This window comes from Artemia sp. Qi Xiang Cuo, chromosome 9, assembly GCF_049724085.1.
Source record: "Artemia sp. Qi Xiang Cuo chromosome 9, ASM4972408v1, whole genome shotgun sequence".
Classification (NCBI taxonomy): domain Eukaryota; kingdom Metazoa; phylum Arthropoda; class Branchiopoda; order Anostraca; family Artemiidae; genus Artemia; species Artemia sp. Qi Xiang Cuo.
Window position 1 is genome coordinate 30381979 of NC_142802.1, and position 128835 is coordinate 30510813.

The 128835-nt window shown below is 36.5% G+C and overlaps 3 protein-coding genes and 1 long non-coding RNA gene across 6 annotated transcripts; 2 read left to right on the top strand and 2 right to left on the bottom strand.

Annotated features, from left to right (window-relative positions):
- The first annotated feature begins 5089 nt into the window (after positions 1 to 5089).
- LOC148948553 (uncharacterized) lies at positions 5090 to 18600 on the top strand. Its single transcript, XM_089094459.1, has 4 exons — positions 5090 to 5262; positions 8264 to 8344; positions 9900 to 10097; positions 18056 to 18600. The coding sequence occupies exons 1-4, from the start codon at positions 5110 to 5112 to the stop codon at positions 18521 to 18523; spliced, it is 900 nt and encodes a 299-aa protein (XP_088950585.1). The 5' UTR covers positions 5090 to 5109; the 3' UTR covers positions 18524 to 18600.
- A 3298-nt stretch (positions 18601 to 21898) lies between these two features.
- Mnat9 (microtubule-associated Nat9) lies at positions 21899 to 28504 on the bottom strand. Its single transcript, XM_089094460.1, has 3 exons — positions 27590 to 28504; positions 24962 to 25263; positions 21899 to 22388 (listed from the first exon to the last, which is right to left on the bottom strand). The coding sequence occupies exons 2-3, from the start codon at positions 25250 to 25252 to the stop codon at positions 22077 to 22079; spliced, it is 603 nt and encodes a 200-aa protein (XP_088950586.1). The 5' UTR covers positions 25253 to 25263; positions 27590 to 28504; the 3' UTR covers positions 21899 to 22076.
- Positions 27476 to 32583, top strand: LOC148948555 (uncharacterized). Of its 3 annotated transcripts, none has more exons than XR_016142222.1 (3): positions 27476 to 27553; positions 28536 to 28623; positions 32249 to 32583. It is a non-coding gene; the product is annotated as an uncharacterized LOC148948555 (long non-coding RNA). The 3 variants fall into 3 exon arrangements; XR_016142223.1 differs by having other exon boundaries at positions 27482 to 27575; XR_016142224.1 differs by having other exon boundaries at positions 27496 to 27523.
- A 1915-nt stretch (positions 32584 to 34498) lies between these two features.
- mRpS29 (mitochondrial ribosomal protein S29) lies at positions 34499 to 99102 on the bottom strand. The gene is made up of 9 exons (XM_089093987.1): positions 98985 to 99102; positions 76292 to 76396; positions 73307 to 73415; positions 71750 to 71842; positions 69806 to 69942; positions 64586 to 64746; positions 60863 to 61004; positions 41495 to 41593; positions 34499 to 34731 (listed from the first exon to the last, which is right to left on the bottom strand). Exons 1-9 carry the CDS (start codon positions 99072 to 99074, stop codon positions 34531 to 34533), a joined length of 1137 nt encoding a protein of 378 aa, XP_088950113.1. The 5' UTR covers positions 99075 to 99102; the 3' UTR covers positions 34499 to 34530.
- Between the last annotated feature and the right edge of the window lie 29733 nt (positions 99103 to 128835).

Here is a 128835-nt window from a genome sequence, read left to right on the forward strand (position 1 = left end):
CTAAACTCTTAACTATTACTAAACTAAAACTTCAAATCTAACAAAAACTCTAAGCTAAGTCACTATTGTAAGATTCCGAAGTCTTAGCTATATCTAAACTAAGCTAGAACTCTAACAAAACCTATAGTATAATATTATAATCTCACAAAACTAAGATCTTAAGTATATCTAAACTAAACTTGAACTCTAACAAAAATTCTAAGATAATACTCTAAACTGAAAAACCAAACTATAAAGTAAAACTGAACTAATCTAGAACTTTGACAAAAACTCTAAGCTATGAGTCTAATCTAAAAACTCTAAACTCTTGAATAAAACTATACTAAACTAGAAATATAGCAAAAACTCTAAGCTAAGACACTAATCTAAAACTCTAAACTCTTAACTAAACTAAACTATAACTCTAACAAAAAATCTTAGATAGGACTCTAAGCTAAAACTCTTAACTAAAAAAAAACTAAACTAGAACCCTAACAAAAACTCTATGCTAAAACTATAAGATAAAATTCTAAATCTTGACTAAAACTAAACTAAACTAAAATTCTAAGCTAGGTCTCTAAGGTAAAACTCTAAACTCTTAACTAAAACTAAACTAAACTAGAACTCTAACAAAAACTCTCTGCTAAGACTCTATGCTAAAATTCTAAAATCTTAACTAAAACTAAAATAAACTAAAATTCTAAGCTAGGTCTCTAAGGTAAAACTCCAAACTCTTAACTAAAACTAAAATAAACTAGAACTCTAACAAAACTCTAAACTAAGACTCTAAGCTAAAACTCTAAACTCTTAACTAAAACTAAACTAAACTAAAATTCTAAGCTAGGTCTCTAAGGTAAAACTCCAAACTCTTAACTAAAACTAAAATAAACTAGAACTCTAACATAAAACTCTAAGCTAAGACATTAATCTAAAATTCTAAACTCTTAACTAAAACTAAACTAGAACTCTAACTGAAACTCAGAGGTAAAAAATCAAACTCTTAGCTAAAACTCTAAGCTCTTAACAAAAACTAAAATAAACTATAACTCTAACAAAAAAACTCTAATGTAAAATTCTAAAATCTTAAATAAAACTAAACTAAAACTCTAAGCTAGGTCTCTAAGATAAAACTCTAAACTCTTAACTACATGTAAACTAAACTAGAACTCTAACAAAACTCTAAGCTAAGACTCTATGCTAAAACTCTAAACAATTAACTATTACTAAAATAAACTTCAACTATAAAAGAAACTCTAAGCTATGACTCTAATATAAAACTCTAAAATATTAACTAAAACTAAAATAAACTAAAACTTCAACAAAAACTATAAGCTCTTAACTAAAACTAAACTAAACTATCACTCTAGAAAAAAAATCTAATCTAAGACTCTAAGCTAAAATTTTATACTCTTAACCAAAACTAAACTAAACTGGAGCTCTAAATAAAAAGAAAAAGCTATGAAATTAAGGTAAAACACTAAACGTTTGACTATAACTAAACTATAACTCTAGCTGAAATTTATATGTCCAAAATCAAAATCTTAGCAAAAATTAAACTAAAATATAACTCTAAAGAAAAAACTAAAATCTAACATTCTAAAATATTAACTAAAACTAAACTAGAAATCTAACAAAAAAAACTCTCAGATAAGACGCTTAGATAAAACTCAAAACTATTAAATAAAAATAAGCAAAACTATAACTTTAATTAAAACTCTGGTATATGACTCTAAGCTAAAACTCTAAATTCTTAACTGTAAAAAAACTAAACTTCTAATGTAAAGAAAACTCTAATCTAAGACTATAAGGTAAAACTCGTAACTCTTAAATAAAACTAAACTACACAATAACTATAACATAAACTCTAAGCTAAGACTCTAAGGTAAAACTACAAACTCTTAACTAAAACTAAGCCAAACTAAAACTCTAACTGAAACTCAAAGGTAAAACATCAAACTCTTAACTAAAATTAAACTAAACTAGAGCTTCTACATAAACTCTAAGCTATGACTCTAGGCTAAAACACTCTATACTTTAACTAAAACTAAACCAAGGCCTGGGTGGTCCTTTGGGAACCCGGGGAGAGCCTTTGTGGGTCTGGAGGCCCTTGAGGACCGATTGGGCCTTTGGGAGCCCGGTGGACCTTGAGGGACCGGGGGGAGGGTCTTGCGGGGTCCGGGGGCCTTTGGGAAGTGTGGGGGACCTTGGGAGACCGGGGGAGGGTCTGGTAGCGTCCGGAGGGCCACTTAGGGGCTGGGGGGACCGTTGGGGGCCAAGTGATGGTCTGTGGGATCCCGGTGGTCTGTCGGGAGCTCGATAGACCTTTGGGGGTCTGGAGAGGGCCTTTGGGGGTCTGGCGGGCCTTTGGGGGTCTGGGTGCCCTTGGGAAGCTGGGGGGACCTTTGAGTACCGGGGCTCCCATCGAGGTTGGGGTTGGGGGATTGGAACCCTTTGGGGTTGGGGTAGAGGACCTCACAACACTGTTCAATGGAACTTGTGTATTATAACGACCACGGAGTTTGACTCTCAAATCCTCTTCTAAAATCTCTTCAAAAATCATATTTTAAAATGTCTCTAACTGTTTCGCCGAAATAATTCCCTAAAATAATAATTTGTTCTGAAAAGATATAATAAAGCCTTAAAAAAGTATTATAATGTGGGGCTCTGGAGTCTTTGGGGGTGCGGGGGGCCCTGTGGGAGCCCGGTGGACCTTTGGGGCCCGGGGGAGGGTCTTTGGGGGTTCGGGGGCCCTTTGGGAGCCTGGGGGGCCTTTGAGGATCGGGGAGGGCCTTTGGGGGTCCGGGGGACCTTTGGGGGCCGGGGGAGGGCCTTTGGGGGTCAGGGGGCCCTTGAGGGTCGAATGGTCCTTTGGGAGCCCGGTGGACCTTTGGGGACCGGGGAGGGCCTTTGGGGGCCCGGGGAGAGCCTTTGGGGGTCTGGGGGCCCTTTGGGAGCTTGGGGGGACGCTTGAGGACCAGGGGCTTCCTTCGGGGTTGAGGTAGGGGGATTGGAACCCTTTGTGGTTGGGGTAGGGGGATCGGGACCCTTTGGGGTTGGGGTAGGGGGGTCGGAGCCCTTTGGGGTTGGGGTAGAGGACCTCACAACACTGTTCAAATGGAACTTGTGTATTATAACGACCACAGAGTTTCACCATTAAATTCTTTTCTAAAATCTCTTCAAAAATCATATTTTATAATGTCTCTAACTGTTTTGTCGAAATAATTCCATAAAATAGCTAAAACAGTTTCGCCAAAATTATCCCTAAACGGAATTTCAGCATGTTCCTTTTGTTTGGCATCCCTGCGCTGGCGCATTTCAATTATTTGGAAACCTGATTCCCGCGCTAAAACAATTCATCGCTAAGATCTAAACTTTGCCTCGGAAACGATTCTTCTGGAAGAACTCCAGACATTAATAAACTTCGCGCCGGAGACAATTCAATCAATCATGACCTCATCTGTCATGTGTGATCTAAACTTTGCCTCGGAAACATTTCTGTTCGAAATCCAAAGACATTAATTAACTTTACGTCATCTGTCAGACATTAATTAACTGTTTCCCGGAAACAATTTGATTAATGACTGACAGCACAGGTGTTCCCGGAAACTCATAACATTTGGCTTGAACAAGAACAGGAAGGAAGTGTCATTAACTTTGCCCGAAAACGATTTGGTTAATGACTCAATAATCCATGAAAGTGACAAAATTCCTGTTTTTCAAATTCTCACTGACAAAATCCATAAAACATCCAAGAAAACAGACATAAATGTGACAAAGTTCCTGTTTTTCAAATTCTCACTGACAAAATCCATAAAAACATCCATGAAAAACATCAAATAAATCGACCAACACACATAACCATCCATGAATTATGTAAAAAAAAGTTATAGGTGGCAGCAGGGGTGACTCGTCGGAGATATTATGGCATCTCTACTCATCCATCCGCGACGATAAATTTTTTAGTTTTATTGTCAAAAAACAAATCTGTTGTTGTCTTTTCAAGAGAAAATTTTAAGTCCCACTTTTATATCTGAAAAAAAAAATCGAACTCCATTTTTCCGTTTTAGAAAGCATTTTGACAAGGGTTGAATAAAAGGGATGTTATTTGCGTTCATGTATTAACTAAGACGATGTAGAATTTTGTTAACCATGTACAGTACTTAAGTAAGTTAACCATAGTGATCAAACAGTGGCTTTTGTGTTCTCTTTGAAAACGTTCGAATTGCTGATTGGCACTAAATAGGTTTTTCTAATTATATTTTCCCTTTTCGGATTTTTAGACATATTCCTTGTATTTCAGAAAATATCAACTTTTCTGTCGAAGGAAAGCTGACTGTAGCGCCCTTTCTGTTGGTCATGAATATAATTAACACTTTTAAAAGCAGGAATAGTTTCCTCAATACATCAAGAAAAACGTTAACGTAAAAGAGTAGATGACTATTAATAGATGTGGAAGAGCACGTTACATATTCATCTGATTTAAACAAAAAATACAGAATATACCTTTTAGCAATTGCCCACCTCCCCCCAAAATAATGTTCTTGTTACATTATTGCTGTGTATACTTATAAGGCATTTCAGTGGCGTCAACTCGGGGGGGGGCTCCCCTCCCCACCAGTATCTTTATACACCCTAGATTTTGAGAAATATATATTTTTTTTTTTTTATCTTCATCGAGAAAATTAAGAAAACAACAACAATTTTGAAACTACTGAAATTCAAAGAACTAAATTTTGAAAAACAAATCTTTTCCCTTCATCCTACAATTCAGCAAATTGACGCCACTGAGGCAATTCCCTAAAAGTGAGGATTGGCTTCATAATCATAGTCACCCCCTTCCCCCAATTGATTGGTGAGTTATATCAAAACCCGCAGTGAATCTTCTCTATCCCTTTTCTCAGTTGTTTTTCATTTAATGCATTAATTAACTGGGGGTGTGGCTACTATATTAGAATATTTTTATTTAATGATGCTCGACTCTGAGCTGTGTGGGCACCTTTTGTTTAAGTATTTGCTCATTGTTAATATTATTCAATAAGTGTATTGACTATTACCTCATAAGCTCTATTTGCCATAAATTTGAATAAAAGCCATGATTCGTTTTAGCTTGTAATCAATAGTTGTGGCTATATGAAAAATATCCATGCTTGGAGAATGTTCTTTCGCGAAGTCTTATCATCTATGACGCTGAAAGCATTTACGGCTGGAGACGAAGTACTTGGTAGACGTATAATGCATTTAATTCGGGTCTTTTTCGAGGACTTTAAGGTGTTTGAGTGCGACGTAAGTAAACCTAAGTTTTGTTTGCTTGTTCAGCAGATACTCAGAACAATAAGTTAAAACTAAAATAAGAAATTTTGTCCACTATAAAAACACAAAGGAAGAAGTGGTGTATATAAAAAAAAGAAAAAAAATTAGACATTAAAAATCACTTAAAAAAACTATTCACAAAAAAGAGGCACGAGTCGCGACTTTGCTGATGTTGATGTACGCTTAGGACGGGGCTCAATTCAAAAAATTATTTTTGAATTACTGCGCCTAGAAGGAAGATAAATAAAGAAGGAACTTAAAATAATTTTTTCTAAGAAGCGACATATCTCTTCCTGTTAGGAGGAGGAGTACTCCCGACAAACACGTAACGAGTAGTAGATGAAAGATCTTCCTCCCCAGTTGATAAAATAAAAACACATAAATGACATCATTTAATATTATCCGAAAAGAAATATGGCGTTTTATTGACAGAATAACCTGTTTATAACCCTTTCCCCTGAAAATTATTTGCCATCCCGAAACAATTTCTACGGACACTCTTATTTGGATATTTTTACTATTTTATAGATCGTATAGTTGCGTAGACGTTATAAGCTTGAATTCGTCAGTAACATGGTTAATATACTTGATTTCAATTCGTGGTGGTAAAACAATGAGATGATATTTTTAATGTTTGAATAAAAAAATACTAAACAAAGAGGCTGCTGGAGGACTGGCTTAAAAAAGAAAAGCCTTTAATATAGTGTGTATTACACTCTTTTTTAACGGCTGGAGAAAAAATATTTTGCCCTCTTCCCCCAAACATAAATTTCTAAGTCTGCTCAACACCTACCCCCACCCCCACCCCAAAAAAATCCCGAAAGCTTCGACTCGGTCCCTGGGCCGCGAGGCAAAACAGAATATACGAGAAACTTACTGACTTTATGTGATCTCTATAATGAGAAATACTTTCTCGTTTAATACTCACTTGCCTTTACGCCTCAGAAAAAAAATACGTATAGTCTTTTGTGGGGATTGTAAACCAATTGCGTAGTGTAAGAATGCTCCGAAGTAATTCGTTTCAGGTGCCCGTTTTAAAACATTGGGTGATTGTTTTCAGATTAGTGATTACCTGGGAGTTACCGACACTTAAAAATTGTATAAAGTTAGGTCTTTTATTAAGATCAGGTTTTCATTTTTAATGAAATGAAAAAGCGCACTCACAACTTCTATAAATAGTATTGAAATCATACATGATGTTGACTTTATTCTTTATTCTCCTGCCGACTTGGCACCAGGTTGAGAGAGCATACACCATCTTCTCCAGGATACCCCGTCTTGAGCAGTTTCTGGTGCATCTTCAGGTCTTATTCCTGTGTTGCTTAGGAACTGGTGTAGACTATCGAACCATCTTGTTCTTGGACGGGCCAAGTGATCGTTTCCACCCGGTGGCCATATGGTTGAAATAGTAGGCGATGCGAAAGGGGGTTTCTTCTGGCATTCGGACGAGATTGCCGCACCATCTCGGCGTACGTTATGCAACTTGCAGATTGAATGGAATCTGCATCGTATGGGACAGGATGTTGGCGGTGCTGATAAAACCGTACCAGCCTAGTCCCTCTATTTTTCGGAGTCCTTTGGATTGAGTCGCATCCAGATTCCTCAAGGTCATGGTGGTTGTTGGCTTACAGATGCCTTAAATATCCGCATCTTTTTGAGACGACTGGTAACAGGGTTTCGCCAAATTTTGTTGAGTCTCCCTAGGACGGAAGTTGTCTTGCCGATTCGTGCGTTGACTTTGCTCTCGACTGCTCCATTGCTTGACAGAATGGAGCCGGGGTATGTGAAATCCTTCACGACAGCTACTTAGTTTTGGCATACCTCGACTGCAGGAGGGGATGGTTGGTTGAGATGATTGTTGATCAATAAATATTTTTTTCGTTTTTCTCCAGCTAATATTGGCCCCGACTTTGCTAGCTTCTTCTCTCATGGCTTTCAGCACTGCACCAAGTTCTTCGAGGGTGTTCTGAGTATGAGGCACAGTGACTTCCTGAATATCTGCAGAGTCAAACGCGGCTTTGAAGTCGATGAAGCCTATGTACACCTTCTGTAGAAGCTCCCGCGACTTTTCTGTCACTTTCCACAGAGTGAACATCTGTTTACTTGTGGAATGGCCGGGCATTAATCCTGTTTGTTTGTTTCTTTGAATCATACTGGAGCACGAGTCGAGGAGGGTCATTACAATCAGTTTAGCGAGTACGGAGAGCAACGTTATGCCTATATAGTTAGAAAATCGGCTCCTGGATCCTTTCTGTTTCCATAATGGCAGAACTATTCCAGATTACCAATCCTTCAGAATGATCTTCGTGTGCCACACTATGCAGAGCAGTGTTCGGAGCCACAGCAGCAAAACAGGGCCCTCATACTTCAGGAGCTCGGCAGCTATTCTACAGGAACCGGGCACGGTTATTTTTGCAGTTTCTTCATGGCTTTACTGATTTCGTCAGGGAAAAATGGCTCTTCATCATGACTACCAAGTGGAATCGCATGCGCAAACGATTCAGTCACTACCAGATCCTGGTCAGAAGCTGGGACAGCGTAAACGTCAGGAGGATGGAGAAGTGATCTTTCCCTCTCTCAAGCTGGGTTGTTTCATCTGGTGAGGGGGACCCATCGGGAGCAACTATGGGACTGACTGAGGTGGGTTTCTTGGAAGCAAGTTCTAAGGGATGTTTATACAGTGCCGCAATGTCATCTTTACCGGCGGCATTTTCTAGCTCCTTGGCCTTGTCTTGGACGACACATTATTAGCTACAACGGGTATTAGCTACAACGAGTCCAAAATAGCAACATCATAAAATCAATTGATTTGAAAGTAACACGGTTATTCTTGTTTCCAGAAACAAATTTAATACTGAATGTATTGTTTTTCCTCAATTACTGCACTAAGATACTGTGCTTGTAACTATCTGAATAAAAAATCGCCTTAATATTTTTCTAAAAGTATTGAATTTGTCCTCTTTTCTCTTTTTAGTATGCTTTCTTGAATAGCATATTAACGCCACTGCTGGACATGGAATCAGTAAGAATTCAAGCTGCTGCATTTATTGCCCGGGTAAGCTATCTATCTGCTCTTCTTTTTGTCCTATTTTTGTAATGCTGTAATATACTATGGTAGCACATCCTCTACTTGAACCCAGGGATCGATCCCTGCTGTGAAAAGGTTGGGAGACAGGCTTGCTATTTGTCCCTGTAAAAAAGGCCCAATACCTGGGCCTTTCCATCCTTGCATATTTTACTCATAACTACCCACAAGGGGAGGGAATAAACATCCCCTCCTATAGAAAATATTAAGACCTCATCCCAATAAGATCAAGTCTGTGTGTTCCTTTGAAGCTAATAATAATATTAATGTGCGGATGTATATTGGTCTTATTGAAAAAAAAAGGATTAGATAAACATCTTTCTGTATTGGCGTACCTAAGCACAAGAGGGACGGTAGGCAGAAAAGCTCTTCCTCTGCGATTTGTTCGGACATCCCCTCCACGGAGTCTAGCAATGTATCTTTTTTGTGTCTGTATCCTTCCCCCCCCCCGTATAAAATCATCAGATCCCCTTCCTGAAGGGCGGGACATGCCTATTGAAACTAATACATTAGAGTCTGAAATTTTAATAGTAACGGAATATTTTTCCATGTCTTATATAAAGTCGAAGCTAATCGAAGTCCCTCTGTAGAAAGCAGGATTGGGCAGTTATTTTTGCGTTTCATTGTTCTTTCACATTATTCACACTTTATTGCCCACTTTATTCACACTAACTTCAAGGCTAGTTGAAGTGCTTTCACTATTTCGCAGTGCCAATGCAAGCTACAAAAAAACTATATTGAAACTGGAAAAAAAAATGCCAAGGAAGAAGAAAAGATAGGGGGTGGCTGGTGGAAAGTTGAGCTAAGAGAGCAGGAAGAAAATTTTCTTGAGAAAAGAAATATGGTCATGATAAGAGCAAAACTGTAGAAATGTTCTTACTCCCACCGCTTTTTTGTGATATTGTTCGAAATTGTTCTCTTTTTGTAATTTGCAAGAAAGAAAACAAGAAAATAAAATTGCGAAGGACCCCTAAGGTGGTAAAGGTAAAAGGATACGGCACTAGATTCTAAGGTCCAAACCGGTGGTGCTGGTCTCCGTTTCATGGTCCTTCAGTCAGGAAGTGCAATGAGAGGTTGGGGGTCAGCCATCCTTACGGTCAGACCACTGGCCCTCACACCACTGACCCACCCCTCCAAACCAAATAACCAGCAACACCAGGACTCGAACTCCTGCCCTCACAGACACAGAATCTTAAGTCAGCGTGCGAACCACTCGGCTAGGACGGCCACTAAGGTGGTGATAAAAGTGGAAGCATACTTTTTAGTGGGTTTTGGCTAAGCATCCCTTTCTAAGGCTAAGGTGGATTAGTGTGTAGTTAGCATGTAGTTGCTCGGAGGCATGGACTTACTTATTGGCAGAAAATGTTAATTTGGGAAAGAATTTCAGATAATGCTTAATACACTGACACAGGTGATTTGTGTTTTCGCCGGAGGTTTCTCTGAATAGTGTCTTGTTACTTATCGTTTTATCTGCTTTGACGCTGTCTTTAATTTTGTCTTTCTTTTTAAATTTATCGAAGTTTAGCTTGGTGAAGAAACATTCATAAGGAAGCGTCTCACACATGCTGTCAATGTACCTGAGAGGGAGCACATAAACAAAATAATCCCACTGCTTGTGGTTATGGATCCATTATTTGCTTCAGTTCTTTTGCTGTATCACTTCAATGAAAAAGAAATCAGGCTGAAGTTTTTCACTCAGCTATCAGAATGTCCTCTAATTAGAGTAAGTTGTTCTTAGTTATCTTAATTAACATGTTTAGATTCGAATAATCTTCAAAATGAAATGATTTTATATGTAATTATTTACCATTAGTTCTTCTATAATGACGAGTACAATATATATTTGTCAAAATATCCAAAACCACTTCAGGTCAACAAATAAAAAGGAATAGTAAGAAAGAGGATTATAAAACTAAAGACATCAGAATAAAAAAATGGTTTTGGTGTTTAGCTTTTAGTCGCAGTTCTGACCGGAATTGAATTTTGCTTCGGCCGGCAGCTGGATTTTGTCTTACCTTATGAAGTATATGTCTTCATGTGGTCGTTGAAAAATTTGTTCCTTCGGCCGGCAAAATTAAACAAATAATAGCTATTATTGTTAGTCTTTCTTTTGGTGGGGGTTCTAAAGAGATTTTTTTTTCTCGAAAAATTTTCTTAGAAGACTTCGACGAATTTCGCTTTCAATAAGAAATAAAAATTCAGATAGCAACTTTTCATTGTACGCAAAAATTTTCCGTCTTCTTTCAAAACTTAGCTTTAATCTTGGCTCAAGGAAGCTACTGGACATTTCGGTCAAATATTAAATAGCCAATATTGGGATAAATTCTTTCCTCAAGTAGATTTAGCCTAAAGATGAATAAAAAAACAAAAAATTCAGAGATGGAGTCAACAAATTCTTCAAATTGAATAAATTAAGTGTTTATCGCGCCGTCTGTAAAATGCTGTTTTTATTACTGGTGTAATGTCTTTTCTGGTCAAAAAACGCGTAAAACTCTAATTTATTTCTTTAATTGTTTGGGCGGAAAACTGTCGTTGCAAATATGTCAAAATATCTAGTTTTGAGTGTGTTATTTATTGTCTCCGTTAACGCAGTTCAGAAGCCTATTTTCTTGTCTATCAAACAGAAAATAGTTAAAGGTAACAAGCATGATAGATCTCCGAATTACACAAATTTATAGACACCTTTAAGATGCTATGCCTAGCACGGTATATGTCTGCTTAAATGATATCATGGCTGTATTTAGTTTCAGGCGTATCTTTGACATCTACTGAATTAGATAAAAATCAGCGAAATTCTTTTGTTGGCTATTTTAAAATGAAACGATCCTGCTTAATGAATATTTTGTGTTTTGTATCTGGTCTTATCTGCTTTTTGATCGCACATTGGCGTGACTGTTCTGAAATATTATAATTTATAGAGAGATGCATCTGTATGGAAGGTTACTTAAAAAAATCTTGATACATTAGAAATAATAATATCTATTGAAATCATCAAATAAATTTGACTATGAAAAAAAAAATTTAAGTCCCATTTTACCTAACCATACTAAAATGTGTTTAGAACATAGTCAATATTAAAACATCGAAGCAAACACAAAAAAAGACCCTGAAGATTTTTCCATTGAGGTACAATTTAATCAAAACTCGCAGTGTGTTTTATTTGTCACTTATCTCGGCTGTTTCTTATGGGACTTACCTATCTAGAATTTTGGAAAGTCGTATGTATATGCAGCAAACTTTCTAACATACCAAAAGAATCAATTTGATTATTACTGATTCTTAGTAATAAACTTAAATAAAAAAACAAGTTTTTTTTTAACTGAAAGTAAGGAGCGATTTTAAAACTTAAAAAGAACAGAAATTATTCCGTATATGAAAGGGGCTGTCCCCTCCTCAACACCTCGCTCTTTACGCTAAAGTTTTTTATTGTTTAAAAAAATAGAGTTGTGGGAAAGTCAAACTTTAGCGTAAAGAGCGAGGCGCTGAGGAGGGGACAGCCCCTTTCATATACTGAATAATTTCTGTTCGTTTTAAGTTTTAACGTCGCTCCTTACTTTCACTTAAAAAAACTTGTTTTTTTATTTAACTTTTGAACGTTTTTGAATAAATGCAGGTTCTGATTTTGGCTCACCGTACATGAATGATCAACACCAAATTTGCATATTAATTTTACTTTTATTTGGTTAAATGGCTTTCTCGAACGTTTTTTAATTTTATTTACGAACGTTTTTATTAGTAATAAATATACATAACTTACGAATTAACTTACGTAGCGAATTTCTATATTTATATATTTTTCATAAGTATATTAGGGGGTTCGCCCCCTAGTCAATACCTCGCTCTTTGCGCTAAAGTTCGAATTTTGTTCAAATTCTTTAAAAATGATCCCTTAATCACAAAGGCCGTTAATTAGAAAAAATAGCTCTTATGAAAGTACTAACAAATCTTTGGTTTAAAGAGCGAGGTATTGACAAGGGGGCGAACCCAATCATATACGTAATATTTTCTGTTCGTTTTAAGTTTTGATGTTTCTCCTTACTTTCAGTTGCAAAACTTTGGGGAATTAAGTCATCCTAAAAGCAGTGGCGTAAATTCAGAAAAATTCTGGGGGGGGGGGGCAAGATTTTGCCCCCTCACGGAATAAAATTTGCAAATTTTCACTTTTACTTTGGGAGGAAAGTACAAAACTATGCTGATTATATTATGTTAAAAAAGAAAAAGAAAAAAAGTTTGAATTGGTGAAAGTTTCTAATTCAGAGTTAGTGAATGGCTTGGAAAGAGCATTTCCTGCGGAAAAGTAGCGGATATTTTTGAGATACTATTAAAAACTGTATTATCCCTTATATTGGACCTCTTAGGCTCCTTTTTGGGGAAAAAAATTACTTAAAAACACATATTGTTATGTGAAAGATCCAAGCCAAAAAAGAAAATTTATGATCAGGAAATGTCATTTTGTTAAGAAATGAATTCAGTGAAGGCCTAGAACAGGGTTTTTTGGCGTGAAGCGTACTGGCGGAAATGAAAAAAAAAACCTGGGGAGGGGCAAACTCCATGTCTCAATAGGCAGCCTCAAGTGGGTTGAATTAGCAAAATTCCAAGGGAGGGGGAAATCGAGCCAAATTAAGTGGTAGCCAACTTAAAATTCTTTGGATAAAGTTTAGAACACAATTAGATATACAAAAATTTAAGTACCTAAACACAATTAAGTAAATAAATCTCAAATTTGTTTGCTTCGCCACTAAAGTGTTCAGAGAGAGCTACTATTCTAATGGGAAACGTACTCGCTTCAGGAAAGCAAACTTGTCGACGGCACTGTTATAATCTATATTTTTTGCTTTTTCCAGCTGTGTTGTTATAACTAACAAATTACTATCTCGCTCATTAGTTATGGTTGTTCTGAAATATTCCTTAGCCCTCTTAAGCATTGAAAAAAAATATCTCGTTAGAGACAGTTGAAAGGGGGAGCCTCACAGCAGTTTTGAAAGATTCCGAGATGTCAGTAAAGGCGTCTTTATTCATGTAGAGGAAGGCAAGAGTTTTTGATGGGCATTCTGGTTTCATCCTTTGTAAATAAGATTTTGCCAAGGCTATCTCCAACTCAAACTTCAATTCGTTTACTAATACTGTAGGAAAGTCATGTACAAAGTCTTGTATTAGACATGCGTACAGGGAAATTAGGGAAATTAGTTGTAACAATTCTAAGCCTTGGATTACAAGGAAATTCTCATCGACTCTTTTTCTCTACTCCGAAGCTACACGGTTAACTAGGAAGCTTAAAATGTCTCATCTATAAGTATAAAAAATGTCAAGATCCTCTTCTGATTGATTTCTTGCTCTGGCACCGAAAGTGGTTTCGACGAAAAAATCGAGAAGGCGTCTACTTATAGCAACCGAGCGTCTAGGCTTCTCTATTTGGATTGAGAACTGCTTGCATAAGCTTTTCGTTGCTTCTACCATCTGAAACCAACGCTCTTCAGATCGGAGCTCAAGACCCTGTTGTTGAACTGCTTGAAGCAGAGAATTTACGCCTGAAAGAATGAGGCTCTTGGACTGGAGTTGTCTGGATGCAATATCTATCAGACCGAGGATACTGCTCATTATTTCAAGAATGAGCAAGAACTTGACATCAATTGTTGCCAACAATCCAGAAGCTTCAGAACGGTTCTCTGTTGAACTGGCTTCATCCGAAATAACCCTGAATGTTTCGAGAATAGCACCTAACCGTATCCAGATCTTCTGAATTGAGGAAAACCAATAGCACCATCGAGTATTGGCTAGACGTTTGCGCTCAATCTTTCTTTCTCCGTATTCTTGTTGGGTTCAAAGGATAATTCGTGACGTGACACACTTCGACTGAGAAAGGTACATAATGCCTGAATGCAAGAAAAGAAGTTTCTAACCTCCGGACAAGAAGCTATTGACTGCACAAGCACAAGATTTAGGCGATGGGCGTGACAATGAATATACCTAGCTTGTTGTGCAAATCCTTAAGAATAGCCTGAACACCATTACATGCGCCGCTCATGACGCTCGCACCATCATAGCATTGAGCCACACAGGTGCTCCAATCCAGTTCGTGCTTTTCAACAAGATCCTTGATTGCATTAGCAAGGGATGCAGCATCTAATTGTTCAAAATGTGTACTTCCGAATGTCTCCTCGCGGATGATAGCATTACTATCAATAAACCGAATAATTAAAACGAGCTTCTCTTTTTTCGACAGATCTTTTGTTTCATCTGCACAGATTGCCCAATGTCTCTTAGTAGAGCATCTTGTTTGTTCTCGCAAGAGGTCAGCCAGTATGCTTATGAGAGTATTTTGGTAGTTAGGACTCAAATAGCTTCCATACTAACCTTTTAGTTTTTTCTGAAATTCCGGGTCTTCCTCTGTCATTATTTCTAGTATTTCTATAAAATTACATTGATTGTGTGAGTTGTCGTGTTCATCTTGACCTCGAAATGGGAGCCCTTGGCGTGCTAGGGCACGTGCCACTTTCGCAAGTGTGACTAAATGCAGGCGATTTTCCGCTATGGCTTCCTTCCGATTTGAATAGAGAGTTTTAGCTATTGACTCAGATGCGCCACACTCAATTGCTTTATTTTTGGTCCAGCTGCGAATTTGCTTCGTTATTAGCTTCTGAAGCCTCGCGCTTTTCAATCCTTTCGAATAGCTTTAACCCGTTATTCATTCCATCTGTCGACAAACACTACATTATCAGAAGTATTTCCATGATTTCTTGTTAAGGAAAAGTGCCAACAGCAAAAGCAGTAAATGGCGTCTTCTTTAATAGAGCATTCTACCCATGGTTTTTTTCTCATAGGCTTTAGCAGAAAAACGGCGACCGCTTGTTTTGGGGTATTCGGCTAGCTTTGGCTGGTTGGGTGCCTCCCTCTTATGGTGGGAGATGTCAAGATTGCCCCTCAATATCGTATCCGATGCATCGGCTACACTTCCACCCTAGAAAAAAATCCAGTGCTTTCGCTTTTAAACGTTTTAACTTTATTCAGAGGCCGATAGCTCTGAAAGAATTGTTCCCTTAAATAGGTGTCTAGGAGACATAAGGAATAATAGACTTTCTTAGTAAATACTTCTAGAATTTTCAACGCTCCCCAGCAAAAAATGCTGTTTTCAAGTCATTTGTGCCCTTTTATAAAGAAACTATCGCCACTAAACTTTTTTTCCGTTGGAAAATTTTTGGTTACGTGGGTAAACTCTCGTCATGCCGCCCCCCCCTCCTAAAAAAAGGGTGAGTGACGCCCCTGCTCCTAGCTTCTAATTAGCTTTTCTGCTACCGTTTAGTGTTACGTATTGGAATTTTGCCCTTACTAGTTTTCGTATTTATTATTTCATGATTAATAACGGGGTGGTCTATTAAATAGGGTGCCTTTTCTCTCATTTATAATAATAGCTTTATTTCCGCCAAAATTGACGATAGCCTACAAATATCTTTCGACTGATCATTTAATACGCTCTAGCATCTTCTGCATGTTTAAGCGCCTCCAAATGCTCAAATTCTCAGATTTTAGAATTCGGTAAAATAGTATAAGCTAGTCAACTGAAATTTAAAAGGGTTAAACATATATATCGTTTTTTGTCAGTTTAACTACGAGTAGAATTTCGTAAATTAAACGATAACATAATCCGAAAAAGAAACTTAGCAACTCAATACAACAAAATTCTCGTACTTACCTAGCTTATCAGCAAAATCTAGGAGGGCAAGTCGTAAATTTTGTTTTGGATGAAGCACCCTGACGTGAAGTGAATGCCTCGCAATAACAGCCGATTAAACTTTAAAAAGTAGAATTTTGTCACGAAACAGCAATTTTTATTTATACTAAAACTGTCAATTCAAATGTATTTTAGGTCTTTTTCAGTCCCTTTTTGCGCCATACCCAGTTTCTAGCGTGAGAATATAACAAGAGGTATAAATAATGGTGAGCGGCCGCCTAGTTAAAATGGCTGGGCCTTAGGATAGCATTTAATGCTCTTTCATTCTCTTAAGCTCTTCCAAAACTCTTTGCCATAAATTATGTCTGATAAATCAGGCTGTTGTCCCAGTAGTCATCTCTGAAGTCCTAGCCTGCCCCCCCCCCTCCTTGAATGACACCTCTATATCTATAATTGTTTGTTATATGCTCGGTTATATGATTTTCCCCACAAAATTTGCGATTTATACATTAATCCAAAGTTGTAGCGCGAAATTAAGATCTTACTTCTGTAGGCTAAACTTTAGTTCGCATGGAATTTATTGCATGAAGCAAAGGCTATAAGTTTATATTAGTCAAACCATAAATGGCAAAATTACACACCTCACGTGGGCCAGCTTCTGTTGCTGCTACACTATCCATCAACTTTGCTTTTTTAGCCGGTTGACTAGGTTTAAAAATATCGATTATTTTTCTCTGACTCATCGCACACTCTTATTCAACAAATGAATTCACAATGCCACAATGCAATGCTTTTGACAATGCTAGAGAAAACACGAGGCTCCGGGTTACGCGTCATTTCGTACAAGATTTTGTATTCGATAAAATTTGTGTTTTTTATTCGAATGAAGGATAAATAAGGGTATAATCTAAAAAGACTGGGGGGGGGGGGGGCAAAATCAGGTCTGGGGGGGGGGGGCAAAACGAGGTCTGGGGGGGGCAACTGCCCCCCTGCCCCATAGAAATTTACGCCCCTACCTAAAAGGCATATTTATCATATTTTCGACCATGCTGAACAAAATGGTTATCTCAAAATTTTGATCGGGTGACGTTGGGAAAAAATGAGCGTGGGAGGGGGCCTTGGTGCCCTCTATTTTTTTTGGTCACTTAAAAAGGAAACTAGAACTTTCAATTTCCGTTCCAATGAGCCCTCCCACGATATTCTAGGACAACTTGGTCGATACAATCACCTCTGGAAAAAAAATTAAAATTAAAAAATAAACAGGCATCCATGATCTTTCTTCTGGCAAAAAATACAAAATTCCACATTTTTGCAGATAGGAGCTTGAAACCTCCACAGCAGGGTTCTCTGATACGCCGAATCTGATGGTGTGATTTTCATTAAGGTTCTATAACTTTTAGGGGGATTTTCCTCCTTTTTTCGAAAATTAGCCATTTTTTCTCAGGTGCGTAACTTTTAATGGGTAGGACTAGACTTGATGAAACTTATATATTTGAAATCAGCATTAAAATCTGATTCTTTTGATGTATCTATTGGTATCAAAATCCCGTTTTTTAGAGTTTCGGTTGCTATTGAGCCGGGTCGCTCCTTACTTACAGTCCGTTACCACGAACTGTTTGAAAGTAACTCAAATGAAAATTTTTTATTTAATTGATATTCTATTTTATTATGGTATTTAATGCACTTCCAGGCATGTATGCAAGGGAAAGAGAACCTCCAAATTCTAAAAATTTTTCATTTGTTTTCCATAAGTTTCCTACCATTTGCTGTTTTGAAAACTTTGGTCCTCCCCCTCGCGAAATGCCCGGGGAGTAGACTCCTACTTTGGCGTTTGGTCATTTGGGTTTGGTTTTACAATTTATTAAGACACAATTCTCATAAGATAGCATGAGACAACCCCTCTTTAGTATTGTAAGTTACTTTAATGTTTTTCTTCCTTTAATGAGCCCTGGGTATGAATATTGAATAGGTTTTAATTTGCTTGCTGGTCCTTTTCAAATTTTCTTTTCCAGGCCTTCATTTATCGACTCCAAAAGCTAGATGTCAACGCTCAGCCATTTATTAGAATGCAGGCTTTTCTTTTTGCACTTCAACGGGATAGTCATGAAGGATCTCATACCTTTCTACGCTTTTCAAATCAGCCTCTTCCTGCTAGAGGAGATGCCCTTCTGCCAACCCGGTTGCCAGTTACTCCCCGCCCAGAAGGCAAAGCAGCTAATAAAAAAACACCATACGCTTATAAGGATGTATTTGAATCTCATAATCAGTATTTAAGACCTTATAGACATTTTTACATGGTTGGTGAACATGTACGTGCTCTGCCAATTGAAAACCTTAGAAGAAGACGACGGAATGTCCTGTCTTATCAACAAAGTGCATATCAGTTTATTGTAAAAAGATATTGTAAAAGAAAGAATGGAGTTATACATACTATTGGCCCAAGTAAGGCTTGTGGTTTTGATCTGCAAAGAGTTTTATAACATTCATACCTATTAATTGATTTGCATTTCAGCTTTATTACTTTACTATGTATATTAAAGAAAATGTTACTCCTTGATTTTGCTATAGAAATGAGAAGCATGACTTTATGAATGTAGCTGCATATGTCTTTGCCTTCAGGAGGGGGGGGGTCTAAATGCAAAAAAAAAGTCGATTTTGAGGAAACAGTGTTTGTATTTTCTCCATAGATCCTTTGGTTCAATTTCAGAGGGATGAACCCCTCCCCCCGCCTACTTTCTCCGTATGTGTTTTTAAGTGATTAATCAGTATCCATTTGTTTGCGTTTTTGTACTGCATTACAACATCTTATGGATGCTAGAATAAAGAAAGAAAAATACGCCTTTTTGTGATTTTGATTACTAAAGTCCTTTCCTACATTTTCTACTATAAATTCTGTCTGAGTAGTTGCGACTGCACTTGTCTATGTTTTGAAATGTGTATATCTGTTACTAACTAAGATTAATCAGTGGTCCATTGCCTTTCTGGTAACTTTTTGTCACCTTTCAACAAGCTTCGTAATTCTTTGTTAATAGGAGAACGCATCTTTAAAGGGGAAAAAAACTAAACGTAAAATGTTGGAAGCTAGTTGAGTCGTCTGAACTTAACGTCACATCCCACGTAGAATTTGGGAGAGAGCTAAGGAAGTGGACCTCAGACGGCGCAAGGCTTGGTAGGTGTGGTAACACATCGCTTCCAATCCCAAATATTTTTTTGGGGAGTCAATCCAAGAGTGTTTGAAAGAAAAGCTCGACTCAGATGCGGTTTTAAATCTGATTAATCATTTTTTTGTGTGTAAATGATATCTATCTTTATAAGATAATGGGACAAAAAATAGGTTACGACTTTTCGGACAACACAACAGAATTACATTCACTTGAACTTGAACTTACATTCACTTGAACTTCACTTGGTAGCACATTGAATTGGTGTTCCGCTTGCCAATACGAAGCCCAAGGAGCATTCTCCGCAGCGGTAAGGTTGGGCGACGGGTTTATAAATTGTCCTGTAAAAAGACCCAGCAATTGAAACGTTGACACCCAGTGCACCAGCAATGGCTCTGGAGGATCTTTATCATTTTTATCCACTCCTTCTCCGTACCTCTTTCTTTGTCTACTTCACACTATCTCATATCTATTTTGGACCCCCCATAAAGATGAATATGCTGAAGAGAAAATTAACTAAGCAGAATTATTCTTTTACCAATGCCCTTGCGATTCAGTTTGTACTGTAGGATACAGTTAGCAACCGTTGTGAATGGATGAAGGTAATTTGAGGGCTCAGGGAATCGTAAAGACCCTGCTATCTGAATTGCATTTAGTCGGATATCTTTATTTACCACAGGAATTTGCCTATTTTACAACAAAAAGAAGGGATCCTATTACAGAGAGAAAATCGGATGGAGGTATCATAACTTACATAATATTCCTGCCAGGAAAGCACAAAAAGTATGCTTGGCTAGGGCAGTCCCAACATTGGAGTCGGAATCTGTGCTGATAAATGCCAAGAATATTTTTACTTTTTTTTATTGAGAGCAGATATATACTCTATAGGACAAACGTATAGTGCTAAGAGAAGACTGATGAAAATATATAGTTATTCATTTGATCTTAAGTTCGAAAAACAACTGTATTTTATAATAGATGCATTTTGAATTTCAATAAATGCTAATGGTATACATACCAGTACTAGGAACTCGAGCTTTGTTTGGACCCTTATACTCAGCACATGGTAGGCTTGTATAAATGTGATTCTTAAATTACGCATTAGCATGATTGTCGTGTTATGCTTCAGTTTCAAGTCATGAGGTGACAAATCAGTAATTTCAATAGAATTAAGAAATTTTGGCATGAATTCATTTCTTCCTTCCCGTTTGTCCTTCAGAGAATTACACATTTTACAGGATTTGTATTCTCCAGGTGTTCATTCAGAGGTTTTTGGAACCATTGGATCTGTTTAAAAGACAAATCTGTTAACGGGGTTTTTGTCATATGTGCACTTTTAAATGATCTTTTTCCAATTTATTTGAATATTTATACCCAATCAGAAACAAACCAAAAGTAATAAAAATTTCTTACCAAGTGACCAGCACTATTTAATCCCAACAAACCTTCTTTATCATTTTTACCATTTTACAGAATTAATCGATTTGTCAAGTCACATCTACAGTTTGATAGAGGAAAGACAAGGGGAGTGTGGTGATGACCAAAGGTGTGCAGTCAGGTATAGTAAGTGAAACAGTATTTCCTTTGGATATTAGAAAGAATTTTTTCCCCTAAATCTTAGACTTTGGTTAGATCTTTTTCATGAGCTATATAGAAGTGATTGGATTTATAAACAAAATAGCATCCATTCTGCAACTTGATTTGAATGTTTTTCCTTTCTTTGTGGTTGGAAGAACACGCTGAATGGACTTGCCAACTCCTGGCTAAGGAATGCCTTCCGACACCTTGCGGTGGATGTTAAGGAATACCTACAGTTGGGTGTTAAGCTTTCTCATAAAAAGTGTGCCGTGTTGTGTTTTAATTAACCGGAAAGCATGTTTGCATTTTTATAGTCTGACACTTAAGATTAGGGGCTTACAATGCTGACAATGAATGTGAATTCGTCATTTAAAAACCACAAAATATTTTTGTCTTAAAAGACAATGTTTTTGTCTCGAAACAAGCACAATGCTTTTGTTGAAACAAACAAAATCGATGTTTTTGTTTTGTTTGGAAGTTTATCCATAGACTTCATTGCTTCCCAAATCTGAAAATTCACCACACGCCAAAGGTATAGCAGGCCATTTAATAGCGTTTTTTTTTTTACTTCAATAGGATCAACATAACAAACATACATACAGTCATATTTTAAGAGCTCCAATAAGGGGTTCGGAAACTTTAAAAAAGCCTATAAATGCCAAACATCCAAATTTTGAACATTCCCTACTGTTTTATCGAAAAATTCATGGGAAGGACTCCTCGGAGGTTTCTTGGGTGATTCAACCTCCTTCTTATCCTACTGTTTGCAATGCAATAGCTCCTTCTCATTCTGTACAAAAGTGTTCAGTCTGCTTTTTGGACGAAACAAGAAAAATTTATTGAGTGGGTCTTTACCGGCTGGTCGCCTTTACAAACGCGTGAGTATGACATGGGACACTGATTGTATCTTCACAAAAGTATGACGGCATTTCTAGTCAAAGACTACGGCAAAAGGAAGTCACTTTATTCCTATATACCGTGTAATTCCTACAAATGTTGAAAATCTTTAATCTCCAAACTGACTATGTCAAAATACTTAAAAACTTTTCTTTGGCTCCAGTAAAGTTTTCAAAAGCAGATGCATAACGGTATAAAACCGGCGAATTATTTATTGTAGGCAACTATATAACACGGTTACATGTACATCATTGTGCTACTTTGGCGTATACTAAGTTGAAACTAAACTAGTAACTGTTCGCCCTAAGTCGGAACTAATATTGCAAAAAAAAATACAAGTTTAATTTAAGACATAATGCAATATACGATTATAGTGCACCTTAATATTATTAATGGCCTAGAACAGAGACTTGTAGGAATTTCTAGAATATTCACTGGTTTGTAGTCTGACCCAGTTTGCAAAGTTATCATCTACAACACGGGTATAGTGTATTTCCTGGAAAATGTCTACACGATTAGTTTCTGTGAATTTCAAGCGCTTGAATAGTCGCTGGCTGGCCTCATTATCGTAGCCAATTTTTGATGTAAAGAATTGAATCTCAAGTTGTTCAATACCGTATCGAATCATTGATAAGATTGCGTTCCAGCCAATTTTCTTTCCTCTTGACTTAGGCTCAGCAACCATTATCTCTATTTCAGCAGATTTTCCCTAAAATAGAACCCATAAGATACACGCTAATATTTGCATGTGAGTTATAACAAAAAAACTTTTTTTTTATTGGACTACAAACAATACTTATAACTTCAAATATGAAAATTAAGATTAGTGTTTGGTGAACATTTAAAAAGCTCAATGTGTCCACAGTAGGATGTTTTCAAACTGTTTCACCTTGTCTTTAAAGAAAGGTAAACCACCTGACATCTTCGAATCGTTCGGTTACTGTTGCAACTTGTTCTCAGATGCATTACTCTGGGCAACGACATATAGTTTATGCTCAAAGAGCACTCTAAGCGGCAACACTCATGAGCACTGATGGCAGCATTACAAATCTACTTGTCGATCCAGATACGAGCTGGGACATCCTTGCTTTAGGAGCTGCTTGAAGCCAAACCCTCTATTGTATTGCCGTCTTACCTAAAGCTAAAACACTTTTGTTCTCGTCTTCAAATGTTGTACGGACTACTTATTATAAACAGATTCGCATCTACAGTCTCTTGCTTGCATACTACTAATAGTAATACTACTGAAACGCCTCATCTTCTAGCTCTGGCTCCTATCTGAAAATTTTCCCTGACAAAAAAAAAAATGTCAATTCGAATATGTCGAAGAAGTATAGCATTGCAGATCTTTTCCCAGCAGTTGAAACAGCTGGACTAACTCAGAATTGCGAAATTCTGAGTTAAAGTCAGTGAACCTAATCACTCTGGGACTGATGTAATTTTGTAGCACCTTGATAAATTTTTGTTTGTTTGTTTGTTTTTTTTTTGCTTTTCTTTTCCACTCTGTCTTTTATTTATAATTACGAGCAATAGATTCACAATATTAATTATAATTGTAGTAGCGGTAAAGTTAGAATTTGTTTGCGTTTCTAACTAGCAAGAGTCTGGGTGCCAGGGTTAACAATCGCTTACCACTAGTCATGGTTATTATCATTTCAACTGTATAAACTAGACCGAACCTTTTTGACTAGTTTAAAGATGGTCTAATGAGGGTTACTTATGCAGGAATCGATTGTCAGGCGGCAACCGATCGCTGGATCAAGATTTGGAAAATTTTGCTATTTAAAATTTTCTTGGCGAAGACGATTACGATGAGTGAGGTTACCACGAGTACTATATCAGTATAGTCACACTTTAGTTGCTTTTCTCTTTGAACTTTCCCGTTTTGACTAGAAAAAAGGTATTTCTGCAACACATGATGAATCAGAATCAGACAAGTCTTGTCTAATAAACTGCCTCAAATGCCATGCCCTGCAATGCGCATTTCTCCTGTCCTCTGAAAATTGATTAAATTATACGGAGTTTTCTTTTCTATTTTGAAATTGAAAATGGACAGGTTATATTCAAATCTTGACAGTAAAAGCCGTTGCTTGGGTCATATATCTATTGTCATAAGAAATCAAACGATTTTTGCTTGGAGATGGCGATCAAAGCCAAGAATCTCAGGATGCAGGGGGGCTACGAATTATGAAAATTCTATTCACGTTCACGCTAAGGGAAATTACGCTTTTATTAATTATCAAATACAGGTTCAGACGTAAAGAGGGGGGACTCCCTGACTCTCCTTCAAGTTACGTCCCCAATAGTGATCGGTTGCTTGAGCCTTTGTGAATAACATCGAGCATGGTTGCATTGATGCATGGGATATAATTATATAAAAAGGTAGCCAGACTCCAAGTTTGGTAAAAACAGAAATGGACTAAAAAGTTCCAAACCTTGGATGAAGTTCCAAGAACAATGACAAAAGAAAGCCACTTTATTAGAAAAAACTTAAGAGTTGTTTTCAATTTTTTAGTTTGCTTTTCGAACTATTAAAATGTGCATCATGTTTGTTTTTGTCTTCATGAAAATTGAAGACAAAAGAGTAAAAGATTTTATGAATTTAATATTGAAGGAACCACAAAAATATGATGAGTGTATACAAAACGAAATGAACACTTTTTGGATGCTTTACTTTTTTGCAATAAAGTCTCAATTACAGTCATAAGATTTGAAATAATGAAAAATATCATGATCCCTGTGCGGAACGATTAGCAGCAAATCTTTTGATATTTTATTTTTATATTGTCCTCCCAAATTATTCACAAAGTGAAATATCGATTTTTTTGCGCAGAAACCCTTGTAATTCTGCTCTGTGCCAGTAAGATCAAAGAAACACTTTCAGAACTATTAAATAAATTTAGCTTTGTTCAATTTCATATTTCACGACATTTGGTTTAATGATCAAGCCCGTTGTGTAGATGCACTTCCTCGGGAGAATGTTAAGTTCCAGAATAATGCATGTTCAGATTAAGACCCAAATTTGGCAAAAAAAAGCAATTATAACGCAAAACTTTAGTTTAGCAAAAATAATTGGATATTTGAATTCAGGATAAAAATTTCTGCAGGGAGAGTAAGAAACAAACATGATGTACATTTTTTTTCTAATAAAGTGACTTTTTATTATCATTGTTCTCGAAACTTCATCCAAGGTTTGTAACTTTTTAGTCCATTTTTAAAAAGTGCTAAGAGAGTGGGTTAAAAAATAACTTCATTATTTAGTACAGTATTACTTCTAGTTACCTCTTCTTCCTCCATAATAAAAAGATTCACATCTCCAACCATTGCTTCTATTTCATTGCTCTTCTCTTGCAATATATCACCATCAAGAATTATGAACGTACATTTGTCCTCGTCGTTTCGCCAAGCCTGTTGCATCTCGAATTCTTCTTCCAACGTCAATGGTTCTGAAGCCGTGAGCTTCTGTAATTCATCACTATGCATCCAATTGTGGTATTTTGGGACATGATAAGCCTCGTATGGCACTAGGACGACGTTTCTGTTTGCCAGTTTGGTATTTTGGTTTACTTTCATCCTTCCTTGAACTAAAATGTGTTAAATTAATAGAGATAATTGCTAATTACATTGGATAAGAATTGTCTTTTCAACACACCGTCAATTAGATTTGGATAGTCTTTTCAACACACCGTCAATTAGATGCTCAAGACAGCCTTTGGGCTCGTACTTCTCAGAAATCTTGAGATTTGATTGAAGGTAGAACTTTTGGTAAAGATGGTGGATGCAGTGAAGATTTTAAAAGTAGAATAATCAACGCTCAGTGTGTTTTTTCACAGCTGAAAAAAAAAAGTTTGGAAGAATAGGAAGATTATTCTGCGAACCAAGATAAGAGAATTGGAAGCACCAATGATGACAATAGTCAGGTAGGATTTTGAAACGTGGGCGCTCCGAAAGATAGAGGAGGATTTATTGGATATTTCCAAGAGGAATCGTCTTCGGGATTATTTTAGGTACCCGTCTGACAAACCGTATTTCAAACAGTAACCGGTACGAAAAATATGGTTCTATCCCGCTTTCTACGCCTGTAATGAGAAAAAGGTTGAGATGGCTAGGACACGTTTAGCAGATGAAAGAGGACAGATTGCCAAAGATCAGCCTTTTTGGTCAACCATCTAGGGCCAAACGGCAATCAGGTTCTCCCCAAATTGGTTGGGAGGACGTTGTATGGAAGGATTTAAGTGAAATCGTAACTTCTAGGGAAGGTGTGAAGAGGGAAGCTTTAAACAGATTAGGATGGAAGACGAGTGTTCGTAGCTGTGTTGGCCTCCGGTGTCTTGGTGCTGCAGTGAGTTGATAATAGCAGCAGTAGTAGTAGTACAATATGTATATATATATATATATATATATATATATATATATATATATATATATATATATATATATATATATATATATATATATATATATATATATATATATATATATATATATATATATATATATATATATATATATATATATATATATATATATATATATATTATTATTTTCTTTTTCTATTAATTTCATAACTGAAGGCATGAACAGTTTCTTCGATTTTGAACGCAAGAGCAAAGTATTTCTGAATCAGTTTTATTTCTTCTTTAAGAGATTAATTGTTTGTTTTTTTTTATCTCAGAAGTTAAAATAGGACACGTATGTAGAAAGAGAGGGGCAAAAGAGAAGATTTGAGCCACTATTTTTCCGTTGAGGGCAAATATTAACATGCTCACGATTGGTTTTACATTTTCTAGTAAATCCACCATGAAACGTAGAGTCCCCGAAATAAGTTTCAGTACGGCATATGCACATCTGATCCAAATCTTTGTGTTGAATTTGTTGTAGTAAATATTACTTACATTTGAATTTTTCGTCTGTTACACTGATAAACACTTTGTTTTTGGTCGAGAAAATTGTCACAGCACTTTTAATTCAAATTTTCAGACTTATTCTACTGACTTTGAAAATAGGTGATAATTTTTGTAAGCTATCTTGCTAGCACAACTAGGGTGTGCTAGAAGTAAAAAAATATGTGCAAAAGTATTCTAAATATAACTTCTTATGTTAAGCTCTTTAAGATAAATATACATTTTTAGCACGCAGCAAATGTGCGATATAAATATCTGAAATAAAAAAATTCTACAAAAAAAACTTCTAAATTATTGAACAAACTTACAAGCGCTAGAAAAGCCAGATTTAGATTTTTGGATAGATAGTGAAGTTTTCAGTAAGAATTTCTTTTTGAAAAAATATTATTTTTGTTGCTTTACAAGCAGCTAAAATTCTAAAAAGATTGTGCAAAATCTCTTGGCGAAGGAAAGGTTATAAATGTACTTTGGATTAAGTATAATAATTTCTGTTTGGGCCATATACTTAGATTCTTGGACAAAAGAAGTGGTTTGATTTTATTTTGCGGTGATGGATACAGCGCTCCCTTGCACATTTTTGCTCAGTAAAAATGTTGATTTTACGAATTGTTTCTTGATTACAATTTTTTAGCCTTAAAACACCACTATGTAAGACCTTTGTCGTTTGGCTCTTTACAGACAAATTTGAAATCAGGCTAAATCAACCAACGGAACTGTCAAAAAACTTACCCGTAGTTACATTGGTTAATTTGCTTGATATTTTTTTCGTAAAACGCTAAATGAAAACGCGCCTTGCTTGTCCATGAGAATGACCTTTTCACAGAAAAAAAACAAAAACATCTGAATAAAATGTTGCGCTACACAATGTTTTTGCAACTTGAGAGCCATCTATTTTTATTAAAAGTCGTGTTAACTGAATACTCACCAGGAATAAAGACTAGTCTGTGCTATAAAATACACCCATCCATAAGTATTAAAATATAAACATAACGGTAGTTTTCCTTACCTAATTTTAAATGCTAGCTATAGTGCGCAGCAGCTTTATGTATACGTTACTGATTTTAGTTTGCACGTACAAAAATTAAAGACGTTTTATTTTGAATTTAGATAGCGCTGGCGCATGATAAATTCACATGAATTTTTTTTCCAAGATCAATGGATAGAATTAATTTGTACCGTTTTAGGTTTTGCGACTTGGGCAGTTTCTGTTTGTATTTTTGACAAGAGAAAAGAGGGGCTATCAAAACATCGTATGGTTCAAGCTAACGTTGTTCATGTCAGCTTGAAATAGCACTTTACAAATGGCATTCCGAGTTTCTTTAAAGGATTCCAACTCACCGCTATGTGGGTTAATTTTTTCTCAAATTCGTATGTTTACGCAGTTCTAACATTTTTAGAACCGGTTCATAAATAAAAATGAATTTTATTCTCATTATTTATCGTAAAGATTACCTCTCTCCCGGAAAGAGTAGTAAAGAAACGGCCCAAAATGGATTCTTTGGGGAAATTTCTGAAGCCATATTCTAAGAAAATCCTCTGGTAACACATGGTGTGTCTACACATGTGGTAATAACGTGAACCAGTTAAAAACTCCTTAACCACAGTCAAAAATAAATTTTAATTTCTTATACCATTCAAGCTTACAACATATTTATACAGATTTTTGGGACAATGGTTGACTAGTTTCAATTCAACTTATAGGATTCATTTGCATGTAGATCAGTTCCTATGGGGGTGAGACCGGGGTAGTTGCCCCGGGCACTGTGGCTTGGGGGCGCCACGGCTGAGAGATTGTCCCTTTGATACAATTTTTTGCTTTGATTCGGATTTGTTTTCTTATATTTGTACCGTGAGGGGGGCGCTGTAATTTATTTTGCCTAGGGTACCCCCAACCCTACGAATGACTCTGCTCCATGGTTAATGTTATTTATTTATTTTATATTTTCTTCTAGACGATCTTGTACCTGGAAAAATCCGAAGATGAATATTTTTTCTTTATCTAGTAAAGAACACGATGTTCAGCCACCAACTGAAGAAGAGGTAAACTATCTACCTAACTCATCGGAGATGCACGTAGCCAGAACTTTGTTTTGGGAGGGTTCAAACTCACTTCAAGGGCGTATTTTTCATAACTATGGAGTTGGGGCCATAGATTTGGTACTAATCTACGGCTAAAGGGGTCAGGATTATTCAAATCTATGGTTTAGGGAGGCGAATTTGGAAAAATAGCTTAGAAAATTTGGAGTCAGCGAAAATAAACTCCGAGTCCAGTATCTTTTTAGAACTTAATATCTAATAATGCGCCAGGGTTTTAACCTTGAAAATTCCCTATCAAATGTATCGAGTATTCATTTGGTATTAGCAAAATTTTTTTTTGCTAATACCAAATGAATATTATTTTCGCTATTATTAATATTATACTATTTTTGCTTCACTCTTCTGAATTTTTCATACCTGTACTAGGGGTTTGTTTGGTTTAGCTCAATGCCTTTTCCCTTGAACCAAGGATGACGGAAAATAGATAAGAGGAATCTTTGGCGCTTTTACTAATTGGTCATTACAAAAAGTTGATGGCTACTAGTGCCACTGACAGTGCAGCATTATTCCTTAGGACTTGAAATAGAATACAGCTTAGTTTCAACCATTTAATTTAACATTTAAAAAAATGCCAAAATATTCAAGGTAAAGACGTGCAGTTTTTGCAAACTAATATTGGAAATGCTGGCATGGTTGCAAGCTCTGAAATACAATGTCGCTGGTAAATCAAAAATGACATTTTACAAAGGCCAAAAGCCTGAACTGCCAACTGGAGCATGCGAAGCGTGCGGAGGGGTATGGCAAAAGCCCAGATGAAGTTCCGACGAAGGACTGATACACCCGACTAGAAATTTTAAAATAGAATAATATTCTAATTATAGCTATATAATAGCATAAAATTAATCAAAATAAAATTTTAAATTAATTTAAAATAAAATTAACTCGTGAAATCTTTTTATCTTTATGAAATGATCATTTCTGAGTTGATTTAATAATTCAAAAGTTTTTTGCAAAACAAAAAAAAAAACAAAAAAAACGAGTATTTAGTATCACAAAATGTTCCTGGATGCTAAACAATATAATAAAAACAGCTGAAGGAAAAATCCGCCGGTATATTTCCAGAATTATGTTTTTCTATTTGATTACAAGTTTGTTTGAATCTAATGTGCCTTGGTTTCTCACCAAGGCACTTCGTATAGGAGAGTTGTAGAAAATTCGGAAGGAGCTCATTCGATTGGAAATTGAAAGTTCTAGTGCCCTTTTCAAGAGTCAAAAGTGACTGGAAGGCAACCAGTCCCCCTCCAACGCCCATTAATTCCCCAAACACATCCAATCAAAATTTTGAGATGGCCATTTTATTCAACAAAGTTGAAAAGTTTAGTAACTGTGTCTTTGGGGATGTCCACCCCCACAGCCCTCGGGCTGTAAGTTATGCAATTCGCCCATTGTTCACGTATAGTATTTGTTATTGGAGAAGAGTGTTCTGAAAGACCAAGAGCATTCAGGTGGAGCTTTCAGGGAATGTTGAACTAAATCAAAACACATTTTGAACGTACAGGTTGTCGAAAGAGCGTAATTCAGGAATGCCTGAGTATATCAAGCTGGAACTTTCAGGGAATGATGAGGAGGATGATCAAATGATTGAAAAGGCAATATTTGCACGCTACTACTACTACTAACACCGCTACTATTACTGCTACTACAACTACTAGTTCTGTAGCAACTACTATTAAGGCAGAGGATATTGAGGTGATAATTTAAGGAAATATTGACGGGAAAGTTGAACTAAATTAAAACATACTATGTGCATACAGATTGTCAAAAGGATGTATCAGCAATGTCTCAACAACGGCTTACTGTATCAAGCTGAAACTTCCTGAACATCATGACGGGATGTTAAACTGACCAAAAGGCAATATGTGTATGCTGCTACTGCTACTGCTCTTACTAATACTACCACTGAGGCTAAGGGTGTGAGGGTGAAAATTTAAGGGGATATTAAGGGGAAAGTTGAACTAAATCAAAACTCACTGCGTGCATGCAGGTTCTCAAAAGGGCGTATCTCAGGAATGGCTCAGGGTGCTAAGTTGGAGCTTTCAGGGAATGCTTGGGGAGAAGATCAATTGACCAAAAGACAATATGTGCACGCTACTACTAATACTGCTACCACTACAACTACTCCACCTACTGCTTCTATTGCAACTAATGCTAAAGCTAAGAGTATTAAGGTGAAAATTTCAGGAAATTTTGAGGGGGAATTTGAACTAAATTAAAACACACTATGAGTATGCAGGATATCGAAAGGGCATATCGGCAACATCATAGCAACGGCTTACTCTATGAAGTTGAAACTTCCAGGGCTTTATGAGGGGGGTGTTCAACTAACCAAAAGGCGAAATGTGGATACTACTGCTACTACTACTAATCCTACTACTACTACTAGTAGTACATCAACTACTACTGTGACTACTACTACAGCTAAGGGTATGAAGGTGAAAATTTCAGGGAATATTGAAAGAGATGTTTAAAAGAATCAAAACACGCTGTACGCATGGAAGCTCTCAAAAGTACGTATGAGCAAAACCTTAGGAACGGCTTGAAATATGAAGATGAAACTTACAGGGCTTGTTGTGGAGGATGTTGAACTAACCAAAAGGTAACCAAGGTAAAGAGCAAAATGGGCACAAGCATTATTTTTTTTTACCAAGGTACTTCACATAGAAAGAGTTGTCGTGGAAACTTTGGAAAGAGCTCATTCAATTGAAGATTGAAAGTTCTAATGCTCTTTTTAAAAATCAAAAGTGATTGGAAGGCAACCAGCCCTTTCCCACACTTTTTTATTTCCCAAAGGCATCCAATCAAATTTTGAGACAGCTATTTTGTTCAGCATAGTTGAAAGGTCCAAAAAATATGTCTCTGGGAATCTCAACCCCCCATAGCCCCCAGGGCAAGGGCTATAAGTTTTGAAATTCACTCATTGTTTACACATTATTACCCCTTTTTGCCACTTTACTAAAAACAAAATACTTTTTAAATGTTAGCACTTTAAAAAAGTGCAAATAATGTTCTGATCTTTAGAAGGCATGAGGGCGTCAGCCCTACTCATCTTCGTTTCTGCTCGTTATGAGTTTGACTCGATTATTTATTACGATTTCTGTTCGTTTTGGGTTTCATTTATTTATTGATGGTGATTTGTGATAGTTTTATAATTTGACTTTATTTCTGCTCATTTTTGGTTTAATGTAGGTCTTTACTTTTCTTTGAAAAAACTTTTTTTTGTGCAATTTTTTAAAATTAATTCCAATAAAGAACAGTTATTTTTATCAGGTTTTTTTTCATCCGCCATCCGTATCTCCTTTTTTTTCTTTAACTTCTTCTTTCTACTTCTTTGAGCTGCACAGAAACATTCGCCTGAATTTCCGCATGTTTCTTTGTGTGTTGAATTACGATTACCGATGTTCGGTAAAGCATTCAAAACATAGCATGCATAACTCTAATTCCGAGGAGCACAAAACAAGGTTAAATTGCTACCAATTTTTATTTTTAATTCATAAATCACCAGGAAAGATGTATCAATATTTTTGTCTTGTTATGACAATCACACTCTACATGCCGTATCTCCTTTCAGATCATTGAAGATCTAGAACGTGCTTCAAGTGAAGATCCGGTTTTTAAGGTCACTGGAGAGTCAGACAGCAAATTTTTCGCGAGCAGCCAAAAAATAGAGAAAGTAGCAGAGTTAAAGAGTAATGTCAACAAGCTTCATGAATTTTTGAAAACTTCTGGAGACATCAAATACAAGCTTCACAAAGCATTAAAAAGCTGCGAAAAAACAATCGTTCAATGAAGGCACCATACTAACCAGAATTAATATGTAATTTTACAGCATGCTTATTAAAGCAGTTATATCATCATTATATTTTTGTGATTTTGATTTTTTTTTTCATCTTAAAAATTTCAAGGACTGAATTAATCTTGAGCTTACTCCTGAATAGAAAGTATTTCCTAACTTAGAAATTATCCAAAAGCACTAGTGTAGTTAAACGTATCTTAAGTGGGTACTGGAGGTGGCTTTTATTAAAAATCGATGTGCCAAACGTACGAACTTATACAAATAGATTTTTAGGCTTAGAAAGGCAGACAAAGAATCACTCTATTTACTCCTCAATAAAACAAGGATTCCTTTCTCAGGATGAAATAACACGTCAAGTATGCCATGATGATGACCTACGATAGGTGGATCTCAACCAACGGCACAAGAACTCTGAACACCTTGGAGGTAGAGGGGGTTAGTAGGCTGTAGGCAAAATAACTATTGGTAATGGTCGACCCTTGCTTCATCACCTCTAACCCAAATAATGTGAAGAACAGATTAAACATGAAACTATGACTTTAACATTGGCATTAATCAAACAGTTCGTGGTGTCGAACTGCTAGTAAGGAACGACTCGGCCAAATAGTAATCGGAACTCTGAAAAATAGAATTTTGATAACAATGGATACATCAAAAGAATTGTATTTTTATGCTGATTCCAAATATATATTAATAACATTTATTAATATAATGTTATTTACATAACATTTATTAAGTTTAATGCTATGCATCAAAATCTAAAAGATTGGGGAAATTTGCTTTTCGAAAAGGGGGAAAATCCCCAAAAAGCCAAGCGATCTTAATGAAAATCACACCAATAAATTTAGCATATCATATCAGAGATGTTTCAAGCTCGTATGTAAAAAAAAATGTGCAATTTCACATTTGTTTTTGCCAGAAGAAAAATCACGGATGTTTATTTTACTTTTTTTCCAGGGGTAATCGTATCAAATCAATGATCGTAGAAGACCGAGAGGGCTCATTCGAACAAAAAAGTTCTAGCCCCCCACCCTAAAGTCCCTGGGAAAAGGGCTCTAAGTTACGCAATTTTCCATTATTCCCATGTAGTATTTGTTATTGGTAAATATGCGATTTCTTTTTTTTGGGGGGGGGATTTCCACGGGGATAATTTTCTGTGGGGATGGGGAAAGGAAGAGGAATCTCGGTGTGATTTCGAGAACGGTTAGGAATTAAATTTATGGAATAAATTTTTTTAACTGAAAGTAAGGAGCAACATTCAAAGTTAAAACAACCAGAAATTATTCTGTATATGAGGGGACTGCCCATTCCTCAACCCTTGCTCTTTACGCTCAAGTTTGACTTTTGTCCTAATTATTTAAGAGAGACTACTCAAACACAAGGGCCGTTAAATTGGAATGAGAAGTACTTTCAAAGAACTTTAAGACTTTAGCGTAAAAACCGAGGGCCGAGAAAGGGGTTGCCCGCTCATATACGGAAAAATCTTTATTCGGAATAATAGTTGCTCTTTCGTTTCATTTAAAAAAAAAACTTTTTTTTAAATTTGATCGGAATTAAAAACTTCAGCCGCCACTCAAAATACAGAGTCAGAACTAGAAAAATTTGAAACAGAATTCATCTTAATTGCTAAAATTAGGATTTCAAGTAAAGTCCAGGTTTATTTAGACTCCTCCAGAAGTTTTCTGATTGTAAGCATATACTCTATTTGTTTTTTTTTCTATTATTGGTTGATTATAAACTTGTTAGGGAAATGTACACACATATACCCATTGTGCCCTTTTGGTAAAGGCGGTTATTTTATATCTTTGATCTAATATTAATCAAAATTAAAAAAGAGATATAAAATTAATGCAACTAATGTTTCTAACAAGGTTTTACTTTTTATAATTAACTTTATGATTTTGGTAGATAACACTGCGTATCGTTGGTTGTTCATATTCTCAGAAACAAACGAGAGTCTCCTCTCTTTGTCAGTTCCCCATACTTCCCCTGCTGTAGAAATCGTTAATGTATGCGATATGAAACTTTCTTGGAACAAAAATTTTTATTATTAGAAACTATAACGCGTCTACTATATACTGGAGCTGCAATGGATTGAATCCTGATAGAAAAGCTAATTGATCTCTTCCTTCTTCCGTCAAAGCCTGTGGATGTTGTATCCAGTTTCTCTCTTTCAGGTAGTCCAGAGTACTTAAAAACTCTTTTTCTGTATAGTTACTTACTTCTACAGGATAAAACGGGTCCAAGCACTCCCAGCCCTGTAAAATAAGTAGGATTTTAAACCTTATTTAAATTAAATCCTAATTTTAAGTCCTAATTAAATCCTAAATTCTATTAAGTTAAACCCTAATTAATTCCTAAATTTTAAATCCTATTATATTAAAGTCCATTAAATAGGCGTACAACCAATGAGAGCCTCTGAATAGGAGAAAATCGGTGGCTATTTGATGGCTATAAGTGGATGGCTGATGCCTATCGATACAACTTGATGGCTAATCGGTGGCTATGATGAATGGAAAAGGAGAATATTTAAGTGATCAAACAGAAAGACTAGTAACTTATTTTCGATAAAATTTAACTTTTTGTTTATTGAATAATGATTATTGAGAGATCCTTACCAGATAGTGCGCCATCATTTCAAATCGGTTGTCGAAATTGCTCTATCCCACACAGCTTTTGCGCAACCATTTTAGTAAGTTTTTGGGAAGGGTGGGAATGCAAAAATAAATAAATAATAATAATAATAATAAAAAAAAGCAGACAGTCTTCGGCTTAACAACGTCTATCAGTTAGAAAGACCAGAAAAGTTATGAAAATTATTTCAAATCTTTTCTAACATTGACTTTTTCAGTAAGAATTTTTTGAGATCTTTATGGAGAATTTCCAATGTTTTCGACAAAAAACTTACAGAAAATATTACATGAAAGCTGCGGTCGTTAGAATTTTTGTATTATTTTTGGGATAAGAAAACTGGATCAGATTTCAAAATCTATTTTAAATTTTAAAAAGCTGATGAAATATCTTTAAAATATTAGAAAAACCGGAAAACAAAAGCCACCCCTGACTATTTTTGTGTTTCGCACCTCTTAAACCAAATTTTTAATATTAAGAATTTTTGACTTTACGTGGGACGTTTATAAACCTTTCTTTTTTGAAGAACGGAGTAAAAGACGAGAAAAAGCAACTTGTATAAACAACTAATAGAGACGATGGTTTGCTCGTAAAATGTTCTTCAAGTATCTTCAAGAGTATTTTTGAATCAACCTCTTCAATGGTAGCTTTTGGATAAAATGACAATTCTTGGGAAAAAACTTGAAAGATGTTATCCGAGCATCTACAAGAACTTCTAGTTACTACATAAAAACTGCGACTGATGTTTATGACTACTCTTGTGTTAAAATACGGAATATAAATCGGGAAAGAATTAGCACTAACTTTCTTTTGAAACTTCAAGTTCTACACTTGTTGCAATGAAAAGAAAGCTTCTAGAGGAAACCCAAGATGTATATAAAGTAAAAACAAAATCTTTAGAAAGGCAGAAGAACTGGTTATAACGACTGTAAGACTTCGTGATTATAACAGGTACTGCTTGATTTTAATTAGTGGTACTATAGTCGAGTAAAACTATGAAAGAAAAGGGCCAAACCTTGGTATTTGAGCAAAGTGTTTTTTGGCATCAAAATGTTAAGAAAAATTTCCTTAATAACATACGGGTCAACGGCTCTTGTTTTTGAGCCGTATTTCTTAAAGAATTATGACAAAAGATCAAATTTTAGCGTAACGAGAGAGTGCCGACGAAGGGGCAGCACCTCTCTCCCACATATATGAATTAATGTCTAATACTTCTAAGCTGTATTGCTGTTCCTTCCTTTCAGTCGAACGAAAAGAAAACTTGTTTTTCAATGTATGTTTCATTTAAGTGTTTGTTGATGATGGCTGATGCAAGTTCATTATATTTGTGCTCTTTTATGTATTCATGGCCATATTTTTGGCTTAATACACTTATTTATCCATCTATCCTACCCAAAATTGGCCAAAATCGGCCGTGCAGAAGTCCCTCTTTTTTTCAGGGAAAATAGGGGAAAAGGAGGGAAATCTCGAATTTGAACTTCTGAAATATTTTCTGAATTGAAAGGTCATTTCCTATTAAAACAAGATTGGGGAGACCGGAAATGACATCAGAATTGGGAAATTTAAACACTTAGTACCCCATGTCCACCTAAGCAAGGTCGGAGGGGGATGGAAAATCATAATATTAATTTGTGCGGTATTAGGTAAATTAAGGTCGTTTCCTAATTATAAAAGTATGAGGAGACCGAAAATAACATCAGAATTGGAAAAGTCTATCGCTCAGTACCGTGTAACGGGGTAACTTTAACTAAAAATCGTGGAAAACTGAGGTTTTTTTGCGATATTTTTCTTTACACTAGTATTTACTCAGAACTATTTTTTGGCGTTTGGGGAATACGTCATTCTGCACCGAATGGCAACTGTCCCAAACTACTAGTGCTCCTATTATTAGAGCTACACCTTTCTGAAACTGCTGTTTGAAGTTACCACAAGAGGTATTTAACTTTAAACACTCAAAACACTTCAATAGGTAACTATAAACAGTTGATGAGTTCTTCTGGCGTAAGACTTCCAGTAAAAAAAAAACTCGTTTACGGGGAGAAAAGGATTACTTCTAAAATAAAAAGGCAAAAAAGAGTCAAATTAGTGCAGTATCAGCTGACCAAAGTCATGATAAAATACAAATTTTGCGCCGTGAGTGAGTCGGGGGGCTGGAAGATCTCCCTGTACCTGGTTAGGATGGATTGATGCTGAGTCTTTCACCCTGGGAAAATAGAAGGATCCATTCTTTTTTTTCGCTGGCAGATCACGTTTAGCGAGCCGTAAGAGGAAGAAGCATCTACCTCCAAAACTACAAAATACTTGTAAATACGGCCCATGAAGAACTTCGCGATGAACCAACGTCCATCCACAGAGGTTGGTGGGTAGTTTGAACCCGTTGTGGCGACTGCCCCGCTCGACAGCATAGAGATCCCAGCGCTCGACGACTCATCAACTTCCATTTCAGACTCGCTCTCGCATCCTGTTCGGACGTCAGTCATGTCGGACTCGCAACTTGAATGACTTGAATCCTCTGCTTCTCCAATACTTTTCCCTGGTGCGACGCTAAGACGTTTACGCGTGACGTTCCTCACAGATTTTTTAAATCTGCGGGCTTGCAGGACATCCAATAAAACTTTTCTGACGTTGTTCGCAACCTTGTGCGGAGTATGCTGGGCCGAAAGTGGGTGGTCCTGGAAGTCTCTGGAGCGTGAAAATCACTTGGCAAAGCTATTTCTAAGATTTGCTTTTCCATTTGTGGCTTCCAGGAGTAGCTTTAAAAGCTGGGAGAATTTGTCTTTTCTTACCGCGGTTTCGTTTGGGTTGTCCATTTTGTAATCATCAAGCATTTTCCTCTATGCTTTTTTCATTGGAGCGAAAAAAGCAACGTCCACTGGTTGCAGTATATCTGTAGTGTTTGGGGGGAGGCATACAAAGCAAATGTTGTTTTCTCTGCAGACTTTCAACACTTTGGCAGAAAAGTGGGAAAGAAAGGTTGTCACCCAACAAAACTTTCACTTCTGCTCTCTTCTTCAGGTGAGGGAGTGCCAGCGACATAAACCACTCTTCAAAAACTTCGCTCTCAAACCATCCGGATTTATATACAGCATACCGAGCTATTTTAGGGCCTCCTGTACGCCATGAGCTAAACATGCCCTCAGCATTATAACACACGAATGGTGAAAGCAGTTCGCCTTCTGCATTTCCACATATCATTAGGGATATCGCTCCCTTTGTTTCATTCATTATTCTGGAGGGGTATTTGGCAACGATGAAACCAGAAGGAAATAAAACCAAAATTTTCAAAGGAATAATATGAACAACTCAAATAATTTTATAATTCTAGGTTTTTCCAAAAGAGACGGGGAAAATCCCACCAATTTTTATCTACAATTGTCAGCCGTCTTTCACAGCAAGCTGAGAAAGACGACTCTTTCAAATTGTTCATGAAAGCTCTATTAGAGCAAGATAATACAGAAACTTCAATTTTGGTAGATGAGATTTACCCCACCACTCCCACTGATTGCTAACGGACTTCCATCAAAGAAGAAACAAAAGTAGGCCTGAAAGAATTAGAAAATGGTCCAAAATGTAATCAGTAGTTAAAACCCAGTTTAACAGCTGAACTCGATTTGCTTTTTCCTGGGATCAACAGATTCGCAATGGTTTCCTAAAGGTCTTATTACACCAATTCAACGCAAATTTTAACAATTGGCCAGCACAGAACATTGAAATCCATATTGTAGAAAGACAAGGCTAACTTTGAACAAATGTTCAAAGTTACCCTGAAAAAACAAAATACTTGCGGGAAACATTGAACACTGCCGCCATATTGAACCTATGGAATTAGGAAGAGATTTTACCAGAAAACCTAACCATTCGGCTTCTCGACTATAGAAAAATTTCGAAATGAAAGTCCTAGTTTAGCTTATCTAAGTAAAAAAAGGTAACTTACTTTTAGCACTTTTTCACATTTTTGAACTTCTCAAATTCTCTTGCAATTAACAAGATAAGATTTTGTCAGATGCTGATTTCAAGAACTATTAACTGATTCAGACGCCATCAAGCAATAATCTAGCAATAAGTTCGAACGAGCAATTCCACTGTCGTGCGATAGAGAGCGCATAATGTTTGTTACTGATTTTGTTCAAAGTTACCCCTTTCTACGGTACCCATTTTCACCGTAGGCGAGGTCAGAAGGGATAAAACTACCATCTGTGGAGTGATAATAATTCAATATATAATTAAAAGGTCGTTCCCTATCAATTCAAGTCCGTGGAGACCGAAAATGACATTAGAATCGGAAAACCCCAACACTTAGTACCTCATGTCCACCCAAGCAAGGTCAGAGGGGATAGAAAATCATAATATTAATTTGTGCAGTATTTGGTGGATTAAAGCGTCGTTTCCGATTTATAAGAATTCGAGGAGACCGAAAATAACATCAGAATTGGAAAATTCTATTACTCAGTACCGATTTTCACCGTAGGCGAGATCAGAAGGGATAAAACTACCATTTGTGGTCTTATGATAATATAATAAATAATTGAAAGGTCGTTCCCTATAAATTCAAAACCGTGGAGACCGAAAATGACATCAGAATCAGAGAACCCCAACATTTAGAACCCCAAGGCCACCCAAGCAAGGTCAGAGGGGATGGAAAATCATAATATTAATTTATGCAGTATTTGGATTAAAATGCCATTTCCTATTTATAAAAATCCGAGGAGATCGAAAATAACATCAGAATTGAAAAATTCTATTACTTAGTACCCATTTTCACGTTAGGCGAGGTCAGAAGGGATAAAACTACCATTTGTGGCATTATAATAACATAATATATAATTGAAAGGTCTTTTCCTACTAATTCAAGTCCGGGGAGACTGAAAATGATATCAGAATTGGAAAATCTCAACACTTAGTACCCCATGTCAACCCAAGCAATTTCAAAAGGGGATAAAAAATCAGAATGTTAATTTGCGCAATACTCGGTGGATTAAAAGTTCGTTTCCTATTTGTAAAAGTCTGAGGAGACCGAAAACAAATTCAGAATTAGAAAATTCTATCACTTAGTACCCATTTTCACCCTAGGCGAGGTCAGAAGGGATAAAACTACCATTTGTGGTATTATAATAATAAAATATATGATTGAAAAATATACAATTGAAAGGTCGTTTGCTACAAATTCAAGTCCAGAGAGACTGAAAATGACATCAGAATTGGAAATCCCAACACTTAGTACCCCATGTCCACTCAAGCAAAATCAGAAGGAGATGAAAAATCAGAATATTAATTTGCGCAGTACTTGGTAGATTAAAATAGGTGGATTTCCTATTTATAAAAGTCTGAGGAGACCGAAAACAAAATCTGAATTGGAAAGTTCTATCACTTAGTACCCATTTTCATCATAGGCGAGGTCAGAAGGGATAAAACTACCATTTGTGGTATTATAATAATAAAACATATAATTGAAAAATATACAATTGAAAGGTCGTTTGCTACAAATTCAAGTCCAGAGAGACTGAAAATGACATCAGAATTGGAAAATCCCAACACTTAGTACCCCATGTCCACTCAAGCAAAATCAGAAGGAGATGAAAAATCAGAATATTAATTTGCGCAGTACTTGGTAGATTAAAATAGGTGGATTTCCTATTTATAAAAGTCTGAGGAGACCGTAAACAAAATCCGAATTGGAAAATTCTATCACTTAGTACCCATTTTCACCCTTGGCGAGGTCAGAAGGGATAAAACTACCATTTGTGGTACTATAATATAAAACTGAAAAAATATATAATTGAAAGGTCGTTTCCTTCTAATTCAAGTCCGGGGAGACCGAAAATGACATTAGAATTGGAAAATTCCACCACTTAATACCCCATGTCCCCCCAAGCAAGGTCAGAAGGGGATAAATAAATAAATAAATATATATATATATATATATATATATATATATATATATATATATATATATATATATATATATATATATATATATATATATATATATATATATATATATATATATATATATAGAAGCTTGACAGACAGGGCAAATGCCTATTGGCATACGTCATAGACTAGAATTTAACAATATTCTAAGATTAACCTGCGACTCTTAAGCTTGAAAAAGATTTCCAGATATTAAATATAATAATTACATATTTACTTAATATATTTGTTCGGAGTAATATCTAATATTTATACTTTTCCCAAGTTCACTAGCTCAAGGGTGATATAGCAAACTCTTGGGAAAAGTACCAAGAAGTGGGAGCCCTGATTACAACAAATAAAACGATCCCGAAGAGTCCGACTCCACTTCCTATCATCCCTTAGAAAGAATAATTGACTTCAAGTGAATTTACTCCTAAGTGGCATTTTACGCTAGAATAAAAAAAAAAAAATACCAACCTCTTTACCAAGTAAGTGCCTAGGTAAGTGTGAGGCAGTTGGGCGTTGATCAGCTCGCATTCCCCACTTATCAACTGTTGTTACAACAGCTCCTCCTCTCTGAAACAAAAATAATTTTTTATGCATTATGTTATATATAGGCTGCCTAACAACTGTAAGATTAAGCACTCGACGAAATTATGACAGTTAAAAAAACACCTAAATTCTTAAGTGTATTAAAAACCAGCTGATCATCTCAAAAGAAATCCGACTGCAAAATAAGGCTTATTGCCACGTCTGTATTCCATTCAATTTCGAAATATATCTGAAATTAAGAGATTAAATCCAAATTTGTGCCAAATAGGTAAAAGCAGAACAAGTCATTTCACTTCAATTTATTGGACTCCAAACTCCCTTTTAAAGACTATTTCGAAATACTACCAATTAGTTTGTTCACAAAATTAAAAGGATTAAAAGAAATACATAAAATATTGAACAATTACGGGACTGGCCAGTCAGGTGATTTTTGACCACCAAAATCTAGAAATTTAACTATTTCCCCTACACGAAAAAAGAAACTACAGTTAATAACACCCTCAAACCCCCTCCCCCAGGCCCTGAAAAAAGTTCTTGATCACAGGTTTGAGCCAAAATGAACCTTTAGTTCATTTAAAAGATATTTTTTGTTTGGCAAATTTTGCACGTAGATGGAGAAAACAGGCATTTTGTTTGCATGGACATAATTAAAAACCGGTCTTTTTCTCAAAAAAGCTTCATTTCGCTTCGGGCGAATTTTATTTCCATCACGTGTAAGAATAAAGTTCGTAAGAGAAAAGTAATAATTCCAGCTGCAATTGCATTGGCACAGATGGGTAAAGGGAAAAAAAAAACCTTGAACATAGTTTATGTGGATAACAGGCATTTTCCATTCCAGGTATTTCTTCATTTCCGATTGTAATTTTCTGGTTTTTCAGGAATCTTGGAAACGACTAGCGATCGAATGCTTGAAAGTATAGTCTAGTTATTGTAGGCTGTGAGAAAGGAGGCTGTATCTCTCTTCATAAAGCTTTCGAGAGTAGTATAGCGTTTCAGCATTGTTTGAAACTTGTTCTTCATTTGTATTGTCGATTGCTATAGTGGTTTTGGCTGAGTATGGCCTTTTGACTTAATAGAGGTTGCGACAGAAGGAAGGTAGTATCTCTCTTTATATAATCTTCCAGTCTATTATAGCATTTCTATTATTATTAGTAGTATTATTACTATTATTATTATAATAATATTATTTAGCCTTTTGACTTAATAGAGGTTGTGACAGAAGGGAGGTAGTATCTCTCCTTATAAATTCTTTCAGTCTATTATAGCATTTCTGTATTATTTAGCGCTTGTTCTTTGTTTGCATTGTCGATTGCTATGGCCTTTTAATTTAATTGACGTTATGACAGAACAGAGGCAGCATCTCTCCGAATAAAGTCTTTTGGTTTATCAAAGCGTTTTACTATAGTTCGGCGCTTGCTCCTTATTTGTTTATTCGACTGCTATGGCCTTTTTGGCCGAGTAAACAAGTTTTATATCCCGTTATATATTCAGATTAATTAACAAAAACTTTTTCCACAAAATAAGTTTTTCAAAGAAAAGTAAATAACTCCATTAAACCAAAATGAGCAAAAATAAAATCAAATAATCTACCAAGCATGAAACTACCACAAATCAGCATCAATAAATAAATGAAACCCAAAACGGACAGAAATTACAATAAATAACCGAGTCAAACTCAAAACGAAATTAACATGAGTAGGGCTCAAAACCCCTATGCCTTCCCAAGGCCAGAACATAATTTGCACTTTCCTGAAAAAAAAAACAAAAAAAACAAATGAATGTGCATTGTCATTTTAATATACATATACTGATATTTAGTAATCAAAATGTTAATATTATTTGATTCATCAAAATTATAAAAGTAAAAACACTTATATTTTTTCCGAAGAGAATGTTTTGGCTACTGGAAAACATTAACTAAAAACATGCACTGAAAAATAAAACCTATAAGAACTAAATAAAGTTCATAAAAAGAAAGTTTCACTGGCATAAATTTGAGCCAAATTGCCCGTAATGAAACAAAAAAAATATTCCAATCAAACGAATGATGTCATACAATATTACGCAATAGGTGCTCGTAGGCGGAGCTTAAAGGCAAGTCAGGAATGCAGTCACCTTATCCGTACCAATCAGTTGAGTACAAGGTCTGAATCGGGAAGGTTGTAAGTTTTTTACTGTAAAGATTTTAATATTTTTTGAAACGGTGTAGGAAAGTCTTTGAAATGTCGGAAAGAAGAAGCTGTAATAGTCGGAAGGAACAAGATTGTCTGTATAAGAATATCTTAGCAATGTCGGAAAGAACAAGATGTACCGTAGTAAAAACGTCGTTAGACCCACGAAGAAGTATGGGCATACAAATTAAAGAAAGAAAAATGCTTGGAAAGGTAAAGAAAAACAGGCCAAAGTGTTCAATTACAAAGGTATACAAGGATGTATTGACAAAGACGATAGAAACACGGATTCTAATAACAAGAGTTTAAAAGAGAATGGACCTGAAAATTGAAGATAGAAAACAAGTGGATTTATCAACCTTAGAGCGAGAAATGGAAGTAGTGGATGGTGAGATTCGCCGTGTTCAACTAGAGGTTGAAATACTCGAGGTGGAACTACAGAAGTATTTGGTTGAAAAAGAAATTGATGAACTTCGAATTATTTTGGAGAGGAATTGATTATATAGTTTTGGAGATTCTATGCCATGGTGCCCTAAATTCATTTCAACTTTAATGTTTAATTAATTTTTCTGTTTTTAGATGCTGAGATGCCAATATTCTTTTCAACTTCAGCAAAATTTACAGGATTGAGGTTTGGAAAATTCTCGTTTTCTGACTATCTAAATTACTTTTTCCTTAAGCTAGTTTTAATTTTTTTTTGTAAGTTAGTTTTTAAATTATGCTTGTTTTTCTTGAAGATGATCTTTTTGCCTTAAACTTGGATATATATAGAGAGAGAAAAAGAACATCTTCCCGGGACTTTTTTGGCATAGAAAATGGTAATTTTAGCAAAACCAGGCGACATGAGTGAAGCTAGTTTTCTTCATGGTACCCTCTGTTAGCTGAGCAGATAATACTCACTTCAAAGTAAGTGAGGGGGACTTGGGAGCTAGCTAAAACTACCAAAATATGAGGGAGTTTGCCCCATCCACAAACTTCGGTTTTTATGCTTAAATCTTAATGCTCTCTAAAAGTACATCCCTTAAAATTCAACGGTCCTTTTGTTTAATTAATCTCTCTTAAAGAACGAAAGAATGGTGACAAAAAGTAAAACTTAAAAAGGAGGACTGAGTAAGGGAGCAGTCCCCCTCATATGAAGAATAATTTCTGCTTGTTTTAATTTTTAATATTGCTCCTTACTTTTGAGTCAATTTTTTTTCTTTTTATTTCTAACCCTTGGTCAAATCATGCCCAGGAATCCCTGTTAATTCCCCTGGGAACTTTTTTCAGAACGAAAAATACCCCCCCCCCCCAAAAAAAAACATGTATATTTCCCAATAACAAATACTATAGCCTATATGAATTATGGGCAAATTAAATAACTTACAGCCCTTTCCTAAGGGACTATTGGGGTCAATACCATCCTAACTTTAAAAGACATTTTCATTACCTTAATTCAAACTTTGGGGCAAAATAAAGGCCCATAATGGATCTGTTGTGCTCTACGCTAATACTACTACTAGCGACTAACAACTTACCTCAGCATCAAGCTGTCTGGGGACAACATTGCAACGCAAGCTCCTCCTCCATCCCAGTCCATTCAAAGCCTCCCTCTTTACACCCTCCTAGGTAGTTCCCATTTCCTTTAAATCTTTCTTTATGACATCCTCTCGACAAAACTTACGTGAGATTAACATATGTAAAAAGTTGATTGATATGGATAGTCCCAAACAAATTCGGTACTGTTCTAAAATATGGGAAACACGTGAGAATGCGACTCGAGAAAAAGCAAAGATCATTTAGGCCTTCCCCGGTAATTTCCTATCTGACGCTGTATAAACAAGGGGTTTCTCACTCCAGGAACTATATTTAAACTTTAATTTTTGGGGGTTCAGGGGAGGAAAGGTACCTAGGTTAGGTTAGGTTACGTATTTAATATATGCTATGCTTTACCCCCACCCCCTAATGTGCAAATATATAGTCGAAATTTGCTTCTAAACTTATATTTTTAACCTATTTTGTTTTATTTCATTAGGATTAACCAAACTTCACTTCTCGCGTGTTTCCCAGATTTTAGAACAGTACCACAAATTCTTATGGCTTGATATTCCATTCTTTGTCATTTGACAATGACATGGATAAAAAATCAGCAAAAACACCTGACAAACGCATGAACACATGACACCAAAAACGGTGTGCGTGTAACTGAAACACCTTGCAACTGAACCATAAGCAACTTAACCCCTGTAACTGAACCACCGTGCAACTGAACCCCTGTATAATCGAATCCCTGTGCAACTGAACCCTCGTGTAACTGAACCACCAGGCAACCAAACCCCATTTAACTAAACCCTCGTGTAACTAAACCCCCGTGCAGCTCAACCCCAATTAACTGAACCCTCGTGTAACTAAACCCCCGTGCAACTCGACCCCAATTAACTAAACCCCCCCTGTAACTGAACCACCGTGCAACTGAACGATCGTGCAACTGAACCACCTTGCAACTGAACCATCTTTCAACTGAACTACTGAACTCAGGTTTTCAGTATTCTAAAAATACGAGGCAAAATCATTGGGTAAAACACAAGTTAGAATTTTTACATATTCAACGTTATTGGAATTGTTTGTCATAATGAGCGCAATAGCGTTGCCAAAGTAAAGAACGATGTTGGCACAATGTATTATTATTATTATTTAGACCAGGGCACCTCGTATCGAAGGAGTTGTCATAGAAACTTCAAAAAGGACTCATTCGATTGGAAATTGAAAGGATTAGTGCCATTTTTAATAGTAAAAAGTGATTGGAGGGCAGCTAGCCCCCCTCTCACGCCCACCTTTTCCCTAAATACATCCAATCAAAAGTTTGAGATAGCCATTTTGTTCAACGTAGTTGAAAAGTCCAGAAATTATGTATTTGAAGATAACAACCCCCCTACAGCCCCCGGGGCAAGGGTTGTAAGTTTTACCCTGGAGTTATATAAGGTATTTTTAGAAAGTGTTGTCGTAGAAACTTCAAAAAGGGCTCATTCCATTGGAAATCGAGAAGGCTAGTGCCCTTGTTAATTTTCGAAAAAGATCGGAGGGCGAATGCTCCCCCCCCCCTCACGCGCGTCATTTCACCAAACACTTTCGATCAACATTTTGATATAACCATTTTGTTCAACGTAGTTGAAGGGTCCGGAAATTATATCTTTGAGAATGACAACCCCACCCCCCAGAGCCCTCAGGGCTAAGGTTGTGAGTTATGCCCTAGGGGTATATAAAGTTCTTATAGAAAGCGTTGTCGTAAAAACTTCAAAATGGGCTCATTCGATTGGAAATTGAGAGGGCTAGTGCCCTTTTTAATAGTCGAAAGTAATCGAAAGGAGAATTCCCCCCCCCCACGCCCATCCTTTCCCCAAAGACTTCCGATCAACGTTTTTGCCATTTTGTTCAACGTAGTTGAAAGGTCTGGAAATTATGTCTTTGAGGATGACAACCCCCCCCCACAGCCCTCAAGACAAGGGTTGTTAGTAACGCCCTTGGGGCATATAAGGTTTCTATAGAAAGCGTTGTGGTAGAAACTTCAAAAAGGGCTCATTCGATTGGACATTGAGAGGACTAGTGCCCTTTTTAATATTCGAAAGTGATCAGAGGGCAAATGACCCCCCCCCTCAAGTCCATTATTTCCCCAAACACTTCCAATCAAAACTTTGATATAGCCATTTTGTTCAACGTATATGAAAGGTTCGGAAATTATTTCTTTGAGGATAATAAATCCCATCAGCCCTCAGGGCAAGGGTTGTAAGTTATGCCCTGGGGACATATAAGGTTTTTATAGAAAGCGTGGTCCTATAAACTTCGGAGGGGGGTTCATTGGATTGGTAATCAGAAGCTCTACTGCTCTTTTTAAGAGTGTTCGGAGGGCCGCTACCCCCCCCCCCCATACACACAGACACACGTCGCATTGTCCCGAAATACATCTAATAGAAATTTTGAGATAGCCATTTTATTCAAAATGGTCTAAATAACATATAAAACTGCTTTTAGGGCTGAAACAAACCCCAGAGCCTAGGGGCAAGGGTTATACGTTATGCCCAGGCGGTATTTAAGGTTTTTATTGAAGGAATGGTTGTATAAACTTTAGAGGAGGCTCATTTGGTTAAAAATTGGAAGTTCTAGTTGACTTTTAAGAGTCAAAAGTGACGGAGGGCAGCTATCCCCCAATCGACTACCCCTCTTCACCAAACGAATCTGATTACAGTAGTTAAATAGCAATTTTGTTCTAAATAGTCCAAAGAAGTAAAACAAGGACTCTAGGGTTGACACAGCCCCCCAGTACCCTGGGAATAGGGTTTTAAGTATGGGCCTGAGGTCATATAAGTTTTTTATGGAATGGATGGCCGCATAAACTTCAAATGGGGCTAATTTTTTTTTAAATGGAAAGTTATAGTACCCTTTTTAAGAATCAATAGTGATTTGAGAGCAACCAGCCCCCCCCCCCCCAATCATCATTCCCCCAAAGACATCCAATCAAAATTTGGAGATAGAAATTTTGTTCATTGTAGTTGAAGAGTCCAGAAATTATGTCTTTGAGAAAGACACCCCCACCCCCATCGCTCTCAGAGCAAGGGTTATAAGTTATGCCTCAAGGGCATATAATGTTTTTTATAGAAAGGGTGGTTGTATATACTTTAGAGGGGGCCCATGGGATTTGTAATATGATTTTCTTATGCCCTTTTTAAGAGTACAAATGGTCACAAGGTCGTTACCACCCCCCCCATCAACACATCGTGATTTGCTGAAATACATCGAATAATAAATTTTTAGACAGTCATTTTATTCAAAATATTCAAAAGATCGTACAACAAGACTTTTGGAGCTGAAACAAACCACCAGAGCCTAGGGACGAGGGTTGAAGTTATGCCATGTGGCATTTAAGGTTTCTCTAGAATTTATGGTTGTTTAACTTTGGAAGAGGCCTATTTGGTTGAAAATTGGAAGTTCTAATTCCTTTTGAAGCATCAAAAGGAATGGAGGGCATTTAGACCCCCCCTCCCCGATTACACCTCTTTTCATCAAACACATCTGATTAAAATTATGAGATAGCAATTTTGTTCAAAATAGTTCAAAGAACATATAATAATATCTCTAGGGGTGACATCCCCCCTCCCAGCACCCTGGGAATAAGGTTGTAAGTTATGCCATGAGGGCATAAAAGGTTCTTATGGAACGGGTGGGCATATAAACTTCAGATGGGGCTTATTTGATTTGAAATTGGAAGTTATAATACCCTTTTCAAGAGTCAAAGTGATTTGAGAGCAACCAGCCCCCTCCACGCTCATCATTTCTATTAACACCTCCAATCAAAATTTGGAGATAACAATTTTATTCATCGTATTTGAAGGTTTTGGAATTTATGCTTGTGAGGAAGACACCCCCCCCCCTACAGCTATCAGGAAAATAGTTGTAAGTTATGCCATGGGAGCATATAAGGTCCATAATTTGCACTTTACTAAAAAAAATACAAATGAATGTGCATTATCAGTTTAATATACAAATACTGATATTTAGTAATTAAAATGTTAATATTATTTGATTTATTAAAGTTATAAGTAAAAAAACATTTAATTTTTTCAGTAAAGGGCAAATTATGTTCTGGCCTTGGAAAGGCATAGGGGTTTTGAGCCCTACTCATGTTCTGCTCGTTTTGAGTTTGACTCGGTTATTTATTGTAATTTCTATTCGTTTTGGGTTTCATTTATTTATCGATGCTGATTTGTGGTAGTTTTACGCTTGGTAGATTATTTGATTTGATTTTTGCTCATTTCTTGTTTAATAGAGTTCTTTACTTTTCTTTGAAAAACTTGTTTTATGGAAAGTTTTTGTTAATTAATTTTAAATAAAATGGTCACCTCAAAATTATCGATCGGATGTATTTGGGGAAAAAAGAGGGTGGGGTGGAAGACCTTCAATCACTTTTAACTCTTAACAAGTGCACTGGAACTTTTGATTTCCAATCGAATGAGCACCACTCCCCCCAAGCTCATACAAAATATTTTCCATAGTAACCTTATGTGTTAACATTGAGAAACTAGCTTAACTTGCAGCCCTTGCTCAAGGAGCTGCTGATGGGGTTGTTAACCCCAGAGGCATGGCTATTTGACCTTTAGACTATTTTGAAAAAAAAACCCTTTTTTTATTTTGATCGGATGCATTGGGGGGGGGAAATAGTGGTTAAAAGGGAGAGACTGATTGTCCTCTGATTACCTTTGATTCTTCAAAATTGAACTTGAAATTTCAATTTCCAATCAAATGAGCCTTCTCCAAAGTCTGTACGACCATCACTTCTATTAAAATTTTAAAATTTAACAATGGGTAACTTGCAATAACCTACAGCTCTTGCCCCGAGTACTGTTGGGTTTTTTGTTAATCACGTTTTATTGTTCGATTAGAAATTGAAAGTTTTAGTGCCCTTTTTAAAAGTCAAAAGTGATTGGAGGGCAAACAGCCCCCCCCCCCCGGGAAAAAACCTCCTGCTGAAAATTCCCCCTGGAACTACGACTTCGTGGAAAATACCCCTCCCCCCTGAAAATACCTCCCCGCAAAAAATATCCTCCCTAAAAATACCCCTCCTTGTGGTTGGTTAGTATCCAATCATTTTCAACTTATAAAAAAAGACTAGAAATGCCTCGGGATTATAAATATTTTCTACCTCTACCCTTCTCTCATCTCTCCCCTAGAGCTAATTCTGTATTTATCTGAAGGCTGAATGTGATTTGAGATGTTTTGGCATTAAAATGCCCCCTTTGAGGTATCTCCCTCTCTCCCTGGCTACAAAAAAATCAGAAAACCCCATTGCAGAAGTTTAAGTACCTTTTTAGGTTTTGTATTTTGTCCATTGCTTACAGATAGTGTTTGTTATTGGGAAACATACGGACATTTTTCGCGTGGGAGTTTTCTTAAGGGAGTTTCTGGAGGATTTTTCATGAGAAGAACATTTTTGCACGGAGGAGGGCAAGATTTACACATAAATTCCTCTTTTTCACTTTCCTTAGCACTCCTCAGCTAAACTAAAAAATAACAGAACCCAAATAAAATATCCCAATTTGGAAGACCATATTTTCCGCGAGGGGGTATTTTCCAGGGGAGGGTTTATCCACGGGAGAGGGGGAGGGTATACGCCTAAACCCTTAGACAGTGACAGGGCTAAGGGAAACCCTATTAACAGACATGAAAAAGGGGAAATAAATCTGGATTTCAGAGTTTGTGACGTCCTATTTTCTTTGTTTTGTGACAGTAAAATAGGAGTTTTTTCATTACTCATCCTGACAGTAATTTATATTAAGACTTTAAAAAGCAAAGAATTCCAACAAGGTTGAACATATAAAGATTCTAACTTATGTTTTACCCAGTGTAAGTACGGTGGTTAAGTTGCACGAGAGTAAAGTTATACCAGGGTTCAGTTGCACGGTGGTTCAGTTGCATGGAGGTTCAGCTGCATGGTGGTTCAGGTGCACGGTGGTTCAGTTGCTTGGGGTTCAGTTACACGGTGGTTCAGTTGCAATGGAACCACACAAAACACAAGAAAGTGTGGCTTATATTGGAATGCCTAGTTGTCTTTAGGAGTCAATAGGTCGGAGCCTAAGTCTGTACGACCATCCCTTCTATTAAATTTTTAAACTTTAACAATGGTTAACTTGCAATAACCTACAGCCCTTGCCCAGAGGACTGTAGGGGTTTTTGTTAATCACGTTTATTAATCACGTTTAATTGTTCGATTAGAAATTGAAAGTTTTAGTGCCCTTCTTAAAAGTCAAAAGTGATTGGAAGCCAAGCAGTCCCCCCCGGAAAAAACCTCCCCACGAAAAATATCCTCCCTAAAAATACCCCTTGTGGTTCAATCACTTTCGATTTATAAAAAAAAGACTAGAAATGCCTCGGGATTATAACTATTTTCTACCTCCATCCTCCTCTCGTCTCTCCCTAGAGCTAATTCTTTATTTTTCCGAAGGCTCAATGAGAGTTGAGATGTTTTGCCATTAAAATACCCCTTTGAGGTATCTCCCTCTCTCCCTAGCTACAAAAAAAATAATCAGAAAACCCCATTGCAGAATTTCAAGTACCTTTTTATGTTTTGTATTTTGTCCATTGCTTACAGATAGTGTTTGTTATTGGGAAACATACGGACATTTTTCGCGTGGGAGTTTTCTTAAGGGGGGGGGGGGTCCGGAGGATTTTTCATGAGAAGAACATTTTTGCACGGAGGAGGGCAATATTTACACATAAATTCCTCTTTTTCACTTTCCTTAGCTCAGCTAAACTAAAAAATAACAGAACCCAAATAAAATATCCCAATTTGGAAGACCATATTTTACGCGAGGGGGTATTTTTTAGGGGAGGGTTTATCCATGGGAGGAGGGGAGGGGGGGTAAAAGCCTAGACCCTTAGACAGTGACAGGGCTAAGGGACACCCCATTAACAGACATAAAAAAGGGGAAATAAATCTGGATTTAAGAGTTTGTTACGTCCGATTTTCTTTGTTTTTGTGACAACAAAACAGACCTTTTTTATTAATTAATTTAAAAAACTTTTCTCACAAAATAAGTTTTTCAAAGAAAAGTAAAGAACTCCATTAAAAAAAAATGAACAAAAATAAAATCCAATAATATACCAAGCTCGGAACTACCACTAATCAGTATCGATAAATAAATGAAACCCAAAACGACAGAAATTACAATAAATAACCGAGTCAAACTCAAAACGAGCACAAATTAACATAAGTTGGGCGCAAAACCCCTATGCCTTCCCAAAGCCAGAACAAAATTTGCACTTTACTGAAAAAATACAAATGAATTTGCATTGTCAATTTAATATACATATACTGATATTTAGCAATCAAAATGTTAAAATTATTTGATTTATTAAAGTTATAAAAGTAAAAACATTTATATTTTTTGTTCTGTGCAAATTTTGTTCTTGCCTTGAGAAGGCATAGGGGTTTTGCGCCCAACTTATGTTAATTTCTGCTCGTTTTGAGTTTGAATCGGTTATTTATTGTAATTTCTGTTCGTTTTGGGTTTCATTTATTTATTGTAAGTTATGCCCTGGGGATAGAAAGCATGGTCATATAAACTTCGGAGGGGGTTCATTGGATGGGTAATCAGACGCTCTAGTGCTCTTTTTAAGAGTCAAAGTGAGCGGAGGAGAGCTACCCCCTCCCCCCCCCCCCTACACACACGTCGTATTGTCGCGAAATGCATCTATTAGATACTTTGAGATAGTCATTCTATTCAAAATAGTCTAAATTTCATATAACAAGGCTTTTGGGGCTGAAACAAACCCCAGATATTATGGGCACGGGTTGTTAATTATGTCCAGGTGGTATTTATGGTTTTTATGAAAGGGATGGTTGTTTAACTTTAGACAACCATATTACCCATCTGATGAACCATCTGATTACCCATCCAATGAACCCCCTCCGAAGTTTATATGACCTTTTTTGAAGTTTCTACGACAACTCCTTCAATAAAAACCTTATATGCCCCCAGGGCATAACTTAAAAGCCTTGCCCTGGGGTTTGTAGGGGAGTTTCCTCCTCCAAAACATGTATTCTATCTGGAAATCAACTACGCTGAACAAAATGGTTATCTCAAAATTTTGATTGGATGTGTTTGGGGAAATGATGTTCGTCGGGAGGGAAGGGCCTAGTTGCCCTCCAATCACTTTCGACTATTAAAAAGGGCACTAGCCACTCCAATTTCCAATCGAATGAGCCCTTTTTGAAGTTTCTACTGCAACTCCTTCAATACGAAGTGCCCGGGTATGGAGAAAAAAACACAATTGTGCCAACATCGTTCTTTACTTAGGCAGCGCTAGCGCATTGCCTATGATAGGCGGTGTTAGCCCTATTCCTGTTTGTGGTAACTCCTGTTCATTTTAAAGTTTGACCTGGTTTTATATTGTAATTAAAAAGGGCACAAGTCCTTTGAATTTCTAATCGAATGAGCTTTTTTTGAAGTTTCTACGACAACGCCTTCTTTAAAAACCTTATATGACCCCAGGGCATAACTTAAAACCCTTGCCCTGAGGGCTGTGGGAATGTACTCCTCAAAAATATATTTTCTATCTCGAATTCTAAAATCTAAAGCGGATAACTTATGAACGTTATTAAATCAGTGAATTTCGTAACAACAATTGGCTTGGGATTATAGTGACGTATAATCCTGTCCTATGTGTATCAATTAATTCGTTGGTGATAGACTTTTGGCGAGAAGTGGAATTTAAGATTGGATATTTACTGATTGAATAGTTCCCTAACGCTGATCGGAGAAACGTCAAATTAGGATTTCCCAAACAAAAGATTTTCCGAAAGCGAGCCCCGAGTGATAGCTTGTTCTATTACCATACAGAGGCCCTCGCGAGTAGATATCACTTCAATGTTTTTTTGAAAATGTTTGAAGGCATAGTTGTATTATAGTCGAGAATTATGGAACTCACGAAACAACATTTTGATGACCGAATGGACGAAGTTCTGCAGAAAATCGCAAAGCTCCAGCAGGGAAATAAACTTCTACGGTCGGTAAACAGGTCGCTCAGATCCGAGCTTTTAAGAGTTAAATCAACCGCTCTTCGGTCAGAACTATACTCGAGAAGAAACAATCTTGTTATCCACGGTCTAGAATCTTCAGATGGCGAAGATCTCCGTCAGAAAGTAATTGGCTTCTTCGAATTAAATCTCGGAATATGTACCACAAACGAGATATAGATGAATACGGTATACAGAATTTCGAAGAAACCCTCAAATGCCGAGTCGTCTGGCTCTAGCGGTCCAACACTGAGAAACAGCGCGCAACGAAAAAATTCCGCTGATCTGATTTTCGCTAGCCTTGAAAATTTTAATCGGTCAGAAATAATGAAAGAGTGTGGTAAACTGAAAAAAAAACGGTTTTAGCGCATCTGTTGACTTGCCAGTTTATCTCGTGAAACGACGCGAAGAACTTTTATCACTTGATTATAAGCTAAGAAATTCAAAAGTAGCGAGTGAGAAAATAGCGGAAACGCGTCTGATCCAAAAAGGGATCAAACTTTGGTTAGAAACCAAGAAATCAAAGACGACTCAGTGGATGAAGTTTCCAGACAAATGCTACGATCCGTTGAAGCTTCCCCGCGCTGGCTCGGACGATGCGAATGATCGTAATTCGGACGCTTAGAATTTTTCTTTTTTTTGTTAATATTTTGTGAGGTTTGTGGGGCAGCTATAATACTGAAGTAATTAGGATTGAATATTGGCAAAATTAGAAAAGCAAAATTGATGAATAATTTAAATTTAAAAAGTATTATAACTGCACCATGAGAGAGTGTTTATGTGTAATTTGCCGTTTGCATATTCTTGATTTCTGTTTATCCAATGAGATGTTTTTCCTTTTCGTGTGTTCTTGCTTTGTTTTTCTTTTCCAGAGATATAAGAAAATTTCGGGTTTACAAACTTCAGAGTGGTCTACTGCTCTTCCCAAAGGTACAGCCATTGCCTCTCTTCAGTATGTTTTTAAGTAATGAATTCCTGTTCTAATCCTCCTGGGGGTGCCTCCTCGTCAACAAGCCAAAGTAATGCTAGATTAGTAGAGCTGGAAGAAAATTTTTTGGATTTAGAAATTAATAATGAATCGGATACCCCGTTATTTGATAAAAGTAAATTTCCTAGAAGCCGTTATGAAGAAGTGTGTAATTTAAGTACGGGCCGCTCTGACTCTCAGCTCACTGTCCTTCAACTGAACTGTCAAGGGTTATGCTCATCGTTCGCGGATCTAACGACTCTTTGTCAACAGTTGCAGCCAGATGTAGTCGGACTTTGCGAAACCTTTTTAACAAGACAAACAGATACCTTTCTAGAAATACTTGGATATAGTTACCATTTTTTGCACAGAACAGCATTGAAGAGGGGAGGTTTATCTATTTACACACGGCAAGAGTACTCGGTATGCATTAAAAAGAATTAACCCGGAATATAGAAGCAATGTATGAATCACTTTTCCTGGAAATGTGTTTGCCTTCACAGAAGAAATTAACAGTTGGAGAAGTATACTGCCCACCGGCAGGATCTGTTTCTTCATTCTTGAAAAACCTAAGCCAAATATCGGATCATCTAGAGAAACAAGGGAATGAAGCTATCTTAATGTGGGACTTTAACATCAATCTTACTCTTCCTCTATCTTCTGGAGCGGCAGATCTGCTTAGTATAATGTCTGATTCGAATATGTACCCCTCGACGACGATTCCAACCCGAATAACTGTCATTTCTCACTCACTGATTGACGACATTTTTTTGACTCTGCCTCCAACATCAGCCCCAGTTCTGCTATCTGACCCTTTAAATCACTTCCCTCTGCTTAGAAATTTCAAAATAAAGCATAAATATCCAAAGCCTAAAGCTTCAATTAAGCAGGGGTTCTGACGGAAGATCTCCGTCAGAAAGTAGTTGGTTTCTTCGAATCAAAACTCGGAATAGCTACCACGAATGAGATACGGATGAATGTGGTATACACAATTTCGAAGAAACCGTCAAATGCCGAGTCGTCTGGCTCTAGCGGTCCAACACTGAGAAACAGCGCGCAACGAAAAAATTCCGCTGATCCGATTTTCGCTAGCCTTGAAAATTTTGATCGGTCAGAAATAATGAAAGAGTGTGGTAAACTGAAAAAAACCGGTTTTAGCCTATCTGTTGACTTGCCAGCTCTCTCATGGCCTAAAGCTTCAATTAAGCAGGGGTTCACTACCTGGAAACTGAATGACGAGAACTTGAAAACTCTTAATTAAAATCTGGAGAGCACATCCTGGGATAGTGTTATGAATACAGATGATGTTAATTCAGGATTTGAGGAATTTCATAACATTTTCATGAGAATATATACGGATTGCTGTTGTGAAAAGCGTTCAAGGAAGACGGGACGGAAAAATCAACCCATAAGCTCTTGGATTAGTCATGGACTGCTCCAGTGTATTAACAGGAAAAATAAACTGTGGATGGATTACACAAATGACCATGCATTACAACGCTGGAGAAATATGAAAAGTATAAAAAATGTCTTCGATCAGTTTTACGTAAAGCTAAACGAGATTATTTTAGTGGGAAAATAGCTGAAAGTGGCAAAAATTCTCGGAAAATATGGAAGGTTGTTAACTCTATACTGCGTCCCTGCAACCCCCCACCTGAGCTTCCATCTAAATTATCTGTTAATGGGGAGACAGTGACAGGACCAGATAACGTCGCAAATTCATTGGGAACTTTTTTTGCAGAAGTAGGCAGAAAAACAGCAGATTCTGTTGGGAATTCCGCGAAGAGTTTGAGGTTACTTAGATCCAGCATGCAATAAGTCCATGACAATAACAACTGTCACTCCATATGAAATTCTGCTAATAATACGAAATCTAAGGGGCAATTTGGCTTCTGGGTTTGACTGAGTACATACCAAAGTGTTAAAAGCAATTGCCCCTTCAGTCATAGAGCCCCTTACTTACCTCATAAATTTGTCTCTGCACAAGGGCACTTTCCCAGAACTGCTAAAGAAAGCTAGAATAATTCCACTGCACAAAGGGGGTTCTCGAGTTGAACCGGCTAATTACCGACCTATTTCAATCCTCTCAGTTTTTTCAAAAGTTTTTGAAAAACCTATGCAACAGCAGCTACTCCAGTTTCTGGAGAAGAAAGGGTTTCTTAATAATCGCCAGTTTGGGTTCAGACCAGGGCACTCCACGCAGGATGCACTAACGGCGTTAAGCTTATGGATAAACAAAGCTTTAGATTCTGGTCTACTACCTGCAGCGGTTCTGCTTGATATCAGGAAAGCATTTGATAGCATGTACCATTCAATTCTCCTCGGGAAGCTGGAACATATAGGAATAAGAGGTGAAGCTCTGGATAGGTTCAGATCATATTTGAGGGACCGTAGGATTTATTTGGAAGAAGATTCTGGAAACGATCTGCTCGTTAACTGCGGTGTCCCCCAGGGCTCAACATTAGGACCATTACTTTTCCTGATCCATGTTAACGATCTGAGTCGAGTGCTGAACCCGACACGAACAAATCTTCGCTGCTGTAACTTGTGCCAGGATGAAAACTCCCTCCGGTCCGAAGGTGAAGATGATGAGCTCGTGGCCTTCGCCGATGACACCACGCTTGGTTGCTGTGAAACGGATAAGACAACGCTCATGTCTAAACTGAGGGAAGTTCTGGAGGGGATGTATCTCTGGATGGATGCTAACCAACTTGTTATTAATGTTGAGAAATCTTGCGTTCTTTTTTTTCCCGGGTTAGAAGTGTCTATTCGGAGGAATTTGGTATCTGGACATCCAGAGATGTGATTAGTTAGCCAGAAAAGAATTTTGCAAAATACCTAAGAATCCTCCTCGATGAGAACCTATCATTCGTGCATCATATTCAAGCAGTAGAGTTGAAGCTATCCCGGAATTTTGGAATAATAAAAAAACTGGGAAGCGCTTTGCCGCAGAAAACGCTGGTCCTCCTGTACAATGCTCTTATAAAACCCCATTTACAGTATTGTGCAATGATCTGGCAATCAACTTTTAAATCCCACCTGCGAAAACTGAATTCGATTCATCAACGATGCCTGATATTAATTGGAATAAATTAAGAGTACTGGTCATTAGGGTCCCTGCATCAATTATCATGCTTGACCTTTGTGTTCAAGTTTTTAGCTGGAGAGCTGCCATCTGCGTTTAAAAGATTATTTCGACCTATTTCAGACCAGCATAATTTGCATACCCGATCATCATCAAACCTGCAAATACCCCTCACCCCGACCGTGCGATCAGATTTCGCTCCTAACGTAGCTTGTGCAAAGATATGGAACCTGAGCCCAGAAGAGCTGAGAAGTAGGAGCTCCCTCGCATCACTTAAGAAAAGAGTAAAAAATCATTTAATAGCATTATAAATTAATAGTTAATAAAAAGAAAAAAAAATTTGAATTAAATTTAAGTAGTAAATTTAAATTACAAATGTATGATTTTTAAATATGACGGGGTGGTTTCCCCTGAGGGTAAGGAACGGGAAGGTAATAGTTTTAGTTATTTGGTAAATGAGGGGTATGATTGTGTCTGAGATTAGGAGCGGTGACCATTCTGCGTATTATGTTAAATTGTAATGATTTTGGTTCTCGGCGTCCAGGAATGGACTGAGTATTTTGATTATGTGTGATTTATTATTTTCATTTGTTAATAAACCCATTGAACAACATTGAACAATTCACATATTTTCTGGGGGAATGATGGGCGTGGGTGGGGGGGGGGGGTAGTAGCCCTCCAATTACTTTCGACTATTAAAAAGAGCACTAGCCCTTTGAATTTTCAATCCAGTGACGCTGTTTAGAAGTTTCTATGACAACGCCTTCTATAAAAAACCTTATATGCCCCCCGGGCATAACTTATAACTCTTGCCCTGAGGGTTGTGGGGGAGAGTCCTCCTCAAAAATATATGTTCTATCTGGAAATTAACTACGCTGAACAAAATGGCAATCTCCAAATTTTGATTGGATGTGTTCTGGGGAATGATGGGCGTGGGGGGGGGGGGCTAATTGCCCTCCAATAACTTTCGACTATTAAAAAGACCACTAGAACTCTCAATTTCCAATCGAATGAGCCCCTTTTGAAGTTTCTACGACGACCACTTCCAAATGAAGTGCCCAGCTCTAAAGGAAAAAAAAAAAAATAAATAGTACATTGTACAAACATTATTCTTATATGCCCTCAGGGTGTAACTCAAAACCATTGCCTTGAGGTTTGTGGGGGAGTTTTCACCTTAAAAACATATTTTCTATCTGGAAATCAACTACGCTGAACAAAATGGCTATCTCCAAGTTTTGACTGGATGTGTTTGGGGAAATGAGGGGCGTGAGGGAGGGGGGGCTAGGTTCACACCAATAACTTTTGACTATTAAAAATGTCACAAGCATTATGAATATCCAATCGAAAGAGACAGTTTTGAAGTTTCTACGACAACACCTTCTATAAAACCTTATATGCCCCCAGGGCATAACTTAAAACCCTTGCCCTGAGGGTTGTGGGGGAGTGTCCTTCTCAAAAACATATTTTCTATCAGGAAATCAACTACGATGAACAAAATGGCTATCTCAAAATTTTGATTGGATGCGTTTGGGGGAATGATGGACGTGGGGGGGGGGGGCTAGTTGCCGTTCAATCACTTTCGACTATTAAAAGGGTACTAGCCCTTCGAATTTCCAATCAAATGAGCCTCTTTTGAAGTTTCTACGACAACGCCTTCTAGAAAAACCTTATATGCCCCCAGGGCATAACTTAAAACCCTTGCCCTGAGGGTTGTGGGAGAGTGTCCTCCTCAAAACAAACATTTTCCAGGAAATTAATTACGCTGGAAAAATGGCAATATCGAAATTTTGATTGGATGTGTTTGGAGTCTGATGGGCGTGGGGGGGGGGCTAGTGGTCCTCAAATACTAGTCGACAATGGAAAAGGGTCATAGTAGTGCTGGGTTTTGGTCAAATGAACCCCTTTGGCGGCCTGTGTAATAAACCGCACCATACCACGTACTTCATTCTAAAGTAAAAAAATAATCAATGGCACATTGTGCCAAAGGTGTTCTAATAGGCCCTCAGAGCATAACTTAAAACCGTTGCCCCGAGGTTTGTGGGGGAGTGTCCTCCTCAAAAAGATATTTTCTATCTGGAAATCAATCACGCTGAACAAAATGGCTATCTCAAAATTTTGATTGGATATGTTTGGGGGAATGATGGGCGGGGGGGGGGGCTAATTGCCCTCCAATCACTTTCGACTACTAAAAAGGACACTAGCCACCTCAATTTCCAATCGAATGAGCCCTTTTCGAAGTTTCTACGACAACTCCTTCGATACGAAGTGCCTGTCGAAGAAAGAAAAACAAAAACACATTGTGGCCACATCGTTCTTTACTTAGGCAGCGCTAGCGCGCTGCCTATGATATTAAAAGATTTGCACGTCATTTATATTTTTGTCTTATAATGTTAAAGAAAATAGGGTCCCACCCTGAGAGAAGGATAAAAAATACATAACTTTATATGCCGGGTAAAAGGCCATAATCATTGCAACCCCGTCAGTTAAGTTTATTAAAAAGTAAACTATATTAGCTCTTACTTACCCAATCATTCCTCAGCATATTTCTGACAGCACGTAAAAGCGTCAGCTCAGAAGGGGTTGCGTAAGAATAGTCCTCCTTTTTCAAATTTGTTTTGTCCAAAAAAATAGCGTTCACACCATCAACAGCCATAAATACTTTACATCTAGAAACAAATTATACGAATGTTAACAGTCTTTTTAAGGTAGGAGATATTTGTAAATTGCCAGATAAAAAACAAGAAAGCAGAGAATTTCAGATAATTTAGAAAAAAAAGGTTTTAGAGGATGGTAGAGAGCTCCAACCTAAGGATGAATGAAAATATTTATGGGTGACGTTCAGGGCAAGGTGTAAATTGTTTAGTAGGCATATAGGACATGGTAAGGAAATGGGTAGGATATGTTCGAATTTAATTTTAAGGAGCCAGATAAGGGATATAAGAGATACTAGGATACAGAGAGAGGTTTTTAGGAATAAGGTTGTATCGGTGATGCATTACTCGTGGGAGGTTTGGGGGTTTCACAAAAGTAACAAATTAGAAAGAATACAACTGGTATACTATAAGAGATGGCTAGGTGTTAATAGAAATATGAATAGTTTAGTAGTTAGAGGAGATTTAGGGATCCTTTCACTTGGAGGTTGTAGGCTGGTGAACATGGTTAGGTTTCGGCAGCGTATAGTGAAGATGCCTCGAGAGTAGCTACTTAAATCTGCTTATTTAAAAGCTCTTAGAGATAAATCTCCAAGTTGATGGCCGTACCAGGTAAGGAGGAGTTTCCAAGATGGTGGAGCGGGTGAAATGTGAAATAATGGATTAAGTGTAGATAAAGAGGTTGCAAAGATGATAGGTAATATTTTACTAGATCAAGAGATACGGGTTTGGCAGTGTGAAAGAAGCCTTTCTGACTCCTTCCGCCTCTACACATCGGTGAAGAAGACATGGGGTGAAGGGATTTTGTTTAAGGTGAAATTAAAAAAAGGAATTGAAGTTTATAATTGAATTAAGGGGAAATGGTTTACCATTTGGGGTAAAAAGGAAGTATTTAGAGAGGGAAGAGGGCAAGATGGTCCTTACTTTTGCCAGATGTGTGGAAATATGGACGAGGGTGCGGGTCATGTGATGTATGAGTGTGAAGAATTGAGTGAGTTGAGAAATAAAATGTATGGAAAGTGTAGGTTTGATAAGAGATGGCTGGTGGAATGTAATGAAAGATGAATGTTTTGCAAGTGTTGAAAATTTAGGATGATTTCTCAGGTTGGCAATAGAGCACAGAATTAGATTTTTTGATTTGTTTGTGTAATGTCAATCATTTAAAAGGGAATTTTCTTTTTTGTTTTGTATAGCCATGGCACTAGGGCTTTTAGCGCAATTAAATTTACTTACTTACTTGCTTATACAGATGAAATAACATTCTTTACACTAACATTCTAACGCTCTTTAAGATGTGCAATTTGACGCAAAAGAGTAAGCCAAATAATTTCAAACAATCAAATATGTACCTATTTATTTGGGCCTTTTTCAGGTTCAATATTTATTTTGTATAAAAAATTTTAGTAAGAATAGAGGGTCATCGACATTATTACAGCACCAGTGGCATGCTAAATTGACGAAAACTCAGGAACCAAGGGGGCAAAATGCATTTTTCAAAATATATGTGGGAGAGGAATTTGTCATTTTTCATTTTTTTTTTTAAACTGCCCAGAAAATGTATTTTCAATAATACCCCAATAAATAGTACTTCTAACTTATGGGGAATGAAATTTAAAAGCGGCTTTAACATTAGGACCAAAAACTACTTGTCGTCCAGATGCCGTGAGAAAACAAAACTTCTAGAGTGGCAGTGCAAATTGAGCAGACAAAATCAGGAGTAAAGTTGAAACCCTCAAGAAAATAAAGTATGGTCTAAGAAACAACTGCACACTATGATTAGAATCAGCAGGGAGGAAACTGGCAACAATTCCAAAAACTAAATCAACTGACACAGTCGGCAATACAGGGTAATTTAACAGTTATGCAAACTAACAGCTTGTAGAAAAGCAACATTTAACTAAAGATATATCACCGTGGCCAAAACCAAAGGACACATTTGATAATAAAGCAACGAAAAATGGGAAAGGAAAGGCGTATAAGGCAGGAAATATGAATCCTGAAGACCTTCCAGGAACAGCCTTTCGAGGACTTATTAAGATAAAATAACAACAGTTAGAGATTTACGCAAGACTTTGTAGGAGCATTATACCTCTATTTAAGAAAATATTCCATGCACAGAATTTCTTTGCTGTATACCCAAATGGCCCCTAAATATATTTGTATATACAGTTGGGTGTGTCAAACTTAAAATGCACTGCAGTGTTAAGATATAATAAAATATAATCCACAGCTCAAACTTTTCCAGAGCTTTAACGCCGAGACGTAGAAATTAGCAGTATTCATACTTAATTGACATTTTTATCTTAAAAACGGCTTTTTGGTGGAAAAAGAAAAAAATTGTAAACATATGTTCGCACAATCCTAGCCTTTAAGTGGAACTAAAAAATGACTGAAGGGATGGGGAGGGAAATTGCAGCAGTATACAATGGATGTTTCTGAAAGTAATCTTTGCCCCTTTCTATATACGCTTCTCGACGACCCTTTTAGGAAGAAAGGTAGCTTTGAAAGGCAACTGCTACACCCTTTTACGAATTCTACATGTTTTTTTTCTTCATAAATGCTGTTTCAAACGTATACCCTTTGAAGAGCAACTTTAATATTAGAAACAAAACACTTTTGGAAATACATGACGGGGTGGTTTTATTACCATTAACACGGCTAGAAATTTCAGAATTAACCATCCTCTGGTTGGTTTTCTGCTCTATTGACAAGACCTTCGGAGGAACAAATGAGGTGCGTGCCGATTTTCGACTAGAATCTCGCGAGAGCAACCAGATGACATCATAGTCTATTCTGTCATTTGTTACACTTTTGACTTACAAAAAATCGCTGGCCTAGGAAAACTAGCATGGCTCCACCGATGTTGACGGTTAATTTCGAATTTTCAAAGAAAGTAAGACGGTACATTCCCAATTTAGACGCTCAAAAACAGACTACCAGCGCATTAAAAGAATTGTGTGAGCGTGGCTTGGGGCCATGTGGAGATATTTTATCAATTCCTTCAACGCATATAAAACACCCACATTTTAAGAAATCCGATTTTTTCAACTCCATTTTTCTGTCTTAATTAGTTAAAAAATGGTACTGCTGTTGGCACTCCAAAAAGAAACTAAATTTCTATTGCCAACAGATAAGACTCATCTAGCCTAAGTTTCACAGATGCGAATAGGATGAAACAGTTAATACACTGAATAAAATAGATATATAAATATCCTTGTTAAGAACATCTAGACTAAGCAAAAGCGTTTAATATAAATATTTTTCAAATGCATATCTTTGAAAAATAATTACCACCAAAGTTTATTAAAGAAAAACCCATCCTAAATTGAAGTATTTCATCGTTTGGCAAGCTAATTCTTATCAAAGCTTTACTGATGATTACGCATATTCTCAAAGTTTGTGTAAATTCTCTCTATAGGTAACTACGTGGTTGTCGTGAGTCAAAATCGGAGCCTGCTCGGAAAAGGACGACAATCTGCTCTTTTTCTGCTCCATAGTCAAGGATTACACTCAACAATCCACTGCAGTTTTCAAATGATTAAGATCTGCAAAAAAACACCAACAGCTAAAATAAACAACTGAAAAAGGAAACTTACTTAGATTCATTAGCAGCTATTTTTAGTTCCTTCAGAAGAACTGCGACACAGTCTGAAGAATATTTGGGTCGATTGATACCCTGTTCAATTAAATCGGCAATTGGAGACCCCTCTGATGTTTGTTCCCGTTTACTCCATGCGTAAGTTTGGCTCACCTTCAACTAAAATGATTAATTCATTTTGATGAACGCGTGTTGCGTAGAGTTAAAGATACTATTCTCCTTTGGGGCTACTTGTGACATCAGAGCAGCCCCAATTTACTAAGTAAAGCGGAAGGAGCAAACACGGTTGAAACCCTTATTTATTCCCTTTTGAGAACAAATTATTTAATGCACATTTTTAAAGGGGCAGCGGGCCCCTGCAGTCTCTTGTGCAATTGTCCCTCCCCACATTTCCCCTGCCTGCTAGATTTTGAAAAACATCCCCCCTCTACATTTTCATGAATCGGCGCCCCCTGACGTGAACCGTTGTCAAGCAAATTGAGATGATTGCAAAACAGCTTTTAAAAAAAAAGAAGAAATAACGCATTATCTCTGTGGAACTTCCTACGGGGTCTTTGAAAGACGTATATGAGTGGGTATTAAAATCACGTTGCCAATTTGTAAGTGCATTAATACACATCATAAAAATAAACACTAATAAAACGAATATTTCTGCAGCTATATTCAATAAATCACTGTATGAAATTGAATTACATTTATGTTTTTATTTACAAACTTATTTTCAAGTTTTAAAACGTATTTATTAACAAATTTTCGCATTTAAAAACAGAAAAAACGCAATTACATTTCTCTTTTGTGGGGGGGGGGCTAAGCTGAGACCCCGCGTCATTTATTTTTCAATATTTACAGAGACAAATTTTACAGTTAATTAATTTCTGATTTTAAAGGAAACACTTGAAAAACCTTACTAAAAAAAAAAAAAAATAAACAAATCCACCAAGTTGAAATTCGCTAAATTTCAAACTGACAAGTGGTTACAGACTAGAGTCTCAGTGTTTTCTAAGCGAATTCCAATCTGCTTAGTTTGTGTTCCATATGGAAGCAAAAATATATTCCCAAATCTTGAGGAAAAATACGTAATTAATGGGAAAATGTTTGTTTCGTAGACTTTGTCATATACAAGGATTATTTTAGCTTGTGTATATGCAGCTACTAATTAGCTATTTGCAAGCATATTTTATAAACACGGTACCCTGGTTGATTTTTTTCAATGCTTGACCAGTGATTCTCAAACTACAGCCCATTGTGGCGCAGATCAATGTCACAAAAAAAACGACTCCTAAAATTAATATGAAGGCAAAGTTTATAGTTCTATCCTTTAGCATGTTCTGCAGTGGCGTCAATTGGCAAGGGCATTTGCCCCCTTGAATCTTATTTGACCCCCCTCCCCTCCCAAGATTTTTACAAATACCTTTTCGGCGTGTTTTCATTTAAAAGGTTTTTGTGTTTTTTTTATAGACAAACTGAAAAACAGCAAATTCCCCCCCCCCTTATATTTTCAAAAATGTTTTGCCCCCCTCCCCATCTCTCGCCAAAAAAAAAAATCTTAAATGATGCTGACTTTCTCGCCTAGTTTTTACTCATTTTCATCTGAATATGGAAATAATCGCCGTGAAAAAGTCAAACGGAGTAATAAGCCAAAGCCGGAACGCTTCATGTTTTTGCATCTACAATACATCCGGGATTGCCGGTAGGGAGGTGAGTAGAACTGACTGTTGCAAGTAAAAATTTTGCCAGGGTATAGGCTCAATAATCTTGATTCACAGATATGGTAACCAAGGTTTTTAAGTGAAGCTTTAATTGAGTCACACAGCAGTCAAACAGAAAAATCCGTAAACTAAACAATGGAGATGACTGGGAATACCTCTCAAGACTGGTCCAAAGGACACAGCTTCTTGTTCAGCAATTAAAAAAAAAAAAAAAAAAAAAAAGAAGCAATTTCTGCCTCCCATAAAACTTCGACTGTGCACATGTCTCACCCCCCTACTGGTTTTCAAATATATGCAAGAACCTTTTAGTATGGAAAGATACAAATTGGCCAACAAAAAAAATTCTGTGTTGAAAGATAGGCATATATATTTGGTCATAATGGAATACTACCCTATTTTTTAGGGCTTCCTCATGAACGTAGACATTTACGAAAAAACCAAGAGCTTTAACACAAAAATCTCAAAGAATTTGAAAACTGGGGTTACTTGGAAAAAGCTTAGTGGCGCTGAGGCTAATCATTATAGACCCCATATAGATTAAATATACACTCACGGAACAGACCTTTTTGAAAGATTTACAAAATATGCAACAAAAGATTTGAAAAGCTTGACTGATAAAGAAGAAAAAATACTAGCTCTAAATAGACTTTTCTAATGTAAATTAATGCAAAATAGTTAATTCTAATGAGTATTTCCAGTTTATAATACAGGAATAAAGACACAATTTAGTTGATACACTGCGCCTACTTGGAGTTAATTTCTCTTCGGATCTCTCATGGACTGAGCATCTCAGTAAAATTAGATCCTCTTGCTCCAGAAAGTTAGGAGTTATCCTAAGATGCAAAAGTCTTCTTTCTGATGATTCTGTTCTGCCACTTTTCAATTCGTACATCAAACCTGTCATGAAATATACATGTCCTCTCTTCGCTGGTGCACCAAAAAGCCATATCGCTCCACTCCAAAATATTCACAACAGAGCAGAGTGTGCAGCAACCTCTGGCAACACGAAAGCTAAAACCCCACACCTGATCCAGGAACGTGCCCATGTGATATCCATTTCGGGTTTCTAAAAGTACTTGTATAACCCTCCATCGGAGGTGCTATCGAAGCTTATTCCTGATAAAACAAAGCCCTTTCGATCAACTCGCCGAAATACAGCACGTCAGGACTAGCTTGAGCAGGGTACTCCCCGCCAAGAATATCTGAAAATAAGTTTCTCCCGGCGATCGGTTTCCACATGGAATAGATTGCCGGCAGAAATAATTCTGAAAAATTCGTCCCTTGACGAGTTCAATAGAAGGTATAACAAGTACCTCAGTGTTAGAAAATGAGGTAACTACAAGGACTAGCGGCAAATCATCATTTGTGATGGAATCGTGAAGCGTGTAAAAAAAAACAAAAAAACAAAGTGCAGTGAAATTTCACTTTTATGGCTACTTTTCCATCCGTCCGATAAAAAAAATCATGGGGGGGGGGATAATATCTGGTTTGAGTCGATTTCATCTCACTTAACAGATTTGTTCCTCCCGCTAGCTATATTACGTTCAAAATAAATAAAAGCTCCTTGCTTGTGCACAGTGCACAAATAAAGTGCACTATTGATGTTCTTTTCAAGACCGCAAGAAAAAGAGTCCTCTTTAGCAATACATTTTCTCGGAAGGTTTCGGACATTTTGCTTCGAATTACACATACTGGTCGCAATTAACCTAGCGACGTCACTTGATAATTTTCCTTTGAAAAAAATTACCATGTTCGGTCACAAATTACTTTTACCTTTTTCTTAGCTCAATACAAGGTTTTGGTTGTCCAAAATTTCGACACAGCGCTAGAGAAATTAGTAACAAAGATTTATGGAACACGAATTTCGGAGCTAGATCTTTGTAAACGGATTCCTGGAAGACATTTCTTCTCCTACTCGAATCTTTCTCTGTATGGGACCCAATAGCGGTTTTAGGTCTCATAGTCGGGGGTGGTTGGGGGGGGGGGCAAGGTATACCACAGGAGTGTAAAAATATAAAAAAGGAATTTAATGTCAGATATCGGAAAAACTGGGGGGGGGGGCGCACCCCCTGCCCAGGCCTAGAACCGTCATTGACTATCCCTCAAAAGGCATTTTCTCTATTCCTCTCACCCTCCAAACCAGAATCCCCGTGCTCGATGGCATATTTAATTAATTTTCCTAGAGCCTGGTGCTATCTGTGTTATCTACAATTGGAGTCAGAAAGCGCAAACCTAATGAGTAAACATATATGTACGTAAACAAAAAGGTTTCTCGCATTGTGACTTTCATTCTAGACAATACAGATAACACCAGGGTAAAGAAAAGTGATTTTTAGCTGCTACCCAGCAAAGGATTCTGGGTCGGAGATTGTAATTAATAGGCCCGTTCTTTTGCACTAAGATCTTACATCTAAGATATCACATCTTTCTGCAAAGATTTCCGTTCTTTTAACTCATCTTTGTTCTAAGATCTTACAGCTCACTGATGTTAGCAAAAAGTGTGAAGGACGCCATCTTTCTGCCATATAGAACAATGATGAAAGAACTTTGATGATATAATCATCATTTTTCTTAGACCGCTGATCAGAGCAGAATGACGAAAGACGTTTGCAAAAGAACGCTACAAGATGTAAGATCTTCACTTTTAAGCGTTCTTTGTTGAAAGATGTAAGATCTTAGCACAAAGATGAGTAAAAGAACGGCCCTAATCTTGTCATGGGATATGTGGGAAAAACAGGTCAAGAAAATCATTGCGACACTCATTGGGATAAGTTCATCCTAAACTGGAATAAATGGAGCATAGCTTTAACTGCTTTTTTTGAATTGTTACTGTCGAAAGATTGATATGTCCAGGATTTCAAGTTTTGCTGTAGGGTAAAGAAAACCGGTTCTTCATGCGAGTGTACCAAAAAGGTCAGAAATATTCTTATAAATATTCGTTACTTTTGATTCAGTAAGCAAAATTCGTTAAAATATGCAGAACAAAATTAGTAAATAGCAAATACATTTCTTTGAAAACCCAGTGTCCTTACAGCATTGTGGTAATCAGCTGACACGCATACGCCCCTTCTCTCATCACGAGTTGGTAGTGATAGAGCTCCGAAAGCCCTTGACATTTGCCCTTTTAGCCAGAAATGACATTCATGCTACTTTCGAAGATAAGCATCGGTGTCCAGTTTCAGTTTAAATTACGCAATCAATAACTACTTTTGATGAAAATCATAAGCTCAAACTATGAAACACATATTGAAGAAGAAACAGTGTGATATCCAAAAACAGACTTTATCTTCCCAGAAAATTCTTTTTCTTATTGTCACAAATATATATATATATATATATATATATATATATATATATATATATATATATATATATATATATATATATATATATATATATATATATATATATATATATATATATATATATATATATATATATATATATATATATATATATATATATATATATATACATATATTGCAAAAAACTACAAAGATAAGACTTACATTAAGCTTTGTCAGGAGCTCCTCATTTTGTACAAAAAATCTTTGAAGAAACTTGACAGCATGAGTAGGTTGATCCAATCTTCCAGGTCTGGATACCGAAGGTACGATTTCTTTGATAAGTCTTGTCCAATATGGTGCTTAATATATATTTATATAATTTATGCAATGAGAAACTTCAAAAAAAGAACAAATAAAATTGAACACGTCTTCCCAATTTAAAATATAATCAAAAACAAACAAAAGTAAAACACGAAGATAATTAGTCCTTCAAAAGATAAATGCAATTTTAGAATTTTGAAACCATGCATTAATTTTTTTTCCTCGATTCGTATACTTATCAGCAGGTTCGTATAAAATATTTGATTCTTTAGGGGGAGGGGCTTAATCTATTAAAAAAATTGGGTATCAAATATAGAAACGGTCTTTGATGTCACATTTAGTCATCGAAAACACCTAGTGTTCTTAACACTAGTAATGTATAGAAACACATAGTAAAGATTTCTCTGTAATATTAACCTCAAAAGCCTTAACAGACTTATTTTCTTAGCAGAGTGGTACAGAATTTCCTTGGCGATACTAAGTTCAAACCCAGAGTTTTCCCCCACTAGCTTGGTTTACCCTTGACTGTCAGTAATGCAGATATGAACTTCCAACCTTTCTGTTGCGCAGTTTGCGTTTGGTGGGCATCATTTAAAGCTTATATTTGGCACCAAGAAGCCTTCAGAAAGCAAACGGAATAAATATTTTGTTATTATAAAATGTACAAGAGAAGCAACAGGATTAGAGGTTATGTTTTCGGGTACAAAAACGTCATTACAAGGGGTACACGAAGAAAACTTAAAAAGTTTGGGGACCTCTGCTCAAAGTGTTTACTAAAAGAATTGAAAACATGTTGACTTTACTTTTGTCACTTTTGAAAACATGTAGGTTGTATTCCATAGGCTGACTCGAGCATGGAACGTTGGCTGTTATATTTATGAGTTTTTTCCTCTCAATAATTCTTAACTCTATCTAAAATATCCCGAATGGTCAGAAATAGTCTTTTATTGTGTTGCTGGAGCAACACTTTCGTTTTGTCCTGTTTTATTTTATTTTTTCCTAGTCCACCCATTTTAGCTTATTGCTACAAAGTGGAGTATCTAACCTCCACGGTTTTCACAGAAAGTGGACACATCAGGCCGGATTGATGAATATTAAATATGCTTAAACAGTTTTGATAGAACAGATTATGACGGGTGGGGGAGCAACTTTTCACTCCCTCATTCCCCGAAATCAGGATGTACCGAGATATCAAGACCTCTGTTAGAATTATCTATCAGAAAAAAACCTCTTTAGTTATTGGCCAAGCCACATAAGCAGTTTTCAGTCCAATTTCCTTCCTTTGGAGAATGTAAGGCAAAACGTCCTTCCCTAAGTGCATAGAAAGAATGATTGAATGTTTTCACTGATGGAGCCCACTTTTAATTAAAAAACTGATTAGAAAATCAAATTCCAACTATCGTCTCTACAATCGAAAATGCCTATACATATCCATTCACGACAATGTTATCCCTTATGGAAATATCTGTCTGGTAATTTCCAAAAGTCGGTTGTCGGTTGTATTGATCACCCTATAAAAACAGATTACAGCGCTTAGAGATTACACGGGAGATGGTCAGAACCTTTCAGCAAGGTCGAACAAAGAGCGGCGCATGATCGCACCTCTGATTTGAAAGGTTAAAATCTGCAACGATTTAGCAATGATAGCAGTGGTTTTTCAGCAGCCGGATTCGAGGAAGTTAGTCGTAATCAAGCAGGTCCAGACTTCTGATTAAATTCCGCCATTCTTGCTTCATTTCTTGGCCAAAGAAAAATATGTTCCCAAAAAACGCCAGTGATAAAACAGAAAAACAAATCAAAGGAAAAAATATTAAGAAAAAAGCAATTAGGAGCTTGATTACTTACCCCAAGGTACATGCACAAGAATCCAATCTTTACAGAAAGCATAGTGAACTAAGTGGGACATCGTTAAAGACTTCCCAGTACCATGATGGCCATCTATGTTTTAGCTAAGGAGAAGCCAAATTCAGCAGTATACAAAAAAGCAAAAAAGATTACAGGCCTAACGGTTCCTATTCTTAATCTAGAAAATCGAAAGACAAATTGATGGTGCAGTTTCAAAAGTATAGTAGTTTCTTTTATTTACTTATCTTAATAATCTTTATTTATAGAGGGTATCTTTAAAGGCATACAAAAGTAGGACCGTACTGGGTGCTTTGATATTAAAATCTGACAAGAAGAGAAAGAAACTGCGGTATTAGGTCCATATTTTTCCGCAAAACTCTATGGGGCAATTTTTGGGGCTGGACCGGCAGTGATTACCCCCTCCACCGCGTCGAACTCCTCCAGACAACTATTTACGGGATATTATTGAATGATATTTTTCTTTCATCTTTTTCTTTTCATCCAAGAACCTTTGATCTCAGTAAAATAAAATGTGACAAAAGTCAAATTGAGGATTACTGTTCCTACTCGTAGTCAATTGGCGAGGGAGTAAAAAATGCACTTTCAGGGCCCTATCTTCCAATCTTTCCTCTTGAAACCTGCAAGCTAATCTTGAGCGCTGAAGAAACAGATTTTTTTCATGCTTTTCATGCTAATATTTTGCAAAAACTAACCAGCCTATATGTTGGTTTACAATCTGGAAATTTTACCTCGGTTAACATTTTCATTGGCTTTTTTTATACTAGCCTTTTTAAAACCTTGATTTGACTAATTAAAACTTAATGGTCTTACAGACAATCCAACAAACAACTTTTTTGGCATAAGAAAGAACTCATTAAGCCTTGACTGAGATTTTAATATATACAACCAACACACTTTTTTTTGGGATTTCAAACTTCAAAATTTAATGGGCTTTTTTTCCATGGACATAAGTGTTTTTCCTCTTTTTTTTAAAAGCCATCTTATCATTTTGAAGCATATATTCTACTCCTAAAAAGAAACTATGGATATCTAGCACCTAAACAGATTGTAGTTAAAGGGCTAAACTTTACCCCTTTAGGCGGGAAAGAAATAGACCCTCCCCCACACTCGTCTAGGTAAAGGGGGGAAGGTAAAGCATATATTTTAGTCGTTAAAATAGCCTTTTTGTGAGGGGTTCTAGGTTTTTTTTTAAAGGATGTGGAAGCCCATATCAAGGGATAAGCCTAGGCATTATTCTGGTCAAAATAGTATTTTTCAGAAGCTTCTAATTTTAGTTTTAGACTCTAAAACAAAATGTTAGTTTGGATAAGTTTTAAAAAAAACTTAAGCCTTTCAAATTATACAATTAAATACATAGAAATTGAACTTGGAGTGTAATAAATGGATCTTTGTTTACTAGAGAAGAAAATTAATTTTTTTTTTACCTTGCTTTGGGAATTTTTATTTTCAAAAGAAATTGGAGGGGACCCTGCCTATGAGCCCAACTCCTGGTAGCAAGCAGAAAATAAAATTATTGCATGTTTCACAAAAGGATACAAATTAGGTATCGGATGGTGGGATTCTGAAAATTTGTTCTTTCCAATAGTCCCATAAGTTCTAATGCGGGTTGACGGATCAGAATAGCTTGCTCCCTGAAGAGTCTCATCTGAAAAGGAAAATTTTTCATTACTGCATTTGCATATCTGGTCATTTTACATTATTGAAAGTAAAGACAAGAATACAATTATAGGATTGAAGAAGTAATGCAAGATACATCTAAGTTTGGGAGACTTGTCAAGGTAAAGAAGGGTAAACAAAGTAAAAAAGCAGTGTAGTGCTGGTAAAAACACAAATATTACTTTCTATTTAAAATGTCATTGAACAATGAGAAACCGACAGGGAGGGCATCGGCAACAGACAATATAAATCTGTATAGCCTAAACTCCATATTAGACATCTAAACAAAGCGCCCCTCAGACCCAAAGAATTTGGGTCTTAAACATGTTATTCAAGAATTATTGGCCCTCTTTCTAGAAATATTGCTATATGTCTCTTCTGAGGATCAACCCAGTGCACAGCTACATTTTGAGAAATCCATAAAGTTTATAATGTCAATTTTTCATTCAGTGAAAAACATTGTCTGAATGTCCAATCCCATCTCAATCAATCTGCTTCAAAAACAACCACTCAATTGTTTCCTTGTAAAGAATCCAGATATTGACAATTTTGCTCCCATATTTCTTGTGTCTGTAATCAAAAATGACGAAAGAAAAATTGGCACCAACTGTATCTCTCTCTTCGATTTCACAATTTTCTTAAAAAAAAAAAAAAAACTATACAATTTAATTCTGCTTCACCAAATTCTACAAATATTGGTTTGGCTTTAAAACTTGAGCTGGTCTTAGGAATAAAATCAAATTACAGATTAGGACATTAGTGGGAAATGGCAATCAAATCCATTATGACAGATTTTTAAAAGATGTTTGTTTCTGTTTTATTCCAAACATCACATGATAAATGTTGGTTTTGAAACTGGCATATTTCCAACAAGAAAAGTAGCAATAGTAGCTAGTGTTGAATTCAGTAGCAATTGTAGAGTCAGAGTGTTGAATTGATTTCTTTTTATCTTTTTTTTGCTTAGATACTTTGAATCAGCTGCTTTGTTTCCTCGGGATTCAGCTCAGTGTTTGTATATTCTATACAAATATTTTATTTTATATTTATATATGTTTGTATAGCTGCGTTTGTATATCTGAAATATAAATCTTTGGTTTCATCATGCAAGTTCTTTAGGTTTTATTCACTTTAATTGGGTGCTAAAGACAAACTATGAATGCTCACCTGAACTACCTACCACTTTGTTTTCTATACTGGCTTAATCATACTTGTTTTTTTATATTTTTTTTCCTCTTTTGTTCCTGGCCCGAGTTGCGATTAATAAATATAGGCATGTAGAGCCATGGGCAATTCTACTTGCTCAAAATACTAACATAAAGTAAACTTTATGAAATATGGCAGAAATTGGATTGCAAGTAACGTATATATATATCGAAAAGCCGAGAGCATACAAGTAATATTTTAGAGAGAATAGACAATGTCTAGCTTATCTACTGTTATTTTATATCCACGGTGTTCTGTAAGAAGTGCAATGTATCTAAACATAGAGACATAGGCCTACTAAAGATCAACCAAATTACATAATTTGCCCGAGGCCAACACAGCTATACACGCTCCTCCTCCAACCAAATCTATTAAAAGCCTCCCTATTTATACCCTCCCAGGAAGTTCCCATTTCCATTAAATCTTTCCTTACGACATCCTCCCATCCGAACCGAGGACGACCTACTTACTGTTTAGTCCCAGACGGTTGGCCATAAAGGACAATCTATGGCAATCTGTCATCCAACATCTGCAGAACGGGCCTTAGCCATCTCAGCCTTTCTCTCATTATAGCCGTAGAAACCGGGATTGAACCACACTTTTGGTACAGCCTACATGTTTGAAATATGTTCAGTCAGCCGGGTACCCAAAACAATCTGTAGGGAATTTCTCCGGAAAACATCTAGCAAATCTTCCTCCATTTTTAGGAGTGCCCACGCTTCATAACCATATATAACCACTATCATCACTGTAACTTCCAATATTTTAACCTTGACTCGCAGACTTATCTTCCGATTCTTCCAAACTTTTTTTAACTGTGAAGAAAACTCTTGGGTCTTGGCTATTCTACTTTTAGCATCTTCAGTGCACCCACCGTCTATACTAAAAATGCTACCAAGGTAAGTGAAGCTGTCCATCTGATAAATCTTTTCGTTACCCAAAGTCACCTTTTCATCTTCGCTTATTCCTAGCCTTAGCGACTGAGTCTTCTTAACATTAATTTTCAAACCTATTCTAGCATCCTGAACTTGCAAAACCTCTAAAAGCTCATTCTTTTTGCTCATATCAGCATAATCTAAGTCCAGGAAAGTTTTGCTTTTCCATTTGATTCAGTTTTCTCCCATTGTTTTTCCTGTACTCCTTAAGAAAAAATCCATTTCGTATGAACATTTTTGGGCGATAGGGGGGAAGGGCACTAGCAAAAAACTTGTCCTGGGTGCAAGAGAGGCAAGAACCGCCACTGCTCTCAGGGACCCCCCCTCCCGCCCTAAAGGTGCACTATACAACATAATCGAATATAAAGATCTTACGTAATAATAAAGGTAAAAATATAGAGCGTCAACCTAAAAATAATATTTTGAATTATATGATGTAAATTATTTTGATAAAATTGTTGGTTGAGAGCAAAATTTGAGATTATTTATCACTTAGTAAGTTTTTTTTAACTTATTGTAAGATGAAAATAGCTATTGAGGCTCCATATTGATATTTTTCTACCTACTCATGGCCACTAATCTACACACACCCACACACATATATGTATATATATATATATATATATATATATATATATATATATATATATATATATATATATATATATATACATATTTCTTAAAAACAGATATGGTTGATTAGGCTGCTATGAAGTTGATTTCTTACTTGTTCAAGATATTGATCTGGTACTCCTCCAAATTGAAATATTTTCTTAAAAATCTGGTCAGGAACATTATAGAATTGTGATTCATGTTCTTTGGTATGATGTACCTGGAAGAAAAATAATGTAGAATTAAGAACACGAAACTTAAAAAAATAACTAACTGTTACTTGAACATCTTAAAAAAAGGGCAGTGGCTGATCGCTATTAACAGGGAAGAAAAACATTCACATAGGCAGTTTAATAGAGCAGCTATGTTACTCAAACTTATCATCAAGCGCAACTTAAGAATTATGAATGACACAGGATGCTAGGAAACATATAAAAAATATTTTGCTTGTCTGCTAAAAGAGTTGCCTGTAGATGATTGAACAGGACTCATTGTTAGGATAATGTTTCAAACGACAATAAATTCTTGTGCTAAAAAATGAAGTAAAACTGCCATAGTTTACAGGAGAGCAACAATAATTAAAGGTTTTCAGTCTCTTAGAGCAACCACTTTCTGCTTGAGAATCTAAATAAAAATAAAAACACTACAAAATTAAAATGTACTTTTGAATATTAAGCCTCATTTTGGTACAAAAAAGATAAAATCATGATTGAAAATATTTGAGCTAGAGGTTCCAAAACACTTTTCGTCCCAATCAAAGCTTGTTTTTCCTGCCTCCTGTGAATGAAATGTGCCTTTTCAAATACAAAAAGCGGATTAGATCCATTAAACTTAACTAAAGAATCTTTTATATATTTTTACATATTGAATATACATGGAAAATGCACCCTTTGTTCTTGTCTTTTCAGCCCCCACTCTACTTCCCCTGTTTATTGGGAGTTGGTAACCATTTCACATTTTGGTCCTCCTTCTCATATTTCTTGACAAACCGAAAATTGTATTAATCACTTGAGAATAACATCTTTTTACAGTACTTTGTACTACCTGTTAAGCTCCCAATATACCACTAGGCTTTAGAGCATAGAACACAGATTGGTAAACAATCTTCATTGATTCAACAGGTTTAGTAGGAGTTATTAGTACCTTTGACAATGCAGTGTTGCCCAAGAGTTCTAGAAAAATTCGAAAGAGGCTCAACATTAATTTACTAAAGGTTCCTTATAGTAGGTAGATTTATTTGTCATGAAACTATACATTATTAATTATTCGGTATCATATAAAGCACAATTTCTGCAATTTTCAATACAAACTTGTGCCAAATTTGGCCAATGGATCACAGATGCTTAATGTAATAATGGGAACCATTGAATCTACACCAGGAACAGTTTTCAAAGAAGAAGAATTCTGAATTGTTAGGTCAGCACACTATTTCAAATTGTTTTAAAGACATGGTTCTTTGCTCAAAATGCATATTTTCGTGTGAAGTAATACCATTTTCCAATATTGAATTATTGGCAGTTCAGTTTGATCCTTCAGAGGCTCCTTCTACTTGTGTATAGCTAACTTTCTTAGCAATAATTAAATGTGTAAGCCTTGTACTTGATTTCATTTAGAATATTATTGATTTTTGGGATGATCACAGATGCTTAATGTAATTAATAAAAAAAAACAAGTTTTTTAAACTGAAAGTAAGGAGCGACATTAAAACTTAAAACGAACAGAAATTATTCCGTATATGAAAGGGGCTGTCCCCTCCTCAACGCCTCGCTCTTTAAGCTAAAGTTTTACTTTTTCACAACTCTTTTTTTTTTTAAAAAATAAAAAAATTTAGCGTAACGAGTAAGGCGTTGAGGAGAGGACAGCCCCTTTCATATACGGACTAATTTCTTTTCGTTTTAAGTTTTAATGTCGCTCCTTACTTTCAGTTTAAAAAACTTGTTTTTTTTTATTAATTTCTGATCGTTTTTTAGTTAATGCAACTTTTATTTTGGCTCACCGTCATTGAATAAGTAAACAAAATTTGCATAAAAATGTTACTTTTCTTTTGCTAAATGGATGTCTCTAAATTTGGTTATGACGTAATTTACAAATTAACTTGCGTAACTAACTTCTATATTCGTATATTTTTCTTCAAGCAAAAAATACAAAGTTGCAGATTTTTGCAGATACGAGCTTGAAACCTATGTAATAGGATTTCTGATACGCTGAATCTGACGGGGTGATTTTCATTACAATTCTTTCACTTGTAGGGAATGTTTCCCCCCTCTTTAAAAAATCGGGTAAATTTTCTCAGGCTCGTAGCCTTTGATGAGTAATACTAAACTTAATAAAATTTATATATTTAGAATCAGCATTATAAACACATTCTTTTGATACATTTATTGACATCAAAATTTTTAAAAGTTTTTAAAAGTTTCGATCACTATTGAGCCGTATCGCTTGTTTTTTTATTGTTTTTTTTATTACGTATATGTTATTACGTATATGAGGGGGTTCTTCCCTTAATCAACACCTCACTTTTTACGTTAAAAGTTAAAAAAAAATTTAATTAACAAACCTCTGAATCACAAAGGCCGTTTAGTTAGAATAGATAGCTCTTTTGAAAGCACTAAAAAAACTGTAGCGTAAAGAGCGAGGTATTGACTTAGGGGAGAACCCCTCATATACGTTATAATTTCTGTTCGTTTTAAGTTCTAATGTTGCTTCTTATTTTCAGTTGAAAAAAAACTTATTTTTTTTAAAATTTAATTTCTGATCGTTTTTTAAATAATGCTTGGAAATCCGGCGCCCCCTTCATAGAAATGTCCCCTACGCCAAAGAAACTACCTCCACGGAAAGATTCTCCCGAGTAACCCCCTCCTCCAGCCCCATCCTCCAGAAAAAAAATCCTTCCTGAAAATGTCTGTATACTTCACAATAACCAATAAATAATGCTGGCAAGTCCGGGGCCCCCTTCGTGGCAATTTCCCTTCCCCCATTAAAACTTCCTTCATGGACAGATTCTCCAACATAACCCCCGACCCACCCTTCCCTCCCACTACCAGAAAAAAAAACTCCTGAAAACTTCTGTATACTTCCCAATAACCAATACTATATGTTAACATTGGGTAAAGTTCATAACTTTTAGCCCTCCCCCTGGGGACTTCGGGGAATTTAGTCATCCTAAAAGACATATTTACCATATTTTCGACCATGCTCAACAAAATGGCTATCTCGAAACTTTGATCGGGTGACTTTGGGAAAAAAATAAGCGTGGGAGGGGGCCTAGTTGCCCTCCATTTTTTTTAGTCACTTAAAATGGGCACTAGAACTTTTTAATTTCCGTTCCAATGAGCCCTCCTACAATATTCTAGGACCACTGGGTCGATACGATTACCCCTGGGAAAAAAAAAAACAAAAAAAAAAACAAACAAACAAACAAATGCCCAAGCACCCGTGATCTTTCTTTTGGCAAAAAATGACAAAATTCCACAGTTTTCTAGGTGGGAGCGTGAAACCTCTACAGTAGGGTTTTACGATACGCTGAATTTGATGGTTAGATTTTCATTAAGTTTCTATAACTTTTAGGGGGTCTTTCCCTCTTTTCTCGAAAATCCGCCAAATTTTTTCAGGCACGTTACTTTTGATGGGTATGACTAAACTTGATGAAACTTATATATTTGAAATCAGCATTAAAATCTGATTCTTTTGATGTATCTATTGGTATCAAAATTCCGTTTTTTAGAGTTTCGGTTACCATTGAGCCGGGTCGCTCCTTACTTACAGTTCGTTACCACGAACTGTTTGATAATGGGAACCATTGAATCTACACCAGGAACAGTTTTCAAAGAAGAAGAATTCTGAATTGTTAGGTCAGCACACTATTTCAAATTGTTTTAACGACATGGTTCTTTGCTCAAAATGCATATTTTCGTGTGAAGTAATACCATTTTCCAATATTGAATTATTGGCAGTTCAGTTTGATCCTTCAGAGGCTCCTTCTACTTGTGTATAGCTAACTTTCTTAGCAATAATTAAATGTGTAAGCCTTGTACTTGATTTCATTTAGAATATTATTGATTTTTGGGATGATCATAAAAATTACCTTTACCTTTGCTACCCAGTCAGCAGAATTATTTATATTTCTCACATTATTATGTGAACTTTGAAGGAAAACTTTGTGTTTTGAGGATTTTCAAATTTCCAGGAGGTAACTATGGATCTGAAGCTTTTTTCTTTGTCTTCTAGAAACTTATTTCTCAGCTGATCTTTCTCGCAACACACTTCCTAACTGCTGATCTTTCTAGTAACAATCCTTCCCTACTGGAAATCCAAGTACAATTTCCAGATTAAAACATGTTTTCAATCCAGCTCTATCACCCCTTTGCATATCCTACCTAACAACCTGATCGTCAGAAAGGAAGCCTGTTTTACAATGTAATTTCCGAAACTCTCTTGTCACCATTCTAAAAAATCTAATGTAGTGTCAGTGGCTGTTTTTTTTAAGTACACCCACAATCTTCTTTCTAAGAAACTATCCGTCCTTGTGCAGAATTTTTTTTTTAACTTGGCAACACAAAGACAAAGGAACATAGTAACGCAAATTGTAGACTCTGCAACTTGACTGAAGAAACCTTACAACACCTCCTCTTATAATGCACGGCAACTACACCTGGAATTCATACACTGTATACCTATTTCAAAACTTAAGCTTCCACCAGACATTAGCCTGACTGTGGAAGAAGGCATACAACATGCTTTATAAATGCTGTATGAAGGCATACGGCAACAACAACACCTTAGGAAAATTTACAAAAAAATGTCTTGTGTATGTTTATCTCGATTTATCAGCAGTAAACCCAACCAATCGTACACCAAACTTCTTTCTGGATCATACTGTGGTGGTTTTTCGTGGATAGTGAAGTCCTTTCCTTCACAAGAGTGCAGACGGTCTGGTATTATAATTTCCATTCGTTAGTATTACAGCTTATTCAAATAGGCAATGCATAGAACACCCCCCAAAAACGTCCCCCCGGACCTTACCCCAAATACTACTGAAAAAGTTCCGCACACGCACCATCTTGACTGGTCAAGCTCACTCTCTCAAAACTTAAACGATGGGTCTAATTCAATGGATAAGACAATGGTGGAGGTAGGGGCATTTGCCACTATCCATGATAAAATGAAAGTGATAATGACTTTCAAGAGGTCTTTTCAAGGAGCTCCAAAAAAAGAATAAAAATCTCCCAATAAAAAAAAAATTCCCCTCCCCTTGCACCAACTCCGCCTTCACAAAACATTGGGATATACCTAAAAATATCTCCTGAATCCCCCTTTGAGATAAATAAGATAACTCTAATAAGGGTTGCAATTTTCAAATTTCTAAAATCAATGTTCTCATTAAACAATAACCGTGATGGATCTTTGCTAATACCTCTCCAGGATTCTAAATCAGCAGAGATACCACTTAACTTAAAAACCCTTCTTAACATCCCAATGAAGTCTGCTCTCTAATAGATAGATAGATAGATATAAAAACTTTTATTTTCACCAAAATCTTCATGGCACTGCCAAATTACTTTAGTATAGTCACATTAAAAAGCGAATATTAAAAAAAACACTAATCAATCCTCCTAATTTTCGTTATATATATTTACAAAACAAGGTATAAAACTTTTCGCTTACCGCTGATGGGCACTGCGTACCGGCTGAAGTTTCTCAACAGGCACTGCAACCCTGCGCGGGAGTCGTTTTGTTGTGGATTGAGGGGGGAAAAGGGTTTTGTGGATTGGGTGGATTAGAGATTTTCTTCCGAAATCCATGCAGAGTTTCTCTCTTCTTTTTTTCAGAGTTTGCATTTTAAACTTTGTCATCAGCTCTTCATACGACATTTCTGCCTGCTTTGATACTATCATTAGATCTCTTTTCTGAGCTCTTTCGAGCCTGGTGTTTTGCTCAGCCGTCAGTTTAAAATGCCATATAGGAGCTGCACATTCCAAAATTGGGCGAATAAAAGATGTAAATATTCGGAGGAGGTGATCTGGAGGGGCACCATGTTTCGAAATAAGCTTAAGCATCAGCAGCCCAGCATTACCCCTTTTTACTAGACTAGAGGTGTTTGCTTCCCATTTGAAATCACTGCTAATAATAACTTCCAAGAGTTAACTCTACCTGACTTTAAGAGAATCAGAGATAGTTGGTAGAAAATTTGGTTCAGAAAAAATTTAAAAATGAAGTAGTTAAAATTGAAGATTTACTGTCATATCCGAACTGGAAGCTTTAGTCTTTACGTCATCAATTAAAATTTGAGCTTTAATACATTCATTTGCTTCACAAATTTCTCCAAGGGTAAGGTCGTCAATATGTTTCCAGCGGTCTTTACAATCATTAGCAATATCATTGATCATAACTAGAAATCGAATAGGACCCGAAATGATACCTTGAGGTACGCCACAAAAACTGGCTCAGGTTCAGAGAGATACTTCTTGTATTTTAAAATTTGGATCCTATTTATTGAAAAACTCTGAATCATTTTCACAGCAGCAGGGTTCACTCTAAAATCAATTAAAAGCTTAGAAATTAAAATATTATGATCAATCAAATCGAAACCCTTTTTAAAATCAATTGTTATTAAGTTTAGCCATTTACCAGGCTCATCAACATGCTTAAAAATAAAATGTAAAAGACTGACTAGATAATGGGATGTTGATGTATTCTTTCTGTTACCATACTAATAAGGATCAAGGAGGGGTTCAACTTCAGCTTTTAGTCAATTTGCTACAAAACTTTCGTACATTTTGCTGAACAAGGGGGTCAAAGTGATTGACCTCACACCATCGAAATTAAGTTCAGTATCTTTTTTAGGGATTGGAGCAACATGTCCCGTTTTCCATATCTGTGGGTAAACTGAAGAAGTTGAAATGCAATTAAAAATTTATGTTAGTGGCTTAGTCAATTTCTCAGGAAATGCTTTTATAAGTTCAATCGGAATATCTATGGAAGTTATACTAGTTCGTTTAAGTTTCTTTATTTTTCTAAAAACTTAATCCTCAGAAATAGTAGGTAAAGGTACGCCATCATGTGGAATTTTCTGATACTCTCGGTTTATTTTATCTACATTAAGACGCAGCAAACACTGGGTTATTATGGCGAAATGACCATTTATCTGGTCACCAACTATTTCATTATTACAGTTTGAACACAAATCAACACTACAAGAGGATTTTCAACAAATTCGTTTTATTTCCTTATACCACATGCTAGGCTTTGATTCAAAAAGGTGATCAATTTTGTTGTGATAATACTCAGCCGCAGCTTTTCTCGTCATTTTACGTACTTGGTTGCGGAGCTTATTAGCATTTCCTACTTTCCCGTCTTTTCTTACTTGAATTTTATACTGAATAAAATCTTTTATTTCTTGGGTTATGCAAGGACGATCTGTGTTGCATCGCTTGAACATTTTCTCAGGAAAGCATTCTTCATATTTGTTTCTTAATTTATCTTGCAAAATTAAGCTTTTTCATTGGAGGACTCTAAAATTGCTACCTCATCCCAGGACTCGGATGTAATCCAATTTCCGAATTCTAAGAGACCACTGTCCGAAAGAGGTCGGTAGTAAACTTTCTCAACGACATATTTTACTTTATACGAAGGCAGCGGAGCCCAGTTTATCATGTAGGTGTAGCTACCACCAAGGGGAGGTAGGTGTTGAGGGTTCATATAATGTTCTGACAAATTTGTGCAAATTATGTCGAATTTGGTATTACCTTTAGGAGTCAGAAACTTTACTATTTGCTTGAGTCCTTGATTTCTGAGGAAACTTTCAATTCTTAGATCGTTCTTATCACCAGAAATGCAAATTCCAACATTTGGGTACTTAGAAGTAATAGAATCAACACACAAATCTAACTTTTCAGTGAAGACCTTTTTTGGAAAGATGCCATACTAGGTGAGCAATAAAACACTCCAATAACGATACCAGTAACCACTCTGGACCCCAAACCCCTACCTAACTAAAATAGTTGTGTACAACATCTCTCTAGAAATACTAAATCAGGAGCTAAAGGAAGGGCTCTCTGACAGAATTGGTAGCCCAATCCCAGTTGCAGATGTCACCCAACTGGGCAAACTAGATGCTAATAGCCAAACGTCAGGCAAGTCTTTCTTATTCTCAAGTCTTACTCAGATAAAAAAAACAATATCCCAAGCCAGATATTCCTCTTTGGATAATTTAAACCACACAATCCCTACAAGCCAAAACCAATCCAATGCCAAAAATGTCAAAAACTAGGACACACAACAAACAAATGCAGTGAAATCTTACAAACCTGTAATAAATGTAAGAATTCCCATCCCAAAGAAATGCTAAATTGTAAAAATGATCAGCCAACATGCATAAACTTCAAAGGCCTCCTTGATTCTTCCAATAAAACAGTATGCCCTGCATATAAAAAACAAAAACTAACACTCCAAATAGCAGCAGAGAAAACTGTAACTTATACATTTGCAGCTCTGGAAGCAAATGCAGCCCAATCACACCAAACTAAACCCTTTATGAAACCATTACTAACACTCACAGAACACCCAGCCCAAATCTACCCAAAGAAACTACCCCCCCCCCGAGACTCCTTCCTCGAAACGCCCCAGCTCATATTCCTACCCGATTGCCTGGTCACCCCTCCCAAGAAGAAATGAATTAGAAGCATTACCAGGAATTAATCCCCTGACTATTGACAAGCCGGATGAACAACCAAACAAGCTAACACCTAATATATGCTTCTTCATACCAAACTCTAATGTAGTTCAGTCTACGAACCTACAAAAGCCACACAAAGCAACAATCATAAATAAATTGACAGACATGTACCTACCCAATCACATCCTTATCATAGGCAGCGCAATCGCGCAGCTAAGTAAAGAACGATGTTTGCACAATGTATTATTTTTTTTCCATGCCAGGGCACTTCGTATCGAAGGAGTTGTCGTAGAAACTTCGAAAAGAATTCATTCAATTGGAAATTGGAGTGGCTAAAGCCCTTTTTAATAGTCGAAAGTGATTGGAGGGCAACTAGCCCCCCCCCACGCCCATCATTCCCCCAAACACATATAATCAAAATTTTGTGATAGCCATTTTGTTCAGCGTAGTTGATTTCCAGATAGAAATTATGTTTTTGAGGAGGACACTCCTCCACAACCCTCAGGGCAAGGGTTTTAAGTTATGCCCTGGGGGCATATCAGAACGATGTTGGGGCAATATATTATTTATTATTTTTTCCTTTAGAGCAGGGCACTCCGTATCAAAGAAGTTATCGTAGAAACTTTGAAAAGGGCTCATTCAATAGGAATTTGGAGTGGTTTGTGCCCTTTTTAATAGTTGAAAGTGACTGGAAAGCGACTAACACCCCTTCCACACCCATCATTTCCCGAAAAACATCCAATCAAAAGTTGAGATAGCCATTTTGTTCAGCGTAGTTGATTTCCAGAGAGAAACTATGTTTTTGCGGAGGAAAATCCCCACAGCCATCAGGGCAAGGTTTGTAAGTTATGCCCTGGGGGCATATAAGGTTTTCATAGAAGGCATTGTAGTATAAACTTCAAAAAAGGCTCATTCGATTGGAAATTCAAAGGGCTAAGATCCTTTTTAACAGTCGAAAGTGATTGGAGGGCAACTAACCCCCCTCTCACGCCCACCTTTTGCCCAAACACATCCAATCCAAATATTAAGATAGCTATTTTATTCAACGTAGTTTTACGTTCTGGAAATTAGGTCTTTAAGGATGATAACCTCTCCCCACAGCCACCAGGGCAAGAATTGTAAGTTATGCGCTGGGGGCATATACGGTTTTTATAGAACGTGTTGTCGTAGAAACTTCAAAAAGGGCTCATTCAATTGGAAATTGAAATGGCTAGTGCCCATTTTAATAGTAGAAAGTGATTGGAAGGCAATTAACACCCCTTCCACACCCACCATTTCCCCAAACAAATCCAATAAAAATTTTTAGATGGCCATTTTGTTCCACGCAGTTCCAAGTTCAGGAAATATTACCTATGAGCAGGACACTCCCCCACAGTCTTCAGTGTAAGGGTTATAAGTTATGCCCCGAGGGCATATAAGGTTTTTATTGAAATCTTTGTCGTAGAAACTTGAAAAAGGGCTCATTCCATTGAAAATTCAAAGGACTTGTGCCCTTTTTAATAGTCAAAAGTGATTTGAGGGCACCAACCCCCAGTCACGCCCAGCTTTTCCCCAAACATATCCAATCAAAATTTTTAGGTAGCCATTTTATTCAACGTAGTTGAAAGTTTTGGAAATTAGGTCTTTAAGGATGGCATACCCTCCCCCCCTCAGGGCAAGGGTTGTAAGTTATGCCCTGGGGGCATATAAGGTTTTTATTGAAAGCGTTGTCGTAGAAACTTCAAAAGGGATCATTCAATTGGAAATTGAAAGGGCTAATGCCTTTTTTAATAGATGCAAGTGATTGGAGACCGAATAACACCCCTCTCATGCCCACCATTTTCCCAAACAAATGCAGTCAAAATTTTGAGATATCCATTTTGTTCAACGTAGTTGAGAGTTCTGGCTATTAGGTCTTTTAGGATGATAATCCCCTCAGAGCCCTTAGTGCAAGGGTTTTAAGTTATGCCCCGGGGGGCATATAAGGTATATATAAAAAGTTTTTGTGGAAATTTCAGAAAGGGCTCATTTGATTGGAAATTGAAATTGCCCTTTTTAATAGTCGAAAGTGAATGGAGAATAATTAAACCCCATATCACACTCACCATTTCCCCAAAAACATTCAATCAAAGTTTAGAGATAGCCATTTTGTTCAACGTAGTTGAAAGTTCTGGAAATTATGTATTTAAGGATAACAAACCCCACAAAGTTCCCAGGGCAAAGGTTGTAAGTTATGCCCTGGGGGCATATAAGGTTTTATTAAGGTTTTTTAGAGTTGTCGTAAAACTTCAAAAAGGGGCTCATTCAATTGGAAATTGAGAGGGCTAGTGCCCTTTTTAATAGTCGAAAGTGTTTGGAGGGTAACTAACCCCCTCTCACGCCCACCATTCCTCCAAACACATCCAATCAAAATTTTCAAATAGCTATTTTGTTCAACGTAGTAGAAAGTTCTGGAAATTAGGTCTTTGAAGATGACACCCACCCCCAGCCCTGAGGGCAAGGGTTGTAAGTTATGCCCTGGGGGCATATAAGGTTTTTATTGATAGCGTATTCGTAGAAACTTCAAAAGGACTCATTTGTTTGGAAATTGAAAGGGCTAAGGCCCTTTTTAATAGTTGAAAGTGATTGGAGAGCAACCAACGCTCCTCTCACGCCCACTATTTCCCCAACCACATCCAATCAATGAGATAGCAATTTTGTTTAACGTAGTTAAAAGTTCTGGAAATTAGGTCTTAAAGGATGACGACCACTCTAACAGCCCTTAGAGTAAGGGTTGTAATTTATGCCCTGAGTATATATAAGATGTTTATAGAAAACGTTGTCGTTTCAAAAAGCGCTCATTCGATTGGAAATCGAAAGGCCTAGTGCTCTTTTTAATAGTCGAAAGTGATTGGAAGGCTTGACATTTTTATAGTAAAGATCGATGTGGGTATAATGTATTACCATTTTTTTTTTTTTTTTTTTTTAGAACAGGGCACTTCATATAGAAGGAGTTGTAGTAGGAACTTCAAAAAGGGCTAATTAGATTGAAAATAGAAAGAGCTAAGGCCCTTTTTAATAGTCGAAAGTGATTGGAGGGCAACTAATCCTCCTCCCACGCCCAACCTCCCATTTGCCCATTATGTTTAAAAACTAAATGTTGCCTTAAGATTAAATTAAAACTTTCTGGGCTACTTCTGCTCTTAAAATTTAACCGAATCAGTTTTCCATTTCAGGTCAACTTCAAAGAGTCAAACCTAAAATCAAACTCAAAACGAGCAGAAATTAACATAAGTTGGGCTCAAAACCCATATTCCTTCCCAAGATCAGAACAAAATTTGCACTTTACTGAAAAATATACAAATGAATGTGCGTTGTCAGTTTAATATACATATACTGATATTTAGTAATCAAAATGTTAATATTATTTGATTTATTAAATTTATAAAAGTAAAAACATTTATATTTTCTTCAGTAAAGTGCAGATTTTACTCTGACCTTGGGAAGGCATAGCGATTTTGAGCCCAACTTATGTTAATTTCTGCTCGTTTTGAGTTCGACTTGGTTATTTATTTTAATTTCTGTTGGTTTTGGGTTTAATTTATTTATCAATGCTGATTTGTGGTAGTTTTACGCTTAGTAGATTATTTTATTTTATTTTTGTTCATTTTTTGTTTAATGGAGTTCATTACTTTTCTTTGAAAAAATTATTTTGAGAAAAAAGTTTTTTTTTAATTAAGTCAAGCAAAAAAGGATCTTGCTTTATTCCTAGCAAAGCTAAACGTTGACACACAGTCATATGAAAACTAAAGCAAAAAGCAGCACATGTCAACACTTCAGTGGAATGTAAGATCACTTTCAGAAAATACGTTAAATAAAACAATATTTCTTATGAATAAAAATACCATTGATATTGCTTGCCTTCAGGAAACCCATTTGACCAGAAACCAACAAATAAAGTCTCCAGGACATAATATCATAGGCAGCGCAATAGCCCTGCCTAAGTAAAGAACGATGTTGGCACAATTTATTATTTTTTTTTTTGTTTTTTTCCATACCAGGCCACTTCGTATCAAAGGAGTTGTCGTAGAAACTTCAAAAAGGGCTCATTCGATAGGAAACTGGAATGGCTAGTGCCCTTTTTAATAGTCAAAAGTGATTGGAGGGCAACTAGCCCCCCCACGCCCATCTTTCCCCCAAACACATCAAATCCAAATTTTGAGATAGCCATTTTGTTCAGCGTAGTAGTTATTTGAAGTAATTTATTTTTATTGACATAGTCTTTTCATGGAAAAAGAAAATAATATGTATCTTTACGGTTCTTTTTAAGAATCCATAGCTTGGCTTACTATTTGTATGTTGGAGAAATTTCTCCTACAACTTCCAACAACATACACTTTTTGGAAAATCCGGACACACGAAGTATTGTTTAATTTAGTTGTATGCCTCCTTAAGTTGCTGTGAAAATTTATACCTAATATCATTCCCCAAAAAAATTATATATCTGCTCTTTGATGACAGGGATACACACTTTTTTAAGTGCAGAAATAGTAGTAGTAGTACCACCTAAAAGTTTCAATTTAATATGAGCCTGATAAAATTTGCTTGATTTTCGAAAAAGAGGAAAAACACCCCCTAAAAGCAACATAATCTTAATAATAAAAAACCCCATCAGATTGGCATACCAGAGAACCCTACTATTGAGGTTTCAGGCTCCTATCTGCAAAAATGTAAAATTTTGTGTTTTTGCCAGAAGAAAAATAATTGATGTGTGTTTATTTGTTGTTATTTTTTTGTTTATTTTTTCTTTCTTTTTCCTGAAGGGTGACTGCATCAAACCAATGTTCCAAATATATCAGGAGATGGCTCATTCTAACGGAAATTGCAAGGTCTAGTGTCATTTTAAAGTGACCAAAAATGTTAGAGGGAAAGTAGCCCCCATCCCGCGCCCTTTCTTTCCCAAAATCGTCCGATCAAAATTTTGAGATAGCCATTTTGCTCAGCATAGTTAAAAGGTCTAATAACTATGTCTTTGAAGATAACATGACCCCCACAGCCCTTGGGGAAGGTCTTTATGCTATAAATTTGCCTATTGTTTATGCATGGTCGCTTCAAAAACGGAGAAACATTTAGTAGATGTCTTCCAGAGAAATTGTCTTTGGATTGTTTTGGGTACCAGATTGACTGACCGTATTTTAAACAGTAGGCTGTACAAAAAGTATGGCTCAATCCTGTTTTCTAGGGCTATGATGAGAGAAAGGTTGAGATGGCTAGGGCACGTTCTGTGGAGGATGGAGGACAGATATCCAAAGATTGTCCTTTTTGGCCAACCATCTAGGGCTAAACGGAAAGTAGATTGTCCTCGGTTGAAATGGATGAAGTTGTGAGGAAAGATTTAAGGGAAATGGGAACTTCCTGGGAGGGTGTCAAGAGGAAGGCTTTGAATAGATTGGGATGGAATAAGAGCGTGTGTAGCTGTGTTGGCCCCAGGCAGCTTTTTGCTGTGGTGAGCTATTACTAGAAGTAGTAGTATTGAATCGTGTAGAGGGTCTTTCTATGGCGAGGGATTTCTCCGTGGAGGTGGTGTCAGATTTCCTGGCATTATTTAGAAAACGATCAGAAATTAAATTAAAAAACATGTTTTTCAACTGAAAGTAAAAAGCAATGCTAAAACTTAAAACGAACGGAAATTATTAGGTATATGAGCAAAGTGGCCCCCTCCTCATTACTTCGGTCTTTGCGCTAGAGTTTGAAGTTTGTCAAATTTTTTTAAGAACAATTCCTGAAACGCAAGGGTGGTTTAGTTAGAACAATAAAAAGCTTTTTAAAAATAATAAAATACTTTAGCGTCAAGAGCAAAGTATTGAGAAGGGGACAATCCCCCTCATATAATAATTTCTGTTCGTTTTAGGTTTCAATGTTGCTCCTTACTTTCAGTTGGAAAACTTTATTTTGAATGTTTGTTTACTTTAGTTACTTAGTTACTTACTTTAGTTGGAATGTTTTATTTTGAATTTTATTTGCTAATCTTAATTTAGCTTTGTCAAGTGAAAAACTCCCATTTGTATGCTGCCATTATATTACAAATTCATAATTGAAAATCAGCTTAAGCTTACATATTGAATAAATGGGATTAAACCTTGCTTTACTATAATACAATGCTATATAGCTTGTCTCACTAGTGAGGATAAAATTCTAGTTTACATGTAGTAAGCTGATCAATTAAGTCGGAAATTTACTTTAGTAAAATAAAAATATTAAGATGCAAATACAAAATGCAAAGTTTCAAAATATCACTTTTTACTAAGATGAAATTTTGAAAATTAGCCATAAAAAACCCCATACTGCACCATACATCCTGGTATGTGTAGGCTTTGAAAGAAAATTGAGAAATAACCCCTTCCTTGCTTTTTTATGTCTGTGGCCCAGAAAGACGTGGTTGACCTAATATGTAAAAGATACTTTTTATGGTATCTAGCTACTTTTTTGATTATTATCATTTTGGGTGACCTCTGGCCCTTGTATTCAGGATTACCTTTGAATGTCATAAGTTCCCTTAATGTCTTATAGCTTATAATTATATTATTGTATTTGTATATTCTGTGGGACAAATAGTTCCCAAGGCATATATAAATAGCAAGACTCATGTATTGTTCTTGAGTCAAATAAAAGTAACTAAATTATATCAAACCTCTCAACAAGGTTATTTAAGCTTCTCATTTATACCAGTAGGCTTGCTTCATATAATTAGTCAGGTCAACCCTAAGGAAACGCTACCCCAGCATTAGCCACCTGTAAGATAGTAACCCATACTCCCTCCAAGGGTCAGAATAATACTCACTATTAATACCACCTAAAGTTACTTTATTACATACAGGCATTTTGGTATCTTGGAAAGTAGTTGAGCTAGGTTAATAAAACTCTTGGGAATACATCCATAACCTTAATGATCTCCTGGGAAGATACTTTGAGACATCTATCTTTACCCCTTCTCCTTCCAGAGGGTACTGACCTTTAATGATCTTTACCAATAGAAAATTCAAACCTTCAAAATGGATATTCTGCTCAAAAGAGACAGAAGAAAATTAACATCCGCCTTGCATTACTGTTCAATCCCAGCTTATGAGGTTTTAAAGATCTGAATTTTTGAAGAAAAAAAAATACCTTGATATGGCTTTGAATTTTATTAAAATAAGAGGAATTATATTTTCATAAACAAAAACAAAGAGACATGGGATTTTAAAATAAAAGTAAAATATTTTTTTTCAGAATCTAGATAAGTAACAGACTTGTCATGTATGTAGTCTTCCAAGCCTCAAAAATAACAAAATGTTAGACACTGTAGTTTGGTAATACCTTAATGGGCTAAACTTTTGATGACCACAAAAGGAATTTGTTTTTTGTATCTTGACTGATCCCACTTCCCTGCTAGATCTATCCACTTAAATTTTGTTTATTAACATTTCTGGAAAATCTAAATATTGGTTGTTACAAAATCTAAGAACTCTGCCACAGAAAAGGGCTTTGAAGTGGAGAATAAAAAAAAACATTATTTGTTTGAGGTTTGAAAACTTCTTGTGTTCAAGCTGTGTTTCAGGTTTCATAAATAGTAATATAAAATGAATAATTAGTTCTAAATAAATTGAAAAATAAGTAAAGGTGTATGCATGGCTTCAAAGAGAATGTATTTCAGCATTAATTTCAATATGCTATGTTATTGCATATAAATATATGTTTTTAGTGGCGTGTTTTTAAAAGATTTTTTGTAGAGGCCCTGTGGCCTATTTGTTTTGCATTATATTATTATTATTCTTGAATCTGGCAATCTGCAAGCCATTCCCAGGTGAGTTGACAGATATATGAAACCCTCTGCTATTCAGGTTAGGCTAGGTTAGCTTCTAGCTGAATGAATTTATTCTCGTGTATGACATTACTCTGTATTGTTCCAAAATATATATTTCTTAGCAGTCCTTGTCATTAGAATTTGACTATTCAAATTAGGCAAAGAACCTGGTGGGATTTCCATCAGAATTACCAAAAATTTCTGTTTATTTTAGCTGTTCATGCATTTATAGTATCCAGCAAATCCCCCCCCCAGTCTATTTTTCAAATGTAATTAACAATTTTGGAACAATTGTCCTGGGTAAACAACCAAAACAATACATTTTGAAATTTGAATTTCACAAAATCTTTTTAACTGTTTATGTATTTATAATGACTAGCTAATCCCCCCCCCCCCCACCCAAAGAAAACACTTTCAAATTTGATTTTCAATGAATTTTTGTTGTTTTGTATATTTAAAGTGTCTGAATAATTCCCCCCCCCCAATGATAATCCCTTCCTAGACAGTTAACCCTTGGAAAATTCTTCCCACACATAAAACTTTCCTCATTGGTAAAATTACCAGTGAAACCAAATTTTCCTCTCTAAAACCTTTTTTCTTCTGTCAAAGTGTAGTGTATTTGTACAGACAAATGTGCTTTAAAAAATTTGAATTTTTTTTTACTTTTAAACTTTTCTTACTAGTCAAACAGAGGAATAGCTCAAACATTTTTATTGGGGAGGGGACAAGAGGAGTCTTCATCCAGAAATTCAAGGGGCATGGGCTATATAATAATTTTTCTCCAAATTATTTGGGGGTACCCCCCCCCCCCAAAAAAATGCCACTGTAGTATATACACAAATTTTATATTGATCTTGATGATGTAGTCCCCTGGACACTTCACTAATTGACCCTTTGTCTTTGAGCCATTTTGCCAGCAAGACAAGAAGGATGATAATAAAAAAATTAGTTTATAGCATTGCATCCTCTTAGCCAATTTTCAAACCCTTTACTGGTCTTGATATTTTTTTCTGTGGTTACAAAGATGGTACTTTTGGGGCTTCTTTAAGGGCTTAAGATGTAACTTCCAACAGAAGCAACCATTGACTTATGAAAAATTATAAAAAAAGGCACCAAGTGATGTATTCACTTTTATCCTGACTAAATTATGTTGTCAATTGCAAACTTACAAAGATGGGAATATTACAAGTCACAGTGATGACTGTGATCAAGTATGGTTCTGAAGCAAAGGCAATCCAAAAGACAGAGGAGGATTCTAGGGTATATGCTTTTCAGAGAGATTGCCTACAAATTATTTTAGGTTTTCAACTTACTGACTATATCTTAAACAATAAGCTGTACAAACAACATGGTCTAATCCCACTTTTTAAGGCTATAAAGAGAAAACCTTGAGATGGTTAAGGTATGGGTAAACCTTGAGTAATTCATATAATGGACCTACAAATAAAGTGAACATACCACTAGATGTCATGTTTTATGCTCTTTCTGGATATATAATTGCTTTTCTTGCAAATTCAGCTTTAGGCCTTTTTTGGACCCTTGAAAATAATATTTTCTTTCTTTTTTTGGTATGAAAATGGTTGAAACATCAACCTTGGTTTTAAACTTACTGTTATATTAGCCTATCAAATCCACTTAGTTAAAATTATATAATCTGCAAGCATTGACTAGTCACAATTAAGCTGGATAAAAAATTCACAACAATTTCTCTATTTTTCTATCTGCCATATTTCTTCTGTCAGGTTTGGTATTTGTCAACATATATGTGAAGCAGTAGTTTTAAGCAGCCTAACAGAATAAGAAGAAAACATGGCAGAATTCTTTTGAATATTTTTTTATTTAACTTGATTCTGACAAATCAATATTTGTGAATTATACAATTATACATTAAGGGGGTGGGGGTAAAGTTTAAACTTACCTCTCATTTAATTAGAAATCAACTTTACCCTTACCCCCCCCCTAATGTGCAAATATTTAACCTGAATTGGTATATATAGGGGTGGGGTTAAAATTCATTTGTGGCAAAAGTGATGGTAAAATTCTACTCGAGCTACTTTTGGCTATCTTGGATAGGGGTTAGGTTAGGAAAATGAAACTTTCAGGGATGGGTCTACAGGCTAAAGTATGTCATGGGAAGGTATTTTGAAGGGGATACCACCAGATGGCTAATATGACAGTGTATATATATATACAGGGTGGGCAGAAAGTAACTCCCTATTTTAAATTACTTATAAATTGTATATAATTTGTTACTGCTTCATCATATTTTTATGATTAATTCTCTAAAATGGTACAATTTTATTGATAGTTTTGTTTTTGATTCAGATAAAACTGTAACATGGCTCAGCAGTTAACACTTCAGGAGCGTGCCCAGCTGGTGTCACGATATGAAGTTTGGCAATCTGTCGTACGAGTTCAATGATGGTGGCGGACTATTCATGGACCACGTGCCCAAGTGGATCCAAAAACAATAAGAAACTGTCACGCGAAGCTCATGACCACAGGATCTGTGGTAGATGTTCACAGAAGTGGATGCCCTTCAACATCCATGACCCAGGAGACAGTGCACCTAATCCAAGCAATGTTCCAGCATAGTCCAGGAAAGTCAACTCGCCAGGCAGCTCGGGAAAGTGGACTCACCCGCTACACAGTGCAAACTGTGCTCAAGAAGGAGTTGAACTGGCGTGCGTGGAAGCCACACTACTGCCAATCACTCTCGGATGAGGACTGTGACATTCGCATGGAGTTCAGAGAAATCATGCTGGCTTGGCATGAAGAGTGGCCCCATCTCTTCCGCAACATCCTCTGGACTGATGAGGCTGTGTTTCACGTCGGAGACTTTGTAAACCGTCACAACTGCCACTACTGGGCAGGAAAGGATCCTATGATGACAGTTGAAAAACAGCAAAATCGACCCAAAGTAACGGTGTGGTGTGGTATCACCTCAGATCAGGTTGTGGGCCCATTTCTTCTGCGCAACACCATGAATGCTGAACAATACCTTGATATGTTGCGTGATAGAGTCTGGCCAGTTGTCAGCACATGGGAGAACATCGACGAGTTGATATTAATGCAAGATGGCGCCCCACCACACTTTGCTCTTGTTGTCCGCAAATGGCTGGATGCTCGCTTTCCAGGGTGTTGGTTGGGACGTCGTGGTCCACATGAATGGCCATCCAGGAGCCTGTTCCACAACATCACCTGGACTAATGAGGCTGTGTTTCACGTCGGAGGCTTTGTCAGACGTCAAAACTGCCACTACTGGGCAGGAGAGGATCCTATGATGACAGTTGAAAAACAGCAAAATCGACCCAAAGTAACGGTGTGGTGTGGTATCACCTCAGATCAGGTTGTGGGCCCATTTCTTCTGCGCAACACCATGAATGCTGAACAATACCTTGATATGTTGCGTGATAGAGTCTGGCCAGTTGTCAGCACATGGGAGAACATCGACGAGTTGATATTAATGCAAGATGGCGCCCCACCACACTTTGCTCTTGTTGTCCGCAAATGGCTGGATGCTCGCTTTCCAGGGTGTTGGTTGGGACGTTGTGGTCCATATGAATGGCCATCCAGGAGCCTGGATTTGACACTCTGCGACTTTTTTCTTTGGGGTTGGGTAAAGGAAGAAGTCCTTTACCCGCTCCAAACCAAAGATACTCGAAGAACTGGAGGATCAAATTAAGGGAGTCATGTCCACCATCCCAGCGGAGTTTCTGAGAAAGTCAGTGGATGCCATTCCTGAACGTTTGCAGAAGCTGGTGGAAAGATCTGGGGCACATATTGAATTTTAGAGATAACTTACCATTTATGCCTACCTTGTATGATTAATTTTTTTGAGAATAAATAAATATAATGTACATTGTTTTATTAATCAAAATAGGGAGTTACTTTCCGCCCACCCTGTATATACATATCATTAAATTAGCCAACCAGCCAACCAGTACTTTAAGCCTAGGAGCCCAGCTGGACATAAGGAAACATATTAAGAAAACAGTTCTTACCCCATAATATGTAGAACAATCCTAGTTAACACATTTTGCAGGGGAAGAACCTTTATCTTCACTTTTTTCCTTGTTTTTCTAAGATATTCATGAATTTCTTAGAACCTATAGGCCTATATTCACAGAGTATATACCCCCACCCCTCTAATATGCAAATATATACCCAGAATTGCATCCTCAATCTAAATATAACATCCATTTGCATCACAAATGAACTTTACTCCCATATTAGCCATGTGGTGGATGTCCATTTTGAAGTCCCTACCTCCACTCCTTCTCCCTCTAGAGGGTTCTGACCTTTGATGACCTTTAAAAATCTGTGTGTTATAAAAGTGAAACCTTGCAAAATAGATCTTTTGCTTAAATGAAGTAGCCTACAACAAAATTGCTTTCAGCTTTAAAACTTTGCTCAATTCCAATTTATAAGGTTTTAAAGATATGTAAAAACATTTCTTAAATTTTGAAAAAAAAAACATTGATTTGTCTTAAAATTCTACTCAAATAACAGGAATTGCATTTTCAGAACTAAAGCCAGAAAAAAAGAAACTGATAGCTGAAAATCCAGGTAAAATATTGTTTTGTAAAAATTTTAATAGGTAATAGACCTGTCATGTAGGTAAATTTCAGGACCCTCTAGAGAGAGAAGGAGGGGAGGTAGGATCTTCAAAATACCTTTCTGGGACATACTTTAGCCCATAGACCCATCCCTGAAAGTTTCATTTTCCTAACCTAACCCCTTTCCAAGATAGCCAAAAGTAGCTAAAGTAGAATTTTACCAAAGTGATTATTATTATATTTTGATAGAGCATAAAAAATGGCATCAAGTGGTATGTTCACTTTATTAGCAAGTTAATAATATGAACAGCAAAATATTTACCAAAATATAGAAAGGAATGATTATCTTCAAGGGTCCTAAAGGGCTTAAAATTTAATTTGCAAGAAAAGTGGGTAAACTTGCAGTGGGCCATATAATTTAGCCAAGATGAAAGTGAAAACCTCACTTGATGCCTTTTTTATGCTTTTTCATAGTTCAAGAATCACTTCTGGGGCTAATTGCACCTTTAGCCCTTAAAAGGGCCCCAAAGGTATTTTATATGAATAATGAAAGAGCATAAAAAAGGCATCAAATGATGTTTTCGGTAAAATTCTACTTTAGCTACTTTTGGCTATCTTGGAATGGGGTTAGGTTAGAAAAATGAAACTTTCAGGGATTGGTCTACAGGCTAAAGTATGTCCCGGGAAGGTATTTTGAAGTACCTACCTCCACTCCTTCTCCCTCTAGAGGGTCCTGAAATTTTGCTACATGACAGGTCTATACCCATTGAAATTTTGACAAAACAACATTTTACATTAATTTTCAGTTATCAGTTTCTTTTTCTCTGGCTTCAGCTCTGAAAATGAAATTTCAGTTATTTGAGCAGAATTTTAAGCCATATAAATAGTTTATTTCAAAAATTTAGTAAATGTATTTGCATATCTTTAAAACCATATAAATTGGGATTGAGCAAAGTTGTGAAGCTGAAAAAAATTTTGTTGTACTTCATTTAAGCAGAAGATCTATTTTGCAAGGTTTCACTTCTATAGCTCACATATTTTTAAAGGTCATCAAAGGTCAGGACCCTCTAGAGGGAGAAGGAGTGGAGGTGGGTACTTCAAAATATCTTCCCGGGACATACTTTAGCCTGTAGAACCATCCCTGAAAGTTTCATTTTCTTAACCTAACCCCTTTCCAAGATAGTCAAAAGTAGCTAAAGTAGAATTTTACCGATGTTTTCACTTTCATCAGTTAAATTAAATGGCCCACTGTGATTTAAACCAAAGTGATTATTATATTCAGACAGAGCATAAAAAATGGCATCTAGAAGTATTTTTATTTTATTTTTAGGTCAATTATATGAACTGCTCAATATTCACAAGGACATTTTGCACAGATGAAGGATGAATGATTGCCAAAGATCATCCTTTTTAATAAACCATCTAGAGTCAAATAAAAAGCAGGTCATCCCTAAATAGGGTAGAAGGATGTCATAAAGAAATATTTAAGAGATGTTGTTGATTCTGAATTGAAGTTATCAAGTATTTTGCAGTAGGTTGCATCAAGGCATGGCTAATTATAGACAGAGACAAGCCAAGACAGATAGTCCAAGTAATTGAGAGGAAAATGTTTAAATGACTGCAGCAAGAATAAATGGTGGGAGTAAGCATGGGTAAATGGCCATGGGAGGGTTAAAGAGAGAGGATTTCAATATAGGCTACTGTGATGTAACTGCAGTGAGTGGTTAGTAGCAGCCAATTAACCCAGACTTAGCTAAGTTAGAGGAATTCTTACTGGATTATTATCAGAAGTTCTATGAAGTATCAGTCCCTCTTTTGGAAGAGTCAACTGGCTGAACAATCTTGCAAACCGCGTGATTTTCATTTTTCGTATTATTTTTACTACAAAGCCACCGTTTCCAAACTGACAAATAGACTATACAACCGAAAAAAAAAAATAACCTAAGAAGCAATTCCGTACCGTTATGCATAAACGTACTAGGTCCACTTCTTCAAATTATTAATTAAAAAACTTTCTCCACAGAATAATTTTTTCAAAGGAAATTAAAGAACACCGTTAAACAAAAAAAGAGAAAAAATAAAATAAAATACTCCACCAAGCGTGAAACTACCACAAATCAGCATCGATAAATAAATGAAATCCAAAACGAACAGAAATTACAATAAATAACCGAGTCAAACTCAAAACGAGCAGAAATTAACAGAAGCTGGGCTCAAAACCCCTATGCCTTCCCAAGGCCAGATCAAAATTTGCACTTTACTGAAAAAAACTAAATGTTTTTACTTTTATAACTTTAATAAATTAAATAATATTAAATCAAATAATAAATCAAACAATATAGCCCTTTGAATTTCCAATCGAATGAGCGTTTTTTGAAGTTTCTACGAAAACACCTTCTATAAAAACCTTATATGCCCCCAGGGCATAACTTACAACCCCTGCCCTGAAGGCTCTGGGGGAGTGTCCTCCCCAAAAACAAAATTTCTATCTGGAAATCAACCACGCTGAACAAAAGGGCTGTCTCAACATTTTGATTGGATGTGTTTCGTGAAATGATGTGCGTGAAAGGGGTCTTAGTTGCCTTCCAATCACTTTCGACTATTAAAAAGGGCACAAGCCACTCCAATTTCCAATTGAATGAGCTTTTTTCAAAGTTTCTACGACAACTTCTTCGATACGAAGTGCTTTGCTCTAAAGGAAAAAACTAATAAATAATACACTGTGCCAACATCGTTCTTATATGCCCTCAGGGCATAACTTAAAACCCTTGCCCCGAGTGTTGTGGAGGAGTGTCCTCCTCAAAAACATATTTTCTATCTGGAAATCAACTACACTGAACAAAATGGCTATCTGAAAATTTTGATTGGATGTGTTTGGGGGAATGATGGGTTTGGGGGGGGGGGGGCTAGGTGCCCCCAATCACTTTCGACTATTAAAAAGGGCACTAGCCCCTCCAATTTCCAATGGAATTAGACCTTTTTGAAGTTTCTACTACAAATCCTTTGATACAAAGTGCTTTGGTATGGAAAAAAAAATAATACATTGTGCCCACATCCTTCTTTACTTAGGCAGCGCTATTGCGCTGCCTATGATACAGGAGAGAGAAAATAAATTTTAAAAATTCCGGCAAATTGAAATATGGTTGAAAGGTCTTTACAAAACAATTGCCTAGGCAAAATTTACCTACTTTTTCTATTGGTTATATTGTAATTAGTATTTTCCTTATAGTTTTCTAGGAAATGGAGTGAGCACTTTTAAGCAAAATATGATTTTACCAGAAATAGGAAAAATAGATCGTACAAACGTGTTTAGTCTGACTAACTTTTATTCTTTATGATAAACGATACTAAAAATTCCAAGAATCAGAAATCAGTATCGATCATAAAATATAAGAACAAATCAAAAAGTATAGGAACAAGAAGTATCGGGCTCACAACTCTTCAATGGGTCTATGATAACTACTGATGTATGCTATGAAAATAATTGCCCCACAAGATAGTTTTAAAACTTTTAAAAGACCAATTTTTACAAATAAACTAAAACAGGGAGATTAGATTTTTTTTTCGGTTCTAAAGAGTTCTTTTGATATACTAACTTTAAAATTTTCTGAATATTTTGAATATTGCGAACTCTTTTACTCAAACTTGTAAAAATTCTCTAAACATTTAAACCTGGTGCATATTTTCAATTAACTATCTATTGATACCTGACTATTTATCATACAAGCATAATTTTATGAATGCTGTGGATGGCAAATTCACAGTTCTTTATTTATGAGCACTACGTTTAAATTTTCAGATTTTTTTTAACCACAGACGCTTTTCAGTATCAAAATATTAGTTGGTGCACACCTGTTTAAAAATACTCTGACAAGAATATCTGATGTTTTCTTTGCCTTTTTGATTCGGGCATTGCCAGTTTCACAATCTGAGTGGTATGACCTGGCTCTAGAAATCCCTAATCGAAACGTGACAGGGTGTTACAAGCTAAGTGAGAAGTATAGTAACAAAACGTTATCGAGACAAACATATATCTGTTTTGTGAGCCACAGGTGTCAGATTTTCTAAAGACTCAGCAAGATTAGACAGGCTGACACTTGCCCTTTGGTCCCCCAATGCTTCATGCCAGAGGTTGTTGCTGGACCGTGTTTCATTATGAGAGATAACATTAACTATGAAATTGTAGATTCAAGCTGCCATTTATAAAAAAACGAGTTTTGTTTTAAGATTTAGTGCTGGTAGGCACTGCGGCAGGTCAAAGCACCAGACATCTTGTGTTCCTTTACTAATTTTTGCTGATCATATCTCTGCTTTGCTTGAATAGTAAGCATTGGGGAAAGCAGATTCGTGGGTATCTTTTTCTGTTCTGACTGCTTCTTTAGCCTCGTTATTGGTGGCAGACGCCGCAAAAATCCTTTGCTGGTGCAGTAATACCAAGGTAAAAATGATAATAAAAATTCTCTTATAGACAGAAAGGCTTTCAAATTCCTGTTCGGCAGTTCTTTGGGCTTCAACATACAGATCATACATCTTGTTGAAGTTCAAATTAGAAGAGAGATACTTTTTCTGAGTTTTTTTTTTTATATTGAATAATGAGATTCGTAAGCTGGGAAACTACCAATTTGTTCTTTTATTTCCTACACACTTTCTGAAGATGTTTTATTAATTGCTGCACTTGGAGCAGTAGAAGATATTTTAAGCATGTAGAAAATATTATAAAGGCAAAAATATAGCAGATAGAGCAAATAAAACATTGTAATAAAACACCTCTTAAAAACCTTTTGTTTTTTAACTTGGTCATCTGGCAAATGATATTTAAAAGTTACTAGACTTTTTCTAGGGTTCTCTCTTCTTTTAGGGTCTGTTTAGGTGATGTACATATCTTTAGGCTATCACCACCAGATCAAACACAGGTCACCACCACTATCTTGTGGGGCAGCTCTTCTCCAAACTTTATTTCTTTTCTTGAGGTAGACATTTCACTGAAAAACTTATAACCTGCTTGATATCTAGCTTTTATAACCAGCTGAAGCAGAAACCTGTGCGTTTGCATAAACAAAATATCTAAAATGTTTGAATAATGTCTTAATCTTTACTCCAAAAATGATGATGCTGATGAAACTAGATGTGTTCAGTCCCAGATTGTTTAAATCAACAAATTGTATAAGCATGCTCAGTCCGGGGAAGTAAGTTTAAGTGAACTGAACAGGTTTATGCTTAATTAAAAATGGCTAAAATGGGACTAGGTACGTAAATGCAAAATCTCTAGCTTCAACACTAATGGACTGAGAAACTGATCAAATAGACCAATCGACGCAGAAAAGAATGATACTAGATGGCACTCATAACTCCATTTCGCAAAAAAAAAATGGGCTGAACGCGCTTATGCATAAAAATACGGAATTGCTGTTGAAGTAAATTTTTCCACTGATGATTCTGAGGTTTTGAGTTGAGATTTTGAATTTGTTTTTCAACTACTCTATATTGTTATCTAGTGTTATAATCATTAATCAGTTTTTATTTTAAATCCAAATGGGAAGGCTAAGTAGGGATTTGGTGAAGTTGAAGTAATGTGCTTTTTATCTGTTTGAGTCAAGATTTTAAGAAAGGGCACACATTGAAAATTCATGTATTGCAATTATATTGTATTGAGCTACGAGTGTTGCTCTATTAAAGCGATTCTTTTCTTTAATCCTCTTTTAATATACTTCTTTTGGGTTTTGAGTGATCTACAATCCCGCTGTAATCTATTCAATTATTCCCTAAGCTGGACTGCTGAAAATTTTGTATAAGAATAATTATCTATCTTGATAAATAGTACATCCTCTATGTTCCGCTTAAATTTCAGATGGTACAAATCCAGTGGTTCAATTAAAGTGGCTAGCAGGTTTTCGGGATTTTTTCGAAATTTTTGAGAATGGGCAGGGAGTTGCTACTAAGGATTTAACAGTGGAATTGACCTGAGATGGAACCTTGTTGTGTCCATTATTGTGATTAGTGCATTCTCTCTGTTCCCCTTGAATTACTGGTGGAACAAATACACCACAGGGAGTGAAGTGGCTGGTAGGTTTTAAAGGTTCTTTTGTAATCTTTGATACAGGAGGTAGAGCCTCTTCCGAGGATCTAACAGTGGACTTTATTTGAGATGGAATGCTGTTGTATCCATTATGGTAATCAGCATTATCTTCCATGTTTTTCTTGGATTGCTCCTGGAACAAATACAACGCGGGGGTGAAGTGGCTGGCAGGTTTTAAGGGCACTTTTTTAGTTTTTGGGACAGGAGGAGGACATCCTACTCCAGATTGATATGTTGGGAGAGGCTTACTACTGGATCGAGTAGGGTATATAAAATATGAAGGCTGTGATTTTTGTACAGACCCAACCCATTGGACACTGGCGTAATGTTTTTCCTTTGGAGGATGCACAACTGCTCGAGGGTAGGAAAAGTTTTTTTTTGAATCTTTATGATATCTTTGTGTACACGGATAAGATTCATGCTGAGACGCTGCATTGATTGCTGTTAAAATCTTTAGAATATGCTTTTTTTCTGCTTCTCTTGCAAAAGTGTAATCACAAATCTTAGACTGGAAGACAACTAAAATTTGTGTAAGGTCTCTGTAAAAATTTTTACATTCACCTAATTTTTTCTTTAGATCTACGTAGGTGCCGTAAACTGTTTCCAGCTCTTTTATATGATGTTCTCTCACAGTTATTTTATCATCTTTTAACTTCATATATTCGTTATAAGCTTCCTCGATCTCTATTAAAACATTTTTCTGCTTTGATAGACTTTCCTTGGTCCTGACTTGGATTGGGTTGTAAGCCTCATTCAAGACCTTAGATACTAACAAATCCTCAACTACATTTCCCTTATCCAAAGCTTTAATGAAAGCAGAATTTACGTCGACTATCTTCGATCTAAGTTCTTTCTCCAATTCTATCCTTTCATGTTGAATCTCTCCGACTACCTTAAGAAGCTGACGAAGTTTTTCTTTGCACATACCAATGGGACTAAGGCTGTTGACTTTAATCGCAAGCTGCTCTTCAGGCAAGATCAATAGCTAAATGCCACTTTTAACAGTTTAATATCTGTATTTAAGGCAATTGTCTGCAGCACGGGCACGGACGATAATCGATTTGTATTTCATTAGGTCAGTCCTAAAGTTCTTTGTAAGAGAGTCAGACGCTGCTCGAATCCACTTTGACCCAAATCTAGCCCTAAGTTGATCATCACATAATTTTTCATTATGTAGGATTCTTATACAATTTTTAACCATTTCCTCAATTTTAGCTAGTGTATTCGGCAAATCTTCCAATTGACGATCAATAGACTTGCCACCGCTATTTTTTACAAAGTTTCCCATGTCTTTTAATGAGGACAGTAACTTTTGACCTTGACTTTCTTCTAATGGATCAGGCATATTCAGTACCCCAAGAACATCATTCAATTCTTGCGTGGCTTCATGCAATTGTACAGATTCAGATTGAACAAGTTCATCTCTCCTCATGTCATATCGCTAAACTAAATTTTGGACTGACACTGGAGCCAGTTGCTTCATAGTTGCATCATTCAATTTTCTTATGACTGGAGTTGACTTAGCAACCGTTGCTTCTAGTGTAGATGGTAAACTATCTGAATCAGGGAGTCGATCACGAAGTATGAGACCAAATTTCTTCTTAATTGTATCTGATACTGCAGCGGCATTTTCAACAATGGGATTGCCGACATTTGACATTGTTGCTGACTGAATTGTAAACATGCTTTGAGAGTTTTTAAGTTGATCAATGGTACACTGAGCACTAGCAATCTTTTCACTTTTTTGATTTTCCTGATTGCCAATGCAACACTGACAATGTTCAATGTGTAGTTTATAATGTTCAGCTCCACAAAATGTGCATTTGACGGATACTCTAGGGATACGTATTTTTTGTTCATTAAAAGTTGATCCGAATTGAAGTTCCGTGGTTGCAGAGTAGTTTTCTTTTTTAGGAGTCGAAGGTGACGAAAGCACAGATTTATGCACTTCAAGAGACGTAATATTGCGTGTATTAATTTTATTAATTGACTTCAGCTCTTTGAAACACTGAATTATATAGCGGAGATGACGTCATGTGTTCTGTGCATTTATGACGTTATATTTTTCCATTATGTGACGTCACACCTTTGCTAATCTAGCCATTAACATCTATTATTTCATAACTTTCATTTACAATAAAAATTATAATGCTTGTAAAATTTATAATACTATAATAATTAGTTTTTATGATATTATCAACATAGGTATAACAAAGGCACAAGTGCATGTCCGTCTATTTAACGATTTATAGTAAAACTTTTTAAGCTAAAAACACGGACATTTCTGTAGACAATGCTGGAGACACAAGATTGCTGACTTGCCTATATATAAAAAAATGATAAAAAAAGTGATCTACAAATACAAAAATGTGACGCGATGATGGATGGTATTTGAACAGAAATTTTCAAAGTTTTTTTTTTAAATAGAGAATAAATTATTTGCATAGTTTCATGTCTTTGTTAAGTAATGCCTAAATTATTAGATTTTAATTTCTACGGAGAAGTTTTTCCTTGAATTCATTATAAGCTGTAACTTTGATTTCACATCGTTAGCAAATTATGGTGGTTTTGAATTTCAATCTTTTTAAGCATCCTGGAGAGAACTTACTCCTATCCCCGTTTCCTTTGCACTATTACTACAACTAGTGATAACAATTCACTGCAGGACCAAGCTACCTGAAGCCAATACAGCTACGCATGCTTCTTCTTCATCCCAATCCATCCAAAAGTTCCCTCTTCACTCACTCCCGGGACGTCTCAATTTTCCTTAAGCCTTTCCTTACGACATCGCCCCACCCCAACCGAGGACGACTTGCTTTGTCTAGCTCTTGACGGTTGGGCGAATAGGGCAATCTTTGGACATCTGTGATCCTTACCCACAGTAGGATGAGAGATGGCAAAATTTTCCTTTTCGGCCAACCATACCTTTACAGATAAAAAAAGGGTAGAAAAATGGATACATCCCTGCTTCTCATGCAAAGAAGTTATTTTTCCTGTTGTTCAAGATGTATCTGGGGAGACTGTCACTTTCCTAAATTTGCCTTCGTCTTTGATTATTCTAATAGTCCGGTTTTCATTTTCATCTAGCAAAATTTTTGTGGGGTTTGAGTTCTTTTTTTAAGATTTTCTTGTATATGTTTTCGCAATAAACTTTTACCGTTCAGGTTAATCGAGATAATAGTTATCATTCATTAATCCTTTTAAAATGACAATTATTTCTCCATTGACAGATTTGTTTTCAAAAAACGTTTTTAAATTTTTGGTTATTGTAGACTACAGTTGGTTCTTTACTAGGTTGCTATCACAGACAAAAAGTATATGATACAGATGTCAGTTATAGTCAGAACCTCTGGAAAAATTTGTACGTTATTTCTATACTTTACGTCACATTCTACCCTCTTATCGCTGGTTAACGCTACGTTGACCAGGTGTATGCAAAGGTAATCTAACTGTCTATAGTCATTTAGCTCACGCAACCAAAACGCTCTACTGCTCTGCTTCAAATCCGTTATTAGATGAGATTTATGATCAAATGTTTCACTTCAAATTGGATGTGTTGGACGATAATTTGATTAAACGATATATCGATGTTTTAACTTTCTACATTTATTATATCGATTTCGATATCTCCGATCATTTTTTGCTCAAATTAATTATCTCTTCGTTTTGCTAAGGCTCAATAGCAAAAATTATAATTAAAGAGTATTTTGCACAATTTTTTTCCAAACATTGAATAATACAAAAACAAGCTTCAATGACATAAACGTTTACCGCAAAAATCTAGATTTGAAATTACACGGGCTCAGCCTCCAGATAAAGAAAAAAAAACAACTGGCTATCTTTGGCTATTAAAATTCAGCAGCATTTCAATATTTTTCACTGAGAATGGTTTGTGCCTTTGAGTGATTAAACAAAAACACCATGTTTTTTCAACTGATTAAATAAAAGAAAAATTAACTGAAACTAAGGAGTGACAATAAAAGTTAAAACGAACAGAAATTATTCCGTATATGATAGGGGCTGTCCCCTCCTCAACACCTCGCTCTTTACGCTAAATTTTCTTATTGTTTTAAAAAATAAAGTTGTGAGACAGAGTCAAATTTTATGAAATTAATCCGTAGATGAAAGGGATTGTTCCGTCCTCAACGCCTCGCTCTTTACACTATAGCTTGAGTCTTTGTCACATCTCTACTTTTTAAGATAATGAAAACTATAGCGTAAAGAGCGAGGCATTGAGGAGGGGACAGCCCCTTTTATATATGGAATAATTCCTGTTTAGACCCCGGCACCGCGCCGGCGGATCGACCGAACGCCGCCGACGAGAGGCCCGGTCGAACGCCGCCGAAGTGTCGTAACGCTGCCGGCGCGACGCAGGCACGCCGCCGTCGGCAGAGGCGGCGGCGTTCGGTCGACTTTAAATTATTTTTACGGCAATTCTTTATTGCGTCAACCGCAAAGTCGGAGCTTTTCCTTCTCGTGTGGTTTAGTATTTCGATTTTCCTGATTAGAAATCAAGCAGAGCTTGCAATATCCCGGAACTTTCGGGTATTTCCCCGAAAATTTATGCGTCATCCCGAAAAAGAATTGGTTCCCCGAATCTCCGAAAATCACGCAATCACGGTGCCACCCCTAGTGATTTATCACCAGTGACTTTCCCTGCCAAATATTAATTTGTATACCATAATTCTTCACTACTCTCTTGTTCATTAATTTTCGTCTCTTTTGTTACTTTGCATAAAAACCAGACAGATACAATATGCTATTGCAATATACACAGTTCTTCATATGTTGACAAAAAAAAGTATCGTCTTTATGAAATGACTTTAAATCATTTCGAATGCAGTTTCCCAATCGCTTTTTCTTACATCATTCGTAGTCAAGAATTTTATTTTGAAGTTGAATAGAATTATAGAACGTATTCACTACTATACAGCTTCAGCCTTTTGTTGGATTTTTAAATTCACAGCCGACATATTGTTTCTGAAGCTGAATTGTAAGTTTGCAGATTTATTTTTTTGCTGCTTTTAGATAATATTTTCTTAATGTTTATTACTCACTTATTGGACGAGTGATAGAAAATACAATCTTCTTTCTGGAAAATTTTTACCCCCCCCCCCTCCCAAAAAAAACAGCCTTCGGTTGAGACAAAATTTAGCTATAGACTAAGCTATGTACAAGGTTGGAGAATTAAAGATTGAACCGGAAGTTACCCAAAAAATATGATTTATAAATAAATTGCAAATTATTGCCTATAGGGGAGGGGGATAGGGGGCTATCATTTCTAAATCATAATACCTCATTTTTTTTTTATTGAAAGCAGGGATTCCAAAAAGATAATTATTTTTTTCATTTAAATTGGAGACAGAAGAAAATGATATCAAATTCCCTGGGAAACCATTGAAATATTTTGATAGACCCAGGGCCCCCCATTAGGACTTTTTCATTGTCTTGGGTATTTTGCGATTTCTCATAGGCTAATGGCCTTATTTGGCTTTTGTGTGTGCTCCCTTGTTCTTTGGATATTATGGAATGCCATGGCGAATCTATCACTCAGTTTTCCAATTATTTGATGTATATCTGAATAATTTCGACAATTTTGTTATTGTCTTTGTACCCCTTTAGTCATACCCTCAGTTTTGTTTTCCCCAGGGAACACTAAGCTGTTTAACGTTATTTTGCGGGTTTGTTTGAACCATATGATGACCTTATTAATTATTCAGTAAATTATTTTTCTAATGAAAGCTGAGACGCTATCCTATCAAGGTGGTATCCAGAGGGGTGGGGGTAGGGAGGTATTGTATTTAAATGATAATAGCTCGAAATTTTATTTATTGAAAGCAGGGATCCCAAAAAGTTCCTTTTTTTTAATTTAAAGCAGAGACGGCATCCTATCAAGGTGGTGAGGGGGGAGGGTTATTGAGCTATCATATTTAAATGATAATACCTCGATTTTTTTTTTAAAGCAGGGTTGCCAATAAGTTAATTTTTTTTTATTTAAATCAGAGACGGTATCCTATCAAAATGGTATCCAAAGGGGGGCATAGGGAGTTATTATATTTAAGTGATAGTACCTTTATTTTTTTTTATTGAAAAAAGGGATGCCAAAAAGTTGAAAAGTTGACAATATTAACAAGATCTTCGTGAGTTATACTTGATACAGCACTTGCATGGTTTTATCGTCCAAAGGGAAAGGGACATATGCATCCAATCCGTTTTTTTTCCTATTGATGAAACGGGTTTACTTTGAAAACATTCATTCAAATGTACCAGGCAGATTCACACTAAAACGAATTGGTGTGACGAAAGCGATATCGACATCCCCACCTAACGTTGCGCTCGAGTAACAATGGCGCCCTTGGTCCAGTGCCCAAGTTACATTAAAAGGCCAGGTCATAATAAAAGCTTTCAATTTGGGAGGTTCAAGGTGGAGTCTTTGACAGTCTTATGACCTCCGGGTACTAGATGTTGCAACGTTCTTACGTATCTACAGTGGTTTAGAAAATTCGATCACCCCACAAATGATGACCAAAAATATGCACAAATGTAACATTTGGAATATTATAACACTTTTTCAAGCCTTTGAAGAGAATTAAATCAGTCTAAATTCCCCTATCTACACTTGGAGGCTATTTTAAAAAGAAACTTTTTGGAGATTTCCACGGATATGACCATAGTAGAAGATTTGAGCCTGAGTGGGGATCAAAGAGATGTCTAAGTATTTTGACCACAGGTGACTTATTGTTGCGACTTTCTTAAATTTAGTAATTCTTGTGAGCATTTGGAAATCAAAGCTTAAACTCAATAACTGATACTAGGTCTCCTAACATTTTGCTTGGATTAAAAGTGACGAACTAGGATGAACATTTCAACACCTTCCTGGAGCTACTTCAGTCTGCATATTATTTCATTTAATTACACTTAAAACGGATGAGCTTTTCATTTTTTACCTAAGAAAATAGCTGGCACTTCATTTTTCTTCATAGCGAATAAACTATTAAGTGTTTTTGTGTCATTGTAATTGAAGTGTTCTCATGTGAAGCGTTCATCATGTTTTGATAAATTTACTCCTTTTAGATACAGATTATAATTTGACTGATATTAGGTATTTATCAGTTTATAATTTGGAATGAATCCCCAAAAGAAAAAATGAATAATATCCAAAAGAGCAGCCAAAAGCGATAAAAAAGCAGCAGTTCAGTCTTAGCCTACATAACATATATTCTATAAAGAAGCCAAAAAAACTTTAAAATGCAGTTTTTTTCAAATTGTAATTAAAAACCAGTTTTTAATACAAGAAGGCTTCTTAGGAATCAAAAAGAGCAAAAAAAAAACCAATCAATATCAAAGTAACCCATTTCAACTGTTTTAAAGGTGACAAAACAGATATAGGCAAAGGGCATTATGAACAAATTAAGCTTCTAAGTTCAAAGGCATATTCAAAGTTTTTACTCAGATAACTGACGAATTTTGTGATACGGTATTTGAAGTTTTATATGCAGTAATGCTCGATGAAAAAAAATACTAATTTTGATAATTATTTATGTTAAGATTACATAGCTAATAGATACTTCAACTACTCGTATTATGCAAGGCTTCTGAAACGCCACAACCATTTCGTTTCTACCACATTTCTACGTCTCTTGATGAATAACGAAGAAGACCAGTTTCCAGCCAGCGACCTGTGAATTTTTGAACTCATGAATAGGCTCGAATCTGTTGTAAATTTAAGCTGTGATTTGAGAAAGACTGATGAAAACATTAATGTTTGCGGTCAACATTGATCGCGCCGGCCGCGCGCCACCGACATCTTACCGGCGGCGCACCGCCGGCGTCCTACCGGCGGCGCGGCACGGCGTGCTGTCTTTTGCCCCGCCGCCGCCGGTCTTCCCTCATCGGCGTGGCGCCGGGGTCTATTCCTGTTCATTTTAGTTCATCAATTTCTGTTCAATCAAATAAAAAAAACTTGTTTTTTTATTTGATTTCTGAACGTTTTTCAACTAATGCAGGTTCAAATTTGGCTCATCGTAAATGACAAATTAAAAAAAAAATTGCATGTTAATTTTGGGAGATTTATACCGTATATTAAGGTTTGCCTCTCCTTATTACCTTGCTCTTTCGCTAAAGCTGTTAGCACTTTTGAAAAAGCTTCCTATTCTATTTAAACGGTCCTCGTGTTTCAGTAAACGCTCTTAAAAAATTGAAACGAACAGTCAAACTTTAGCGCAAAGAGCTCGGTGTTAAGGAGGGGGCAACCCTCTCCCTCATAGAAAACTCTTTCGTTAAAATTCATCCATCGTAAAATAATCCTTCCCCTGTTAAATTCCCTCCAGACAGTTCCATCCTCGCTGAGAAACCCCCTTCCTGTAAAATTGCATGCAGAAGATTCAGCCTGAAAAATTCTCCTTAGCATTCTTTCATTTGAATAAGACTTTAATCTCTAATCGGTTTCTCGATTACTCCAAAAATGCCCCCTTCCATGGAAAATATTTCTAAGAAATCAAAACGTGTGGAAAATAGCCCCTGGATAATTCCGCCCGAACATCTCCACATGAAAAATTGGCAGAAACCGTAATACTTCCGGGCCGGCACTGATGTTTTCAATAATTTAGTATTTGTAATTAAAATATTTATAATAATCAATACTGCTACTAGCAACTCACCGCAGAACCAAGCCACCAGAGGCTAACACAGCTACGCACCCTCCTCCTCTTTCCCAATCCATTCAAAGCCTCCCTCTTTACACCCCCCCCCTGGAAGTTCCCATTTCCTTTAAATTTTTCTTTATGGCATCCTCCCACTCCAGCCGCGGACGACCTGCTTTCTGTTTAGCTCTAGACGGTAGTTAAATTCTTGAATATCTCTTATCCTTCATCCACAGAATGTGCCCCAGGCATCTCAACCTTTCTCTCATTATAGCCCTAGAAAGCAAAACTGAACCACACTTTTCATACAACAGGCTGTTTGAAATTCGGTCTGTCAGGCGGGTACTCAGAATAATACGTAGGCTATTTCTCCCGGAAACATCTAGCAAATCTTCATCCGCTTTGGGAGTGCCCATGCTTCGGAGCCATATTTGACCACTGTCATCACTTTAGCTTCCAATATTCTAATCTTGGTTTGCACACTTATCTTCCTATTCTTCCAAACTTTTTTGAAGTGTGAAAAAACACCCTGAGCCTTGGCTATTCTTCGCCTTTTCATCTTCATTTATTCCTAGCCTTAGTGACTTAGTCTTAGAACTTTTGACTAGATTCAAAAAATAGCTTTTCAATCAGGATTGAGGAGAGGGGAAACTCAGAAGGGCTGGGGAGTTGGTTTCCTTTGAATCATTTTCTTCTATTCAACATCCCCTCAGTATACCCTGAAACTTTCAACTCAATACCATCGGCCGTTGTTTAGATATTGCTTATATTCCCTTGTGACAACCAGTATGATTGTGTTCGGCATCCTTCTCAACATTTCGTTAAAGTTTCACCTTAATACCACAATCGTAATTGGAGATTCATGGTTGAATATGCCCCCTCTTCTCAATAACCAATAACAAATGCATATGTGACAATCCACGTTTCTGAAGTCCCAATTGCATACACATATGCTGTCACCTTTACAAACATCTGTCTTTTATCCAATCTATCTCGATAAACATATTACAGACAGGAAAAACCTAAGACCTTTTCTTAGTTTGACTATTTTATAGACGAAACCCAGGGAATCATGCAGCAAATTCAGTCAAATATGGCACCATACCCAAGGGAAGCAACTTTTCAAAAATGCTTGTGTTGCATTATCATAGGCAGCGCAATCGCGCTGCCTAAGCAAAGAACTATGTTGGCACAATGTATTATTTTTTTTTCCATACCAGGGCACTTCGTATTAAAGGAGTTGTCGTAGAAAACTTCGAAAAGGGCTCATTCGATTCGAAAGTGGATATGCTAGTGCCCTTTTTAATATTCAAAAGTGATTGGAGGGAAACTAGCCCCCCCCCCCCACGCCCATCATTTCCCCAAACATATCCCATCAAAATTTTTAGATAGCCATTTTGTTCAGCGTAGTGGATTTCCTGATAGAAAATATGTTTTTGAGGAGGACACGCCCCCACAACCCTCAGGGCAAGGGTTTTAAGTTAGGCCCGGGGGCATATAAGAACGATGTTGGCACAATGCGCATATTTTTTTTCCTTTAGATCAGGGCACTTTGTATCGAAGGAGTTGTCGTAGACACTATGAAAATGGCTCATTCCATTGGAAATTGGAGTGACTTGTGCCCTTTTTAATAGTTGAAAGTGATTGGAATTCAACTAACACCCCTTCCACGCCCACCATTTTCCGAAACATATCCAATCACAATTTTGAGATAGCCATTTTGTTCAGTGTAGTTGATTTCCAGATAGAAATTATGCTTTTTAGGAGGACAATCCCACAATTTTTTTTCCAAACATTGAATAATATAAAAACAAGCTTCAATGAAATAAATGCTTACCGCAAAAATCTAGATTTGAAATTACACGGGCTCAGCCTCCAGATAAAGAAAAATAAACTACCGGCTATCTTCGGCTATTAAAAATCAGCAGCATTTCAATGTTTTTCACTGAGAATAGTCTGTGCCTTTGAGTGATTAAATAAAAACAGCAGGTTTTTTTTTTTAACTGATTAAATAAAAAAAAAATTAACTGAAACTAAGGAGTGACATTAAAACTTAAAACGAACAGAAATTATTCCGTATATGATAGGGGCTGTCCCCTCCGCAACGCCTCACTCTTTACGCTAAATTTTCTTATTGTTTTTAAAAATAAAGTTGTTACACGGAGTCAAACTTTATAAAATTAATCCGTATATGAAAGGGATTGTTCCCTCCTCAACGCCTCGCTCTTTACACTATAGTTTGACTCTTTGTCACATCTCTACTTTTTAAGACAATGAAAACTATAGCGTAAAGAGCAAGGCATCGAGGAGGGGACAGCCCCTTTTATATATGGAATAATTCCTGTTCATTTTAGTTCATCAAATTCTGTTCAATCAAATAAAAAAACTTGTTTTTCTATTTGATTTCTGAACGTTTTTCAACTAATGCAGGTTCAAATTTGGCTCATCGGACATGACAAATTAAAACAACATTTGCATGTTAATTTTGGGAGATTTATTCCGTATATTAAGGTTTGCCCCCTCCTTATTACCTTGCTCTTTCGCTAAAGCTGTTAGCACTTTTGAAAAAGCTTCCTATTCTAATTAAACGGCCCTTATGTTTCAGTAAACGCTCTTAACAAATTGGAACGAACAGTCAAACTTTAGCGCAAAGAGCTTGGTGTTAAAGAGGGGGCAACCCTCTCCCTCATAGCAAACTCTTTTTCCTTAAAATTCATCCATCGTAAAATAATCCTTCCCCTGTCAAATTCCCTCCTGACAGTTCCATCCTCGCTGAGAATCTCCCTTCCTGTAAAATTGCTTGCGGAAGATTCAGCCTGGAAAATCCTCCTTAGCATTCTTTCATTTGAATAAGACTTTAATCTCTAATTGGTTTCTTCTCGATCGCTCAAGAAATGCCCCCTTCCGTGGAAATTATTTCTAAGAAATCAAAACGTGTGGAAAATAGCCCCTAGATAATTCCGCCGGAACATCTCCACATGAAAAATTGGCAGAAACCGTAATACTTCCGGGCCGGCACTGATGTTTTCAATAATTTAGTATTTGTTATTAAAATAGGTATAATAATCAATACTACTACTTGCAACTCACCGCAGCACCAAGCCACCAGAGGCTAACACAGCTACGCACCCTCCTCCTCCATCCCAATCCATTCAAAGCCTCCCTCTTTACACCCTCCCTGGAAGTTCTCATTTCCTTTAAATCTTTTTTATGGCATCCTCCCACTCCAGCCGCGGACGACCTGCTTTCTGTTTAGCTCTAGACGGTAGGCAAGTTCTTGAATATCTCTTATCCTTCATCCATAGAACGTGCCCTAGGCATCTCAACCTTTCTCTCATTATAGCCCTAGAAAGCGAAACTGAACTACACTTTTCATACAACCGGCTGTTTGAAATTCGGTCTGTCAGGCGGGTACCCAGAACAATACGTAGGCTATTTCTCCGGGAAACATCTAGCAAATCTTCATCCGCTTTGGGAGTGCCATTTTTCATTTTTTTTTATTCCTAGCCTTAGTGACTTAGTCTTAGAACTTTTGACTAGATTCAAAAAATAGCTATTTCAATCAGGATTGAAGAGAGGGGAAACTCAGAAGGGCTGGGGAGTTGGTTTCCTTTGAATCATTTTCTTCTATTCAACATCCCCTCAGTATACCCTGAAACTTTCAACTCAATACCATCGGCCGTTGTTTAGATATTGCTTATATTCCCTTGTGACATCCAGTATGATTGTGTTCGGCATCCTTCTCAACATTTCGTTAAAGTTTCACCTTAATACCACAGTCGTAATTGGAGATTCAGGGTTGAATATGCCCCCTTTTCCCAATAACCAATAACAAATACATATATGGTAATCCACGTTTCTGAAATCCCAATTGCATACACATATGCTGTCATCTTTCCAAACATCTGTCTTTTATCCAATAAATCTTGATAAACATATTACACACAGGAAAAACCTAAGACCTTTTCTTAGTTTGACTAGTTTATAGACGAACCCCAGGGAATCATGCAGCAAATTCAGTCAAATATGGCACCATACCCAAGGGAAGCAACTTTTCAAAAATGCTTGTGTTGCATTATCATAGGTAGCGCAATCGCGCTGCCTAAGCAAAGAACCGTGTTGGCACAATGTATTGTTTATTTTTTTTTCCATACCAGGGCACTTCGTATTGAAGAAGTTGTCGTAGAAACTTCGAAAAGGGCTCATTCGATTGGAAAGTGGATATGCTAGTGCCCTTTTTAATAGTCAAAAGTGATTGGAGGGCAACTAGCACCCCCCCACGCCCATCATTCCCGCAAACACATCCAATCAAAATTTTTAGATAGCCATTTTGTTCAGCGTAGTTGATTTCCTGATAGAAAATATATTTTTGAGGAGGACACTCCCTCACAGCCCTCAGGGCAAGGGTTCTAAGTTATGCCCCGGGGGCATATAAGAACGATGTTGGCACAATGCATTATTTATTGTTTTTTTCCTTTAGAGCAGGGCACTTCGTATCGAAGGAGTTGTCGTAGAAACTTCGAAAAGGGCTCATTCCATTGGAAATTGGAGTGGCTTGTGCCCTTTTTAATAGTCGAAAGTGATTGGAATTCAACCAACATCCCTTCTACGCCCATCCTTTTCCGAAACATATCCAATCAAAATTTTGAGATAGCCATTTTGTTCAGTTTAGTTGATTTCCAGATATAAATTATGTTTTTGAGGAGGACAATCCCCCACAGCCATCATGACAAGGGTTGTATGTTTTTCCCTGGGGGCAAATAAGGTTTTTATAGAAGATGTTGTTGTAGAAACTTCAAAAAAGGCTCATTAAATTGGAAATTCAGAGGGCTAGTGCCCTTTTTAATAGTCGAAAGTGATTTGAGGGCAACTAACCCCCCTGTCACGCCCAACTTTTCCTCAAACACATCCAAGAAAATTTTTGAGATAGCCTTTTTTTTTCGCGCAGTTTAAAGTTCAGGAAATTATACCTTTGAGCAGGACACTTCGCCCACAGTCTTCAGGACAAGGGTTCTAAGTTATGCCCTGGGGGCATATAAGTTTTTATTGAAATCTTCGTCGTAGAAACTTGAAAAAGAGCTCTTTCGATTCGAAAGTCAAAGGGCTAGTGCCCTTTTTAATATTAGAAAGTGATTTGAGGGCAACTAACCCCCCTCTCACAACCACCTTTTCCCCAATCCAATCAAAATTTTGAGATAGCCATTTTTTCAACATAGTTTTAATTTCTGGAAATTAGGTCTTTGAGGATGACAACCCCCAAAACCCTCAGGGCAAGGGCTGTAAATTATGCCCCGGCGGCATATAAGGTTTTTATAGAACGCGTTGTCGTAGAAACTTCAAAAAGGGCTCATTCGATTGGAAATTGGAGTGGCTTGTGCCCTTTTTAATAGTCGAAAGTGATTGGAATGCAACTAACACCCCTTACATGCCCACTATTTCCCCAAACACATCCAATCAAAATTTTGAGATAGCCATTTTGTTCCACGCAGTTTAAAGTTCAGGAAATTTTACTTTTGAGTAGGAAACTTCCCCCACAGTCTTCAGGGCAAGCGTTATAAGTTATGCCCTGGGGGCATATAAGTTGTTATTGAATTCTTTGTCGTAGAAAAAGATTTTTTAAACTAACCCCCCTCTCACGCCCACCTTTTCCCCAAACACATCCAACCAAAATTTTTAGAATGACCTTTTGTTCAGCGTAGTTGATTTCCAGATAGAAATTATGTTTTTGAGGATGACACTCCTCCCACAGCCCACAGGGCAAGGGTTGTAAGTTATGCTTTGGGGGGATATAAGGTTTTTATAGAACGCCTTGTCCTAAAAACTTCAAAAAGTTCTCATTCGATTGGAAGTTGAAACGGCTAGTGCCCTTTTTAATAGTCGAAAGTAATTGGAAGGCAACTAACTCCCCTTCCATGCCCACCATTCCCCCAAACACATCCAATCAAAATTTTGAGATAACCATTTTGTTCCGCGCAGTTTAAAGTTCAGGAAAATATTCCTTTGAGTAGGACACTCCCCCCACAATCTTCAGGGCAAGGCTTATAAGTTATGCCTTGGGGGCATATAAGGTTTTTATTGAAATCTTTGTCGTAGAAACTTGAAAAAGGGCTCATTCGGTTGGAAATTCAAAGGGCTAGTGCCCTTTTTAATCCCCCCTGCGGAAAATACCCCCCCGGAAGATACCCCCAGAGGAAAATGCCCCCCCCCCAAACAAGAACAAATACTCCCCGTGGAAAATAAGTCTTTCCAAATTTGAGAATTTTATTTGAGTTTTATTTTTCTAATTTCCTTAGGGGGATGGAATTTTGGTACTTATGTATTATACGCCACTCACTCAAGTTTACGCTGTGTAAAATTCGAGAACACACCGTTTTTATTGTTAGCTTCTTCGTTACTTTAGAAATAAATTTGGGCTATAGATTTGCACATTAGGGGGGGGGGGAAAGCATAACGGGTCTGCATGCAAAGTGTGTTTGGTACAATTATTTTGCATATTAGATAGATAGATAAATAAGTGTATTTTAAAGCCAAATATACGGTCATGAAACCAGTAAAATAACATAAATGAATATAGGGAATGGGTGGGGGTGTTTAACCCCCGAAAAATGCCCTCCCCCACGAAAAATACCCCACTCCTTCGGAAAGAAAACTCCGTGGAAAATATCCCCTCCTTGGAAAATACCCTCGTGGAAAATACCCTCCCCCCCTGTGGAAAATAAGGTTTCTAAATTTGAAACTTTTATTTGAGTTTTTTTTATAGTTTTGTTGAAAAGTGCTAAAGAACGGGAAAAAGAGGAATTTACAAACCAGAAGTGTCTTAAAAACTCAGAAAAAAAAAACATCCATTTGTGTTGAAAAGACTTCCATATGATTTTTTGCAAATTTTGGCAGTAACGGATGCCAAATTAAAAAAAAAATTGAAGAAGGAAAACAATTTAGGCAAACAATCATCAAAATTAAGCTAAAACATATGGCACCAAAAAGTTTAAGAAGGTTTGGCTATCCTTTGAAAAGATAGTTGGCTTTGGGAACCAAAGCCAACATTCGAAATTGTTTAAGTTTTTACGGACAAAAGCGTAGTCAAATTCTACGAGTTTGTTTTTCGGATCTTCAAAGTGTAAAACTACCACAAATCACCATTAACAAATAAATGAAACCCAAAACTAACAGAAATTATAATAGATAGCCGAGTCAAACTCAAAACGATCAAAAAGTAAAAGGAGTATGGCTGACAACACCCATGTCTTCTTCAGACCAGAAAATAATTTGCACTTTACTTAAAAAAAAACGAAAAAAAAACGTGTAATGTCAGTTTGATATGCATATTGTGATATCTATTCCTCGTAGTCTTAATACTTCTTTATTTGTTGAAGTCAAAAGAATGAAATCATTTACAATGTATATTTTTTTTTCAGTAAAGTGCAAATTACTTTCTGGTCTTGAGGAGGTGTGGTGGTTGTCAGCCCTACTCATGCTAATTCTTGCTATTTTGAGTTTCAATAGGTTATTTATTGTTATTTCTGTTCGTTTTGGGTTCATTTCATTTATTTATGGTGATTTGTGGTGGTTTTACCCTTGGAAAATTATTTGAATTTATTTCTACTCATTTTTGGCTTAACGAGGCCATGGGCACCGGCTGGGGGGGGGGCAGGGGAATCATGGCCCCCACCTTGAAATTTGGGACTATATAGTAATTATAAGGAAACCAAAGGAAAAAAACAGAATAGGGAAAAACTATGTAAAAAATGTTTGTTACCCAATTGTTGGCTGCCTGCTATATGATTTTGACCCATAATAAAGAAAAACAGAAGTTTTATTTTGTGACTGAGTGACCCCTAACAAGTTTTCAACAAAAATTTTTCTATATGATTTGGTTGGAGCAAAAAAAAACAACAAAAAAACAAATTCTTCATAGTAATGAATGGTAAGTAAATAACGATCCTTGTCAATAGTAATTAGTGTAGTTATTAGAACACAAGAAAGTTTGCATAATTATAGAAAACATAAGGAAAACAACTTAATAAGGGATGATTTCGGTAAAAATATGCCGTCAACTTTTGATTGCATTGCAAGAGTACCCATGAGCTGATGTATGAAGCCATAATAATCAGAAATGTTTGCCCTGGACGTAATGCTATATTTCAGTATTTTCCCCCTGAACGGATACGTTTTTTGTGTTTTATTATCATTTTTTTTTTCAGGAGTGATTGTATTTATTTATTTGTCACTTTGAAAAAAATTTAAATTTTTACAGTTATGAAGATTAAAGGTGTCAAATATACTGGCTTTTGGCATTCAAAATTGAATTAAAAATATTGAATTAAATATTTTCATGTGATTTTCTGAATCTTAATTTTGATGTTTTACTTTGAACAAACTAATTTGATAATATGTTACTTTTTATAAACATTGAGTTTAAAGGCATTAAATATTTTGGTGTTTGATAACCAAGTTCAAAACTGTCGATATGGTTAAAAAATATCCGTCCAACGCTTCGGCATTGCTCGACAGAAATTCTTGATGGGAGTTTGTATCTTATTTTTTGTAAGTAGGCTATTGCTTTCTGTATTTTTTGTAACTACTTACTTTTTTTCATGTTTAAATACTTTTACTTTAATTGACATCTATTAGAAAATTGTTTGCCTCTAATCTTCATTAAATAAAGAAAATAAAACAATTTTTTCAACTGAAAGTAATGAGCAGCATTAAAACTTAAAACGAAAAGAAATTATTACTATTAATTATTACGAAATTAATTATTAGAAGTTATTACGAAAAGAAACGAAAAGAATTATGTGAGGGCAGTTACCCCCCTCCTAAACACCACGCTCTTCAAGCTACAGGTTTTTGGCACATTAAAAGAAGTTGCTTATTGTTCTAATTAACGACCCTTGGGTTTGGGAATCGTTTTCAAAGAATTGGGACAAAATTTAAACTTTAGCGCAAAGAGTGAGATGTTGAAGAAGGGGCAACCCCCCTCATATGCGTAATAATTTCTGTTTGTTTTAAGTTTTAATGTTGCCCCTTACTTTCAGTTGAAAAAAATTGTTTTTTTTTATTTCTGATCGTTTTTTAAATAACGGCAAGATACCTGGTTCCATCTCCACGGAAAAATCCCCCTCCCCATAAAAATATCCTCTGGACAATTCAATCCTGACGAAGATTTACCTCGGAAATTTACCCTTAACATCTCCACGCGTAAAATTAAATCGGCAAAGAAAAAGCAAGACAGATAAAGAAATTTCGTATATGCATGTCTGCAAATTTACCCAACGGCAAATTGTTTGATAAAATTTCGTCTCCTGGAAAATATTTAAAATTTTCCCAGCAGAAAATTCATCCTCCCATCCCCACCCAAAAAATGTTTGCATAATTCCCAATAACAAATAAAACAAAGGGCAATTTTATAACTTAAAAACCTTTCCCCATGGGCTGTAGGGGGTCATTTTATCTCCAAAGACATAGTTATCGGGCCTTTCAACTATGCTGATGAAATAAGCTATCTCAAAATTTTGATTGGACGATTTTAGGAAAAAGTGACGTGGGAGGGGGCCTAGTTGTCCTGGAAATTGAAAGGTCTAGCGCCGTTTCAAATATTCGAAAGTTACTGGAGGGCAACAACACCCCCCCCCCTCCAGGCCCAGCATATCCCCAAACACTTACATTAAGAATACTACAAATGCGTCAGCTCTTTTTATAGCTTTGAGTTTACAGATAAACGTGCTTAACCAGAGTGGAGTTAGATATTAATAAAAGTACAATATTGTAAACTGGTGGAGACCTACTTGGAAATTTGGAAACCCATTTGAAAATAATATAGAAATAAGAACTTTGGATCCAGAATGCTTATATTCGAAATTAATCCTTACTTTGATTATTATTTTTTTTCATAAAAGTCAAATCTAACATCACCCTGTTGTCACTTCCCCACCGCGCTGAGGCGACGCTGAAAGTACTTTTGATTTCGCTTGTTTTGCAAATTATATACGTATTATTTAACAAAATACGTATTATCCAGCATAACTTCCAAATTAAAAGTAAAAGGGAAAGCCCACCACCATAACTAGCAAGACACGCACCATGAAAATAAAGCCTACAACCAATAAAGACGAACTGAAAACTAAAAAGCCTGCTAACTAGAATAGAATTAGAACTGAATAGAATTTACTTTATACTAGGATGTTTTTTTTTCTTTTTTTTTTTTTAGTTAAAAAAATTTCAAGATACCTCGCTATTCTTCTGTATCTTTTTAGTGGCCATATACCTAGAAATAATTATTTTCTGTCTTCAAACTGTCCAAATACTTTACCTACCGGGGAAAATGCCCCCCCCCCCCATGGAAAAGAAGGCTTTCCAAATTTGAGAATTTTTTTAGAGTTTTTTTTTTTTTATTTCCGTAGGGGCAAGGAGTTTTTGTACTTGTGTGTTATGGGCAACTGACTCAATTGTACGCTGTGTAAAACTCAAGAACAAAACAGGTTTCTTCGTTAGTTTTTTTCAGCTTAGCGCGAGATAAGACAAAGAAAAGTGACAGAATATATGGGAAATATATAATTTGGGCTATATATTTGCATATAAGGGGGGGGGGGTAAATCAGTGGGATACTACTTTAACCGGGGGGGGGGGGTTTGTAGGAGGGGGTTACGTGGGAGGATCTTTCCTTGGGAGAAGGGACATTTCTATGAAGGGGGCGCCGGATTTCCCAGCATTATTTAAAAAACGATCAGAAAATAATTAAAAAACAAGTTTTTTCAACTGAAAGTAAGGAGTAACAATAAAAATTAAAACGAACAGAAATTATTACGTATATGAGGAGGTTCGTCCTCTAGTCAATACCTCGCTCTTACGCTATTTTTTTTTTTTAGTACTTTCAAAAGAGCTATCTAGTCTAATTAAACAGGCTTTGTGATTCAGGGATTTGCGATTCGAACAAAATTTGAACTTTAGCATAATGTTTCAACCCATAATATACAAGTAACAAAACTCCTTCCCCCTACAGAAATTAAAGAAAATTAAACTCAAATAAAATTCTTAAATTTGAAAAGCCTTCTTTTCCACAGGGAGGGGGGGGTATTTTCCGGGGGGTACATTATTTGGACGGTTGGAAGTCAGAAAACAATTCTTTCCAGGTAGGCCTATATGCCCACTAAAAAAATACAGAAGAATAGCGAGGCATCTGGAAATTTTGTTAACTAAAAAAAAAAAAAAAAAAAAAAAAAAAAAAAAAAAAAAAAAAAAAAAATCCCAGTATAAAGTAAATGCAATGTTTTATTTAAGTGTTTTTTTCCAAGTATTTTTTTCAATGACCGTTTTTCCAAGTTATTAGGTTTATGTTATTGACAAGGATCGTTATTTACTTACCATTCATTACTATGAAGAATTTGTTTTGTTGCTGTTTTTTTTTTGCTCCAACCAAATCATATATAAAAAAAAATTGTGAAAAACTTGTTAGGGGTGACTCAGCCACAAATTAGAACTTATATTTTTACTTATTATGGGTCAAAACCTATTGGCAGGCAGCGAACAATGGGACAACGAACATTTTTTCCATGGTTTTTCCCTATTCTACTTTTTTTTTCCTTTGGTTTCCTTATAATTACTATATAGCCCCAAATTTCCAGGTGGGGGCCATGCCCCCCTGGCCGGTGCCCAGAAAAACAAACTCGCAGAATTTGACAACGCTTTTGTCCGTAAAAACTTAAACAATTTAGAATATGTTGGTTCCCAAAGCCAACTATCCTTTCAAAGGATAGCCAAACCTTCTTAAGCTTTTTGGTGCCATATGTTTTAGCTTATTTTGATGATTGTTTGCCTAATTGTTTTTTCTTCTTAAATTTTTTTTATTAATTTGGCACACGCTACTACCAAAAATTGCAGAAGTTTATATGGAAGTCTTTTCAACACAAATGGATTTGTATTTTTTTCTAAGTTTTTAAGATACTTCTGGTGTGTAAATACCTCTTTTTCCGTTTCTTTAGCACTTTTCAACAAAACTATAAAAAACTCAGATAAAAGTTTCAAATTTAGAAACCTTATTTTCCACAGAGAGGGAGGGTATTTTCCATGTGGGTTTTTTCCCAGGAGGGGGTATTTTCCGCGGGGGTTACTTTCCGAAGAAGGGGGGGGTATTTTTTTGGGGGGGGGATTTTTCGGGGGTTAAACACCCCCCTCCCCCAATTCACTATATTCATTTGTTATTTTACTGTGTTCATGGCCGTATATTTGGCTGTAAAATACAGTTATTTGTCTATCTATCTAATATGCAGAATAATTGTACCAAACACATTTTGCATGCAGACCCGTTATGCTTACCCCCCCCCCCCATCCTAATGTGCAAATATATAGCCCGAATTCGGTTCTAAATTTTCATAATATTTTGTTTTATTTCATTAGCATTAACTAATGAAACTAGCTTCTTCTCCATATAATTTTAGTATGATTGTTAAGGTTAACGGAACAAGATTCAAAGCCAACTGATGAAATTGAAAGATGGTGAGGTGACTAACTGACTGTTGTCACTTGTCACTAAACAAATGATAATCGTATGCTTATGAGAGAGAATGTTATCTTAACTTACTATGCGAGTAAGCGAAGTGGGTATTTTCTCATTCTAATAATTGAGTGATTGCTTGATAAGATTAAATGACTGCGATGTGAAAGAATGTCGATACTAATGTCAGTATAATTAACCTGTGAACAGCGGATTTTTTCAGGGGGAAAAATAGATAACTCAAAAAATATGAAACTTCCTTATTATTCAAAAGAAAAACATAAATTCAAAAAAGTAACAAAAATGTAACGTTTTTAGGAGCGTAACGCAAAACGTACCGTTTTATTTAAAACGTACCAAAAATGGTACGAACGTAATCTTGGTGGCAACCCTCATCTCAGCAGTATCCCAAGAACGACTGACTGTATTATGTTCAAACTTTCGGCGCTACTTCTGCTCTTAAAATTTAACCAAGTCAAAATAGCGTAGGTGTATCCAAGCTATCAAAGAAAGTAAGCAGATTTTGCGAATGGTATCAAGTTTTCCATTTCAGGTCAACTAGGGGGGGTATGAAACGAAATTAAACACTACTATATGTGTCCAGATTTTTAAAAGGGTGTATATTGTTAAAAATTGATGAAAAATTTTTCTCCAGCATACAAATAGCAGGCCAAACTATAAAATCTTAAAAAAACGAAAAGATTTAAAGTATTATTTTCTTTTTCCCTGAAAAGACTAAGTCAATATAAAACGAACAGAATTTAATTATAAAAAACTTTTTCCACGAAACAAGTTTTTCAAAGAAAAGCAAAGAACTCCATTAAAAAAAATGAGCAAAAATAAAATCAAATAATTTACCAAGCGTGAAACTACCGTAAATTAGCATCGATAAATAAATGAAACCCAAAATGAACAGAAATTACAATAAATAACCGAGTCAAACTCGAAACGAGCAGAAATTAACATAAGTTGGGCTCAAACCCCCTATGCCTTCCCTAGGCCAGAACATAATTTGCACTTTACTGAAACACAGCTACTTGCCGGCATCTTAAAAATACTGCCAAGTTTGCAACACAGTACTGTAGGACTGTATTTATCAAAATGCAGCATAAGGCAAATGTTTAACCTTGAGCACATGTCATAGGCAGTGTAATAGCACTGCCTAAGTAAAGAACAGTGTTGGCACAATGTATTATTTTGTTTTGTATTTGGACCAGAGCACTTCGTATAGAAGGAGTTATCGTAGAAACTTCAAAAGATGGCTCATTCGATTGGAAATTGAAAGTTCTAGTGCCCTTTTTAATAATCAGAAGTGATTGGATGGCAGCCAGTTCGCCCCCGACTATCATTTCCCATAAATAATTTGCACTTTACTAAAAAAAAAAAATACAAATGAATGCGCATTTTAAGCTTAATATACATATACTGATATTTATTCATTAAAGTCTTAATAATTTTCGACTTATTAAGTTAAAATAAATAAACATGTTTAAAATGTTTTTTGCTCAGTAATTGGCAAATCATGTTCTGATCCTGAGAAGGCTTGGGGATTGTCAGCCCTAATCGTGTTAATTTCTTCTCCTTTTGAGTTTGACTCGGTTATTTATTGTGATTTCTGTTCGTTTTGAGGTTTCACTCATTTACTGATGTTGATTTTTGATAGTTTCGTGCTTGGTAGATTACTTGATTTTTTTTTAATTTTGAGTTCAATGGATTTCTTTAATTTTCTTAGAAAAACTTATTTTGAATATTTTTTTAAAAAATCAATCTCACAAAGCACTAATTGCAAATGTATTAACTCTTTGTTCTGCTGCCAACAAAACACAGTTGCTTACACCAGTGAGTCAATCAGCTAATGGAGATCAAGTCCGGCAAAAATTAAGAGTTTCACCACTATCTGCATTGACAAACACATTGCCACTGAACCCACTAAGCCTAGCTGAAAATCAAACTGCCATGGAGGGCCATAAAGTTTATGCCAGTAGAAGTGACCCTAAAGGTCCTATCCCTCACCCCTGCTGCCACCTATAACTTTTTTGCACCCCAAATAAGGGCATGGAGTCCCTAGGGAGAATGATTGCGTAATCGGTCAATGACCTCTTTTTCCAAGGTCGATTTATTTGATGTTTCTATGTGTAATAACTCCGGGACGAAGGTTGCACATGCGTATTAACGGGAACAATGTTATTGATCTAGGACTCGAGGGGGAAGGATTTCCGAGAACTTGATTGCGTAACCTAATCTAACCTCATGAGCTCGTGACGGGACTCCATATATGGGCAAAGACTACTGACGGGGCTCCACATATGGGCATAGAATACTGACCCCACACCAAATATGGGCATAGAGTCCGAACCCCACACCATATATGGGCATAGCCCCCCTAGGGAGACCACGTGGTTAATGGGGTCAATGACCTAAATTTCCAAGGTCGATGTTGTTGTTGTTGTAAGTGCACGCTCTCAGCGAATGTTATGAGTTTCCCGGAATTTGGAACACCTGTGCTGTCGACCTCAATTCACCTATCGTGAATCAATAATTCCCCTTAGAAACAACAAATTAATTTCCCTTTCTTGACAGATCAATCAACCAATGACATCATCCGTCAGACTTTAAAAATTTTCGCATAGAAACGATTCTCCAAGAATAGATCCAAGTCATTAATGTCTTTTCCTCGGAAACAACTCTTTTGGTCGAACTCCAAAGGATATTAATAGCCAAAGGCCATGGAAACAATTCTCCAAGAAACATCTTAGCGATGAATTGTTTTAGCGCGGGAATCAGGTTTCTTATTAATTTGAAATGCATTAGCGCAGAGATGCCAAAAACAAAGGGAACACGCTGAAATACGTTTAGGGATTATTTGGTCGAAACTGTTTTAGACAGTTTATGGAACTATTTCGGCGAAACAGTTAGAGACATTTTAAAAGATAATTTTTGAAGATATTTTAGAAGAGAATTTAATGGTGAAACTCTGTGGTCATTATAATACACAAGTTTCATTTGAACAGTGTTGTGAGGTCCTCTAACCCAACCCCAAAGGGTTCCAATCCTCCTACCCCAACCCCGAAGGAAGCCCCCGGTCCTCAAAGGCCCCCCAAGCTCCCAAAGGGCCCCCAGCGCCCCCAAAGGCCCACCCAGACCCCCAAAGGCCATCCCCAGGCTCCCCAAAGACCCATCGAGCTCCCAAAGGACCAACGGGGTGCCAAAGGCCCTCCACCGGTCCCCAAATGTTCCCCAGGCCCCCAACTGCCCCCCCGGACCCCCAAAGGCCCTCCCTGTGCCCCAAAGGCCCTCCCTGTGCCCCAAACGCCCTCCTCAGACCCCCAAAGGCCCTCCCCTGGTCCTCAAAGCTCCCCCGGGCTCCCAAAGGGCCAACCGGCCTCCAAGGGTCCCCCGGGCCCCCAAAGGTTCTCCCCTGGTCCCCAAAGGTCCACTGGGCTCCCAAAGGCCCTCCCCGGTCCCCAAAGGTCCCCCGGGCTCCCAAAAGACCACTCAATCCTCAAGGGCCCCCGGATCCCCAAACGCCCTCCCTGTGCCCCAAAGGTCCCCCTCCTCCGGTCACCATACATGCACACAAAAACTTACACACACACAAAAACTTACACACACACACACAAAAAAACTTACACAAACACAAAAACTAACACACACACACACGAAAACTAACACATACACGCAAAAACTAACACACACCCACAAACAAAAACTTACACACACACACACACACACAAACTTACACAAGCACACCAAAACTTACATGCACACAAAAACATACATGCACAAAAAAACAAAAAAACACACAAACACAAAACAAACACACACACACACAACAAAATTCAAAAAAACACATAAAAACTCACACACACACAAAAACTTACATACACAAAAAAACTTACACACACACACAAAAACTTACACACACACAAAAAAACTTACACACACACACACACGAAAACTCACACACACACTCCAAAACTTACACACACACACCAAAACTTACACACACACACACACACAAAAAAAAAACTTACACATGAACACAAAAAAAAACTTACAAACAAACACGCACAAAAACTTGCACACACACACACACACACACACGACAAAACTTACACACGCAAAAAACTAACATCCACACACAAAAACTTACACACACACACACACACACACACAAACAAACACAAACACACAAAAAAATTACACACACACACAAAACCTAAGACAAACAAAAACTAACACACACACACAAAAACTTACACCCACACGCAAAAACTTACATGCACACAAAAACTTACATGCACGCAAAAACTTAAACACACACAAAAACTTACACACACGCACAAAAACTTACACACACACACACAAAAACTTACACACACACACACATGAAAACTCACACACACACGCCAAAACT

Excerpts from the sequence above, each read along its gene's own strand:
- Mnat9 (XM_089094460.1), bottom strand. The coding sequence starts at position 25,252 with ATGAAAGTAAACCAAAATACCAAACTGGCAAACAGAAACGTCGTCCTA. Across the intron at positions 22,389-24,961 it reads TTATTATGGAGGAAGAAGAG|GGAAAATCTGCTGAAATAGA; the intron begins GTAACTAGAAGT and ends GTTCTATTTTAG.
- mRpS29 (XM_089093987.1), bottom strand. The coding sequence starts at position 99,074 with ATGAAAATCACGCGGTTTGCAAGATTGTTCAGCCAGTTGACTCTTCCA. Across the intron at positions 41,594-60,862 it reads ATATGCTGAGGAATGATTGG|AGAGGAGGAGCTGTTGTAAC; the intron begins GTAAGTAAGAGC and ends TTTTTGTTTCAG. Across the intron at positions 34,732-41,494 it reads GGCACTTACTTGGTAAAGAG|GGCTGGGAGTGCTTGGACCC; the intron begins GTTGGTATTTTT and ends CTTATTTTACAG.
- LOC148948553 (XM_089094459.1), top strand. The coding sequence starts at position 5,110 with ATGAAAAATATCCATGCTTGGAGAATGTTCTTTCGCGAAGTCTTATCA. Across the intron at positions 5,263-8,263 it reads TTAAGGTGTTTGAGTGCGAC|TATGCTTTCTTGAATAGCAT; the intron begins GTAAGTAAACCT and ends TTCTCTTTTTAG. Across the intron at positions 8,345-9,899 it reads CTGCTGCATTTATTGCCCGG|CTTGGTGAAGAAACATTCAT; the intron begins GTAAGCTATCTA and ends ATCGAAGTTTAG.